The sequence below is a fragment of the Fistularia commersonii genome, chromosome 13, assembly GCF_037954325.1.
Source record: "Fistularia commersonii isolate RoL2024-O1a breed Wild chromosome 13, RoL_Fcom_v1.0, whole genome shotgun sequence".
Classification (NCBI taxonomy): Eukaryota; Metazoa; Chordata; class Actinopteri; order Syngnathiformes; family Fistulariidae; genus Fistularia; species Fistularia commersonii.
The window spans coordinates 7087375-7231553 of record NC_141296.1 but is presented as its reverse complement, the minus strand read 5'-3'; the positions used below and the strand labels follow the sequence as shown (position 1 = coordinate 7231553).

The 144179-nt window shown below is 38.6% G+C and overlaps 1 protein-coding gene and 1 pseudogene across 2 annotated transcripts; one reads left to right on the top strand and one right to left on the bottom strand.

Annotated features, from left to right (window-relative positions):
* LOC147227795 (uncharacterized) overlaps nt 1–26589 on the top strand; it is a 412630-nt pseudogene extending 386041 nt beyond the window's left edge.
* A 14601-nt stretch (nt 26590–41190) lies between these two features.
* On the bottom strand, nt 41191–135803 carry fgf13a (fibroblast growth factor 13a). Of its 2 annotated transcripts, XM_086158680.1 has the most exons (7): nt 135446–135803; nt 135081–135222; nt 90034–90201; nt 64131–64241; nt 59237–59340; nt 48327–48525; nt 41191–44260 (listed from the first exon to the last, which is right to left on the bottom strand). In XM_086158680.1, exons 2-7 carry the CDS (start codon nt 135127–135129, stop codon nt 44124–44126), a joined length of 768 nt encoding a protein of 255 aa, XP_086014806.1. In that variant the 5' UTR covers nt 135130–135222; nt 135446–135803; the 3' UTR covers nt 41191–44123. The 2 variants fall into 2 exon arrangements, with proteins under 2 accessions (XP_086014806.1, XP_086014807.1); XM_086158681.1 differs by lacking the exons at nt 90034–90201; nt 135081–135222; nt 135446–135803 and adding an exon at nt 65725–67168.
* Between the last annotated feature and the right edge of the window lie 8376 nt (nt 135804–144179).

The following is a 144179-nucleotide window of genomic DNA, read 5'->3' as shown; positions in this document are numbered from 1 at the left end:
GATATTCCAAAAGATGAATATAATTAATCTCTCCAAGTTGTCATGGGTCTAAAAGGCCCTTGCTGTGCTGCAGCCTCCTTGGGGCACTTGAGGAGAATTATGTGATTAAACAGACCTGTGAATTCTGGACACAGGCGAAGAGAAGAAAGCTTCAGTTCTCTGCATAATGCCCCATAATCAAGTGGCTGGTGGCTCCATCATCCCTGGCCGGGCCCTGCGCAGCCTGTTCACAATCTGTCTAATGACAGAGCAGGAGCTGCCGAGCGCACCAGTGCTTCCCAATGAGCCACAAAGGGAGATCACAGGCTCCATTGTGGCTAGGCACAGGAGCTCAGCACTCATCAGGCCCAATAAACCTGTCTCTAGTCAGGGTTGGACACACCCCTCATCTGCCAGCCAAGAGCCCCACACAGCACACTCCATCAGTCTGTCACTCTGTCATTATGACATCAGGCTGACATGGTCTTATCACCTATTGTGCTACACTCACTCTCACTAATGTTTATATTTACATGGTGAGACTGGAATAACATGTCTTTTTTTCCTTCCCTTGGCCGCCGTTGTGATGTGGAGTATCGTGGAGATAATGTATGGGTATGTATCTACATACACTGGTTGTTTACTTGCCCGCCCTTTTACCTCCATTTTGAACAGGGCTGCTCCTCTTGGCCTGCGCTGCCTTCCGGAGCGCCTGCCAAACGTATGCAAATGAGCTCGTCCACAATGGTGCCCACAGCTGCATGTAGTCGGCCAAAGACAGAGGACAAGGCAGCCGTCCCTTTCATCCGTAACCCCTGATCCCTTCTCAGTGACACATCGCGCTCACCCCGACACTGTTCCTCGCCAAAGAACCATGTTGTCTCCGATCCCACAAACCCACTCTTCACAGTTTTTCTCTATACACACAGATGAGCCTTTGGCCTGACTCTCGGGAGCTTTTGACAGTGTCCAGAATCTGCTCAGACAGTGTGTATAGTGATTCGCATACCTCCGTGGCTCTTGAACCTTTGTGCGACCAAAGTGTAAAAGGAAACGTGAGGAAAAGTAAACAACTTGTGTCTTTTTTTTCTTTTGAACGGGCTTTCGTCCGTGGGCATTATCCGGGCTAAAATTACTGCTGCGAGAGGGCAAGGATAGAGGGATGGGGGGGCGAGGGGGGGGGGGGGAGAAGGAGGAGGAGGGTTATCCAAAAAAAGAGTGGGGGTAAAGAACCTGATTGCTTTAATCTCAATGCTTGCGGCGCACCCCTTTTCATAAAGCTCTTTGGCCGTGTGATTCAGACCCAGGCCCCAGTGTTCTGCGCCCCACTATTGTTCTCACATGAAAATCAATTCCCTTGAAGACCCTCCTTAATCCTGTTTTTGGCGTCAACAATGGCTACTTGTGCATGGCCCTGATAGACTAAGAGCTAGGATGATGCGGCTGTCTGCTCTGATTCCAGCCAATTCAGGTAATGGCGGCCCACATCACTTTGTAGTTCCAAGTACAGAACTCGACAGGAAGACGTTTGCGATCATAATTTCCTGCAGAGCAGAGGCCCGGGCACCCTACACGCCCACAAGTCTTTTAATTAGGACAGACAACCACAGAGATTAGAGATCAGTCTGTAACAATGACTGTCCCTTTGAACGGGCCTCAGCCTCTGTCCCCACTGAGCCCATATGGGAGAATAGTGCCGTGATCATGCTAATAACAATCACGATAGCAATAGCACACAGCAGTAGACTCTACATTGGACCACGTGACGGGAGATTCATGCGATTCTCCCCATGCAAATGTGAATATCGAAAAAAAAATCGTGATGTCGTGAGTGAGACTTAATCCCACTTGACAAAATTTTAATTTGAACCAAAGTTTAAAAGGTTTAATTTTTTTTTCTTTTCTTTTTTTCTTCATCTGAGGGATCAAAGTTCCTTCTGAGGCCTCTTACGGGCAACCCTGGGTGGCTTCCTGCAGTACAATGCATTCATAATTCTGTTTTGGGTTTCAGGTAGATTTTAAGCTGCTCCGTCTGGTTTTGTTTCAAAGACAAAAACAGTCGTGTCTTGGCCTGTCAGGCACGAGCTTTCGATTCGATTCTAATACGTGGTGATCTTTTTATTGGATTCATACATCAAAACAGTGCAGTTTCCGTGATTGCTGGATTCCAGATATGAGCTTTGATGCAATCTTCCTCTAACTCTCCAAAGACCAACAAGAAAAGCAACAGAGAGCAGCATCACAGCAACAATCCGCCTTAATTACAGTCAGAGCTGTATCTAAAAGTGCTGATGAGGGATACAAAGGCCTAAGTCTACAGAGGAGATTTCATTACTCGTTCCTCTCCTTACCTTTTCTGTGTTTGGCAAAGAAAAGGAACAAAGGAGGAACCCTACTGATTGGAAACTAGCAGAACAGTGAAACAACAGGACACAACTGATCACTCATGCATGGCTGGGATTAGGATAAAACTAGAAAGAGCATGGAGAAGAAAGCACACAACTAAAGAGACAGGGGACTGACAAACTTTTTTTTTCTTTCTTTTGTGGTGAAAAGGATGGAATGAAAGGTCTGGTCATATGAAAAGATTGAGAGGGAACGATTACCAAACAGAGGCGGTCCTTTTCAGCCTCTGTACGCCACCACTCTCATTCCTTTTAACCAGCTACATGAAAGATGAAGCTCAGTTCTCTGGGGGCCTGATATGAGACAAGTGCACAAGATAAAAATGAATTGTTTATTGTTTATATAATATTAGTATTAATTAATTCATTCATTCCTTAAAGTCAAGGAGGGTGTATGCCAGCATTGTTCAGTAGGAATTCGTATGAGCTCAAGATTGGAACGTCTCGATTCCCATTGACCGAATGCTTGTGAAAGTTGTTCATTACACGAGAACTAACAAAACACCAGTCTTTTCACCCTGTGCCTTACTAAGTGGAGATCATCCAAAAATAATTTGAGCACCTCCCCTGTCTTTGGCCTAAGTTCAAATTGAGTTCTATCCTTTATAGACCTCACTAAAAAGGAGGGAAAGGCAAGTGATTAGAAGTTCTGTCTTTGACTTCTCCTCATTTAAGCGTGTATTTGTAAATGTGGGGAGGTGATGGCTACGCCTCTGTTTTGCGAAGGGCTTGTTTTAAGTGGGACACCACTCATCCTCTCTCAGTTTGGATCAAGGGTGAGTTGGGGACATAGTTAACTTGTCTGGAGGTGAAATAGGTCATTGTAGGAGTGTGAAGTGAAGCATAGGCTTTCTAAATAGGGGTTGGAGTACTTGTAGTTATTGTGAGAAAAAGACCAAGACCAGACTCCACTGAGCACCTCAAAGTGTTTGTGTTGCATTCAGTGAATTGTTTGTATACAAAGAAGCTGTGTAAAAATATATTCTCAGTGGAGTAAAAGCAGACTGACTCAAACAGGAGGCGTTGCCTTTGAGTGACGACTCATATCTGTAGAATTTTGATTTTGAGCCATTCTTTGTAAATGTTCAAATAAAAAAATATAATGAATGAAGATAGAAGCTGAGGCATGCATGAAAAGTCCCTGAATTTATGTGCCTAAAGTTTTCCCTTTGAAATAAAGATAGATACACATTGTTGTATGTTACTTCTCTGTGACGGTCTTTTTGGAAACACAAACTAATAGGGCCTGTACTGAAAATAATCAAAAGCTTAATTTTGGAAGTACTAGTTGCGTGATTGATGGATAGGAAGAAGACCAATAATAACATTAGAGGGAAAATCAGGTGATTAGATATTGTTTGACACGCAGCAAGTTCCTGAAATAAAGCGTAGGAATATGGGTTCTTCAGGGGTTTGCTCAAGAAAATAATACAGATGACAAATCCGAATTCCACTATAAAATCAGTATAAGTTTGATAATAATAAGCAGAACTACAATTACTGCAACAACTACTGAATTTCTCTCGGAACTCTCTGTTTTTTTTTTTCTTTCTCCCTTTTTCATGTCAAGAAATGACAGATAAAACATTTCTAAAGCATTTGATTTGGCCGATATTAGTAACTATTCCTCTTAATAAGAATATAAATACGAAGATTTAGAAAAAAAATGGTTGAAAGAAGCCATCGCCGACTTTAAACTTTGTTTTTTTTTGATTTAACATGTGAATTAAAATGACTGACCAGGCTTCAATGGGGATGGCAAGAAAGACATGGATGCCAGTATCTTTATTAAAGTGAATTAGTGATGAATCACCCTTGTGCATGAATCATACATCAATAATAGCCTGATTTTATTCCTCATGATCCATGATGATGAAGATACAGAAAAATAAATGCATAGCAAAAATAGCTGCTTGTCAATATTTCAGAGACCCCCCCTCAAAAAATATAAAATGAAAAAAAAAAGTACAAATCATGTTTTCAGGGGAGCTCATATCTTATTTAGAGGAGCCAAGCGCTTCCTATCTCCACATGAAAACTTACATCTGTTGTACTGTTGGCTCTTGACAAACCTTCAATTTATCAGGCTGAAACATTGTAACAGTAAGAACAGTGCGGAATTTTCTTTCACATGCAGCTACTTGTCCTTGTACGAATATATAAATATTTTTCTCCGGTAAATAAGTCACAAAAGCCAAAAACTAGCAAAATAAATAGGGAGGGGAGTCAAAATACTGTAGGCTTTTTTTTCAAAAATCAGATTAGGCTTGAAATGCTTGCGTGTTGAACATGTTTGTGTAAAAAGTGTAGGAACGGCCTTTGGGCTTAAGGAGGAGAGATGATACGTGCACAAGAGAGATTCGCCAAAAGGCCGCATGGAGTCTTTACGCCAGATTTAAATGAAAATGCACAGCACAATATTTGATTTTCGTATGGTTTAAGGGTGACTCTGCTCATCCCCAAACCATTGAGCCAGGTCACCCCTAATTGCTTGTTATTCCCATGTTAACTTAAATGTTCTATTCTCCTCAGAGGAAGTTCTATTATCTTGAAATATATAGCAGTAGGGTCATTAAAGTGCCATTTTGGAAAACAATAGTCTGTCCCTGCTTCCGTGGGGATATTTTCATGCCACCCCCGATTCTCCCGAGTGTTGTAGATGGCTCTTCTAATCACCATGACTGGCTGACCTTTAGGCTGGTTCCCTTCTGGGATTTACAGCTTTCACTGGATTGACCTTTGCCACCCAACACTCCTACAGACAGTCCCTTCACGTGAATCCAGCCCTGAAGCTGGACAAGGGCTACTGCTGGTGATGTTTAGGCCGCCATGGCTCCAACAGCTTGTCAAACCTCTCTAGGTGGTATGATTCAGTCGGTGGTTCATTAAACCCCACCCCCTGCCATCCCCTCTACCTCCCACCTCCATAAAGAAAGTTTCCCCTTTGGCCTGGAGCAAGGTAGAAGTGCTTAAAGCTTGGCCTAATGATGTGTGCCATGGAAGAAGAGGCTAAATGCCACCACCACATGTGGGGATGATTACAGGAAGTGGTGCAGAGTTGTAGGGGACCACAGGACAGGGGGTGGGCGTGTAGGAGACCCAGTTGGGCATGGCGGCAGTGAATTCTCAAAGGCTATTGTACAAGGCAACTCAGCAAAATCCCCATCCTGCCAGGTCACGCAAATTTAGGACTGAAATGCAGGTGTAGTGGGGGTCGAGCTTTCTTTGTCTTTAGTTAAACTGCCCCCGCGCTTTGTCCCAGCAGATTCCAATAAAAAAAAAAAAAAAAAAAGGGATGGTCATATTTTTTCTTCTCGCTGCACTATTGTGGCGACACTGCATTTCTGTTTCTTTAAAATTAAATTCACTGAGTTCAGTCATTCAGTCTCCTTCCAAACTGAACCTCATAGTCCACAACCCTGCGAAGCATAACATTCCCCTCTCAGAAACACAAAAGCTTAAGTAATACAGCATTTCCTCTTTGGGGGGCAGTTAATCACCCTTGTGCAAATGTGTTTAGCGGAGCATGAAGGCACCATTTCTTGCACACTTCATAATGAATCTTGTTTTACTCCGCTGCCTCGCCGTACCACGCCAACGGATGCTTTTTACTGATTGCCAGCAATCATCAGGATAAAAGTCCAGACTGAGGTTATGGTAAAGAATTAAGAACCCGATGGCTTTACAAAGAAAACCAGTTTCAACAAGCCTGACGACTGTCTTCGATGTCACTGTTTTTTTTTTGTTGTTTGTTTTTGTTTTTTGTTTTTTTTACATTTGCCAAACTGACATTAGTAATTAAGACTTCAAAGGTCACAAGTTATTATTTATTACCTTGTTTGACTGTGGTGAACGAAATCCCCAATGCCTTAACTGAGCAAGTTGGTAACCTCCTACCCAATGAAGTGGTCTTTTCTCTCTTTTCTCACAGACAAACAAAAACAAAACAACAAAGAGAGGCGGTACATAAAGGAGCTTTGGTCAGATGGGTCACATGCTGTCCATTGAGTCTCCGGTCCATCAAGACCATTCAGCAAGCTCTATAAAACCGGCAGGCCGCTTAAATACCTGACAGTGAGAAAAGAAACAAAAACAAAGAGAGGGAGGGTGAACAACAGATAAAATAAATAAGACAGCCCCTGTGACTGATGTGTATAGATGGTGCCGGAGAGTCACTGACAATTCAAGAAATGTGGCTGGGGCCACAAAAGCTGGCTGGAAGATACTGAAGGAGCTTGCTGGGCACATTTTTTAGGCCCTTTCCACTTGGACCCCCTTTTGAGTCTTTGTCTATGCCATGGGTCCATGAGAAAAGTCAATCACAAACACTTGGCTGTAGAATCCTTATGATGTTTTCCCTTTAGCCATTATTCCCAGAGTATTAATCAGGAACTAAGATACTTGCTATGCTAAAGATGCAGGATTTCTATTATTACAAGCAAGGAAATAGGGATAATACAGTGCTCGTCTTTTCACATACAGATTTAGATGTTGTGCTCATATTTTAGCCTGAAAATACAACAACATCAAAAGATGGGTGGAGAAGAAAGATAAATACTGGGCAGTGATTAAAATCCATATTTATGCAGGCCAATTTTCCTGCGAGGGAATTCAATGTGTTGGTTAGCTGGCTCCATTTGATCTCTGTTGAGAAAAGAGATGTCTGAACCTCCGGGGTCTGTGATCCCAGGCTAATGCATGGGCAAAAATAGTCAATTATATTGTAAATTATGGGGATATGGGTGTCAAAATGTTTGAACAGTGCAATATTTTTCTACTAAAAAGTGTGCAGCAATAAAAAAAAGACATTTTATTAAATCAAAACAAACAGAGTTTCTGTGTCAGAGGAGTTAAGGCATGACCTCAAAATACCTCTTAATCCTCAAACAGGATCCAGCATTGGTGCAGTAAATGTTTTCGCTCCACCACCAGTGCCTCTACAAATACATTTCTGTTTTTCTCCGTTCCTTGGAAAAGAATGTGCTTGACAGTGACATGCAGGGTAGAATGTCAGTCCTCACCCACCCCTCATCTTTGATGAAGGTCTAGAGGACCTACAATTACTCTTTTATGCCAAAATCACAACCGACCGACAACAGTAGTATTGAAGTTAAGCTGTGTACGTGTTGAAAGTCAAGAATTTGGATTGCAGTGAGTCCGGGGGTCCGCAGGTGTTTGCTCATTCAGAGTGTATTCGCTTGTGTTGCGGAAAATTAATCAGAGAATTATATTTCTGTAAACTAGAAAAACTCACAAAAGCTTGAAAAAACATGAAGATTTTGTATATGATTTCATTGTAAAACAGTTTGTACCTCTCACCCCCTTTTTTTGCAGTGAACAGTCTCACCTTTTGAAGTAATCAGTTACTGTTTCCCCAGTAAAATCATCTTTCCACAAGCAAGCTGTTGGCTGCTAGAGCCAATCACTGTTGTTATTGCCCGAATTTATATTATTATCCCCTGTATTGTGAGTATTTTAATATTGCCATGTTCAACAATGATTGATGGATGCTGCATGATCAAAAGATAAACAAATAGCAGCAAAGAAAATGTAGCACTACAAAGTCCGTATTGAGTTTTTTTTTTAAATTAACAACTGTCTTCAATTAACCAACATTATTTCTTCCATTGCAATTGATTTCTAAATTGATGGCGTGCAGCATCTTTTGTTTAACAAATGGAGTGCATTTTTCCTTGTAACACCAAGGCACAGAGTGTCCCCACATTGTTTTTCTGTATTGTGCATAACTGCAAAACAAAAAGTTAATTAGGTTCATATATTTATTGAACTGTTCTGATTCTCTCATTCATTTGCAGTTCACGTGCGAATTCTTTAAATGTTTCTCTTTCACTATGTCCAGTGGGCAAAAATAAATGCTAGTTAATTCTGTGCTTGAAATAGCATGTACATGGGCAATCATATGTCATTATCTTGGCAACATAGTCTGTAATGGAATAGATATTATGTTATTTCTTGCATGATGAAATATGGTCCGCTTTTTCTTTGATCCTGTGCACTCACCGGGAAAAAGCAGATTAGGAGGCTCATCAGGAATAAAATAAATCTTGAATTGTTTTTTGGTGAAGCGGTTAAATTCAAAAAAGAAATTAGCCTTATGCAAAACATTGGTGGCACATGCACACAGTGGCTTTATCAATAGTCACCTCATTCCCATAACCTGCTACAGTGCTGATGTTCTCATGTAAGATGCGGTGCCAGCCAGAGGAGCGCATTTTTATTACAGGATCACGTGTAACCTGAAAATCCACACTTTTAGGTTATGCTTTTACATGTGCTCAGAGATCACAGTCTATAAAATAATAAGCATGTCTTTGGTCATATTGCTGTGTGGTCAGAGGAAAGATGAGGGCTCCTTTTAGTGCAGGGCTGAAGTCGAGGGGGGGGGGGGGGGGTGCTATTTGAAGTGAGCACAGAGAGCCAGGTTTGATTGGATAAATCTAGGGCTTCACAGAGGAGCTGCCCCTGGTACAGGAGAGGGAGAGATTTTTTTTTCCTCCTGTGGCATTTTTCCCCGTACAAGAGAAAAAAGATGGGCACTGGAGCTGGGCTGGAACGTGATCATAGGCCAGCACCAGACCAGAGAGCTCCCCATTAAGGTTTTGGGTTATAAACAGCATCTGTTTCAAATGGGGCTAAGACTAGGAGAACACTCACTCCCTTTTTCCCTCTGCCTGTACCACAAATCTGGCACAAAGTATCAAGTCTCTCTTTTCTCCCATCTCATCTCATTGTGTCTTTATTCTCCCTCCTATTTAGAGTTTTGTACGCCTCCTGCTTAATATGGCCCTAAAAGAAAAGGATTTATTTTGCTACCAAAGCGTAACACGGCATGGGCTTTGCATGCTGGTTTGTATTTGTAGCCATAACTTTCATGTGCAAGAGCCACAGACGTGACAACACAAACCACAAAATCACCAGTTTCCTCGACTACTTTCCATACCCTTCTCCTTATTATCCTAGTAAGCAAAGAAACAAAACAAACAGGAGATTTCAGAGATGGAAATGACATATAGCCCACAGAGGAAATGGCCCTTGTATGTTTTTTCAGACATTAAATCTAGAATTACATCTTCAGCACACACAGCTCTCAACTATGAGCACTACACCAGCTGAGGCCCCTGCCAGAGGAAGATGCTGAAAGAGGCTGTGTGCTTCCCTCTAGTGGGCAAGATGCACAGGTTTCTGACGTTTAAACAGTAAGACTGACCATGAAGTAACACCTCAAACGCATGATTAATGTAGACATCAAATCATTCATCTGCAGTGTGTTTAAAATGCTTCTGTGAAGATCCTCTACCGTCCGCTACCTCAAATATGAAATGATACAAATTTCTGCCACGGCGTCATCTCCACATAAAGTCATAAAACCAGACGGCTTCAAGCAGCACCGAGTAAACATGATGTTTTATATTTACACCGGAACCCATGTAATCCTCTCCTGTAGACTAGCATCATCAGGGATTTGCCAGAGAATCTTGCCAAGTTGCCTCCACACATAAGAAGTATTTTGTGACTACATCATGTTTTTGTGCACCGATAGTTAGGCTACTCGCTACCTAGTCGTCCATATCAAAAAGATGTGTAATTGAAATGATTTGCCCATTTACTATGCTGCAAAAAGTCCCTTTATTTAAATTCAGTGTGCTTATGTTGGTAAGAGATAGTGACTCCTGATTTTAAGTTGAAAGGCTGGATAGAAGGAAAAGGTACGTCTTTGTTCCCAGCTTGCGGAGTATGTGTGCAAAGCTCTATGTGTGCAGCATCTATTTGAACACTATGTATTAAAGTTTATAGCAGCTTAAGGCCCCTGGAGTAAGAAAGAGAGTGAGAAGCAGGGGCGGTGGAAAAGAGAGACAAAAATAAAGAGTTTCCAGAAAAAAAAAGTAACTGCTTTGTCTATTCATAAATGACACGACACAAAGTTGCTGCTTTGTTCCCTGTCTTTTATGGCATGACAGTTAAGCTGTAAAAAGGCATTTGTATGGGAGAGTGCTCAGGCACACTCAGCCACTGTCTTTCTGACAGTGTTGTTTGTGCAGTTTTACACCTCCAATTTCCTTCAAATCAGCAAAGTGAGAAGAAAAAAATTCACATCAGATGGCCTGCTCTGTGATTTAAAGACCTCTCTTAGGAGACAGGTCTACTACAGTGTAATAGATTGCACGTGACGCTTCGCACGGAAGGTTGGTTGAGGGCTGGCTTATACAATCACGGGACACTGTCTGGACTGGGACTGACCAACAGATGGTCACCTGGATTAATAGAGTCAATTAATTCATCTCATTATGTAATTAAGGATGGAGCCTGATGAACAGAGAGGGCCGAGCCTGCTTGCCTAAGATGTTAAGCATCTGATTTATCTACTAAAAACCACACTGAGCGCAGTAACCTATCAAACGGCACAGCGGTGTGAAAAACAATTGTTCCAAGCCCAGGCAAAAAGAAAAACACAGTTCGCCAACAACAAATAAATTACAATTGCAGATGGTATCATCCCCTCTCAGTTCATCTGTATTTGGCTGTTAGTCAGACTACAAAAAAAATGTGAAACAGACCTCTTTGTGAGCACCGTACTGGCCCGCTTCATGGAATCCCTGTAACCTTTGCTCAATGAAATGTCTAATACACAGTGAACCTCCAGTGAACAAACAAAAATAAACATCACACAAAAACATTAATTTGCACCGACAGAAACAAACAAAAAGCAAAATTCATACAGTTCTAACAATAGTGAATAAATGCATCTTGCTGTGGACTTGGCACCTCTTGCTTGGGAAAAATCATAATGCATACGTAGAGTTGTGTATACAAACTGATCTGAGACGTTAGCAGATTATATATGGATGAATAACATGAGATGGTTATGATAGGCACTGATAATACATATATCGGCTGAATGACACAAGTTAATCAAGAGATAAAAATCTAAGTTGTTGGCATAAAATGCCAAAGCAAAACATGAAAAAGTAACTTTTAAGCATGTGGAAGTCTGTCTTTGACCACAAGAGGGAGTACTAGTTTCACACCAACATAACCCTGAACTCAACGCAATGTACTTGAAGAGGAGTCTGGAGTGGATCTGAGGTGAAAACTGTATTTTGAGGGCACAGCTGACGAAATGTTGGAAGATGGTGAGAAAGAGGTGACATGAAAGGGTTGACGCCTTGCTGTTCACTCCCTTCCCGACTTCCTTCCCCTCGATCTGCGCACATATCCATTACATCTGGATTCAGACAGAATCAAGTAATCATCATTATGTTGCTTCCTGAGTTATTGCAATTGCTTTTTTCAAGCGAGTGCAACTTTATATGTGTCTTCCCATTCACATGTTTACTCATCTGGCGAGGAGCTAAGGATGCTGAGATGCTCAGCGTGAATGCACTTCCTGGTTTGCATTTGATCTGGCACTTACTGTCGTCAGTTATCTCATGTTTCAGTGATAAACCTTAAGCACATGCTGTGTGAAATCAAAGATAAAAGCAACAGATCAGTATTAAATGGAAAGCATTAAAAGCTTCAACCTTACCTTTATGCCACTTATAAGTCTCTCTCTAAGAGAACAAGATACTTTATGAGAGAACGAACATTTTACCATGTGGCATAAGTCCTTGGTTTAGGGTTTTATCCGCCAATTAGGATATCTCTAGAAGTGATGGAGAATTAATTTGACTGCAGGGTAATGATACAGAGAGGAAGAGACTTCTTCATTGAGACCATGGCGAGACATTTCCCAGCAGGGGGTTTGGCCAAGAGGAGGGTGCAAAGTGTGGGATGGGGGTTCTGTATGTACAGTAAAAGACCTCCTGTGATCCAGAACACATTGATACATGCTATTGTAATCTTGCCTATTCCTATTAATTGCCACTGTTTAATCTTCACATATATTGAGCTTTTCTGTCTTTATTCAATATAATCGGGGTTAACGAGAAAAGATGAATGGCCGGAGAGTTAAGCTGATCTCTTTGCCATAGAATCCTGCAAAAATTCAGCCCCGTCAGAAAAGCAGAAGGATGCTGTGTAAGACAAGACTGATCCTGGGGCAAACTTGGACGGAATGCAAACTGTTCAATGTTTAAGACCAAAAAGGCATCTAGATGCTAGATGCCTTTTTTGTGTTTCCCCTAAGAGACAACCATTTACGACATTTGATTAAAATGCTTGTTTTTGGGGCTGTGGAGCCTGAAGGTCTCAATAATTCAAGGAAATAGCATGGCACCTCCGGCCGGTAGGGTGTGTCTCTTAGCTGGATTGCATTTGCTACATCAAAGAGTCTTACATTCTCTGTGCTTATCTAGTAGAAAAGCAAGTATGGAGTTTAGTTCTCACTGGGGAGCGTGGAAAATTAGGTTAGTGTTGTGCAGTTTAGAGGTTAGTAAAGAGGGCAGAGGAGACGAAAGAAGAGGAGACGAGAGGAAGTGAGGAAAGCGGACGACAACACTTTAGACTAGCTTCTGTGACTATGGGTTTCAAACTACTCCAAGCACTTTGTCTCGCTAATGACTGAACTCACAATAGAAATGCTTCAATCTAATTTAGAAGTTACATTTGATCCAACTGAGACATTTCAGTGTTATAGTGGAGTTGGAGATTTTGATAACCCAATAATAAACTCCATTTCATTGGTAATGTCACATTCCTTTTTGTATTTTACATGATTTTCCTTGTTCCGTTGCTGTATTTTTTTTAGGTCATATGGCATTTCAGCCATGCCATTTGTTGACATTGTTCAGTTTGTTATTTAACCAGCAGATGACAGCATTGCACATTAAATCAAATCCACAGTGTGCAAGACACAAAAGAAAATGAAACAGAACAACTGTCATAGCAGCCATAATTACTTCCAGTACCTCTTGATGTATTTATAACCGGGCCATTTTTTTTTAAATCTTCAGAGAACAAATAGCAACTATTCTTTGGTGGTAGCCACATTATTGTAACACTCATGCAGAAGACAATGACAGAATACAAGTGAGAATATTTTGACGTGAGTCTTGAGGGATTTTTATAATGTGCACCTTTGTCCCCTTATCATCTCACAGCACTTACATCTTTTTAAGGAATGACTGTATCTAGACAGGTTGAAGTAATAATTTTAAATATACTGTAAAAATAGACCGAGAAGTGCAAACGTTTTAAGGCTCTTGCTTCACACACGTGGGACCTCCATCTCTCTTGTTTCTTAACAACTTTTCACTTGAGTATTTGAGGTTTAAACCACGGAATCCTAAAATATCCCTTAAAAGCCTTTATGTGATCTGATGTCTCATTAAAGTGGACTTCAGTGTGAAATGGGTCGGCCTGATTGGCCATAATTCTACAAGGAACATTTTGACTTAAGAGGAATAACCTCATGAGCCACTTTGCGAAAGCACTAATTTGCAGTGTGGTTGAATGTCTGGGGACCCCTAATGCACCCAAAGTGGCCAAGCAAAATCCGGATGTTGGTACAAAAAGATAACATGCAAGTTGTCAGAAGGAGGAGGAGGACATTTGAGCCAATCATAAAGGTATGACACTGATGATATAAGTCTGGGGGCCTTCTAAGATCCAGTATGTGTAGAGAGATGTTAGAAGCATCACATGTCTTTGGTTTTAGTAGTGAAATGAGCTAGAAAATATCGATATCACAGGATAAAACAAGAAAAATGTATAGTCATCCACAATGCATCTAAAAACACATCAAATCAAATTAATCTCTCTCTCTCTTATGTCTAACAGGGCTGAGCTACGTTGAAAATGTTAGTATTTCTGCTTTCCTCACACATAAAAGAGTGTGAATTTCCAAAATGTTAACTGTTGTGGTTTTTATTATCCATTTAGTTTGCGGGGTCATTTTCTTAAGCTAATGGATGCGCACATTTCCCGATTCTTTTTCTTCACTATCAATTAGCACACATCGTACATACATAAAATACATGCCATCACACAGATTTCTGATTAAGAAGGTCTGAACGGCTCTTCAGACCCAGGAGAGGCTTTCTTCAGGAGATCTAAATTAAAAGCCCAACATCCAACGCTATCAGCCTCCACAGACCCAGTGCGCTATGACTACCTAACCAGAAACCGTTGTCAAGGAAGTCAGGAAGGAATAGTCGAATGGAACTCGATTTTGTTCCCTTTGTTTTCTTTGAAATGCGAAATCCATCACTCACACTGCGTTCTCTATGATTTAGCTGGCTGGCCATTCTTAGAAGACAATTCTGGAATATGCTTATCGAAAAAGCTCTGTTGGGTAAACTCCCAGAATACCTCAATACCCTTCTCTCTGTCAGCACTAGTATCCAACATCTGCACACCTGAAAGTGGTTGGTCTTGAATGGTCCCTGGGCTTTGACAGACTTTAGCAAAACAGCATTTTTCCTTCCGTGCACCATGGTCTTTGAATAATCTCCAAAAGCTCTTAAACTAAAACCATGTATATCCATTCATGATTTTGAGAGGATCATAAAGAATGCAGTGAGGGAGGAATGTTTTGTTTTTCTTGAGAGGCCACTGTGCTTGAATAGCTGTCATTCTGTTTTACTGTTCATTTGTGTGTCATTTGCATGTTTTATGTGCCCTTTGATTTAGGATGGCCGCTACCTTGGCCGCGTCTTCTTTGTAAAATAGATTTCCGATCTCAAAAGGGCCTACCTGGTTTGAATAAAAGAAACAAAATGAATTTACCAGTTATTCACAGCACTGTTAGGTGTCCCTCTTGGACTTGCTTTATAACATATCTAAGGCCTGATCTTTAGATATATTTATATATCTCTATCTATCTATATATTAGATATGTTGAACTTTTTTCAACTTACATTAGAGGTGATGAGCTTTTGTTCTGAGAAAGGCAATTCTGTCTTTTCTGATGTGAGGTTTCAAGTTGTAATGGCATTTTGATGACAATTTTTTTTAATGAAAGCCATTCTGTCATTGCATCGTAGCATTCATAGACCAATTTAAGTCGGACCTCAAGGATAAGAACTGCCTTCATGTGTGGGAAGCGAAAAAAAGTCCTTGAAAAAGGGACCTCTGCTGATATTCTGGCCAGAGTTTTCTCACTTCGTTGAGAAACACTGATATGGTTTTGTTTACTTTCTATTGACTGATGAAAATATCTTCCCAATCTCGTAGCATAGCCAACTGCCATCTGGCTCAAGTAAAATGAGCTTCTGATGCTGTTGTGAGGGAGACTCTCCCTCTTGCTGTTTGTGAAAATGCCAAATGTATATTTTCTGTTGACAAATGTGACTACAGGCTACTTTAACTAACTTCTCTGCATAATCTACTGCTAAAAGAAACTACAGTTTATGCCTTAACACTTTTACACGTGGCAGATTTTATGACACATTTGCTTTCCCCGGAGTTGGTTTTATAGTTCTGACTGTGTCTGATTATGATATTGAGTGTTCCTGAGAGTGGTGAGGTTGAGGTTAAGTGCTGTCAGGGGTTAGGTTAAGGCCATGGGTGACATGACTGAGATTGTAAATCATGTGAAGGAAGCAATGAGACAGAAGAAAAGTGAATACCAATCTGCAAGGAAGGAAGTCAAGCGTTTTATACCCCCTCTGCTTGTGTAAAACTCTAAGCAAGGGCTGCAACAGCTTAGTTTGGCCAGATGGAGGAAGAGACTGAGAAGACTGCCCTCTGATGTGTCACTGAGGAGCAGACAACATTGACACACACCCCTGTTACATCTCCTGTGCAACTTTAAAACCAGTGACAGCACCATTAATCTCCATCCATAAAATGAGAACTACATTGGGGTTATTTTATGGTCGGGTATCTCACTGTTTAACGTTAATAAGAGCAAGTGTAAATCAAAACCATCAGTCACGGGCATATAAATACAGAATAATTCCTTGAGGAGATAGAGTGTATGTTGAAAATGGAGAAATACAAAAGAAAATATAATAATGACAACCCAAACTTCTCAAGTAAAAACGTGACCGCCTGTTTTGTTAATGACTCCAGTGACATCTAAACTATAATTTCTGCCGATTGTAAAATGGTGTAAAACAAAGTAGCTTTCCATATACGGCTGATAAAAGCTTTATGTGCCCGGGCACGACATGAGCACATTGTTACCATTCTTTTTGCAGGATATTTTTTTAGGATTTTTTTTTTTTTTTGTCACAATTATGTCTTTGCTGTAGAAAAGGCTATAATTATGTTTTTATCACATCAGCATTTTTAATAAACTATGATACCATCCATCCATCCATCCATCCGTCCATCCATCCGTCCATCCATCCGTCCATCCATCCGTCCATCCATCCGTCCATCCATCCATCCATCCATCCATCTCCTGCTGCTTATTCTGCACTCAGGGTATTGAGCATATTCACATAAGAACTTAAAATTAGCAGTTTTCAGTTGTAAGGATAATATCTAACACCAAGGGGATTTACCCTACAAGCAGAATTCCACATGACATTTAAGCCTGCAAGTATGCTGCACAGATAATCTACCTTTCCAGTCTCCATCTCTTATTCTGATTTTTTTTCAAAATTTGCTATTTCACTATTGCCATTTTCACTACCACACTATCTCTGTTATCTGAGCACAGTTGACAGCTTGTTGGCCGTTCACATTGCACAAGGCACCATTTAACGTAGTTTCTGAAAGACAGGTGCAAAACATATTTTTACAGCCCCACATACATCATTGGAAAGAGCAAAATGTTTCCCAACACCTTACTCTTTTCATGGATCAAAACCTTCCTTTTGACCGGCCAGACCAAACCCTTTTAGTTACCCAATCTGCCCCATCCCCTCTTTCGTAGGAACCTCCCACAGGACCAGCATCCGTCTCAGAGGCTCCTACTGTTGCTCCTCAGTTACTGCGCAGGTTGTCCAGAGTGACATGAATTAATGATAACAGCAGCCTCAGCGACCAAACTCATCCATAACATAACCCAAGTAGGTCTGCACCAGATTATTGTTGGCATTTAATGTATGGTACGGTACTGTAGCGTCCACAAGTGACCCTTTATTTTTACCCTCCTTTCACATTACCCTGCTGCTTAAAATATACGGTGCAGTGGGAATGCAGATATGTGATGCATGTGGAAAATATTTACCTTTGCCTAGCACAGTAGAAGTAATATTTTGGACAACGACTTGACAAGTATAGGGAGGTAGTGGGAAGTGCTTGCCTGATTAAACAGTGGATATTTCTTACTCTGAGTTGGTTTGATACCAATGAGAAACCTTTAGCAAAATGTCAAAAAGACAAAGATATACTGCTCTGCCACCACAACGACCGTGGGAGGCTCAATTTTTGCTGCAAAAAGGGAGGGTGGCAGTCTCCAAGTCATTTCCCTAGAGTACCATTAGGCAGCTAAAGGCTGGTGAATATAATTATTAACAGACATTAATTAAATTTAAGTCTTCCTCGGTGCCTCGGGAAGCCTTCATTGCAATGGGGATTCACCTAGATGCACTGTGTATATCGAGAAGTCACAGATGATACGTACAATAGAAAATAAACTCTTGTATGAAATACCGCAGAAAAAAAATATCATGGATTCTTACAACATCAAATGCTGCTTCAGGTCATAAATGGCAATATCATGAATCCTCATTTAAGCCTTGTATTCTGTGATATTGTGTGTTGATTGGTTTGTATTGAAAAATTTGATATATTTTTGCCTAATTAAAATTTGTGTGTGCAGACTGACTTATCCCATGCAAACTCATGGAACATTGCCTAGAATGACTTGGCAGTCAGTAATATCAGCAGTCAGCAGGGAATTTTTCCTGTAAATTCACAAAAACTGAAAAAAATACAGAAACCCAGAAATGATCGGGAAATCTATCCATCCCTCTTTTAGCTGTAGAAGTACAACTGACTAACAGACAAAAATACCTAAATGTTATATAGAATCTGTGAAAAATGATCTGTAAAAATGATATTCATAAACCCCTATGATTTCTAAGAAATTATAATTATAATTGGTCACATTTCTGAACCATGTCAGATATTGATATTTCTATGGTTGTGAAAAGCCTTAAGATGTAGTGCTTTCATTTATCTGACATGTTTTTCCATATCTAACAAGCAGAAACTGTGAAATTAATTGATATTGAAAAATGCTGCTTCATTATGTTGAGTACATAATTTTTATTGCCATGCCCTGTTATAACATTCATGCATTTTTTCCATTTGACGGCTCAATAGATACTCTTCTATTACATTTATATGTATAGGTTTCAAGAATTCAGTCTGTGTGTTGAAAATAAGGTTGGTTTTGGGGCAGTAAGTAAAGTACCATCTGATCTTTCCCCATAAGACATTTTATTTTTACTGCACTTGGGAATTTTTTCCACAACAATCTAATAAAATATTGAATGACCCCATGAGGAATGACAAATTAACATACAGCACGTTTTTGTTGCGTTCCAATTCTCTCTTGATCTTTCCACAGTCTGCGGAGCGATTTCTTTTGGGGGGAAAAAAAAATGCCATAGAAAAACATTCTTACTGTAAAAGGTTTTTGAGTGGACCATCCAGTCTATGCAGCATAAATGGAAAGGACGAATCCTCACGATTTCTCCTTTAATATTCTCACTATATTAAATCTCTTGTGATGTTTTCTAATATTTTTACAATCTGGAAAAAAGGTCAGCAGCTGAAAAATCTTCACCAATAGGCAAGCTAAAACCTGTCCCTTCGTCTACTTAGAATAAATAATTGTCACAGTACAAAAACAGAGCATGACAAGAAAAATATGAGACTTTATAAGTCCCATATTTGGGAAACTACAATCACAACTCATTAATGCTAAAGCTATAACATAAATTTAGTATTATTTGGTCCCCCTTATGGCAACTTGTGATGTTTTTATAGCTGATAAAATGGGGTGCAATATAATATCTGAATTTCTAATTATTTGTTTTTCACTTTTTGGGTGTGACAGTGGGCAAGGCTGCAATGTGAGCTTGCTGACTTAAAGAGAGCTCAGCATTTCATGAACTCATGCAGCACCACACACCTATGCCAAAAGTGATCTTAATCACTTCTGACCTTTACCGCTATGGCAAGTTTGCACAGCTGTTAGAAAAGTGGGAAAAAGCATGAAGGGACTCTGCGACTGTAATGGAAGTGGTATAAATAGTTAATAGCCGTTTTCCTGCAGAAGGCAACATACCTTGCAAAATTGCTGCTTTATGGTAAACAGGCACTGAAAAAAGGATACTGCAAAACTGTGATCTCTTTGCAAGTACAGTATACAGAAATATTTGTATTTTTACATTCAATGGATGCAATGGATGCAATTCACATGCAATGGATGCAGGCCTAAATTATCAGCACATCAATACAGTACTTGTCAGTGCAGTTCTGCCTTTTGCAGCAGTATAGGGTATTTCATTTAGCAGTATTAATGTATGGATTTTAGTAATTCTATTTATGCTGTCCAAAGCAGATTTGAAATATTGAAACTCAGATTAAGAAGCCTGTACTCATGTGTCACTGCCAGTGGGAAAGACTATTCAAACTTCTAGAGTCTGAGGCGGGAAAACATTTGTCATTGTAAACACTAGTATTTAGTCATCATTTAGGATGGAGACTTTGAATCCTAATTTTTTATTTATAGAACTTTGATTGTGATAAAATCCACTGTTTCCGCTCACTGCTATTATTACTTGACATGAAAGGTTCATACATAACTGCATTAACTAAGATCCTGTTCTAAAAAGTAAGAAAGTGAAATAAAATCATCTGAATTCATTGGAATTCAATTTGATATCTTTTTCTTATTCTGAAAGTTTTATTAATTATAATTAAGACCCCCATCTATCTTGAAATGACCTGGCCTGCTGTCAAGTTTGCAGTGAAGTACAATGCAGTCATAATGCGGTAAAAAACCTGAAAATCTGCTGAAGTGATACCCTGTGGACAGTACAACGTTTGTCGGTGAGCAAATTGCTGACCAGATCAGGAAAGGATTGTCCGTCCGATACTTATTTGGGGGACTGCATCAAAAGTGCTGCATGCAATTTATTACAGTGTTGTTTAAGAAGAAAGATGAGTGTGGAGTTTTCAGTTTATCGGCCATATCCTTTTTCATATCTTAGCAGTGATACTTCACTGTGTGTGGGATATGATAAATGGAATAGTTTCTGCAAAATAAGGGGGAATTTGAGATTAGCTTGACCCTATCAATCACTGTGATGCACACTAGTCCACCTGCTAAGCCTTAAAATTCTTTAGCATCCGATGAGAGATTAGGATTTCTGGTCTCCATGTGCTTGTGTACTGCAAGTTCAAGATATAAATATGGCATTAAGTATTATTTTTGACCAGGAAGAGCATCACCAAAGTCTAAGGATTGTGAACTTTGTTGTGACATCAGTAAGAAATGTCAAGAAATTAGACACAGATACAATGTACAGATGTTATTTAAGAAACCTATCACTTCTAGCGGAAAGTTTGTCACCTTTAAAACTAATGTCATGTGATTGGGTTTAAATGTTGCGGCAATCCCATGGGCAGACTTAGGTGTTCTGACACTAAAAACCTAAAAGTTCCTAAAATCGCTTCTGGGCTTTCTAATCAAGAGACAGTTGTTTTTATTTATTTATTTTTTTTGTTTTCGCCATGGCTGTTGCGTACGCAATCTCTGATTTTTGTAACACAATCTGCTTTAAGTATCTATATGCTATCCCATATAATCATTTATCAACTACAAAAGTATGCATCTCATCTTTATGTTAAAAGGCGCCTGCAGAAAATAAAAGATTGGTGGTAATGGCTGATAACCACAACTTGCGGTCATCACCTGTGGTGGTGGTGACATTATTAACCTACTGCTCGAGGATTTCAAGAATTCTAACATAAATATGTGGAACAAATTAATAGTATATTCATCTGATTCAAGAGATGGATATTACTAAAAAGGCATAATTATCCTATTCTATTTGAGGAGTCAAGTGACATTGAGGTCAAGCCAAATCAGATTGTGAGGAGATTATTAATGGAATACTGGAATGGAGCCCTGGCTTATGTGGTTCACGTGCGATTGGCTGATGAAAAACTGTGCACCAGCATCTAAAGTCATGAAAGTAAACTATTTTCAGGACTGACAAACACAAACACAAACAAAAAAACGTACAGAGAAATCAAGAAAAGAAAGAAAACTATATGGATCAACAAGCCCTTTTTCACTATTGTTTTTTGTCTTTTTTGTAAAGATGTCTGTGTTTTGTAGTGATGATGATAAAATGTTTTTGCTTCTTTGTGAATGAAACTCTATACCACAAGCACCAGCACATTGGCAACATTATTATTTTTATGCTATCCCAGCACGGGGACAACCTCCAGTTAAATACAGTGGTTATGGTTATGGTTATTACTATCTCCTGCAGTGCAATTTTTGTAATATAGTTACCATTACACTTACTATGCATTCCATCCATTCTTGAATGTGGATTTACATCTGAGCTTTTCCTTGATTTCTGTTTTTTTTTTTGCATGTTGTTCCAAAAAGGTCAAAAGAAATTGTTCATTTCATGCCAGAATTTCTCCCTGAACACTCTGTTCAAGCAGACATTTAGATTATTGTCTGAGGACTCTGCTCGGCAAGTATGTTGATTATGGTGGAAAGATACCAGAGTTAAACCCTTAATCCTGAGTATTAAATTAAGCATATCCTTTACAATGGTTTGCCAATTAATGTTGGTTTGTGGGGACAAAAAAAAAAAAATCAACAAAAAATAATAACAATGAAGTGTTCGTCTTTAAAAATGGCCCCTGTGGAACCTTATGAGGAAATCACGAGGTAATACTATCAATTGCTATCTAAATTTGAACAAAACAAAACAAACAAAAAAATCTGATTGCGTCCTGTATAAAAATGTCATGAAACCATTGATGAATTACATCTTTGTGTCTGTTGTGAATATCAGTGTAATATAAATGTGACTTAATGGTAATAGCATTTGATGCTCAGTTGTTGGAGCCATCGGAAGACTGTTAGTTTGATCTCCAGCCAAGACACTGAACCCCTAGTTGCTCCCTATAGTTGGATAAGCACCCTGCATGGCGGCTCTGCCAAAACTGGTGTGAGAGGGCATGTGTGAATGGGTGAATGAAAATACTAAAGGTGAGAAAAGAGCTCCATAAGTGAGCCGTTGCCTTTCGGGTCAAGGCCACCAGATTACAGTAATAAAATATTTGGGTAACCTGGGATGCCATATTATTAATTATCCAAAAATGTGCACACAAACATCCTACATAATGACCTCTGAGCAACTACTGAGATGAAGGTTCACCGTGGCTCAAAAATTCAATTACTTCAAGTTGATGAACATTGTAATTCGGGAAGGGAGAAATATTCTGGAAGACTCTATACCATGAAGTAGCTCTCTTTAAAATGCTTTCCACTTGATACTTTATCTTTTTTTTCCCTCTATCCATACGCATTATGCTCAATATATAGTTGAAATATGTTCAAATATTTTTGAGAAATCAACCAGTCTCCATGACAGTGAGATCCAAAGGTTGGCACCGAACTACTCACTCGATAATTGGAATCAAATGAACTATACTGCTCACTTTTTACTATCCAGGAACTGAACCTGGGCACTGGTATACCTGCTCTTCAGCTCAAGCCTATAAACTTCTCAAAAGCATATTAAATTTAGGTTGGTTTATTGAGATAATCATAAACATAATGATAATAATAATGATAGTAATAATCATTCAGCACACAGTTAAAGAAGTTTGTATCGCATTTTTTTGAGGAACACAGAAGATAGTGGGCAGATGAGTGGGAATGAATCTGCATACTGTACTTGGCTCTCGGTATGTGAACATAATGTGCTAGAAAGCTTCATTTTATAGTCAGGTCATCGTGTAGGAATGCATGTATGTATTTGTGTATATATCCAAGTGTGCCTGTCTATTGATGCTGAACTGATTGCTTTGAAAGTGAGCTCTTCGGGTGAAATGGGGTGATCAACGGCGATGCTTTTACCCCGCCCCCCCTGCTGAGGTGCACCAGGGGGTATGTAAAGGTGAAGTCCTGAGTCTTTGGGTCCACAATGCGAGCCCCCCTTGGAGGGTAATCACCATGAGGCCAGCAACAGTTCGCACAGCAGTGGCCTATGGTTACAAAGACACTCGCCTCAAGAGACATGGCTGCCCCTTTGTATTGCTACCCATTTTGAGTGTGTCCCACTCCAGGGGGCTTGAGAGGCACCACAGGGTGCTCATTAAACCATTAGGAGTGGAGGACAGTCCTGACAGCCTGATACACAAACTCTCTCTCTCACACACACATGCACACACACTAAGCGTACAGCCATACAAGTGCCTTTTTGATTACTGATGTCACTAATTCATTCACTCAAGTGTTTTTTTGTCAATTCATAGATTCATGGAAATGTCCTGTTTTGTCAACAAGTGGAATTACCTCCATGACCTCAACATGATGGATCTTGGTAACAAAGTATAAGAGCTCACACACAATAAAACTTTCACTTTGACTGTAACACTGTGTTTTAAAAACAAGAGCCCATATGTACGTTTAAAACAAATCAACCAGGAAACACACACCTGAAGGCCACTTGAATAGTTCACAGGTATGATTAAAAACACTGAAAACAAAGCTTTGTGTCTTACCAAATACCACGTTATTTACTTAAACCATTTCCTGTTTTATTTCATTGTCAGTTCTTAATATTCTCTGAAGTTCATCGAAAAGTGTTGGAGTGATTATCGGTTACATTGACCTCTTGATTCAATATCACAGTACTGCAATTCTTCGTACCCTTATATGTTTTGTTGTCAGCAATCCATTAAGACATGTTTTTAATGAAAGAAAACAGAAAAGCCTGATGGCAGTGGTAAACTTTACCAAAGAAGCAGCTGATTCAGTTACTTGTACCTCAAGTGCCATGAACTTGCATACAGTAGTGACAGTTTTTTGTCAAAAAAAATCCATATATCAGCCACATTGTTTAAGTCTGGAAATTACGGGTAATTCTTTTTCAGACGGGCCACATTCATATTCCAATTGTGGGAAGATTGTTAATTTGTTTTCAGTTGAATATGTTACGTCCACTAGGAATGTTCGCTAGAAGCAATGTCTGTTGTGTTCTCCCTGTTCCTCCCTTCTCTGATTCTAGGTGGGCATGTGATGTTGTGTGGCGGTGAGGCAGACAGGTGGAAGCAATTGACAATCAGCAAACAAGGCGCAGCTGATTGGCCACACCCATCCTGTGCAGCTTAAAAGCCGCACACACCGGCTGTCTAATCGCCGGAACGTCACATTTCACAACGATGACCACTGTGTTACACATGCGACTACCCGGTTTTTGTCGGTTCCCCCTTGCCAGCTCAGCTTCTGTCCGTCAGAACCCCTGGATCATTCCACCGGTCTGCTACCCCGTCATCCACCGCCACACACCGGGCTCTGCCTGCCTGGAACCCCCTGCTTGACTCACTGCCTTCCCACCAGTTGAGTACCGTAGGATCGTTTAGATTAGGAATCCTTGCCTTACTGAATTTGCCAGTTCATTCGTTCGTCTGTTTGTTTGTAGCCTGTTCGATAATTGGAAACGTTACTTTGTATCGCCACTTAGGTCTGTTCACTAGCGTTAAAGCTAGTCTCCTTCAGTTTGTTAACCTGTTCACTAGATTTTCTAGTCGCCTTTAGTTGACCTGTTCACTAGTGTTGCTAGTTGTCCTTTGCCCCTTATTCAGTTTTTGTTTGGCTCCATTTCTGTTTGTATTTTGGCTATCATTAAATATTTGTTTCTAAATTCTGAGTCCTGGTCGTGTCTTGTTGCTCCGCACCTGAGTCTTTGAATCACCCCTAACTGAATATTACAATTCAGTTACAACTTTTAGCCCCCACCCAAAATAGAACAGAATATAATAGTCCTTTAATCGTCCCACAGTGGGGAAATTTCAATAGAATAAGTCATCCTAGGAGTTACATTTCAATTCACCGGAAATAAAAACCTTTGTGTGCAAAATTCCCTACTATGATTTCATAATGAAAAAGTGATGGGCCCATACCCACTGAAAATATTCAAAACCCTGCAAGTATTAAGATAATCAATTTGGGCCTGGTCCCAGAAAGACAAATACATAGTTTAAAGTCCATATCTGATGTAAAACTATGGAAACCTGTCTCAGAGAGCCTCAGCTGTCCAGTCTCTCTGCATACATTCAGAGCCTGCATTCGGGAGAATCAATGCGGCAGATTGAATATTTAAGTGGGAAAACTAGCGGAGGAAAAAGTAGCACTGGAGAAGCAACTGAAGAGCAACAGGGCCTGGACTGGCTATTTATTTGTTTTATTTGTTTTAACAGGTATGTGATCTGGATGAAGATGTGATCTGCAAAGCTGCAATGAATACATTGAAATGGAAGTAATATTCAGGTAAAGTTATGCTTACAATACACATCAGTGCAGGAACAGACAGTGCTTTTGATGCCACCTCTGCACACAGAGGAAAGCTAAATAAACAAGTCAGTAATTTGTTCCAAGTCAATCAATGGCCCGATCTGCAACGTTCACCCAGAGATTCACTGAACAATCATGAAGTCATCATAAAAATATCAATTTTTTTTTTATGTTAATTTTGATCGATCAGGTGCAGATGTACTTTATTTTCCCATTCATATGAATGTTATGAGAGCAAAGTTGTATGGTTTAGCAACAGTAGTGTTGAGAAAGAGACAGGAAGCAGAGTTGGATGTAGCTGAGATTAAAATGTTCTTATTGAGAGTGAGGAGGATGGATAGGATCAGGGACGACTCAATCAGAAGGACCGCTCATGTCAGATGTTTTGGATGATTTGGACATGAACAGAGGAGAGATAGTGAATATATAGGAAGAAGGATGCTGAGGTTGGAACTGCCACAGGAAGAACAAAGAGGAGATTTATGGATGTAGTGAAAGAGGATAAGAGGTCAGTTGGTGAGAGAGAAGAGGATACAGAGAACAGGGTCAGATGGAGGAAGAGGACTCATTGTGGTGACCCCTGAAAGGAACAGCTGGAAGGAAAAGAAGAAGAGAATGTGAACGTCACTTAGGCTGAAAGTCATGACATTTTGAGGGATACATTTATAAAAACAATACAATTGTAAATTTTTTGTGTTGTTGAGATCCCATCACAAAATTGTACATTTATATAGTTCCTATTCTATTTTTCCCCTTTTCCCGCCAATTAGTGAGCTGCGGTGTCACAGAGCGCTATAGGAGCCCGCAGCTTGTGATGAGATTCCCAGGTTAATATGACTGCCCTCTTCAATCTCTGTCATTGGAGTACTGTTTTTGGACCTGGCTATCTCATTATTAATACCACTGATTCATTCTAATTTTGTCCCAGTAGAGGAAACAAATTACTCTAATGGTCATGATTCCACTGTCACGCCAGTTTTCTCACAGCATGTGGGACAAAATGGAGATGTGTGATTCAGTAGACCGTTGACATGGTGGATGGAAAAATGAAGTGATGGTACTGTGAGCGTGACTTAAGGGTCTCGATATGCCTTGTGAAAACTCTTTCACCACTCTCACAGTGGCTCCGTTTAAGCAAGTTCATCAAGAGACAAAGGCTAGGGAGTTTTTCGCTGTCTAGTCAAATCATTATCTAATGAATATTAATTGGCTAATATTAACAGGCAACATTCTGGTCAAATAATCTTCCAAATATTAACTCATCTGTGGGAGATTGTCCAGGAAAAAAAAACAAAGTCAAAACTGTTTCACACGATGAATGCTCCGTTTCCTCCATCCTGCTCACTGTTTCTTTCCTTCTCTATCTTCAACATCATTCTCCTAAAAATTACAGTTTGCTGTAGGCTGGCTCTTCACAAATTTAGTGCCATTGATATACAGTGTAATAAAATGGAGCAATCAATCTGCATTGCAATTTTGTACTCTATTTGGAAACAGTGTCATCGTGCTGAAATCTAATTATTGTTTCCATGGCAACTGCAGCCAAAAATATTGCTAAACAATCACATTACATTTTAGGGGAAATATCAATACCACTGTGTGCTTCTACTTTTTTTGGTTACTCCTGCTCAAACTGCCAATTTGTGCTAATCATTTGATGCCATTCTGCTTGGATCCATCAGCAGGAATTGCAGTATTTTGTGTGAGTATTCTAAAGGACCGTGTTTCATATCTCTTGCTGCCTTGCTATGTTTAGACTTATCATACCCAGGGTGAGAAAACAGGTCTGTGAAGTTATTAAAGTTCATAGTCGTGGGTTCAGTGATCCTCTGGTTGTTTTCAGCTGCCTCCTCTGCTTATCTCCGTTTCTTAACCATAAAATAACACCAAGCATGAAGCAAAAAGCAAGCAGGCATGCACAAGCTGATGGACATGCAGTAATTACAGACTGTCCACATTACCAGACAGAGATGGCAGAAGCATTTAAGCCAACGCAACAGAGGCAACATAGAATACGGGAGATGTGGTTTGTTTGGTTTTTAAATACTGTGCTAGGAGTTTTATCTGTGCTTTATAAAACTGCTTTATTGGCTGATAAAAGAAATTATTGAGTTTTTCTTTTATAATGGGAAAACTGATTGGATAGAGACATTGGCATTTGAAGTTGAATTCTAGAAAATATAGTTAATGATTTTCAAATAAAAAAGGCACACATAATCATCAAGGATTTTTTAATATATGTTCTGACGGTCAGGTTTGTATTGCATCCATTCAAATTTCATTAAGCGTTTGAAAAAAAGTTTCTTGCTAATGCGAAAGTCTGAAAACCTCTGGTTTGTTTTATGTAATCTGTTGTTGATAACACCACTGCATAATGGCTAAAAGCTTGCTACAGGCCAGTCATACCTCCCCACATAAAGACTTTGTGTGTGTGTGTGTGTGTGTGTGTGTGTGTGTGTGTGTGTGTGTGTGTGTGTGTGTGTGTGTGTGTGTGTGTGTGTGTGTGTGTGTGTGTGTGTGTGTGTGTGTGTGTGTGTTTGTGTGTGTGTGTGTGTATATGTTTGTGTGTGTTTGTGTGCTTGAGCTTCCACAGGCACACGTCATCGCCTGTGTGAGCATGAGATAATGATGATGGGAATGATGTGACACATGTAGGCGAGGGATAGTGCCTGCACGTTCTTGGAAACCTGCGTTTCTCCATCTGCTGCTGTTAGGCAGCCAGCTGCCAGCCTCCCATGGGGCCAGTAACACCAGTCACAACTACTTTGAAACCATGGCAACCGACTCCCCTCTGTGGGCAGCCTATCGTGCATGACCCTACTCTTCTATTTCCCTGCATTTTTCTATTCCTTTTTTGTTCTAAAATTTATGTCAACCACAAAGGATTAATGCAGAAAATTTTGAAATTTCTTCTAATTACATGCCTGTACTGATCTATACCTATGTCATGCAATGTTTATAATTTCATATCATACGAATGCAGACATCACTTAACTGCTACCAAACGCATCAGCACAACACTGAACAACATTCAAGTGGGATTTTCTGCTTGCTCATTTGTAGATACACACGTACAAACATAGAACAAATTTCATCCTAGCATAGATAGCACTACAGTGTCTCAGTCTAAGGTAAACACAGAAAGAGAAAATCCCTTCCATTCAATGAGCATATTATTGTTCTCCCCACCTCCTATTGAGACATTGATTATCATCACTCAGACCTTCAGGGACACCCAGTCTCCAGCAGCACCTCATCAGCTATTTCACATTCCCCGCTCAGTGGGCATTTGAACAAATAAAACCGCATTTTGCAGAATTTTGCTCTGAAGTAAGAAATATGTATCATATAGTTGACATGCACTGCAGAAAATGATGAATTTACTGTTTCATAGAGCAGCTCTATAACAATATTCAAATATTGGCCATTGTGCAGGATGTTAAATATACATTCTTATATGGAAGCTTGAAATTTTCATGATCCATACTCTATGTAAGGACTCAGTAATCAAACTTTTGATCTAAGAAGGCGTTGCATGTTGGTACACATTGAATTCCTATTGATACTGTATTAATAAAAAGATTTGATAAAATATCAATCACAGCAGCACTATATTTTTCCTTGAGTGCTTCTGCAGATCTTATATGACATTCATCTAGGAATCAAAAAAATAAATAAAATCATCCCACACAATTTGCATCCATCTAATATCGCAAGCATATTTATTACATGATAGCACACTAAGTCGCAGGTGTATGTCAGATCTAGTTATGTGAGTTCAAGACAGTCATATTAATGCTGGTTTTATAACCATGATAATCTATATAAGGCCTTGACTTGGATGTGAATACTGCTTATGTGAACATTTACATTTTGGTTTAATCCTACATATTTAATTACCAGATCAACCCAGTTCTGGGCAGTCTTTTTAATGGGTCATTTATTATTCATTGTAAGTCAATGAAAAACCTCAACGCAATTTTATTGCATTCTGGAATCTGTTTGCACTGAGTCATATTAGGCCGTGACAGCCCATGGAAAAACTTGTAACCATCGTCTCATCGGAGAAACATCTGATCACATGTCATTCAGTGGTTTCAGAGCTGTTCCAACAGCTGTCAGTCATAAAATGTCTGCTGTTAATTCCCTGATTCAACCTCAGGGAGCAGTAAAGGCAGTGCACAATGCAATATGATTTTCCGGTCGAATATTATCAGCATCTATGTGGTATGCTGTTCCAAGATAAGATAAGATAAGATTCATTTATCCCACAATGGGGAAATTCAATTGTCAATTCTACAATATCACGTAGATGTCTCCACTCTATGTTTTGTCTGGGGACATTTATATTTCCTATTCCTGTGCAATTTACTGTTTTTTTTCCAATCTACAAAGCTATCAATATTGGTCATTCTCAGATTTCTGTCTGCCTGTATTTATCATTTTTGTTTGCAACAATATGTGTTCCTGTTAAAAAAAGTGGGCAGCTGAGATGCGGTCGTCTTGCCAGCTCACCCAGCGAGGCTGGCAGACACTTCTGCATATTGGTGAAACAACCCAAACTCTCCGCTTCCAAGAGTAAGCTGCTGTAGGTTCAAGCAGTATCATTCAGATAGCTATTTATCCTCCTTGTGGAGTAAATGGATATGCAAGTAATTAATAGTATAGAATATTCACAATTTAGACAAACAGAAAACAATTGCAAAATATTTGAGTAAGGTTGCAGATTGTAAACCGGGATCAGTTCCAATCTCAATTAGAAGTCTGAGCAGTTATCTTTTGGCTGTATGTGGGTAGATAATTCACTTCGAGTATAGAATAAGGGAAATACAAAGTCTGCATTGTAGTCTTTCAAAATATGTTTCGTAATGTCTTCTGAAGCTTCTTTTTCTTAGTTTGCCCCATGTGGTTTTAAATGCCACATCTCTCCAGAGAAAATCTTTAATATAATGCAAAAAGTGTGAACAAAAAGTGTAAGAGGCACTCTTGGCTCAGATATCTACAGTAGAGATAACTTCCTCCCTACGGATATTCATAGCCAATTAAATTTGAGTAGTATTTAAAGAGGCATATCAATGCATCGTAGTAGTTGCAGAGTATGTTTCATTGAGTAACGATACCCTATGCCAAGCAACTTTATAGGTCTCTCTGGGCTGCTGGCTCCAGCACCACTTCGAACGCTGATAGACATTTGGCCAAGATATCGACCTCATGGTTCATTTGAGCTCAGTCGCTGAGCTGTTAATTGGAGTTCAAACCACAGTTCCCCAAGCATGTGCATTATTTGCTCCAACCAAGAGACCCACAATTGACAAATGGAATCAACACCAAATCATCAGCAAGAGGTAGGTATTGTGCTGAGCTAATGCAATCCCCACATTGATACACTACTTTGTGAGTGTAATTACAGTGTCTCTTCATAACATGGATATAGAGACTAAAGATATAACATAGCACAAGAAGGCTTTGGCTGAAAGTGTGCACAAGAAATAAAGACAAGAGCCAACTGGAGAATGTGAGGGAGTTTGTGTTATCTCAAAGCAGGGAGGTGGTGCGGGATGAGAAAATTTTATGTCAAAATACAGTATATAGAGGTGTGAAGAAACACAGATAAACACAAGTGTAACAAATGCACAGAAAAAGTGAACAATCCAAGGTGATAGCAGGTCATTCTCAATATCCAAACAGAATGCGGTTTCATATCTCAGTAAATGATAAGAATTGACCTGGCATAATCAAAAGTTCAGATCACACCACATCACCAATTGTTATTACAATTACTTTTAATACTTACAGAAACTTAAATTTACGCTCTAACATTGTACACAATCTACAGCGATAGTCAATAAGTAATGGGCTGGTTGAGTCATGCAGGCATTTAAAACTGTTGCAAATCTAGTTGAGTCCAATGGTGAAAGCATTGGCTTTTTGCAGTGGTAATTAATTTTTACTTTGAGTCGCTTTCTCTAGCCTTCTTTTCTCTCTCTTTTACTGTTGTCATAGCATTTCATTTAACTTGTTTATGCATGGTATCGGTTGAAATGCTTTTTGGTAAGTGACTAGATGAGTGGACACAGCCTGCAGTAATGCAAAGACTTCACAGTCGCACACCTTCACTGAATGCATGGCTATAGAGCAGTGATGTGCGGTGAGGGTCACAAACTGTAGCATAGAAAAAAGCGCATGTAAAAAAAAAAAACGTTATTATCTCTTACCTTTACTTATAGACAAAGTCCATGTGAAGCATCGATAACTTGCTTGTAGAAGTCTTCCGTTTCTTTCTTCAGTTTTAAAAGTCTCTCTGTCTCAATGGAAATCACTGCTAGTGATGACAGTCATCCTTGATCGGTCCTGTTCCGACTATGTTTTGAGTCTTTCGGTGCCGAGAATGAGTACTCCATCGATGCTGTTGTAGCCGAAACGGTGAACACCAGAGCAACTAACCCTAACCCTCAGGAACAGTTTGAATGAGATCCATCTGGGACAAAAAGTTGAGAAGCTGCCCAGGAGATTTACATTCATCCCTCACCATTTGTGACTATACAGCCCGATGAGATCGGCAAAAAAATAGTTGGATGGCTGCACTTGACTTGTTTACTGTTTACTGTAGCTTGCTATTGCTAATTCTATTATTCTGTAGCCGAGTAGTAAGAAGGATCCATGGGATTAGCGGTACCCCCTACCATGAGGCACCGTCACTGCGTGCCTCACTTAATGTCTCTTCGCATTCGTTTTCTGATTACGAGAAACACGAGAAACATGTAACAGTTGTTGACGAAAAACATTAGACACATCGGCTAAACTATGGAAATTTAGTTCATATATCAAAAGTGTTTTTGTAATAATGACATCCACAGAGAAAGCACTATGGTCTTAGTGCATAGCATGTCAGCACAGCTCGCAGAATCATAGTATAATCCATAGTGGGCTCAGCTGGTTGCCGCGTCACTGCATGTCTCTTCTTCATATTTGTATGGTAAATATGAATTTTTTACATTTTTAGCTGGCGATTTTGAAAGAAAATAACTAAAAATGGTGAAGCGACGTGGAAAATAACTTTATAGTTCAAATCAGTGAATAAATATATCCAATTAATTATTTTTTTCATTTTGCATTTTTTTCTTTTCATGATGACAGGTGAGGCCCGGCCTCCCCTGCCTCAACTGACTGCACGTCACTGCTACAAAGAGAGATTATAGTGATGTGTGAATTGAAACTTGCATCATAATTAACTCTATTAGCTGAAATGGTTAATGTGAAAGTACACAACTTTTACATATATTTGCCACAATTATGATGTGAAGGCCTATCATTTTACGGGATGTTTTGGTGAGAAGCCCGACAGAATAATAAAGGTTCCTTAAACAAATGCATATATGTCATAGAATGTATGTATGCAAACAAAAAGTCTTCCATTTTAACTGAAATCATGAGCATATTGAAAAAAAAAATGCTACAGTGGACAAATTATATAGGAAAAACAACAATCAAAAGAAATAACAAAAATTTTACGATACATGTTTCATTTTTCATATGCAATAAAGTTGTGTTATTTTCCACTTTCATTCAGCAAGCAAGCAACCCATGGCTATGCTGCAGGGATTTAGCCAATATGGCCATTTTTTTCCTGGTGTTTCATACCTCGAGCTCCACCCATCATTCTTTGTGTTTAGTTTGCATCTCATATTCCCAAACCTTTGCTTTTAATTTCGATCATATCACTGAAACCACCCATTAAGGCTGTCATATGTTTTTTGCCTCAAATACCACATCACTAAATCACACAATTCCACCCACATAAGGGCAGCAATATTGATTAATTACTGGAAGCCAGCACCTAGCCATGAATTCAGACTTTTATTATTGTGTCTCTTCATTTTTCTTTTGATAGTATTTGTTTTTTTTTTTTCATTACATTATTTACTAGCGACACATTCGCGGTAATTTTAGCTCTTTCCATGATCTCTGATCAATTACTTCACCACACTCAGAATGACACTGCTCATATTTCTTACAGGCAGAAATCTGATTTTTCAAGCTGTCTGTTATTTTATTTGTATCCCTGTGAGCATACAGTGTGCTCTAACTCTTTTTTTAAGGGTATTAGCCACAGGAGTGAATTACGCAAGATGAAACACTAAAGGTACCGACATGCTTTCCCACATACTCCTTTCCCCACCAAAAGCTGTCTACTGTGCGGTTGCAGGACTGGAGAAGAATGCATTTATGCTGCAGAAGCTTCATAAATTTTTGATGTGGCCCCTGCCTGCCTGCCTCTCACTGCTCGCCTCATTGCTTGACTGTAAGCTAACAGAGGTGAGTGCTTGCTGTCTGGTGTGCTCTCTCCCTGTTACGTAATGTTGACCTCATCCACTGCAGTGAGGCGAGAGTTGGGATTCCCTCCTGCACATGGAAACAAGCGGGGGAGGAGGGGAGAGAAGTGGGAGCGCTGCAGAATGAATAGGGAAGTGGGTGGCTATTAAAAATGAAGATGGACAGACAGAATGAAAGTGAATGCCAGTTACAATGCATTTCAACCCCACAATGGATTTCAACCCAAAGATGTGACGCTAAATACGGCATATGATAAAGAGTTTGTCTATCATGTAACATGTATTTTTTTGGCTTTGTGAAACATGTTTGTTATTCACTGATTGTGTGGGTGACTCAGACTTGGGGAGTGAATACTACACCCAAGCAGTTCCTCCCATCCGGAGGGAATGAACTGGCTTTGCAGAACTGTTTTTAAATAAGTGGAGGTTACTGAAGCAATTCCAGCTGGAATCAATAAAGAAATAGGGAAAACAGACAATATAAGCATTATTGAAGTGCTATGGTGTTGCATAATATGGCATGCTGTTAATTTGGACAACACGATAATGAATTAGATTTCAAAGGCTCTTTTAGGAAAACAAAGTTATTGACAATGTGCAGTTTATGTATCCGTTTGTTTAAACTGCAATGTGCATGTTATACTCAGGGTCTTTTCAAGAGATTGCTACAAAGAGGGAACACAACAAATACTGATAATAAATAAATGCAGTGCACTCAAGCCTCTCGAAATGGCACAAAGACTAAAATATACTTACGTTATTAACATCTATTATGAAGCATCTTTCCCTTTCATTAATGAGGAGAGGTGCCATTCAAAAGAAAGGACAGTGGGGGTATGATCTTGATCTTCAGCTACAATTTGAGCTCAAAATATCACAGCAGTTCCAATGATTTTGATCCTGTGATGCTCAAGCAAAGTAAAATGACATACGATAAATCTTACCTCTAAAACAGGGGATGGCACAAGCAAAGGGAGATATATTTCATTAGCTTTGCCTATTGAGTTGTTTTTAGGGTATACTGTATTTCTTTTAAAAAAGCAAGCTCATTGTAAGGGTGGATAATGTAAAAAGGATCAATCATACACTTGGGGAGAACATGGGAAATATATTGTTATTATTATTATTACTGCTTCCATTAACATTATCACTAGCAATAGAGTATCCTCTTTCTCACGACAAGGGAAAGAATTTATACTCTTTCAGTAATAAGGCACACCTCAGGAGATGTCTTGCAGTTTGAGGTCTTTTCTCCAACCAAAGCAGTTGCCAACGCCATGGCCACTGTATATCCTCTACAAGTAATATCCCCTCAGTTTAATCAGATCAGCTCCATTTTGTGTTTATCTCACAGTGACTGACATATCTGTCAATCTAACTTTATCTTAACTAGTGGCCTAGTTTGTGTATTTTAATTAACCATGAATTGCTTTGACTAACGTCCTGTCTCATTTTCATTTGAGCTCCAGGACCGATGCATCCATTACTGCTGCTGCTCACCATTTTGTCACTGGATTAATTTCTTGACGACTGTAACAAATAAAGCCTCAGGGTTTCGCACTGTTAGGTATTTGTTTAATATAGAGTGACATTTTCTTGTTTAATGACATATTACACATTATTCATTATTGATCACATTTCTGTCAGATAGTTGCGATATGTAAGAAAAGTGATGCTGAAAGCAGACAGCAACCATAATCTATTACAGCCAGTGCCTAGTTTTGCATTTTTGGCACCCTGAATATTTTTTAAACATCATTCAATGTTGATTTATTTTCGACTGTACGCTTGCTCACTCAAGTCAGAGAGACACAGATGTGCCCAATGGATATTGAACTGGACATTTGTCTAGTGCTTGCTCTCAATATTTGGGTGTAAAGCATTGTTCAAAAACTTCTACACTGGCATGTATATGTCCTCAGCAGACCCCAGTATATAATGTTCTTCCCCAGTGTATAAAGGTTGACTTCTGTCAACATATGCTTTCTGGAGCTTGGTCTTTGTACAATGGGAAAAAACTATTTGGTTCCACCCCCCCCCCCCCCCCCCCCAAACTATGCTTGGATGTTATTTTCATTGTTTTTCAACTGAATGAATAATAAAACAGCTGTTTACTCCTGACATTATCCATAATTCACATCCAAAGCTGTTCTTTCATGTTATTAACTGGAGATTATTCATTAGAGTAATGAGTTTTTTCTTCTTTGTCTAAATTATAATGATGATAATCTGAATGTCCTGGTTGCGACTGTTATATTTGATCACTCATTGTTTGGTTATAACCCTCTCAGGCTTGCATGATGCAGCATCAGCCACCCCCCCTTCGGTTTATTTACTCCTCATGCATTTATATAATAGTCAATATAATGATGGGTCTTGTGCAGAACAGCAAATATGATCTCAGATGAAATATCTGGAAAGTCAATATGTAATTCAAATCCCTGACATATGACAGATGTGCAAATATTTTTAATTAGATTTAACCGAAATGCAGCATTCGCAGATATGATTTACAGCTTTGCAATATGTACTTATACAAGAGTTGCATAATTTTGTTTTCCAGTACAGTGGAATTACTGCATTGGGTTATAACTAGAAAATTACACAATGACGCATGCAAAATTGGAGTTTTTCCACGATTTTCGTGGAATATGCCCTCAGAGCTACATCTATATGGTAGGCCACTAAGAACCCTATTGCTGATTTTCACTGATGATGTTTATCTGCTTATTTTTGTTAAAAAATAAGTTTTTCATCAAATGTCATTCTCTGCCAGCTTTAGATCCAATTTCACCGAAAGTGCTGTCTTGCTTTGTTTTCTTAAGTCACACCTCTGAAATGTAACATCCCCATATAAAAATTTGTTTTGTACTTTGATCAGAAAACCAGTTTGAAAAATAGAATCCTCCGTAAATTAAAATGCTGTCAGCAGTGATCGTGCACAAGAAAAAGGGCACACCTGTTTTCACTAAATATCCCAGTGGTTTATATTGAAATGAAATGGCAAATGATAAATAAAGTGTACTGTATTTAAATATTTATCAATTTCAGACAAAGCCCCAGAAAGAGGAACTACAGACCTTGCACATCAAGTCAGATCTTGTCTTTCAACCTCCAGGTGCTCTATTCACTTTTAGTACAAGAAATTTCTTTTCTCCACAGAACAGCTTGCCAGCATAACAAAAAAGTAAAATCGAGCAAATAATGAATAATGAAATAATAATGAAATAATAATTATAATAAAATAATAAATAATGAAAATCTCAGATCATTGAGTGTGTAGAATTTCTTCTATTCACAAGCTAAAATGTGGATATATTTCCAATAGTACACATGGATACAAATACCCTCAAACAGCAGCTAAGAGCAAACATTTGATTTCTAAAGTGTTTACAACTCATGCATTCTGCATTTCAGTTAATGAGTATATATTCTAGATTCATCAACCAGTTGGAGCTCCCCTTTGACAAGGATTCCACATTTCCAACAGTAACCTGAATAATAAACAAGTGTTGGCACCTTGACTGTACAGCACAGAGACACTTTTGGGGTAGAACTGATGGCTGTTACTATTTGTGGTAGATGTTATCAATGTGCTTTTTCTTACTTGTCTTTCCCGCCTGTCCTGGGTGCTCTGATGTGCCGGTGGCACCGATAAGCGGAGGTGGGAGAAGCACTCTTCTCAGGGTAATCTCTTATCTCTTGAGAATGAAACTGCCACCTTTCCTTTGCCAACTCGGGTTAGAGTGAAATGAAGATGGAAGACCCCTTGTGACTACGACAAGTAGCAGGTGACCAGTTTGTTGCAAAATTCACAAAAGGGCTTAAGGGATAAAGAAGCTATGGACTTTCAGCGTTCACAGTAATACAATTTGTTCCGTTTTATTTGTTTCTTTGAATCATATACGGCTCAGTATTAGCATAAAGCTAAGGAATGTTGGTCAGCATGGGATTTTGGACTGTCATAACCTTTTTGTTTTTCATGTGAGCCCTGTAGGTGTTTTTGCCACCACTGTCAGTGATGTATGATTCCATGTCAGATTTATGTTTTTACTGCTTCTTCTCAGGAAGGGGAAATGTGCAACGTGATTTTAAAGCTCAAAGTACACGTGGATAAATAATATACAACACATTGCATGCATCCTCCTTATCTACAAATAAATGAATTAGGGCTAAATTGTCAAAAGTGAAGTAGGAGGAGAGTGGTGAGGCCTGTTCAAAGAGAAGTTAATAAGCAAGAGCTGCAGCTGCCCTTTGTAGGAGGCTCTCAGACAGTCAATCCAATTCACTGTACTTGTCTTGTTTTCTTGCGGAAGTTGTAACAGCGTCACTGTTTCTAAGACGCATCACATTACTCAGTTTGCCATTTGTGTGTAGGAAGCAAGGAGCAAATTCCAGCTTGTTTACAATACAAGAGATTTCTTGTGTTGGCTTCTTGACAGGAAGGCGGAACATTGTTTCTACTATAACATGCCTTGTGACAGCTCTTGAATACCATCTGTAGCATAAACAGTGTAAGCTTGAATATTAATTTGAATCTAGTCCTATCTTTATATTACTGGCACTACACGCATTGATATGAAAACAACAAAACTGGGTAAAAATTAACCTGGCAACTTTTATCATAAAACGTGTTTTCCCATTCAACCACATTATAACAGAGCATATTTTGAATGGGTTTAAATGTCTATTTTTATGATATCTTAACAAAATAACCATTGGTATTTTGCGAACTAAATCTCTCCGTTATATTACAATATTCACTCCTGATTAGCAAACACATCACAGGGAGATATTGTTTGTATTTACATAGTAATACTGTGAAATAATGACAAAATAAGACAGCAAAGCCTGCAGAAATTAACAGCAGTATTAAAAAAAGGCATTCACAGATACACTGTGCTCACATATATCACACCTTAATCGGCTCTGTCTAATTCATGTCAGACAAATTGCAGTGATCTCACTCAAGATCTTAACTCCACTGAAGCAATCATTTTGATTTGTAAATTGAGTGTTGGGATGAGAAACACCCTTGGGATTCTTTTTTTTTTTCCAGGGAGGGTGGTATTCGTCTTACAGAGGGCGAGGGGCATAAAATAACCGATTGGTTAGTATGTTATAGATAGTGAGTACCAGAAGAGATATCACAGTGGGAGAGTGGCTGCTCGTATCACCATTTCTGAACAAGACGGGCAGACTTCCTTTAACAAAATGGATGGCTCCATGCAAATGAGCAAGGTCTGGAGATAGGCAAAAGGAAATTAAGAGAGTAGGGGATGTCAAACTACATGAAAGATGAAGCAGCTCATATCAGGACCTATATTGCAGAGGCCTATTAGTTCTGCTGTCTCTGCTGGCAATAGACTTAATGAGGCAGTCAAGGCCAAGCTGATACTCTGTCTCACACCCCAAGCAAGAAGAGCAAGTCTTTTGCACTGATGTACACTCACCAATGCATTTTGTCTCATTTATTGTTAAGTGACACAATAAAAGGGATGAAAGTGCTGTATTTTTTTTAGTTTGTAAAACTATTGTTATTTTTGTCTAAATGAAAATGAACATCCGTTAGATGTGTTTCTAAATCCTTTGGTTTAGTCATAGCTGCAAGGGAATGTGCCTGTTGGTAGAATTACTAGGTTTGGGTGTGACATAGAGAGCGTATATATATATCAGATAGTATTTGAAACAATTGTCAATTTTGAGTAATAAAAATATCAAAAAGAGCGTACTTCCCTATTTACCCAGAAATTTTGTCAGCATTGGAACTGACAGTTTGGAACATGGGCCAATTCGGTCAGCATAGCAAAGCAATTTTTATTTGGCTCACGGCAACATAATCGCACTTTAGTCAGACAACTGAAATTTTAAATATTGATGACAAGCATTTCTGTACAAGGTTCTTTTTCCTCAAAAAAAGACAAACTGACAAGGATGTCACAGACATTTCATGTGAAATTGTTATTTAATCTGGACTTTTAATGATCTAAAACAATCCAGAAACATGCAGTAGTTTAACTGGAAATCTCTGACCGTATAGTATACAGATTAGATGATGATTTTATTTTTTTATTTAATTGTGCCCTACTCTTGTTTCTTCTTGGTTTTACAGCACTTTGATGGAAAGGGCTTCATAAATATATTCATTATTTGTATTATATAAGCCATTTCTTCTCATTTGTGTTATATTTAAGTGCATCCTGGGGCTAGATAGAAGTTGTTGAAAATGATAATCTCAAACTACCATACTGTTTGTGAATGCTTTTTATGATTACTTAATTCTGCAGACTGGGTTGGAATATTCAGGCAAATATGCCTGAATTTTCAAAGTACTGTTTCATAAATGTGCAATGAATATTTTTCCTGGTTTCTTCCTGTCTTTTGCCCGGTCTCTTACCAGTTGCATAGTACTTCTCTCCATATTTCTGTCACTTTGACTTGTCTTGCATTGCTTGTCACATTTTAAAACCCCTTTCATTTCCATCATAAAGTGCGGAAATTTGTAACGTCAAAAACATTTTTAAGACAATGACTGTTTCAAGACGACACATACAATGCAGTATAGAGGGCTGACCTTAACTCCTTCCGACTGACTTCATAATGACGTTCTGGTGATAAAATTCATTACAAGCTCTCTAAATGGTGATAACCCAGAACTGGAGAGATATGTTAATTCCTTGCAGAAGACATTACTTAGGTTGTTTTTTTTAACCATTAGAATTCTATCATTCTATCAATGGTGAATTAGATATATTTCATCATCATGGGAATACCCACACATTTTTGACTAGCCTCTCCCCAAATGAAACAAAAAAATAAGTGAATAAATCAAGATTTATTCGGATGGATTATGGATGCCTCTCAGCTATTTAAAAAGCTATCATTATGAGATATTTTGGGTATGATTGTATTTTTAATGAACTCCAAACGTAAGGTAGAATGAAAAGCTCCTGCTAAATAAATCCTATTTTACTAAAGTACAATGCACTTACTTTGTTAAGTCAATAAAGCCAGTAAACGGACAAAGGAGAAAGTCTGACACATTTTAAAAGCATATCTTAATATAAACATTTTATTCAGTGCATTTTTGTGTATACAACAAATAATAAACAACTGGAAGTTATCAGACAGCCATGATATCTGCCTGTATGTTGTTTTATCGGATTCAGCCTGGTAGTTTGGAATACATGATCCAACATGGGTTAAGTACACATAGCCTACATCATGCAGCTCTAGACCAGAATTCCCTGCTTTCTCCCATGCAACAGATAGGTTCACTTAATACAAACCACCTCCGGAGGAAATCAAGAAAAGAAAGACTCCCTAAAGTTACGTAGCTTGAGGGAAGAGTACGTAGCCCACAAAAAGGGTCCTCTTGTACATAACTGTGTTTGTCCATGCCCTGTGCAAGAAAGGGAAAATGTTTAATTTGGAATTCAGCAGTAAATCTCATTGCGGCAACTGCACTTGCTTCATTTCTTGAAGCTGTTTCACCTGCCATCCAAAAACTATCTTCAGTTTTAACTGACAGTGGGGAGCTTCAGGTATTTAGAATCTTAAGTTTGGGATGACCCTCGAGTCACATGGGACTCATAGACCAATTGAGTAAGAGGTGAAAAGAGTGATTATCATTTATGACAAGATTCAATGGTCACCTGACTGAGCTTTCCCAAATAAGATCAACACAATCGACAACATTAAGTTTTCACATAAGAATAATACAGGAAACAAACTGGCGTTCATGGAATGTGCGGCATACTGCAAAGATACACCTGAACACTGATATTTATTGGAACCTGATTGGAAACAGCAAATACAGGGAGGAAGGCAGCAAGAAATGCAACAAAACCATCATATTGCGGGTGTTTCAGAAAATATAAAAAGAAGGAAAAAAAGTCATCCCTGTATACATGAAGCCCGGTAACATCCTAAGGCAGAAGCTTGTGCCTCCTAATGACACAACAGCTGAACGCAAGCCTGAAAATGAGGTGTACTCTGTCCAATGTAGCAAGGAATGCACAGATCTATACACTGGGGAAGCCAAACAAACCACAGCACAAACAAATGACCCGACACAGGACAGCTTACTTCCAGGTCAGGACTCGATGATCCAGCAACATCTAAAGGACAGTTTCTTTAAGGGAGGAATGCCTGCATCTTAGCAGAGAGATGGTTTGACAGCAGAGTTAATTATTGTTATTTTTTTATACTAGAATGACTCTTGCTTACCAGAACGCTGCCTTCAACACAACCTTCACATACAATTAGGTCCTTAGATCACTTCCAAGGTAGATTAACATTTACTTACCTTTTGAATTGTGTCAACCTAAAGACTCAGTTGATGACGGGGGTCTGTCAACAACTCACAGGTGACCCTTACGATATTCCGTTAAAACATAAGCAAGTGGTCAGACTCAAGGTATCAATGACTCCTTTCACCCTTATGACTGGACAAGTCCAGGAGTCACATGTTTTTTGAGGATCCACCCCCCCCTTACGGCTTAAATACCTGAAACACCCCACAGTTTGAGCATAGCATTTTGAATAAGAGGTGAAATGCCTTCAAGATATAAGCGAGTCCATTTGATACAACAAGATTTATAAATGAATAGCCATGACCTGGATGACTGAGAATCTCCACAGACATGTTTAATTTTGAACTTTTTTTTTTTCACTTTTACAAATATGACAAGTCCTATAAAATGTTAAGCCACCTAAAAGTCCACAGTATCCATTTTTAAATATAGAAAATATTTTCACCACAATAAGTTACTGAAACACATAACAAGCATCCTGGGAAGGGGGTATCACCATATTTCTATGGTGACCTGTATCAGTCAGTAGAAGTTGACAAAAATTGATGGGGTGAGAGTTGAATTATGACACAAGCACAGAAAGAGGAAACAGATCACGAGGACAAGAGACAAACATGATACAGTAGAAACAGAAGGGAATGGGAACACTGAATAGTCACGCCATACCTTAGCTGTTACGCATATCAGCAAAATGGACAGCATCAATGCTGCCATTCTAGAGTGTTTAAATTCACTTTCTTTTCCAGAGTTGCACTACTCACACACAATCTTTGCTTTGTCATTTCAAAATGTACAAAGGAAAAAAGAAATCCAGCCTCGTCTTTATATTGGCTTGGATTTCGTCAGCTTAAAGGGACACTCTTTCGTTCAGTCTTTGGTTTCCTTGAACCTCTTTCAGTGGTGCAACAGCAACAGAAATGCAAAATACTGAACAATGATAAGGGAAGAGAACAAGAGGGGGCAAAAAAAAAACAGTTATAAAATAAAAAGCTCTCAGCTAATTCAGAAAATTTGCAAAAATCAAGGTGCAGCTGTGGCATCAGAAGGAAAAGAAAAATGCAAGAGCCACACTGTACCTTCAGATCAGCTGAACATAGGCTTCATTTTCCCATGCTAGAGAGCTCAATCTCTGAGCGTGTGCACTAGGACGCAGAAGAGCTACCATCTGGCTGGACACAGTCCCAGCAGCACCAGGCTGTGCCATACCAGGGAGTTTATAGGCTTTGTATTCACAGAAGCAGGGATGAGACAGAAATCAGGGCTTGCACTGTACCACTGCAGCCTTGTAGACAGCACCACTGCTTGTTGCCCTGAATGCCTACTTACTTCCTGGCCCTGTCTGACAGATGCACAAGTGCTTGGTGTCTGTGATTTCAAAAAATAAAAGAAATAAAATGAACTAACTATGAGTTGGTATTTCACCATCAGCAAAAGAGTGTTATCAAGATAATAAACAAATCTCAAAAATCTATTTTGTTTTACTTAGTAGTGATGCAAGTGAGATGGAAACCAAGGTTTTATCTGAATAATTGCTAACTGTCTTTTATTGAGGATGTCTAGGTGTTTGCGTGTGGTAGGTTGCAGCTAGCCCCGAACCGCTGATCGAAGAGAAGGTCTGCTTGGATTCACGCTCTGCTGGAGGTAAGGTTTCATGGTTCAGCCCAAGGCAGGGCTACGTTGACTCATTCTGGCTCACAGCTTTGCCACCATTTAGCACAGCTGAGGCACTCCGACTCTTTGTGGGCGTGCCACTGCCAGAGCGGGAGAACTCTGTCAAGTCATGGAGGGATGGCTCTCTGTACATTGCCACTGTGAAAACAAAAAAAAAACATCTGTATTAGAAAAAAACAAACAAAAAAAAACAACCAAAAAACACTTTTTTAGGCAGTTGAAATTCTGCTTTGTGGCAAGCATTTGCAGATTACATGATCTGTCCAGACTCGCAGACCGTGTGGCTATACTGTACAAACACTTGAAAACTAATGATGATAATGATGATCTGTCCAAACTGAAAGAGTATAAAGCAATGTAATAGCTCAAACAGTGGTTTCAGTACAGATTAAGATGTAACAGTGATGTTTTGGGGGGTTATTTGGCTATATAGAATATAGCAAAATAGGATAAATAGGCTATTTTGGTGTCAATATTCTAAATTCATCATATTGGTAATTTACATGACAAGGCATCATAATTAGTGTAGATTTTTGAACCATGGTAAAAGCCATTTTGCAAGGTCACAAGGGCGATCGCCCACCAAAAAATCTCAATATTTTCTCCCCAAAAATTGTACAGAATTTCATATGAAAAAAGGAAAAGAAACTGATGAAGACATTTTAGAAAATCAGGCACTGTCAGACATCGACAACAAAATGCCTCCAGCCAAGAATGTCACTTTCGGATGCACAGTTACTCTCAATTCTTAGAATACAGCTAGAAAAATGCTTCAATAGGACTCCTCCGATTTGGTGATCAGTAAGGGATACTGCTGACTTGGATTTTTTTTTTTTTATCAGAATTATCTGAAAATCGCAGAGCTGCAAGATCTCAGATCAGGATGATGCTGAACTGAAAGAAGAAAAAAATGGAAAAACTATACTCACAGCATGGCATTATAAATTCAGGAGTTGCTTGTGCTTTGGCTTTGCTGTGTATGCAGCACTGGCCCAATTTGCATCTCAGCAGCAACTCGAAAAGAAATATCAGTAATCTGAGGTTCACAGTATATGGTTTCAGGATGTTGTCAACATCCTTCTGCCGAGAATGCGATTTGATGTTCCTCCCCTAGGGAGTCTGAGGCTGAAACAGCAAACCCAGTCTTTCAAACAGTTCACTTAGCCCAGCATTTTTGCTTCAGCAACATTCCAGGGAACATCCCAGTGTAAACACATCAATCAATGGCTGGATTAAACTGTGAGCCTGTTGATCTTACAGATATACTGTATTATATAATCATAATTGTCTATGAATGACCTGAGGAGGCTATTGCCATTTCTAAATATTAATTCTTGGTAACAACCATCCATCTTGTCATGTTTACCCTCCCCCAACGTCTTTGAGGCATAAATCAAGACAAAAAAAAAGTGAGTCTTCTCTGATTAGGTAGGCAAGATGTCCGATGAAATGGTATACTTTAGACAGAATTAGAGACTCCAGACAGACACTCAGCCTCTATCCAGAGGAGGTATGAGTAATGGCTGGAAGAGAGGCCATTGTCAGCGCAGAGACAGCTTCCTAATTGGTGCCCTGTAACATCCCTTCAACTGAATTATTCTGAGCCACTGGAACACATCTTTTCTTTACTTTCCTCTCCTTTCTTGCCTTGCAAAGCTCTTCCCAAACATATTTGAAATTAAAACGTGCAAAAAAATTGAATAAACTTTTTGGGGCCCAAGGGTTAATGTAAAGCTTCCTCTGATGCACAGAAATGTTTATATTTTTTTAACATGAATTATAATGTTACTCATATTTTAATATCCAGTACATGAAGGGAAGATTTTTTTTTTATTTTCCCTCTTACGTTCCTTTTGTAAGGCAATCGATCCCTGGCTACAGCTTTAAAGTATACCTTATTTGTCAGTTAAAGATAAGTGAAAGGCTATTATAGTGATCCAAGAGGACGGGCATGGATTCCTGATAAGATGCTGACAAGCGGATCTCCATGTTAGATTGGAAAAGGGGTAGAGGTGTATGGGAAAGAACAAGAAATAAAAAGAAATAAAGTATTTACACAAAAAATAGGGAATCCTTCAAAAGAGGCCATAAAACTACATACTGGAGTGATCTTTTGACATATTTTGTTGACATTGCTTTTCAAATGTGAGGTCAAGAGAAAATTATTCTTTTATAATCTGACTTCCTTTTGAAATCATACTATAATGAATCATGCCCATCCATGGTGGAACTTTTTTACAGCAACAAAAAAGCCCAAGCAAGTCAGTCCTTTGTGCATCAAAATATTGGACACATTGGATGCACTAAATTATCATAAAATGGAAGCAGAGCAGTGCAATTTATATAACGATGAAAGCACCTGCGTTTAAGTCTTGATCAAAATGACACCACTATCATCTGGCGCATGACAATGATGGATGGGCTTATTGATGCAAGTATACTTGATAGTCTCAAGAAAATATACTGATAGTTTTCCAATGTTTGGGGATTGTCTGTTGGAAAAAGTTAATTTTTATTAAGTAAAATGAGCTCTCTCCTTTCATGCTGACAGTAACTTTTTACATTGTATCCGATGAAAGCTGTGTTATTTTCTTGTTTCCGACTTTGTCCATCTCTCTCACCCCCATAATCCTTTCTTTTAATTACCACATGCACAGCCAGGATGTGGTTCTCCGAGGATGCTTCAAACTAAATTTACTGTAATTGTTTGGCAGCGGACTTGCTCTATTGACTGGGAAGTCGTGAAACTATATAATTAAGGGCTAGAAAGATGCTCATGTTGACAGTGTGAATTATATTTTAGTCTCCTGTTTTGTTTTAGTTTTGAAGACAAAACTAGTTAAGTTCTCAAAGACAAGTAAAAGAAAATACACCTAATCCATTTTTTTTATGATTTCCAAGAAATTCTGTTCAAATTCTTTGGAAAGATGAGTAGTGAGACTTACTTCTCTGTTGTTGCCATGCCTCTACAACCATGCAACCGTGAAACCAAGAATTCTAATCTTAATTCCAAACAGTCATGATTTTAAAGACACTGATAATTAAAATAATAAATTAAGTAATTCAAGTTAAGTTTAGATCTACACTGTACAGTTTCAATTTGTTGTATTTATTATCTAATAAAGCGTAGGAGCCAAAATTGTCATACAACAGGGCCCTCGAGTGACTCATTTCATGTTAATACAATAACATGCAATCTGTCGTAAGAGAATTATCGTTTTTCGAGAAATGCAGAGGCTGAAGACAATCATTTGAATCTATATTTTCTTCCCTCCTCTTAGTTCAGGAAATCTTTTCGTAGCTAGAAATAGAAATGCTGACATCACAAGTTTGACTGTCTAAATTTAATTTGCTTTGGCACTGAGAGAAGCTGAGCAAAATGATGAAATGAAATACAGCCAGGAATACATATGCCTAAAGTAGAACTATAATGTCTTTCTTCAAAATGCTTTCAATATAGTAAAAGAAAAGTGGTCACGCCAGAAAAAAGTTAAAAATAAGTAAATGTAGAAAAAAAACAACAAACAAAGTAAAAAACAATGACATCACTAGTACGCGTGTCACGGTCAATCAAAGTTTCGACAAATTTACATATTTATCAACTTTTTCAAGTATTCCAATCTTCCTTGCGTTCATGATTCAATCTGTATAGCTTTAATTAATTTATGTATTTTTAATTTTCTAAATTTGCTATCCTGGGTATCCATGAACATCCTGCATCTGTCTCTTGCTGTGTATTTGTTCAGTATGTATGTCTGTCAGCTGTCTGTTCTACTTTACCTGCTATTTTATCTTGTGTTTGCTTACATGCGTATATTGGCAAGTTTCTGTTTGATTTATGTAACGTATAAACTAAAAGCCATCCACCTTCCTCTGCACACATGACAAGTTGCATGATAGATGTCAACCTTTAAACAACAAAACCCAGACTACATATTTTGGCATTAGAGTTAGATTAACTGCCACAGCACAGACCGACATTCATCGTGATTTTAGCCTCCTCTGCACTCACAAAGATAGTGGACAAAAAGTGAGCGGCACAGTTGGCTTGAAGTTGACAGCTACAAATTGGCACTGATAAATGACTCAGACAGCTTCCTAACAAGTTATATAGTAAGAGATCCTTTAGGTCTTGCGTGCAGGAAAGCGTAGCTCTTAATGTCAACCAGATGCAAACTGGTCATGAGATTTACAGCGGACTCACCTTTTAGAGGTTTTGGAAGGAAGTGGGCTGCTGGCTTATTCTTCTTGACATGGTTCCCCTTCATGATTTCTCCTTCCTTGTTCAGACCCAGGTACCAGCCCCTGCCTGACTGCTGCTGACGGTATATCATGGAGGAGTATGTCACATAATAATTCTCGAACACTGACTCTTTGAATTTGCACTCGGGTGTAAAGTGTTCCTAAAGGAAAACAGAGGAGAGGATAGAGTACATAGTGATTACCACACTGTAGTTCACAAGGTCTTGTTATGAAATTTGTTACCTGAACTGCAATATTTGGTCAACTGTGAGTTACGCTACCCATCGAACAAAAATGCCGGCCAAGAAAGAAGAGACGAGGAGCCTTAGTCTGAAGCCCTCTCTTCTGTTAGAAATCTCTTAATAATATTCATTGCAGTGAATAATGTAGCACTTTATGGCACAGATAACAGTGATATGACAGATATGGAGGAGCATTAATAAAACATATGAGCAAGATAATGAGTATATTCTCATTTTGCTCCCAGCTGTTAATTATGTATGGGCACTTCATTATATTTCAGAATACTGTCTGCTGTATTTCTGATTTAGTTGGATGCGGTCATTTATAGCAACTTATTTTGTACTCTATACATTGTTGTGTTTACCTTTTTTTACTCAGGTACAAACTTCTTCATCTCTCTTTAAAGTTTTGTGATGTTGCTGTTCATTTTTGAGTCCAGTACTGTACTGAAAGAATCCAATCTGTACCTGTCTGGTTTGATAGCCATTGGGTCCAGGTATTACTAGTGTGTGTAGGCTGTGAATGTTAGTGACCTTCATCGAAATGTATCTTCATCCAGACATTTGTAATAAGTAATAAAACATGAAATCCATAACCATCCCCCAAGTTTGTCTTTGCTACCACTTAGATTACAGTTTTATCACAGCAAGGTTGTGGGGACAAAAAGGAACATAGAAAATAGTGAGATAGTATTGGATTGATTTTGTAATTCTATGTATGCAAACAATTCACTCTCAAAACATTCAGTACTACTTCAAAAGCTCATGGGTCAAATTTCAGCGGTTCAATAATGTGACTGCTATGTAAAATGCACAGTCCGAACAATAATTCAAAAGAGTGAATGAACAATATACGCTTTGCTCAGCTATTGGAGCTCACACATATACATATGGAAGCAATGAACATTATGTATTGTGGTTGTGGTCATCTGGTGAGCATTTTAAGGGAGTACTGATTTAAGATACAATAAACCTTGGCCACACCAATCTGGAAAGCCAATAGAAGGTGGAAATTCCAACCAATGTGAATATTATCATCCCATATGATGATCAATGATAATATCAGACAAAACCAGAAAGAAAGTCAGAAAATACCTATGATATACTCTATGAATGGATAACAACCTTGTTACAAGGCTTTCATTACCCAGCCACGTTAAGGTATAATATCACAAGGAAATCAAAAAAAAAAAAAAAAAAGATAAAATAAATGTTATGCCTGGTGAGAGAATGCAAACTGATTTATGGTCCACCAAAAAATTTGTCTTGAGTGTTTTGAACAAGACTATAATTATAAGACTTAAACTATAATTTTGAAAAAGCAGAGAGACTAGTCAGGAAATATTTACGTTGTCTTTTAAGTGGCAGAAAATCCTTGGGATTCAATTACAGAATGTTACTTCAAACAAAGCAACTAAGAAGATGACCAACTGAGAATGGACTGTAGCTACTAATGGAGAGCACATTTGAAATTTAATCCATTTAGGACATAGTCCCCATCCCCAAATTTTCTCCTCAAAAGTTATGCTGCTTTTGTGTTATTCATCTGCTCATGCTCTCTCCTCTTGAGACTCTGAAATGTGATAATATTAAATTCCACAATATTAATTCACTTTTTTAAACTGTCTTTTTGAAGTTCTGATACATATAATGGATGTAATTCTCAAACGGTTCAGCCTGAAATGAATCAGTGATCTGTTTCCAGAGTATTTACAGCAAAAGCTTTCTGCTTTGGCTTGAGAAATGTCTCTATTTTCTGGTCTAAAATAAACAGTTGAGGAATATCTGTCAATATTTACTAATACATTCATTTCATTCACTAGCTTAGGTCAAAATCATAAATGATGGTTATGTACTGTGAAAAGGCAACGCAACTGCCCAAATGCAACTGCAATAAAGACCCAGAGTTCTCAAAAAAAAAAAATCGGAACCAACCACATTACATTTTTACTAAAAGGTGGTATGTCTTCTATTGGTCACTATAGTATTAGAAGTCTTAAAAGGAAAGCGAAGACATTTTCTATGATACACATTTTGCTTGTACTTAACTGGTGTCAGATACAGGTGTAGCGTATGAAAATTAATTCTTCACAGTTGATTATATTCAGTGGATGATGCAAAGTCCCAAATGCTCTTAACAGTTAAATCTTTGAAGCAGCAACACTGATAAAGACAGCCATTAGAGAGAGGTGGCATGTGAAGATGAATGCCTCAGGCTTAAGTCTGTGTATTTACATTGATAACATCCCAACTTGTGGTGGAGTGCAAACTAATGGACTAGGATACCATCCAAGACCTCATCAGCAGAAGGCAGGTTCACCTCAACAGAAGGTACATTGTGGTTAAAGAATAATTCACAAATTAACATCAAGCTATTCAAACTCATATTGTGTCCCAATTAATCTGCAGATGGCAGACAACTCCACGGACAATTTGGAAACCATCGATTGCCGGCACTTGTTGGCTTTCCTGCAGATTCCAAGCAGTAAATTTCGCTTATGCCAGTGCTGCTGGTAGCATCTGGTCTTAAATAAAACATTTACTATTTAAAGGGATTACAACCCCAATTGATATAGTTAGTAATAACGGGCACCACATTTTAGCCCCAATTTTTTTTCAGCAAAATAAAAGTAGTTTCTGACTATTTGGCTTCACTACCCATCAATTCATATAAGGTTAACAACAGTCTGCATGCCTAGATGCTTGATTTTATACACCTGTGACCATGGAAATGATTGGAAAACCTGATTCAGATTATTTGGATGGGTGAGTGAATACTTTTGGCCATATAATGCATCTTCATTAATGATATCCTGCTCAGAATATGTCTTCATTGGCTAGCACTTCCACCTCACAGCAAGAAGGTTCCTGGTACAATTCTAACAATACTGCAATAGCCATCATACTTCAGAGGCATTTATGATATTTCTTTTGCGTTAAGTATTTCCTTTCAATATTTGTTGTTAGATTTTTAGTTTTCGTCCACACGTCCTGTAAAATCTACTTTCCATTTTTCTGTTTTCTCAATCTGTCTTGTACATTTTTTTGTTTCTTAACCAATAAACCCACTTTGCCAACACCTCAAAGGTTTCTTATTTTTACTCACTGTCTGCCTCTGTTCCTCTGGTAGAATGATTCGCGACAATAGTCTTAGAAAGCCTGGGATGGGTCCAGCTCAATCTTGCAAGAGGAGCAATTGGACGCTCGGCAAAGGGCTGCTCAGCTCTTGAGCCAGGAGTGCTGTTCTACCTCTAATAATGAGCTTATGTGGATTTGGCTGGTTACCCTGACCATGTAGGAGAATATCCGCCTATTGATAAACAGACCCATACAGATAGTTCATGGATCATACAGAGCCAAGACAGAAGACTGGCTGCTGGACAGTTTCACTGTAATTGAGTAGCTCTACAGACAATACACTTGTACAGGATAACTCACAGGGAGGCCAAAATTATGGGGATCCCCATCGATATTGCAAGAGGACTATAACAAAAATTGTACACGAGTAAACAAAACCAATCTGCCGTTAAATAAATAAACAAATTCATAAAAAGATATCACTAAAATCATGTTTCCAGTGCCAGATGGATTTAGGTGAAATGGCTTAGAAAAACAAAAGCTGAACACAATAACGTTTGGTTTCATGCCATTTGTTATCAAATTCAGAAGGAATTTTCCAGAGCCATGCCGAGGTTGATCTCATTATATTCAACTATTGGTTGACCCTTCAGAGGAACTCCACCTGGTTCATGCCCTGCTGCAGCATTTAGTAAATAATAAACTGGGTTTTGTAAAGATTTTCAAACGTATGAATTCTATTCTTCAATGTAGTTCAACCAGGAGATGGACTTTTTAAAGCATTTCCCAATTGTTCTAAGTTAATATCACATTTCTTCATACTCTTGCCAACTGTTACTGAACAGTAATCCAGTGCCCAGCATATGTAGCTTTGAGCTTACTGAAACTGATGTGTGCCTTAAAATAGGCTATCCCCTTATCACCGTGTTCTTTTCAGAACCAAGAAAATAAATAAATAAATAGATTTAAAAATAAAAATAAATAGATGTAAAAATAAAAATAAAATCTATCTATCCATCTATCTATCCATCCATCCATCCATCCATCCATCCATCCATCCATCCATCCATCCATCCATCTATCTATCTATCTATCTATCTATCTATCTATCTATCTATCTATCTATCTATCTATCTATCTATCTATCTATCTATCTATCTATCTATCTATCTATCTATCTATCTATCTATCTATCTACAGGGGGTGCTGGAGAAGTTTTCATTGGACACTGATTGATGGTCAATTTGTTGAAAACAACCCCACACACAAACCTCTGGCTATGTACCTACAGTACAGGATTAAATTCAAAGTGTACTTTTACAATGGCTGTGTATGGGCATGGAGGCAGCGGAAAGATTGAGTTGATTTTTCAATTTAGGGAGTCAGTGAGTGGAAATTTCCTGGTTCCACCTTCTGTTACACCAATTTTTAAGTTCTACTCTATCATACAATTACATTTCGGCATTGTTATGGGTTCATGTAAAGTAGATTTTACATTACCACGGATATTATGCTTGGAAAACAATAATGATGATGCAAGCTCAGCACCAGACAGCATATGAGAGGGATTCACTGTAAAACAACAAAAGAAAAAACACTTTCCCAATCACATCAGCAGTAGTATAATATATTTCATCCCCGTCTTCACAATACTGGAAGAAACCCCAAATCAATGATGCTCATCTGAACTCCATGTGTATTAAACTGCGATACAGGAATAAAATTGCCACAAGTTTAATTTTGGTTTCTTTACAACAGCATAAGCGCTTCAACGTTTACAATGTCCAGGTCTTTGCAGTGGAATTGGAGAAGGATTAAAATATAGCTACAGTTTGAGTGTTACAAGCTACTGGAAGAGAACTTTCGAAATACAGAATGCATAAACACCCACACTTGCTCATATTCAGGCCTGTATAGTGAGACTGAACTGCAGTGATCATTTATCATGGGCATTTTGCTTGTATATAGTACAAAAGAAGTACATCTTTTTCTTTTTGTATTCAATGATCATTATCATTAATGTAATTAATAATAATAATAATAAGTCATTTATTGCAAATTTGGAATAGTATATCTTCGGGGTGCTACAGCCCCACACAAAACTCTCAATTTCTGAAGTGCCGAGACAGCGAGGCAAATTGATTCAAATGAATTGTATTTACGTTTGAAAAGTCATGCTGTCTAAAATGGCAAACACTACATACACATACACACACAAAACTTATAAATATTCCTACAATTACTTTTACAAAACAGGACAATAATCTTTTGCAAAAAATATTAAAATTGGGGACACACACACTTGTACTGGGCAGTCCAGGCTCAATTGGAGCAACAGTAACTAACATTTATTTGAATATGACATGAAATCTGAAATAACTACACGAAAGGATCTACAAATAAGCCCAAAAATCTAGATATTATAAAGCTTTCTCAAACTACATTTATTCATCTATTTATTTCTTCAAAAGATTTAAAATATTTTGAGGGCATTTTAATGTTAGCTACAGCATGGAAAAAATAAAGAACTGGTGAATCACACAGGGGAAAGAAGGAAAATGAATTAAAGTTAACTACAATGCACATTAATTGTTTTTTCTTCTCCCACGCATTCACAATGATGGATGAATATATCTATGTTGGTGCATTCTGGTTCACCCACACATGTGCGCACATGTTTCCTGGCTCCTCATTTTCTCTCACTCTGTTGCTTAGTGTGTCTTCTCTTTTACACGTGCATACTTTATAGTAAAAACAGATTATATATGTACATAAATGTACTTTATCCACATTCTAAAAAGCCACTTACATAAAAGTTGTCAAGGGAAAACAATATAAGACATTGCCCAAACATGTGTACATGAATAATTTAAAATTTAAATCCAACATATAAATCAAGTATGCATGTATATCCTTGTTATCATTGCAATGAATCCCAATGAGCTTCAAATAGTGGTTCTCTATTCACCAGCTCAAGCTGTATCATTGACTTGTTTACTGTGTAACTTAAATGAAATGCATTACAAGTGTAGTAACCTCAGTAGGCAGCTATGATGGGCAGAAACACGTTCAGTTCCTCCCAAATTCCATAGAACAGGAAAACTCTGGGACCCCAACCTGCAAATGTATTTTTCCAATCAAACACCCCTTTATGAACTAAGATGGCTGGCGCTTACATCTTGTTATATAAAATATAAACTTAAAGACACGTGGCATAATTCATATCAGTGACACTTGAAAATATATACTTTTAGTAATTTTTTATGCATACCCAAATGTGGCAATAACATCGCCAAAGGATATTTTTGTCTTTTTTTTGTAATGTATTCAATGCTCCATGGGTTTACTTTTTTTCAAACACCACCATTAAGGTGTGTCATTAAAGTCATTTTCTGTCGTTTTTTTTTTTTTTTTTGAAACCCCATTTAAGTCAGTTTTTAAGGTAAAATGTACCACCTCTACATACCAGTTGTAAAATAATGTATCTAAAATTTTGTTAACATTCTCAAGGCGGCCTAAACTTAAAAAAAAAAACATTTGCTGAGTCACAGAAATATTTCTAATTATATTGCGCGGACTGGGTTCAGTCAAGTTACTTATGTTGGATAAGCCTAATTGACCAATGACTGGGGACATTTTATTCTGTCGGTATGTCCATTCTCCTGCCTGTTATTGCTTTTTTTACACTCACTGTCACTTAGTCATTTATGCCCCATTATACAAGAAAATGTCATGCATATGATTAACATGCCATCAGAATGTGAAAGGGACATGGTGTGAGTGTGGAAAACAATCATGTGTTGCATCATCACATACCAATCAGCAAACTGACAGTTTGAATCTTTTTTGAATCACTCTGTTGTCATTCAAGTCACTCAGAACTGGAGTATCAAGACAACTACTGAAACAGTATATATATAGCTATGGAAATATTTTGGAATGCATATGGAAATTTATGTGATAAAGATGGAATTTTCATCAAAAGGAGCTCAATCGCCGACTGTTATTTAATTTTTGCGTCACTCTATATGAGCCTTTTGTCAGAATTCTCTGGTTTCATAAGTATTTACTACTGATCTTATCGTAACGACTGTCATCAGTAATAGTAGGTGCATTGCTCTGTTGACCAAAACTTATTGTTTCATATGTTGCCGTTGAAAGCAGAAACAATTACATGAGAAAAACATGGCTATCATTTCACTGAAAGGTTAACAGAGCAGAGTTTAAGCCAGTAAATACTCAAAACTTAGCAAGCCTTGTGATCAGAAAGCACCTTTTATAAGGACATAGTGTTGTTGTTTTGAGCAAAGTTGTCCAATCTGAAATGATCCAATTAAAAGTAAGTGAACATGATACCTGTACTTTAAAATCTACAATAAGACCAGCATGGAAACGAGAGCCTCTCAGATCAGCTTTCCCTTTGCGTTTTCCCCACATCTTATGCTTCGGTACTGTAAGGTTGTTCCATGCTGTGTGCTATCCAGGCATTGAAGAAAAATGTCAATGCTACTCAGCACTTGGATTCTCAACAGGATCATTAATTAATGACTCAGCCAGGATATCCTTAATTACCGACAGCTAAGTGTATGCCATCCAATTCGCTGTAGCTTATTGGGGAGCTGCAGTATGTTAAACTAATTGTGAGCGTGTACGTGGGTGTGTACTGTATACAGTATATGAGAGAATGAGCAAGCGATAGAGAGAGAAAGAGAGTTGAGATTTTTTAATTTCAACTCACCCAACCTATGGACAGTTGTCATTAAAATGTAATTTTATGCAAATCATACAGCATTCAGAAAATTCACAGTTGACTTCACTTAAGACAGGTAGAGACAGGAATTCAGTTGGTTGGCCTTAAGATACCTAACTAATTGACAGGTGCTTGGAGACTTTTGTCAGGCTCTTGAATTATTCTTTAAAAGTGCTGGCGAATAGAACACATGACCACTTACAAAGTCAATGAAAAGTCACTCAAGGTTTCCCATACTGTGTAGTGGGATGAAAAAGGTTGATTGCAAGAGTTTGAAGTGACTGATTTGTGTTATGCATTGCATAGAATCACAAAATTAGCAGAATGAGCATGCCTTCAAAATTTCACATTGCAATCAAGTAAGATCATTATCACTGGGCATGCCTATAACTGCATCATTGTTGGGGGTATTTGATTGGTGACATCAAAATATATTTTTCTGGATAGCTAACTTTAAGATTGAGTGAGCTGAACTCACTCATACCTACAATGCCTTGAGCAAGTGACATGGCTATATAGGCGGGGAATTGTTCAGTTATTCACAATATTGATGTCCTAACCTTCTCCATAGGTCATGAAATTGTGTGCTTGGACAAATCACAAATACTCAGAAACTAAATAGTTTAAAAAAGGCCAAAAAGTCCTTTCTTAGCCTTCAAAGTAAGCATCAACTATGAAAACCTTTATGTTGTCAATTAATCTCAAATAAGGTATTTTAACCAATACAAGTTCTAATGTATTCTTAAAAAAAGGTGTTACATGGTTGGACATTTCTGAAGTCTTGAGTCTCTAAATTAACCTTAATGTCTTTTGATACCTGTCCTCTGCCTTGTGCTGCTGCGACACCAAAATTTCCCCAATGTGGATCAATAAAGTATTTTCTGGGATGCCCTCTGACAATCTGCTGTGCCATTTCCAATGAAAATGATGACGGGCAAAATTGTAAACTACATAAATCTCTGCCCCACAGGAACAGCATCAGATAACATATATCAGAACACGTTTTGGCACAATCTCATTGCAAGTGTTACTCACTTGGTGTATTGCTTACTTTTGTAACTTTCAATCATCTGTTGAAGCATTTGCATTTCTTGAATTTTGCCAACTGTCGGTGCTAATGAATTCTTCTGTTAACCGTGTAAACAGGCCAGTCTGAAAATCACAGTTTAATTTCACTGTCCATCTGGCCCCCTCCCATGAAGTCACATTTCCAAAATCTTCAACCCTGTCGAGCCAATCACAACTAGTTTTCTCACAAGGTTTAGTTTTAATGGAAGGACTGCAGAACAAACATTTTTTTTTATATATTCTTTGTAAACAAGATGGCTGCCACAGCTTAAGTTAATTGAATGACATGGATAGTATATTTACATTGAAAGATGAAAAAAAGGTTTTAAGTTTTAATGAAAAAGAATGATGCAGTTGTCGGATAGCATTTAGTAGTAAGCCAAATATTCTATTCCTCTAAACAACAGTTCTATCACCCATTCCCTCTCAGGATAGCGAATCATTAATTCGGAGCATTTGTGTTTTCTGTGGATAATGAAATAGCATCTGAGTAGAGAAAGAAAGGCCAAGTAACATTTTTTGTTCCTTCTGCATAGTTAACTAAGTCTCACTTGTTTCTATCAATCGGTATTTGCCCAGACTACCAGGACCTTTAACCAAACATACAGTCTTTACTAATTGGACTGTGAAAATTCTCTGTCAACAGTAGATGTCTGTACACGGCTGCCCTCCGGGAGCACATCTCACTAGACTGTCAGTCATCCGGATGACACCTGCCACACAGTGCGACGGTGGCATTTGGGAGGAAGGCAAACAGGAGTATTGTTCAGCCAGTAACTGAATTATTCATTACACATTTAATTAGGCTGAGGAACAAGTTACCGTGATAACACAGCTCTGCCCTCTTCACTCAGTAAACTCAATATCAATACCAAATAACGTGGGAAAATGTTGTGGCTCATTCATCCTTGTATAATGTCATATCTTCCCCAATAATATGAATAAAAGCAGGAAAGGGTAATGCGTTTAGTTGAAGGAAACCTTACACATTATCGTACATTCTCAGATCACCATCTCAGGGGAGATTTCTCGCGCAACTCCAAGTCAATGCAGCTCGACTTGGCTTGACTCTCCGAATCATTTTATATGACAAGCCAGTTTTCTATTGTTTCATTTCTTCTACTGTGTCAGTTTAAAACAACCATGAGGATTATGTTAATGTCAACTAACCACTACTGTCCTTATCATTTCTTAGATATAGTACAACAAATATCTGTCCACCTGATAGACATGTTTTAGAGTATAAGAGGGAATGATGAGGAAATAATCAACACAGTTTTGGAAGAGGATGCATTACTCACAATTTGACCGGCCACTACCAAACACAATAACGATCTTATTGACCAATAAATATGTGACTATAAAAAATATATATTTCAACCACCACTTGGGGCAGCTTATTGTGTGAGTGAGATGATCTAATTACCTTTTCTGTGCAAATAATAGTCATGTTTGTCAGACAAAATTAGAATTAAGTCCCTCATGTTTTTTCAGGTCAGTTAGTTCCTAATGGCAGACATTACGCTTTAAAACTGGTCAAATATTTGCTGAATTTATACCATGGTCAGATGTCAGCAGATGTCCACCTACTCCAAACAACATATTCTCATTCTTTGTTTGAATGGCAAAATTTAAATAATAGAGCCAGAGGACAACCTGTTTCTACAACTCATATTTCTAAGTTAAATATGGACAGGAGCATAAATAGTCAAACATATGTCGATAGAAACTTACTGATGTGTACAGGAAGCCCTCACTGTTCATAGCCAGATAGAGTTTGGTCTGCACCCCCTGGATGGCCACCACTCGTAGCCCCACTGGAATAAGGTTGAACATGGCTGCAAGGATAAATAGAGAAGAAACAAATATAAGAATATGATAAAAACTTTATGTGTATTTACAGTAATTAGTATAAAAAAATGAATGTAATTGGAGAAGACAAGACAATTGAGGTATGATTGTACTTTCATTTACAGGGGATTAATACATCGTGTCTATATTGTATTGTTCAAAACTGAGCCATTAGGAGTTCAGAAATAAAAGTGACAGTTTTATCTCAAAGTCAACAGACACAAGGAAGTAAAAAAAAATAATATGATATACTGTACATTCCAAAGTTGTAGTGCATGAGAAGCAAGGAGAAGAGGACATAGAGTGAGATGGACTGAATGCACACAATTTCACTTTAATCTCAATTATCACAGTTGAAAAATGAAAATCAAAAATCATATTCAATAACAAAGGGCTGTGAAGGGCCATGGTAAAGTAGCCTACTGTATATCCCTTCAGGGAGAAGAAAAGCATCTCTGCCTCCTTAAGATAAAACATGTCATAGTGCAATCATACACTGTTCACAACTGAAAACAGTGATGCGAGTGAAATTCATGATAACTACAGTGCACAGAGATGGGGCTATTGCTGGCACCTGCTTCAAAACCAATCAAAGATGAGTGAAAACAACAAAAAGAATCCAGACAGTGTCATCTTGCCTTGTTGAGACAGAATCTCATGAAGCAATGGTAAACGAGACTGAGATGAAACTCACAAATCTGTCAAAGCTGCGCATGAAATTACCCTGCCAAAACAATGAGACGAAATGCTTGTGAATCGGAACAAGAAATGCAACTTCAGAGTACCTGGCCCTATATCATAGGACAAGACATTTGGACAGCGTGCACAAACAAGATGATGTAATGGTAGAAAGATAGATTCAAGCCCCATCGTTATCTGTATACGTATTAGCTTCAAAAAAGCTACAAGGAGTGACAACTAGTCAGGATAAGCAGGGACCTTAAAACAGAGAAACCTTAACAGCAACTTGTCTTCATTAAATTTCGAAGCTTCTACGGAAAATAGATCTGCAGTACGCCGATGGCTTATTCGAGCTTATCCAAGATACGAATCCCCCTTCAAAACAAGACTTTCAAAAAACCCTGTAAAGTCCTGCAACTCCAAATGCTGTCCAGAAGCCCATTGTTGATGTAACACCTACATCTCAGTGAGGGAGACTATCATCTGATGACCCTTCAGATAGCATTTACGTCAGATATGTTTATGGGTTTACTGGTTCTGTTTTGTGAAGTTAAAAGAAATTTACATAAAAAAATGATGTGGTCAACGTCACTTTATTGACAACTGATAAAAATTTACATGCACTGTAAATCTGAATTTTACTCTATTGTTGGATGAAATGAATGCTTATTATTGAATCAAGGAACCAGGGTTAATGAGAAACAAAAAATATCACAACATTTGAGAACGTTGACACAATAACATTGTAACGCTTCAATGAAGACATCTGCAACAAGGCTTTCACTCCAGATGTCGTCGGTTTATTCCCAACAACTTCTCCGTGCTCCACATCACTCCTTCGACATTCTTGAATCTTCCCACTCTCACCCCTGCTGACCCGCTGCCCCCGATCCTCCCACTAATCACTGGACTGTATCCTAGATGATAAACCTGCAGTTCAGTGATCAGTAAAGTGCCGTAGAATGACAGGTCCATAGCCTACAGCTTCTATTCCGGGGACACAACAATATCATAGGTTGTGATATGGAAGTCCTTGTGTTCATTGGCCACAGAACACAGAAAGGGCAAAAGGTTTCCCTGTTTTGCTTTTGTCTCATCTGATGACTGATGACTTAAAAAAAAAAAGGATTAAGCATGAATTAAGCAAGAATTTTGTATTGAGTATTTATTTGTATTGAGTTCAAAATATAGATAACAACCTCATATGTCTCAGTTTGTTTTCCTTCATCTATTTTAAATGTTGTTTACATCTTGCATCATCCATCCAACTGAGCACATTTACCACATTGTAATATTAATATCACTTTGTTTATAGCAAAGACAAAATCATTGAATCTTGATTTTTTTTTTAAATGCATAAAATCCATGTATGGTTACTTCCTCCATCTCTGTCTTATATCACTGCTATCCTAAATTTATGAGAACCAACATTTTCAATGTTTACCAAATAGTCACTGTAGCCTTTATTTCTAATGCTACTTGTGGAAGTATTTGCCATTAATGCATCATTATAATGATAGTTATTAAACAGACGCGTGTACTATTAAAAAGGTTTTAAACTAAGACTGTGAAACATTATTTACTTTTTGCATATTACAGGCTTATATTATTTGTATGGCAAAAAGGTTTTTACAAATGTCATAACTAAACATGCCCTACTCACCCACACACACACCCACACACAGACACGCACACACACTCACCAACCTCAACTTGAAGGAAACTTCATTTTAATGTAGCCAAGTAATAATGTTACTAAGTTACTTTACAAAGACAATCAGCTTAACTTGGCCATAAATATATGCTGGGAGACAAAGGGAAGGATGCTACTATGTTAACTTGTTGCAATTTGACAAAAAAAAAAAAAAACATCTGAAACTGTCTGAAAATGTCTTGTACATTTTGTGAAATGTAAGATATAGCCTGTCATTGTAACGTAAAGTGCTCTCCCACATTCCCGGAATTTGTTTTTCTCTTTTACTTCATTAAGCACGGTATCATTTTTGAATGTGTGATTTTGTTTTCTCAGTAATTTCCTCTGTTTGTCGTAATTGCACACTCATCATTCACTCACTCAGACTATTCCCCACATATATCCAACATGCCACACACATAAACATCTTGCGGTCCACTCCATTTCAGACAGATTACCAGCAGGTCTGCCGATTGAGCTTTTCAAGAGGCAAAACTCAATTACTTCCTGGCTGCTAGAAACACCTGAGCGCCCTGGAGAGGGTTATAGGGCTGCTTCCCACTCACAGACCTGTCCTGCTGTGAGGAGGCACTTGCAATAGTAAAAATGAGGGCATATAAAGGACAGTTTTCCTGACACTCACAGTCACAATGTCTGAGTTCTACATGTAATTAACTTTTATATTTGTTTGGGCTCCTTCACAAAGACAGCTTTTCGAAAGAATGTTCGAACAATTTCTCTGGGGGAGGTCAGGTGTGAATAAGAGACAGATATTTTGGGGGGAAACCGGTATTTGCTGTATCCCTGAAGAGTTTATAGAAGGACATTTATAGTACTAGTAATGGTAGGCAGCGATGTGAATGAAATCAGGAGTATGGTCAGCAGGACCACTCCCACATTCATCCCACCAAACTTAATTAATCTCAAACAAAGCTAAAAAAAATTGGAGCTTATTTCCACCTGAACTGCCTCAACTTTTTTCAAATTTTCTAAACTTCTGTTTAGTTCATCATCCGGTGTTTCATAGAAGCCATAACGGTTTAAAAGCATGTTCCAGAATAAAGCTGAAATTGGAAATTGTAAATTAAATGGTTTGGAATTGGAAGGCTGGCATTTTACTATTTATAAGGACAGCGGAGTGCATCATTTTGGGATTCATATTGGAACTGACATTGGGAATTTTTAAAATTGGAAAAAAAAAATAATACAAACTTTTTGATTGCATGTTCTCTCATGCCTCTCTCAAGTCCTGAGAGAGGCAGTGATTTAAAGTTTTTCTCACAGAAAATTAGTTTGAATAGTTGGGATTTAGTGCATTAAATTAGTGTTTTTTTTGTTGTTGTTGTTCAAATGGGACATATACCATTTGTAAGAATTGAATAAAGTATCTCTTATTTTATATCAAATTTTCCAAATGACAATATGACAGAACTATATATTACTGTGGCCAAATAGTAAAAGGCTGTCACTTGAGCTAGATACACTTGCAAAGATCCAAGCCTTTTGGATGTGTGTGTGTGTGTGTGTGTGTGTGTTTGTGTGTGTGTGTGTGTGTGTGCGCGCGCAATCCAGTAGGTCCTCTCCCACCATCACAAGACACTATTAGCTCCAAGAGGATTGCACTCTCTGTCACCATGGAGACAAGTGCACCCAGCGCCTAACAACGCTATTTTTGGAGCAGTGCAAAGAGCATCACTCTTTCTCTTCTTCCAATTCAGAAACACTCTTTAATTTTCTTGTCAAAACTATTTTTGTGTCAATGTGGGCCAATTTTATATGGGTCAACAGGGAAGTAAGTTCATACAGACATGATGGGTGGGGTGGGCTGGGGTCTAAGTGAAGAACAATATTGTGTGTGCTTGTTTATGCACGCACACACACACACACACACACACACACACACACACACACACACACACACACACACACACATTCTTGGATTAAGAATCCAAATCAAATGTATGCAGTTTTTCATGTAAATCCTTGTCTCTGTTTTTCAATAAGATGCATTGACATCACATAGGTCACTAAGCACTATGTTGAACTAATCTTCAAAACCGTGAAGTGCTCAGCCGCTCTCATTACGAAATGATCCATTTGTGTCTATTATGTCTAAGTGCTCTTCCACTGAGCTCTTATTTAGTGATTTGCAAACAAAGAGGCATAAGGTGGCGTTGTGGTGATAAGCATGCAAAAGAACATAGTAGTGGACAAATCTATGGTGTATCACTGATTTATCATCAGAGTGGTGAAAAAGCCACACATCACCAGACTTTTCACAGTTGCAGTATTGACGCAGATAGTTTATGATTTGATATATGATTTTGTGTTCTTACTGAGCATATAATGGGATACAATAACTGTATATTTGGAAAAAAAGAAGGGAACAAAAATTAAACTTACTATAACCATTATCCTCTTCCTTCGTCCCATCAATGGTTCCATCCGCCTGCAGCTGCAGGTGGAAACCTTGTCGACTGTACAGCTTTGTGACAATCCCCTTCAGCTGGGGCTCTAGAAATATAGAGGGACAGAGAGAGATGGAGACAAAATCAAATTCATCATCAACTTGTGTGAATCATAAGGGGAGCGACATATTCCCCCTTCAATTCTGTAAATTGACATTTTAATGCTTGAATTTATGGTTTACCGCTGCCATTCTGGGTGTTACTGATGTAGCACAACTCAATTAGGTGGGGGCTGGACAGAGGTGGGATGGAACAAAAGCAATAGCCTGTCTGTTTTATATCACCGTAATGCTGGAAAAGGGTTAAGCTAAGTAACCATTCTCTGGTTAATGTTCTGGAAGAGTCTCCTTTACTGTGGTTTACCATGCCCATCATCTCACCTTACACTACTGTCAATTTTAAATGTACCTAATTATCGCTTCTGTTAGTCATTGAACCTTAAATACAACTTCATAAAATGCATTTTTGGTGAAAAAATGTCAAACACGTTTGATTGTGAAATAATGAAAAAAATGTGTATTAGTGCACAACAAAACACAAAGATCATCTGAACACTATCGACCAGGGAACGAATACCAAAAATCAAATCAGATTTTAGGTTTGGTTAATAAGCTGTATGTAATCAGAGAAGGCCAAGAGAAGAAAAGACATAAAAAAGACAAGAAAATGGAAGATGTCACAAGGAAATAACACAGTTTGCTTTATGTCTGCATCGTCCTCACAGATATCACCAAAAAACACAGCAAATGGGGATCTTTGAGCTTGGATGAGATTTGCTAATATAAGATATACAGCAATGGTGCGTTCCAGTGTAGAACAGACATGCCTCTATTTCCACGAAAATAAAAACACTTTGTGCGCAGCAACACTGGGCTGTGGCTGGCATATCTTTGAGCAGCTCTGGGGATACACTTAACACTATCATTCCACTTGGAAGTCCCAAAACAGCTTCCACTTAATGCCTCTGATCTGTCAAGTGGTTTATTTCAGTTTGAGAGAACTGGCAAAATGTTACAGGGATAGTTCTCTTGAGTTAATCACAAGACCCCTTTTAACACAAGGTTGAGCCAAGCAAATCAGAATCCAGATACGGGTCCATAAAGTAATCTCATTTATGAAAATAAAGGCTTACTTAAAGTTGAGGGATCACCCAGATGAATTTCAACAAGCACTGATTTTTTTATTTTTTTTCCTGTGGATCAGCAAAGTATTTCCAATATTAAGTTAATAAAGCTTTTATATCCGGTCCGGGGTGGCTTGAATTAATGCTGTGAGGGATGAAGCTTCAGTTTAATATATCCCTCAGCGGTCCGAGATGCTAAAGGTGACTTCTCTGTGGACAAACCTCATAAGGGAACCTCCTCGCTCTTGCCAATTTTGACAGAGCCATTAATCATCCCCACGCTTGCATAAAACTAGACCAATATTACATTTTTGTAATAGTATTGCATAGTTTTCAACCATCTTGGAATGATAAGGGTATTCTAGGGGGTATAAAAAAAAAGGCCTGATGAAATCACACAACAGACCTGGTCGCCTCCTTCGTCTCTTCTTGGAGCCAAAGAGTTTGACCCGCGAGAAAACGTTGAGTCGGCTTGGTTTTTCACAGCTTCCTTTGGTTTTACTGGGACTGCTAACACAGCGGCAGGCATTAGACTTTTCCCGCTCCCTCGCCTGCCTTTTCTGCCTTATGAGGGAACTGGCGATCGCTGCAGCCATGGCCAGTTTGGCAGCCTTTCTGGGGGCAAAACCCCCCTTACAGGAATAGCGTGAAAAAGAATCACCTCGACCCACACCTCTCCTACTTGATCCAGAAAAATTAGGTGATTTTTAAATCTACAGCAACTACCAAGTTTATTCAAATCACAAAAAAAAAAAAAGTGGACAGCAAAGGAGCTCCGAGATTACGCCGAAGGCAGCTAGATTATATCCAGATTAGGCATTTCCCTAACGAATCTGGACGTTATGCGGGGATTGTCCGTTGTATCTCCGAGGGAAAAAGTTAATAAAATGTAAAAAAACACAGGTTCCACCGTGGAGCCTCTCAGAGAGTTTCGCCGCAGCTCGCCGCATGTTCCTCCGTGTCATTTTTCCCTGCGTGGCATCAAGTGCGCACAGAGCAGTTCTGTGGAGGCGCCGTTCGCATCATCCTGCAAAACTACGCGGCCGCACACATGGCGCGGCCATAGGATGGAAACACCTGTTAGCTGGAGAGAAGGGGGGAGCAAAAAAAAAAAAAAAACACAAACAAAAAAAAAAACAAAAACGTGACGGCTGCTCTTGATCCAGTTTCCCAGAGCTCCTCCTGCAACGAAAGACTTTGCATGAAAAGCAACGCGAAGGACGTGGAGGACCCTTTGGTGCGCCCCCTCTTCCCCTCCTCCCCTGCGCCCTTTATCTGGAGGCGATGCGGCGCATCCTCATTCTGGACGCAGCATCCGGAGCGACGAGTCCGCTGGGCTGTCGAGAAAACAGCTTCCCGCTTCCAACTTGGAGGATGAGCAGTGGGAAAGGGAGGTGGGAGAGGCGGGGGTGGGTGGGTTTTCGGCGGAGGGGTTGGATGGGTGGGTAGGTGGACGGGTGAGGGAGTCCAGTTAATAAGCAGACAATCGCCAGTTACCACATTAATCACCACGTCATGATCTCGTCATTATTATGGAGAATAATATTGCGGCGAGAAATAACAACGTGACGATCGATAAACTCGAGTAAAGTGAGATGGTGCTCAAAACTGTGAAAAGTCATCTCACCCCCACATGATACAGCTATGACTGGTAATCTTTAAAAGGAGAAAAAAAAAAAAAAAACAGAAAATATCCTAAACTCGTGATCATAAAAGTACTGTCTATTCCCAACACTCTCCGTCCCACTGATCTTTCCTCTGGACTGAAAACAGTTACAGCCTGAACAATGATGCCATCTAAAGTCCTTCAGTGAAACTGCCATCTAGATGCACCTGCTTATAAAAAACACATCAACACATCTCCAGCCATTTCAATTAAAGGGAGACTGACAAAATCGATCCAAATTTCGGGAGATGAAGGATAAAACATTTTTTTTAATATGTCAACGCGTTACACATGTTAAATTATAATCAATTAAAACTGATAGAAATCTCCAAATCTGTTTTCGAGACAACTTTTAGGTTAACTTTGTAAACCAAAGAGCGTCAACAAGTCCGAGGTAAAAAAACAGCAAACGCCGGACAACCTGCAATTCAGCACCATGGACAGCTCCGCACACAAATCCGAATAAACCGTAATGCAACTTGGGGAAAGACAGTAGCGATCACAAGGCATTGCAGAAAGTCAAAACACAATGCAAAAAACTACATAAAGCAACACCAGCCTACCAGAGACAGATTTTCTCAAGGGAAAAGTCATGGCTGTCTGGAAAGAAGCAGAGATGTGACTGGGAGAGCGGTAGTCCTCCGGCTGGAATGCAAACTCAAGGCGTCTTTCTGCAAACTTCAAACCATTGCCAGGCTGTTGTCAGATGCGGAGAGGAGGACAAAAGCATCGAGGCGTGGCCATGGACAGGAAGATCATTGCAGGACATTAGCGACATGCCATTATGACTTCTAAAATGCTCATTAAACATTCATTTAGAGGTCTTGTTTATCCGGCAAGAGCGGGTGTATGCTCGCCGGGGTTTGTGGCGCTCGGCGGGTCAGATCGGAGGAAAGTGATCGAAAATGGAGTCCACTCTCATCTTTGGGCAGGGAAGACTTTGCTCTCATGTTACAAAAAAAAAAAAAAGAAAAAAAGATGTAAAGTGATCCGATAATGCGCCCGGTAAACTGGTTACACAGGCCTTTCCACTTTCGATCAAATATCGACGTGCGTCCGGCCAGACAGTAGGTTTTCATTATTTGACACCAAACGTTTTAGTTTTACAAGGACTACTTTCTGTTCTCTGTAACTGCAAACGTGTTTTTTTATGTTATTAATTCATTTGTTTATTTTCAAATTAAAAAAAAAAAGTCTTATTGAATTGACAAGAATCAAGACATAAATGATGTGATATTTTGGGAGTTTGCATAATGCCATCTTAAGGGACATATGTTATTATACAATGACAAACTTAAACTTAAGTGAATGTATACATTGAGCAAACATTGAGAGCCGCACTGTCGGCGCTCAGATGTTGGTGTAACTGCCTAATACGAAACACTAGATGGAGCAAGAGGTCTGGACACCAACCTACAGGGACCGGACATTTCATCGGAGCAACTCAGCCCCGGCAAATAAATGGTCTTTTTTTTAGTTACTGTATTTATAATGAGAAAGAATTTGACCTCTTGGTCTTGGTGAACGTTAACCTGTCAAGTTAGATTAGTTAAGTTAGTTGTTTTTTTAACCATTTCAAAATATTCTTTTATAAGCGATATGATTGATAAATGATAGTATTGTGGCATATTGTCAAACAATGTAGCACAGCTTGGAGACAATCAATGTAAAATCAAGTTTTCTACCATTCAGTCTTTAAAAATATGCACATCAATAAATATCCCCGATTTCAAACAGCTACAAACACTGAAATGTGGTTTCTTCCAATTACTAAACGGCAGGTGTTGTCCTACAACACATACAATTGCAGAAAAATTAATTTAATATTGAACAGAAGTTGCCTTTCTGTGCCCCTCTTAGCGCTGTGTTCCATCCCATCTACTAATATAATGTAATAAGGACATTGCTACAAAACAAAACAATGATATAGCAAGATTGGTGTATTTTTGTTGACAAAAAAAAAAAAAAAAATTGGAGCAAAATCTTTTAGATGCAGAATTTCAAATGTACAGAAAAATCACAACGCTACACTTCCTCCACAATATCTGTATATAGATATCAGATGAAAAAATAACTTGGTCTATCTTTTGTCTTTTTATTACTTTTATTTAACACAAGTAGACTTGCTATATCTGGCTCATTTGAAGTCCTCTACAAACATGAACCAAAAATAAAAAGGAACCGTGTTTTATTCAAAAGGGGATAATACTTGTTCTTCATCTAATTAGGTGACTTCAAAATGTGAGACATCTAGACTGTAAGTTGAAAAAAAAACAGACAGACAGTATTTCATTCTTTATCGCTACGTGTGTGTGTGTGTGTGTGTGAGAGAGAGAGAGAGAGAGAGAGAGAGAGAGAGAGAGAGAGAGAGAGAGAGAGAGAGAGAGAGAGAGAGAGCGGGCGTGCATGTGCAAGTGCGCTATGGTGCTCATATACCTTGCATGCTGTGTTTCATGGTTACACTTTAATTCCTCTGTGCTAAGTCTATTATCTCATGGGCACAATTTCATGATACAAGCCACCGGCGTGCACAAATCCACATAGAAGTTGAGGAGTACTGATGACAAAAGTTTTGAACTCATTAAAATATATATGAAGTTTTGACAAGACGACACTCTAACTGGTATGACAGATAGAATGAACAATGACTGAAGGTTTGCCAAGGAAAAGCCTTTACGATGGTGTTTAGCTCAAATATGTCTATGAACATATTTTAACAAGATATACTTTTGGTCAAAACCAACTGAGTAAAGTTCAAATAGCCTGATCTAGACCAAGATTCGAGTACCACAATGCCATTGCAGTCACTGGCCACTAGAGAGCAGAACACTAGAGGAAAAAAAGAGGCATGTTTGCTGCTTTGTGTCTGTACGCTTCACCCTCTGTTTAATTAAATATAACCAAAAATTTAAGGCAACTATTTCTGGCTTATAACCTGAGGCTGGCATGAACACCTGACTTTGATGAATATCTAAATTTAGTAAGAAACTTTGCACCCAAGGGCAAACGGCAAACAAGGATGTTAACCTTCCTTTTAGTGTTTAATAGAGGGCAAAGTTGCATACAAATTTTGTTCCACTGATCACATGGAGATACTTGATATTCTACCAGCTTAAAAATATGTATCATTACAATCAGTAGAGACATTACATTTAATTTAACCTTTTGTCACCCGCTGAGGTGATGAGGTGAAGTATCATCAGTGGAGAAAGAAATGATCGTTAATCAACGTTGATCTCAGCATCACTATTTTTCCCATTGGCAACGATTCTGCTGGCCATAAACTCTTCGGATGCTCGCTGGTACAGTTAATTCATTACAACAGCAGGTTGCGCCATGCTCGGCCACTAGTGATACCACACGTTGCCATGGAGACTGCTCATACATAACAGGGTGTGTGTGAAAGATAGAGAGGGTGACAGAGATAATGTGTACTAATGCTGGGGGGTTGGGTTTTGTTCAGAACAAGAAACCATCAGTCACTTAAGCTTACAGAGGACGTGGGGGTTAGTATTCTGTTGTACGGCAATGAAGCCTGGATCTATTCCATCCTTTTAAACCAGAGGGCTGTGCTCAGGTCAAGAAAGCAATATGTTAGCAGCATGAAACCACAGAGGGCACAAGCTCCTTTATGCTTCCAGCTGGGTGATCCAGGTTGGTCATTGCCATAGAACTGGATCATAACATGACATGGTATTTTCCAAAACTCCCAATATAGATGCGATTATAAAAATAATGCCTAGGAATCTTTATTTATTCGGTGTGTCGGATGCAAAAGCGTTGATCCAAAACAATCATTTGCATCAAAAAATAATGAACGACATGGGTTTAGTGGGGCGGGGGGGCTTCATGATTTGCTTACAAATCAAAATTTCGAAGAAAAAAAAGGAATAGGTAATACATATTTTAATAGTGTAGGAATGATGAATATGATTTGATAAGCTGAAGCCATCGTACAGAATGAAGAGTTCGAGTAGTTCATGCATAATATTGTCCACAGGCAGAGAAGCAAACCATAAGTCATAATAACTTTGGAGTAAGTAATTATATTGACAGTAAGTCAACATGAGTCTTAGTGAAGATGCAAAGTTGATGGTGCTGTCTACTTTCTCGCGCAAAGCCATTTTTGACACATCTACTTACAGCAGTTTTTGGAGTTGCGTGTTATTTTCCTATTAAATGTCAGGATTTAAAAAGTACTTTGAACTTTTAACTTTTTGAAGAGAAGGTTTGGGTTAGCCTTGTTTTTTCATCTCTCACTTCCGTAGTGTTTCCTCAGGCTAGACTAATAACCTGTCAGTATTTATTTAGACTCAATGATGACAATAGTGAAACGCTTGCTCAACGGTACGTGCCAGAGAGGCAAAATGCAAGTTCATGCTTTAAAAAAAGCAAAGGAAACAGCCAAAAGGTCAGCATCACCAAAAGTGGAAGTTCTGTAAGAGTATTTGATTTTGATGCTGTGTAACTGTTTCAGTAAAAACACTATATCTAGATTGAGTAGAAGTAACATCAATAGTCTGTAGATGGGCCAGGTTTGTCTGCAGTGCAGTGACATAGCACTGTTTAACTCTGTTAATGGAAAGGTTGTTGGTTAAATCGCCTTGCTCCCAAAACCACTTTGCAGTTTCCTTGGATAAGATCCTGAACAGCTAATTGCCTCCGAGGGGCTCATTGGCACCTTGCACAGCAGCCATCACCATGAGTGTGAGAGTGGCTGTGAATGACTTAATGTGGCAGCAGTGTAAAGCACTTTACAGAAAGTACTTTTTATAATGTGCACTTACGAATATACATTACAGTGGGAGGGCATAAGATATTATATTGGATAGCATTTGACATTTACGGATGTCTGTATCAGATTACAATTGAACCACATGGTAAAAAAAAAAAAAACATATACAATACTATTTAGATAGATCTCTTACATTAGAGGACAGTTTACGTGATTTCCATTAACTGGAAAAATATTATAAATGTTATGGTATTTTAGATGTTATCCAGGGCTATAAAATTTTTGTTGGTGTGATCTTTAAAAGGCATTGCAGTGTATTGCATCTGATTAAAAAAAGACTCAAAATAGCCTGATTAAAAAATAGTAGATGGTAGCTGCATGCCAATATGTGCCTTGTTAAACCATCAGCAGTACTATCATAATCTCACTTTGATACGCTCTGTGTTCGGAGCTGACAGAATGCCTGGAATTTGTCATCTAACCTCTTAACTTTTGTGAAACACCTGGCTTCAAAGTCCTTGCTCATTGATCAGCTCTGCCATATATTTCTCATGCATTGAAAGTAAGTACCGACATTCATTTTACAACAAAATTCTACTCCGTTCATCAGTTGCCACTAAATATAGCAGTGAGGCAATTTCGGGAAATTGAGCATCTGCCAGATTCTGTGAGAGCCTGCTTGATAATTGCACTGATTGTAGAGGAGGTGCACTGCTGAAAAATTTTGCATTTCTTACCAGATATTACGAGCTACATATAGAGACTTGAACATGTTTCAAAAAGTCCTTTCAAATCATCTTCACTTAATTGGAATAAGAAATTATGAAACAATGACATTTTAAAGATGGCGGCTGTTGTGATTTACTGGCTGTTCTCAAGTGCCTGCTATTCTTTTCCCGTATCTCTGAATGAAACACATGCCCGCCCACACAATCGATATATTTACACAAGCATGACTATATGCTACCTCTGCTACAGTTAATAACATGTTAGGAACATAATTAAGCTTTAAAGTTTATTCAAGGCTTTTGCTCACAATGGATTTCTGCACTTTGTCACTTTTTATGAGTGTGTGTGTGTGTGTGTGTGTGTGTGGGGGGGGGGGGGGGGGGGGTAGGTGTGTGAGTGAGTGTACATGTGCTAAGGACTAGGCTGTAATAATGCAGAGAAAGATCATCCGAAGGCACAAACAGTGTGTGAATTGACCAGGGTTCAGATTAATGCTTGGGTTGAATGAATAATGCTGAACCAACACTGTGCACTAGAATCCAAGAAATGCACAAGGGTGTAACCACAGAGACTCCTAATTTTTCCTCTTGTCCAACCACCTGACCTCTATCTGATGATTTATTTAAAAAAAAAAAATATCAAAAGGTAGGAGCAACTGGTGGACCCTGAAAACTCTGATGTGCACTCTCTCTGAATAGGATAGCCATCTGGAAGAGGCTAATTGATCCAAAGCTCAAGATCATACATGAATTTTCAATGTAACGTGCCAGCAAACTGTATTTAGGCAACTAATGAAAAGCAATATGTAATACATTCCAGATAATATGGGGTCATATTTGTGAGCTCTGTGTTAATTTGCCAACTTGGTGACCTTGCAACTTTTCACTCTGGGGATTGCACATGAATCATCAACATAAAAAGCACAGATAAAAGCATAAGACATATTGAGACACATCCAGACAGATTTTTTGTTATGTATTTGTTACCAAAACTTCATCCAGCATCACAACAGGGGCAGCTGGAGAAGGAAATCGAGTGCAGGAGAGTTTTCCTTGCCAACCAGAACTGTAACATGTGAAAATTGTTGACAATGAAACAATGGAGGGACTTTGGCAATATCTAGGGTGATGGAAAAGCAAATAAATGGTGTTCAAATGTTGAAAAAACATGATTTTTTTTTTCCCAACAAATCCCACCTCCATCAACAAGAGGTCACTAAAGAAATTGGATCTCATCACAGTACAGAGGAACATCTGCCACCAAAATAAAATCAAGCAATCATGCTTACACCAAAATAAAGAGCCCGCATTTCCTGAAAGCTGGTATTAATACTGCCGTGACAGCTTTACCTGTTCTTGGATGAACAGTCACAGCTTTGTGGAATTCAAAGGGAAGATACTAATACTGTCCTATAAATTTCATCCCGTGGCATTAAAGGAATCATCTCAGATACCAGCTGGTATAAACTGTGCATGAACAAAAGCCTTGAAATTGACAAATGTATCTAAGCTCCGTGATCATGCGCAAAATCGTTAGACAGCACATGTCTCAATCTTAAAAACTTGAATGCAAAATTTTGACAAACAAGGACGAGCTAACACCTAATGACCAGTTGTGAACATTTTGTGATCCAAATGTAATCCTGAACTCAGCCTCAAAGAAGATAAAAGCTGCAAATTCAGAAACATGATATAAAAATAAAATGCAGACACTAGTTAATGAATCCACTTAGCAAACTGATTAATTGACAATGAATATCAAGCCCTCACGGACATGAGTGGTATATTAACAACTACTGTGTTTCCAATTATTTATTATTATTGCATTGAAATCAATGTTAGCATCACCTGAGAGTTCCTTCACACTGATGGCAACGTAATTAGTGCAAAATAAATTGTTGGAACAAAGGGAAAAAATATCCAGGAAGACTGTAGGAGATATTTGACATGCGTGCCTTAGTCTATCAGAGTTGCCGTTGTTTTCAGAGGGAATTGACTGGACAGAATACAGTGAATTCACATAATTTGATCTCTTTTTTTGAGTAATTACTTGTGACATAGGTAGTTGTGAGTCCTAGAATCAGTTACCACATTAACATGCATCACTGAAAATTCAAGTATATCTGTGACACAAAACAACCAGGGTGAATCTGAAGTAACCTTACTAACCCAGTAATTCTTCTTAGTGATGTAGGGCCTGAGTGTCCTTAGAATAACCCCATCACATCCCTTGTCTACCCTCAAGAATAACTGAACATTATGCAATGAGGTCAGATGTGGAGCGCAAAGAAACTGGATGTGAACATTAATGAAGCTCATTTTAGTATTGCCACACACACTGGATTTCCCCTGCTACTGACACATTTCTTCGAGGAAGGTGTTGAGTTTGTGAGAGCCCTGGTGGGGGAACTACTGCACAATGATTTTTCATCATGTCTGACTACAGTTACGACATGGAGGACTCACAGGACAGAATGCTTCCGTTGTAAACAGTCGTGTTGGAAAGGCTGACTATCGATTCTTCATACGTGAGGCTGCAGCTGAAATTATTTTTATTCAGATGGATATCAAAATCCATAGAAATGTGCCACTGTGATTTTAGATTAGCAGGGATTATTTCTGCATGCTTGGAAACCCAACATGCTAGGTGGAACAGATCGACTAAGCTGAAAGTGACATGACAGGAGACATGACTCAACTGATGGAAGTGGGTGGGTAAATAGGTCATGTTCCCGAACCAACACAAAGTATCTAACATCACTTTCTGGGCTTGTTGGTGAAGCTGGCGTGGAACAAAATCAATGGAAACATAATGACAATGAGTAGTAGTGGACCAATGTTTGGAACATTACAGGTGGGAGGAGCTGTGCGGGGTTTATAAAAAACTCTCCAGAGTCCCAAAAAAGTAGGACAAAACACAGCAGTAAAGCAAAATTGGGTCTTTGTGATCCGTAGTAGAAATTCAACACTGGTAAAGCATGACATCGAACTTGTACAAATATCATAAAGCCTTAATTAATTAAACAAGATTCTAATGCAATCTTCAAGCCTGTATTAAAAACGGGGATATTATGCATTAATGCAAATATAATATATATAATGCAAACATAAAACATGAATCCACAGGGACATATGTGGTGACTTACAGCTTTAGTCTATTTTACATGCAAATATGTGGTCCATGGATGTTCATATACAACCAATCATGACTATATACATTTAGAAACAAGATGTCTGGTAGTCTGACTTGGTGAACACACATTCCAAAGAAAGATCGCAAGAGAGAGAACAAGTGATGCTCTCTATAATATGAAAATAAATGAGTAATTTAACAGAGGAAATATATTAGCTTTGTAAATTACAGCTTATCTTCACTCTATTCATTGCGCTTGGAAAATCTGGCAGACAAAAAGGGACTAATACCAAGTGATTTATATTCAAATAAAACACCACTTGCTGTGGCCATTGATCTGAACATGCTCTTATGCGGCATCTTATATTTAGGCCGCTCTTTGATTTTCTCCGAGCACATTTAAATAGAAAGATTTCCACGCATTCTTCAGTTTTGCTGTCTTTATGAACACATTCAAAAGGAGACAATCGTAAAACCAGAAGATTAGATGACATGCTGTGTGTGTGTGTGCACGTTTGTGTGAGTGTGTGTGTTGGCTTGGTCAGAAAAGAAACTGATGAAAGATTCTGAGATGATATTTTTACTTGGCTCTCTAGCTTTACCTGAAATATGAATATGCCACCTTTCTTATGTGCAGAGCAGAAACTGAGGGCTGCCTTGAAAAAAACAAGAAAAAAAAAACTTACTATTCATGTCTGCTACCTGACAACTTCAGAAATCACAAAGTATATTCCACAGTCCTCTATTTCTATGTATAGTGTGCTAAAAAACACTTTGCCTAATCCTGAAATTTATCATAAGACATCAAGAAAAGCCATAGCCACCTTTGCCCGCCAAGTGGCCTCACAACAAAAGGCCTGATGGATTTTTATGGTAAATTTAGAGATGGTAATACTTAGCTTGTCACTACTGAGATACAGAGATGATAAGACAGGACCTCCTGTATATAACAGAGAATTAATGTGCTCTGCATAACTAAGGGGGTCGGGATAGTGAGGGTGGGGGTATTATAACAACGTCCCTGGTCCTCTCCCGGCAAATCCTTCAACACGGCTCTACGGCCAGCAGTTTGCGGTGAGTCAGAGGTTATGGCTTAACGCAACTGACCGATAGCACCGGGCCCTGTGCTACCGATTGACGAACCATAGCAAATAACTGGAGTTCATATCATATTACTGAGGCTAAGTTCTCCAAGCAACACAGCTGCTGCTGTATTTTGTGTCTGGGGCTCAGCCAGTTGAAAATGTAGCTGCTACGTACTTTTAAGCAAAGCAGACCGAGTTAGTCTACTTTAATACCACTCGTTAGATCTGAACCTAAGAGCGCGGATGAAGAATGGCTCCTGCATCTCTTACCATGACCTGTAATGCATACTGCCATGCAGGGTCACTGTGTGTTTGCAACTGAGAACACGAGGAGATTAGAACATATTAACCAATGCTTGGCAGTCAGGAGTGCAGATTAGAGATGGTGGCAGCGTCACATGGGTGTGTTGTTATAATGGTTTATGTGTGATCATCAGTGCTGCTGAAGCCGCCTCCCAGTGTGCCTGATTGCCATCCATTACGTCACACTGAACATGCATCAGAGACCCTGTTTCACCAAACACACACACACATATATAGAGACACTAAACACACAAACAAAACAGACGAGGGCCCAAAGCCCATTCAAAACATTTGAATAATTGAATCGAGAGGCAGGACCATTTCTAGTAGACTGTGATATATGGTATAATTTTTCCATGAACAATATACATTTTAAGATTCAGTTTTCTTAACTTCATGACCTCTAGGTCTTGAAAAGACATGAAAATGAGTCTGAGTAAGACAAAGACAAAAAAAGTTGAGGAAAGAAAATGAATAAAGTAATAATTAATTAATAAAGAGACATTTTTCAATATCTTCCTGCAGGGTCAATTAGTTGTATGCTGTCGAAGCCACTGGGTTAGTCTGTTTATATTAATGGTTGCCATAATGCCATTGGTCTCTTGCATGCACGCACGCACGCACGCACGCATGCACGCATGCACACACACACACACAGAGTTAAAACAAGAAACTCAAAAGTATATTTTTTGCCCAATATGTATGCCCAAGTATGCCCACTTTGATTAGCAGGAGGGCTACTGTTCTACACTCACCTTAAATATAATTCTTATTTTACCCCCAAAAAATAAAAGTTGATAATGTAATCTAAACTTGAATACAACGTGCATTGCAACTTGTGCATATTTTGATCTGAATAATACTGTTTCCCAAAACCAACCATTTTTTTTGCCTAATTCTAAAGTGATTTTAACCAGAGCTTTGATATTATATAACACTGTGCTCTGGTACAGATCTTCCACAAGCACCATAAAATGTATCCACTGATATCAATGTAAAAGCCCAGAGACAGAAGTCAGTAGATATTTTTTTTTAGTTTTTAATATATTTTCACAAAAATAAACATATCATGACCTAAATAGACAGAGTGGACTGTTTCTGTCATTTGAGAGATGTGCCCGCAACTCCAGCAAAGTACTACAAATAGAAAGAAGATTGACAGAATTTTAGTTAAAAAGCACAGAATACAGAGAGCATGGCTTCAATGGTGATATTCATTACTAAGTTCAGTTGTGTAATACAGGTTCAACTGAGGCTCCTATCTAGTTCTGTATTATTATTCAAAGACTGCAGTTGCCTTAAATTTTTATACTTTGATAGATAAAACACTGCATGAATACAGTGATATACTTCCTTACTGAGAATCCTGGTCTCACTTAAAGAATGGAATGGAAGGATACCCTATTATTCGCAGATTCCATGAGGGAAACATACTGTAGTGTTTTATTCAGGGAAACCACCTGGTTGACGGTAAAACGTTAGATTAATAAGCAATAGCTGTTGTTGGCCACAGCCACGCCACACAAGCCTGCAATACCTCTCTGTTCCCGCTCAATTCCAGGTAAAAGAAAATCAGAATTCCTTGCACCCCAATTCACACCCACAGATTCCAAGCAACCCCAAAATCACACAGAAAACAAGCATCAACATAAACCCCAACATTGGTGACTCGCTACAATACAAATCTGTGAGTGTTGCACTGTGTGATAGAAAACAAAGTTGCCTAAATCTTCATTTATATTTTTTGAGAACAGATTAATCTCACCTCACTGTTTGTGCTGCTCTACCCTCTGAATAAATCCCTTTTAAATAACCCTATTTTTGCACATTAAGGTTTTTCTTTTAGCCTATTTCCTGTTCGGTTAGAATAATGGCCAATAAGGAACCACACGTTCAGTTTTAACTCAATACAAATACAAACTAAATACAATATACAGTGTAGGACTGAGCTTTAGTGTGGCATTGTATGTGTGTGCGTATGGATGGTTGCACTGCGTCGCTGGCACTTGACAGCTGAGATTCACAGTCACAAACGTAGAAATGTTGATTCTCATTCACTCCGATGCCTTAACTTGACACACTCCACACTCCACTCCTGCATGCTGTAAAATTAGATGTTGGTGCATGATAATATCTTGCATGTCTCCCATTCACGAAACCCTTACGAGAGCAACTCCGCTGAGACCATATACTGTATTTATATAGTAAGAATGATGAAGAAGACCACTGATGCACCGCACAGGAGCCTTGCACTGAACTTGGACTTGTACAGGAATAAAGGGCATGTAAAAGACAACTGAGTGAGCTATATCAGTAAAGAGTAAAGAAGAGTGTGAAAAGAAATCCTGCATGGAAATTGCTGTGGACGGCCAGCTTGCAAGTAAAACAGAGTGGTGTTTGACAGAAGAAGAATAACCATTTCTTTCATAGCATGAATTATTAAAATCAAACTCATCTATTTTCCTGACATGTATTTACAATACCCACCGTCCTCACAATGGGCTGGTGATAACTCAGAGAAAATGATTTAATATTTAACAAGACTTCTCTACACACATCATTTTTTTTTTTTCCTGTTTAAGCTTGACCATTTTTTGGGACATACATCAATTCCCTGATTTACTTAGATTAGAATATTTTCTTTTTTTCTAAACTCATACAAATACACTGATATAAATAATGAAACCAAAGTAAAGACATATAAACCTTTTACCACTGATAGGAAGATGGAGAGTGAAACACTACAAGTATCCACCATATGGAAATACGATTAAACATACATCATTCTAAAGATTATGTATATAAGATCTAATCTTTAGACGTTTTTAAGTAAACCTTTCAGGATAGTGAAGCAGATTGCACACAGATGACTGAGTCAGCACTTAATTGGCAAAAGACAGCACAAAATCATGGACATTTTCCGGACATTTACCCACCATGAGAGGGAAGAAAAGAGACAATCTGTCCCTATCATAGCACAGAAAATACATCCAAATATGGAAACAAGGAGTGAGAAATAATGGCTACCACAGCATCCAACATTACTGGTGTTAAAATTCTTGGCTCAGTATTCCAGCATGTAAGCCGACTTCCTCCACCATGTGGCATTTTCACCACATGGTAGATCCATGGTACAACTCATATTGTTTTTAATTTGGATTTGTCAGGTTCACTGGGATGGGAAAGCCATATCTGGCGAAAGACACACCGGAAGATATCAGATGTATGCATGTCCTTGCTGGCATGATAGCACATTACTTTGTGCCCCCCTGGGGGAACACATATACAGGCTTTTAATAAACCCACAAGAGCCCCTTATCCACTCTCCATCCCCAGACAGTGCCAAACTGACATGTTGCTTGCCGGGTCCCAGATGAACAAGCAGTTCAGTGGATCAATCCCTATTTCACCATCCAATTTTAATATTTTGCATTTTAAATCCAGTACAGCCATGCATATTGTCGGGTGAGTAATGTATATTGAGATGACGCCCACTTACAGGAGATATGTTTGTTTTATTATTTTCAAAGTCTTCATTAGTGGATCATCTATGTTCTACAAATTGATTTAGCAATTTTTTTAAATCTGAAGCCCCTCCTGACACAACCCTCTCCATTTTTGGGATCAGCATTAGAAGTACACAGGCTAATAAGTTCTAAATGGCTGAACTATTTGATTGATTTCAAAATTTGAAATAAAAAAATGGGCCATTTTTCCATCACACCATACATTTGTGGGGACATTTTTGAAAATGTGTAATTGCTTCTTCATTTCCTCAAGCAAAAAACATTGTAGTGCCGTTTCTTGTTTAATAATCAAAATGATGATATGGTATTTCCTTATTATAAGGGCACATTAAATAATATTACCCAAGGCTGGAAAATGAAAAAAATAACTTGAAAATAAAAAAAGTAGAGAGAATTTCTTAGATTGCACCCAAAGCAGGGATAATGATTATTTGATAAACATTATTAAGATAAGTTATAAGTTATAAGCATAACTCCATTGTGTATACCAAATGAAAAATAATTTACTATTTCCTTGGTTTCATCCTGCCTTCGCTTCAAAAAAAAAAAAAAAAACTATCTCGAAGGGTACACTCCTTTAACTTTTCATTACTCCCTTTGATGGATTATCCATGCACCACAAATATCCAAAGATATACATCACGTTTGTCAGGAATATGAAATCACAATGGCGTCACAGAGCCCTAAAAAGCTAATGTATGGAATATAATTCACTCGCAGTGACAGGGTTCACACAGTCTAATCTTACATGTAAGCACCAGAGGATAAAAGACAAGAATAGAGGGAGAGAAAATAAAAGCAGTGGAAATAACAACTACCACGAGAAGGTGTGTGTGATGACACTGGGGAAAAACAAGCATATTAATATCTATTCTATACCGCAGTGTTGGCAGACAACCAAAAACTATCCATATAAAACAGTCTATCAACTTGACCCTGGAACATATGGGACTCTGGATAGCTGCAGGCAATATGGATTAATTCATGTATTCTAGTAAACTAATTTTAGGTTTTGATAATGACATTGCAGATATTTTTCTCTGAAAAATTCAACAGAAGCCTTCATGCCATTGCCCTATGGTTAAGAAGTTGGAGAAGGAGAGCGGTAAAACCAGCTAATGGCTGTTTATAGAAGAAAGAGAAGAGGAGCAACAACCGGTACTGGAAAGGTATTGACCATGAGGGTGAACATACCTGAATGAATAATAGATGCTTTTAGGAGATGATGAAAACTCTCTTTTCAAAACTTCAGTAAAAACACCATTATGTATCATGGCATATGTAACAAATTTGCTTCAGATGTCCAGATGCTAATGTTTGTTATTGGATAATTTGGTCATTTAAACCTCAATCAAACAAAATATCATAATGATTGAAAAATATCATGAATCAAATATTGGCGAAAGTCAGCATTTGGGTATATTATAACATTGTCACCAAGTCTATATAAGTGCTGTTTACTAAAGTCTATGAGTTTTATTATTATTTATTTTTAAACCAATACCCATGTTTCAAAGGGTTCGACCAGTGTTTCCACCTCCGTCAATAGATCTACAGACTATCGGCAAGCAGATACCGAAGAGACCACTTCCAAAAAATAATATCAAAAATGTCATAGTAAATTTCCTCTCCTGTTGTAGAATCGTCATGCTTAATCACTCATCTACCGATCAGATACCAGAACATCAAATTTTGTTTCGTGTCTGACGGCTGATTCAGTGTACATTAAAAGTCATTAGAATGAGTTGCTCAGATTGCACAGTTCATCTGGGTTTTGCCAATGTTACGTGCTTAGCTTGTGTTTTGGTTTCTTAATGTCCTCTTATATCTTGAAAAACAAACTACTGACAAATGTTCCAGCATATTGCCTGGAAGGTGTTCTATGTGAATGAGAGTGGGACCTGATTTTGGTAGAAATCTTCAGGAGCTTTTTTCTGCCTCAAGACCACATAACAACGAAAAAGTGGGAGGAAGTCCTTGAAGGCTGCAAATGTGAAGAGAGAAAATACACTCAACGATGAAATTAGTAAAAAGTTACAAAAAAAAAAAAAAGAGAGTAAGAAAAATAACAAGGAAAGCAGCAAAATGACATGTCAGGAGAGAAAACAGTTTTGAAAGCTACAGTAAAAACATCTAACATTCTCATCTAAGATCAAACCCCTCCGTGAGCTTCCTTACCTTGGTGGGTAAGGTAGCTTCCATTGCTTGGAGCAATGTTGTCGAGGGCTTTCTGCCCCTGGAAGGGTCACCCAAGGCAAACAGGTCCCAGGTGAGAGACCAGACAAATTGTGGCTCAGAAGACCGTCATGAAGAAGACAATCATTTGACCCAGTTTTTCATTTCCGGACGCAGTTCACCGGGGTTCCCCTTGGAGCCAGACCTCGGGACGGGGCTCAGTGACGAGCACCTGGTGGCCGGGCCTTCACCCATGGGGCTCAGCCAGGCACAGCCTGAAGGAACGACATGGGGTCCCACTTCCCCTGGGCTCACCACCCAAAGGAAGGGCCAAGGGGGTCGGGTGCAGTGTGAGCTGGGCGGTAGCCCAGGGTGGGGAAACCTTGGCTCTTGGACCAATAAATGTCACCTCACTGCTAGGGAAGGAGCCCGAGCTGATGCGTGAGGCTGAGATGGTGCTCAACTGGAAACAGGTGGAATACTCACCCCTGGTCGGGGAAGAGGTACTACCACAAGTGGAGAAGTTTAAGTATCTCGGGGGTCTTGTTCACGAGTGAGGGAGGGATGGAGCAGGAAATTAACAGGGGGATCGGTGTGGCATCAGCAGCGATGTGGACTCTGTACCGGTTTGTCATGGCGATGATGTAGTAGAGCCAAAAAGCTCCCAATTTACCGGTCGGCCTATGTTCCCGCCTTCACCTCAGGTCATGAGCTGTGGTTAGTGACCAAAAGAACAAGATCACGGATACAAGCAGCTGAAATGAGTTTCCTCCGCTAGGTGGCCGGATTCTCCCTTAGAGATAGGTTTGAGAAGTTCGGTCATCCAGGAGGAGCTCAGAGTAGAGTCACTGCTCCTCCGCACAGATGAGGTGGCTCAGGTATCTGATCTGAATGCCTTCCGGACACCTCCCGGGGGAGGTATTCCGGGCATGTCCATCTGGAAGGAGGTAAAGGGGAAGACCCAGGACACGCTGGAGAGACTAAGTCTCCAGGCGGGAAATGGGCCATGTGGCGGAGGAGAGGGAGGTCTGGGCCTCACTGCTCCGGCTGCTGCCCCTGTGACCCTATTCCGGATAAGCGGGGGAAGATGGATGGATGGATGGATTTAAAATAAATAGAGAAAAATCTAAACTTTTTGTGAAAACTTATGTCATTTCTCCAAAGAAACAATGACTTCATAATTGATGATATAATAAGAAGCCTAAGTTACGTTTAATCTGTGACTGAATCTCTGCCATGGAAACACACATTTGTATGTGGGTGTCTGTTCCTTGGCGCTGGTCAGCACCCCCTCTGCAAGCCTGCCGTTAATGAGATGCTGACTAAGCAGTTTGTCAGGTTGCCCAATTAAATAGTTTAATGCGTATTTTCTCAGGGGAAAACGGAGCTGCTGCTGTGACAGGACAGTTACTACATGTATATATGGATTGCGCTGCTCATAAGCACTTGCTGTGTGTCATCAAGATTGTCTATAATCACAGTAAGATACCTTCATCTAAAAATAATTTATCAATAGTCAAAGTATTAACATTGGTAAGATCTAACACCGCCTGTCTTCTTAAAACAAAGATGTCTTGTTATTTTTCACAATAAACACACTTTTTAATACATTTCTGTCCACATATTGTCGTGGTTAAAAATAAAATAAAATTTTCTATTATTGATGAGCCTATCCGTGGGTAAAATCTGGCCTAGAGGTAGGGAACTAACTGGAGGAGTAGCAACATTGTTGAGTGAGAATCATAGCACACAAGCAGCAGAAACTCACTGAGCGAGCAACTGCAGAAAAGCAAAATGGCCATTCCATTGCTTATTTCCAGGTGCTTTTGCAATGTATGTTGGGATAAACAAAAACAAGCTACCAAATGATTAGAAAATAAAAGGTATTGGGTTGGTAATTTTTCTCTAGGTGGCTAAAATAAACATTCTTCTCATTTCCACTCTTAATTAGTGCACCATTAGAGGACATGAGGATAAGGAGGCAAATACAGCAAAAGTGCTCATTAAAACTCATTAAAATAACAATGTTGGCCTGTAATGGGCCTTTAACCTGCTTTACTTCTCCACTGGTATCTAGAGTAGTGAATTGTCACAACTGTCACATCAGAATCAGAATCAGAAATACTTGATATTGATATTGATCCTGGAGGAAACTGATTGGTCTCAGATGGTCCATACAGAAAGAAATAAAATAAATAAATGAGAGATTAGCAGGTATTAATAAATAAATAAAAATAATAAAATATAGGGGGTGTAAGGTTTAAGATAAGGCATTTGCCCTCTTTTGCTCTTTGTGGTCTTTACAATTGGTTCAACTCAAGTGAGAGTGGGTTTGACACCCCAGTGAGCTCTGGGTCCCCATCCCCTTCCTCCTCTCCCTCTCACACCTCTGCTGTAGGCTCTGCCCTCCCATCAACACCTTGCCTCCCCCCCTCCTGCCCACCACCAGCAGCTTCTGAGGACTGCTGAGGACCTGCCTCTCCATCTCCTCAAACCCAGACGCAACCACTACCTGATAGCGCTTTTGGCCGACGGTATAATTATTATTATTATTATTATTATTATTATTATTATTATTATTATTATTATTATTGTTGTTGTTGTTGTTGTTGTTGTTGTTGTTGTTTTTGTTATTATCATTGTTATTATTTTATTCTTTTCATTAATATTGTCACTCTGTTTCTTTTGTTGTTTAGATTTGGTTGTCTATTTTCACCCTTACTGCCTTTTTTTTCCATTGCTATTGTTGTTCCCTCTGCTGTCTATTTGTGGATGTCTTTAACTTTTTTCTAATCGTCTTCTAATTGTCTCTATTTATATATATATATAAATTTCATGTCTGTTGACTCTATAACTGGCACGCTGCTGTGACAAAATCCCCTACGGGTATCAATAAACTTTATCTCATAGTCAGCACAGGGGATAGTCAGCACTTATATAGGTAAAAACATCTTTTAAAAAAGCTTGAAAAATCGCTTATTATTCTGGGAAAGCAATATGCATTTGCCAAAACCAGAATAAGAATATGAATCGAAACCACAGATTACCTTTGGTATGAAAAAATACTGGATTATGTGATTGCCACCCATCTGGACATAAGATCTGTTTTTGGTAAAGAAAAGTAGTTGAGCAATCAATTTTTAATTAAACTATTTAACATATTTCCAAAACCAGCTCAGTTCATGGATATTTGGTCATAAGAAACAATAGAGACCATGTCATGTTAACGTGCAAATGCTGTATTTACACATACACTTCAGGAATAAAAATGTTGAATCAAGAGGAAATCATAAATTTGAAGTAAATGGAAACAGTTTACAAAAATATCTAAGAAGTATCTCCCAGCAATTTTGCTGCCTGTGTCAGATGTATGGAATACTACTACACTAAACAATTAAAAAAATATAAGGTCGGATCTTTTGACTTACGTAGGTGCAAATTCAACATTTTACATAGTGTCATGCACAGTTCAGCTTTAAAGACCCCAGTGAGGTCAGAGAACCGGAGTCAAACAAATATTGATTCTGACTGATGCTGAAAGCCCAATTTATCCAGGCTGTGAATCACATTGCCATACATATTGTAGCAACCCCAGACTAAAAGCTATAGACTGTTGACTTGTCATTCGTTGGCCCTTCGCTGATCACTGGACAGCTGGCTTGTCATTTTGGTCCTGTGTTTGGGGGAGAGGCGAGTGAGGGATCGATGTGGGTAAAGGAGCAGGAAGATTGGGAAAGTGAGCAGGGAGTGTGTTGTGGAATGCAGTGTTTAGTACGTTGTACAAACTGAAGTGTTGAAAATAAAGCGACGACATCTGGAGTGAAAGCCTGGTTGCGGACGTCTTCATTGATGCGTTACAATATTATTTATTCATGCAGCCTATTTACACGTATGTTTGGACTCAGACAAAAGGACTCATTGGTTTTATTGTGCAACAGACTGCAAGATTAATTACTAAAAATTAAACAAGCTGCCAGCTGAGCTTCAGTGCTTTCTGACGCTTCCTGTGTGAATCTTATGTTCCATTGTAGTGCAGGCTTCTAAAACAGTGCAAAGGAATCTTTTTATCAGTGGCACACCATAAAATGTACAATCTCTAAAAATGTAATAATGCAGAGATGACTTTATGGGACGACTGCTATTTATTTTGGCTTCAGAAATGAGCAGCGCTGATAACCATTCTTCTTGGGCATTTACCAATTTTTTCATGGCTAACTGGTCAACAGATGAGGTATTTTGCTGATAGAAATTGAAGAAATGAGAAAATGGTTTGGATGTTGACCATCACAGATCTTTTATCCCTATTTATATTCCTGCTTTCTTCACACGGCTTCAAGTCAGTATTCACTTGCTGATTAATGAATGAAAAATCCAACAATTGATGATTAGTAGTGTCGCACTGAGCAATTTTGTCAAGGTTTTTATTGACTTGGCTGGTTTCTTAATAAATAAAAAAAATCAACCCTTCCCCATATACTTCCCACATTACTGCAGTGAGTTGTTACAAAAACATTAAACTCCTAAACCTTCGATTTGTAAGGATGCGTCGCCTCCCGGGTCATTATGTGAAAATGTGCTTGCATAAATGCAATTAAAAAAGGACATGATTTTTGATTGTTTGATTCATGATAATGCGTTAATGTCTAAGATAAGCAACCAGAATTCAGCATCACACTAATAGCAGCAAAGCTTTTAAGTCACTGCTGACGCACAGTGATTCTGGATTGACAAGAAATTAAAAATAGCAATAGAATATAGAATAGCAAAAACTCAAGCCCTTACTACCAAAAGGTTAGGGAGCAGTACATTCACGTCTCAAAAAAAAAAGAGCACAGACACCACTCATACCCCATTTGTTCACATGTTAGTATGGGCATTTATCTGCTAGTCTGTGTACATATCGGATAACCCAGATATACAAACACAAAGACTTATAGTCATCAACATATTGGATGGGAATTTCACATAGATCTGCCACCTCAAACAGCATCTTTAGCCTCTGCTCTCGAGAAGCAGAATCAACAGAATCAAAAAACGAACCAAAGCAGAGGATCACCTTTTTTTTTCCTTTCTTTACTGTTCTGTTTTTATTGTGCAATAAAAATGGTGTGAAATTACAAAAGGATATGTAAATAAAATCATTAATATTTGTTCTGACATGTATTTTGCATGTAAAATTAAGATTATGATTTCAACATTTGTTTGCAATTCAGAAAATAAAAATCTACCTTATTTGTTTATTTATGCAATCTATTTGACAGTCTAATTCAGAAAGGACAACAAGACAGAGCATTCACAAACAAGCCGTGTTTACATGTAAAAACAAACATATAACAAAACAAACAAAAAATAATAAATCCAATCCGCCATAAAAAATTGTCATAATTTAAATCTCATGTCAGTTTTTTTGACTTTAACCTTCCTGTACTTCACCGTGTAATAGAGACAAACATATTACCATTACAATTACACTAAAGTCATAAGGACCACATAGCCTTAGCCTTACAGCAGACTCTTTATGGCCCAAGTGAATGTGAAATGTAACAACTATCACTTAGACAGTTACAAACTTTATTAGTCATTGCAAATAACTATTGGCTGATCTCTATCTGACACATTCAATATTGTCAACATATGTACACGTGGACATTTGAGAGTCCATAAACTTTAACACCAACAATTACTTGCATTTATTATAGATGCCAAAGTTGGGGTATCAGCTGATTGTACCATCTACATCTTCCCGCAAGTGACACAGTAAAATATTAGTTTGCAAACAGCGATGCTATTCTTAAAGGCCACTTTGGGACCAAATCTTTACTCAGAACAGAATACTCAATATTACTGTGAACTGGCCCATCTCAGCTCAAATCAAGTCAGTGTGAGGTGACACCTACGACTTACAGTGTATGCCGGTATTCAAAGATGTAAATTTCAACAAGCCTATAAATAAGTTTAGGTCTGTCTATAAATCTTTGGCCTAAACTCTGCATATAAGTGCTCACAACACACAAAACATAAACTAAACTGTCAAAAAAAATCCCCCAAAACAATTCAAAAAGAAATGCATCTATGTTGTTCTTGTACATGTGTTGCTGAATTTGTGGTTAGTTGACTGCACACATGGTTCAACACTGTTTCTACTAGCCATTAATAACATCCTGATATGCAGCTTATGTAAGCACTGTAGTCTCCCCTCCTTCCTTAGTAAATTCAGTCACGTCCAACTAAAGCTGCAGCTAAACTAAATAATACATCTGTACTTCTCCAGCCAAACCTCTAGTATACCAGCTCTTCATCTCCCGCTCTTACCCACATGGATGAGTGCAAATACTTGAGTTGTTCTGTGGTCACACAGACCGCTATCAACAGGTAACCTGGTATCCAAGTGAATATCTGTCAAAGCCCTCTTTCAGATACAAGACAAAATGAGCAGTGCATTGCGGAAAACATATCAGTGTTGAGACAGTTTATATCTTACCTATCAGGAAGTCTGTAAAGGAAGGCAATTTCTACAATCTTAGCACTCTGCTGAGGGACATGTGATAAATGAGGTAGCCATAGACCCTGAGTACCCAAGATTGCAGGGGTAGGTGATATGCTTGGAGTTCAGATACATTTTTTTGCATGTCCGAACTGCAGAGAGTCTATAAACAAATATAAGGCAGTCCCTCTGCAAGCACTGAAGAGGAGACGTATGGGAAGAAAAAAAAGTTAAGTAAAGACAGGGAGGATGGGAGGAAGGATTTACTGGGAAGGCTGCAGCCACCAAAATTATTGCAGGGCAAGCAGAGGGAATCACATCGCCATCGGAATAGAGGTGATATAAATTTCAGTTTTAGTTCTCGGAGACTATTTGAAAGGGAAGAAATATTGAAATTGCCATGTCAGCGAACTCATCATAGTGGCAGCTGCCTCCAACAATTGCCCCTTTTCTTTTTTGTACTCCTTTTTGGTCTGTGCATACGCCTGAGGGTTGCAGTGACCAAGTAAATGGTTTAGAGTAGGCAGGAAAGAGAAGAAACTACAAATGCAATGCTCCTCAATCCTCAGACACACAAGTAGCCCCAAAGGAGTTGGCCACCTACAAGTTCTCTGCAAGCAAACATGCTCTAAGCATTCACAATGCTCATACACCCTTGCACATACTCACACACATTAATGCACAAATGCTCCCATGCTGGACTGGGGCAGGGGCACATCTAAGTATCTAAGTCTCTAAAAAGGAGGCTGGGGCACAAATGAAGAACTTATTTAAGAGGGATGTAAAACTAGCAGTTCATACAGAATATGAGAGGAGGGGCGTGGGCGGGGGAGACGGGGAGCATCAGCAAATAAAAACAAGGAGGGGGTTCAAACAAACCTTCAGGCTCTGCACTTTCTTTGTGGACGGCTTGCTTCAGCGGGCAGCAGAAGATTTCGTGACACTTAGCACGAAAGGGGGGGCCTTTACTCCTTATATCCGCTGAGTGGATGGAGTCCTGCCGTAACATAATGTACTCCTGGGTACCTGGGGCAGCATCATCCTGGACTGTGGTGGTGCCATAACAGAATGAACTGGGGTTAGAAAGTTCACCACAAAGATAAAGAAAAAAAAAACCAAAGGAAACAATAACACAAAAACACATGGCAAAACACAAGCAAATTAAGATGCATCAAATATTTGAAGTATTAACCAGAAATAAATGCACAATTGTGGAAAGGGGGCTGGAATAGGGAGAGGGAGGAAAAACAAAAGAAAGAAAACAATATGTATTCCTAGAAAAACAAAACAAGGGTGAACTTTTGAACATTTCATTTTTTAGTGAAATGAAAGTGTGACAACATAATAGAAAGCAAATATTTTAAGGAAACAGCAATAGCTCAGTTAACAACTTATTGTTATGGCAGGTGTTTGGCAAGCAGAAACCAGGCCCAGCCGCATTCGAATGAAATGATGTAGGTCTGGTCAGGTAGCAGAAAGGTGGAGCGGTGCAAGGCAAGCGTGCAGTCGGGACTGTCTGAATTAAATCAGTTGTTTCACAAGCAATCTGCATATCAGACCCATTTATAACCATATAAAAACATGCAAAGACCCATTGATCACGCTGCTTTACGTGCAGAGGTGGTTAAATCGTGTTCAGCGAATCACGGTTACCAGAAGGCTGGCCTTACTTTGTGAGACTGATGCACGATGTTAAGAGCGGGTGCACAACTGCTACTGAACTCAAGTAATGTTTTGCCTCAAAAACTGAACAAGCCCAGTTGCTAAAACAAGATTTTACAACGACATGAGACTGACGGAACTTATTACGCAAAGATTTCAACTTACATCCCTTGATAAATATAGAGAGATAGCTTTGAGTTTTGTTATTTACTTATTTTTTATTATTCTCCATCAACAGTATGTATCTCATACACATCTTATCTCATTATGTCTCGTATCAGTGATACTGACTGCCTGCCAGGCCTCAGGAAACAAATGCTGTTGCATTTTCCGACAGTGGAATGACAATGAAAATCCTTAAATCCTTGAAAAGTTCAATACTTAAATGGTCACAAACATGGTGATAATATCACCCACTTTTTGTAATCTGCTGAGAACACAATATGTAAATAAAGTCCAATCTAATCAAGACAATCTTTATAAAGTGAACTAACGTTTACTAGTTTTTGCAACGTAAATGGAAATGTCAACATTTAAAGCCATCAAAGAAAACTTTAGGGAAAATCTTCGATATCTCGGTGCGTGTGTGTCTCTTCTGGAATTTAATCAAAAGCCCTATGTTTCTACTTATTGGACATATTGCATCTGGCCTCCTCTGGGCACAGGCCGTGTTTGGCTTCAATCATTGACCTATTTTCTCTGTGTTGATGGATTAGCAACAAACAAATCAGCCCAGATAAATTATATCTGTATTCCTTAATGGATTTGAATGGTGCGCCTCTATTTGACACATTTACTATAGAGGAGTCTATTAATCAGCATCAAATTGACATCATGCTTAATTCTAACCTCTGCTTGTAACGTGCGGAGCATCATTTTTTCTGGCAGAAAATATGCTATTGTGAGTGGAAATATTTTCAACATACATACATGGAACTCATGACCCACTTTTCTCTCACACAGAGCCGAGTGATTCATGATTTCATGAGATGTTTAGTTTATAGAGCATCCAACCCCCCACAGTTTCTGTCCTCAAGTAGTGTAATTCTAAATGCTCAGTTCAATTGACTAAACACAAGTCATTGACGATGTCTATACCCAGTAAAAATACACCAAATGAATAAATAAACTCTCAAGTATTATCCAGACTCATACTCCCATACAAGGTAGACAGAGGCTCCCACACACTGACTTTTGGTATTTCTTCATACAAAATAAAATCAATACTCCTAGACACATTTATCCATCGTTCTTTTTTTTTAACACTAGCCGGGCATCCAGTTAATATTGAGAACTAATTGGATACAATTACTGGACTTTTATTGACACTTTTAAGATATTTTAAAAAATTGTATCTTAGGTTACATCAAAAGTAGGCATTATAATATTTTATGTTATCTCAGGTCTGATGGGCTGGAGAAACCTTCACATACTTTTCTTGGAATAATGTTATGGTTTGTTTTTTTGTCTCTCTTGAAGGTTGAAAGTATTTGCTAAGTATGCAAAAGTAATAACTATAATAATGACACATTATAAAATGTGAAGACAAAAGGAACACATGCACTCCTGTATTAAGAAAAGCGGAATTCAACAAGGCTAAATTTTGTCCCCAGTGTGTTTGGACTCTTTCAGCAGGGGCTCTAAACCCGGGGGTTGCAATACAAAGGTTGTGATGTGGAATGTGCAGACTCAGTGAGCCAAACAGTGAAATAAGCCTGTGAGTCAACTCTGTTCAGAGTGATGTGAGAAGGACATAAGAAACCCTACAGAGCAGGAGAGGGCTCAAGACAAGAGCAGGGGAGATTATGCTGGGATTGAGGAAAGAGTGATAAGCAGAAGATAAAAAAAAATTGAGCAAACTGAGAGGTGAGGAGGGAAAATCGGGGGAAGAGAACAGAAGTGGAATTCAGAATGTTATTAAGGGAGAAAAGAAAGGCCAATATTGAGCTGAGTACATTATGCCTACTGGGCAATGCACTGGGTATGGCAAATTTTTTTGTGATATTTCATTTGATTTGTCATCAGCTGTTATGTGATGAGCACATTTTGCCTATTGGGCAGTGCAATGGGTATTGCGCATTTTTTTATAATATCCCATTTGATTGTCATTAGAGATCACATTATTGGTGAGATTATCATTACAACAGTTTTTTTTTTTTTTAAATGAATTAATCAGTTGGACATTCATTTACAGTATGTTACTGTGCAGAATGGCATAATAAAAATATGTATTTTTAAAATTATTTCTATTTTAGGAAATTATCAAATGTTCATAAGAAACTAAGCTGAATAATCAAATCCAAAACAATATTTCTACTGTGCCATTGCATGCTTTAAAAGGACAGCATGTAAATAAAAACCATGAATCCTTCAATTTAAATTAGACAGGCTGAAGAGTTACTTGAAATGTTAATCTATCCTGTTACTAAACCAAATGAGCGTTGTTACGATTAAGAACTGAATCCAGGGGATAAAATTCTGCATACGCTTTTGTCAAGGCGGCATGTTCTGGTATTTTAAGGAAAGTGTGTCAAACGTGTGTGCAGTACTCCTGAATGGTCCTGCTTCTTTATGTCAAAGTAATTTCAGAGTAACCTCACCACAATAGTTCATTATTCATGCCATCTTGTCTTCTAATGACATTGTATCATAACATACTGCATCATTAAAGTACAGTGGATGTCAACAAAGGAATGAAGAGTCAAAAGCTCACAATTATGTAATAACATTGGAAACAAAGAGATGAAATTTAGTCTACGATAAGGTATAAAGAGAATCAAAATTAAAGTTAGACATTCATATGTTCCAATCTTAAACTTGGCAATGCCCCTGTAACCTCTCTCGATAAAAAATGGCATAAAACTAGAAGGAACTGTTCCCTTAAATGTTTACACTGAACCCAAATACAATGATAAATTGTACTACTGTATAGAATGCTCTATTTCTTGTTAAAAGAAAACAATAATTCAAACCAGTGATAATACCACCAATCACACTCTGATCGCTCACCATACCCTAATTTTATATTTTATTTTCACAGAGGGAAATGAAAATAAAACAGAGATAAGCTGATGATCGGTCAAACAAAACTTAGCATATTTACACACAGGCCAGCATGTAAAGAAATTTGTTTAATCTAGCACAGCCTCTCCTTGAAACGTTTGCATTTGTGTTGTTTGGACTGTCCATCCATCCATCCATCCATCCATCCATCCATCCATCCATCCATCCATCCATCCATCCATCCATTCATCTAACCCTTACCCAGTCAACTGCAGGGTCACGTACAGTATATAGACAGACAAGCATTAACTCTCTCATTCGCACATCTGGACATCTTTCTCAGTGAACGTGCTGCATGTTTTTTTGGAATGTAGAAGGAAACCGGAGAACCCGGAGGAAAGGAAAAACATGCAAACTCCACAAATAAAGGTCTCCTGTCGGAGTCGAACCAAGGTCCTTCGTGTTCTGAGGGCCAAACACTGTGCCATCGTATTGCCTTTGTTTGGAATATGTCAACCATTTTTTTTACCTTTTAATTGGTTTGATATTCACAAAACAGAGTGAAAAAGAGACCAGAATTAAAAACATAACACAGTGTAAAGAAATAAGTTATATTGTATGGCAGTGTAATATATAATATTATTATTGCCACCCTGCTTTATCAGGTTCAGGTATTTCTAATTGAGCGAAGCTCTTTGTGGGTAAAATTACCTAGAATGTTTAGTGAATGTCTCATTCCAGACAGAGTTTATTAATGAGTCTAATAACTGCCTGCTCTTAGGAGGTGATAAAATGATGATGAGGGGAGGGGTTGGGCAGCATCTTTTACCCCCTGTCTCCTTCATCTTTGCCTCAGCCTTGATAAAGAGCGGGTATTGGGATCGAAGGATGCATGATGGATGAAGCAGAAGGGCTTGGGACCTCACGCTTTATCAGATCAACCACTAAGAGTGAGCTGTCACCCTGGTTCATTATATCCCATGATCTACAGGCACCCATGTTGCCACTCTGGACCTTCAGCAGCCTGCAATAAATGTCCTTGCTTCACTGACAGGAGTAAATCTCAAAATAAGGAGAAGTGGTACAAATTGGAGAGGGAGGTTTGAAATGTATCTCACTCTGGTTAGTTGCACATATATTTAAGGCACCGTGAATGACAAGGTATCTTCAAGTTTATGAGAGGAGTATTTACGATGAGGGAGTATAAAGTAAGTGATATGGAATTACTATACGGTGCACCCAGCTGTAGCTGATTGTCAGGGGAACAGAAGATTAGGCTTTATGTGTTAAAGCATCTTCAGTAATACTCGGATGCCACCTGCCTCATCTTAAAATGGGGTTCAAGGACATGTCTTATCAACTAAAAGACTGGCAGCTACGAAGGAAAGAGTTGCGCTGCCATTTCTGGTGTACAACCTTCAAAATTTTCCCAAGTTATTGCTTATAACATCAGTAAGGTGGGACACATTTGTCAGGTCTTTACAGAAAGCATACTTACTGAATTAGAATCAGAATTAAGCAAAAGGAATAGGTCTGTAGTGTGTGGTTTAAATTTTTAAAATAGCACGGCCTCAATGTGGTTCTACAAGGAGCAGAAACTAGCACATCGTCTTCTGGGAGGCCCTTGGTTCAGTTTGTCTCCATCTCCAGAAAGAATAGTTTCATTTTGTGGGTGTAAGTCACCTTGAAGGCTTCAAAGAGTGTGAGTTGGGTTGAACTTGAGGTTTCCTTTGAAACACAGAATGAGCTTGCATTTTTATTCATGCTCTTTCTTCCTTCTGAGCTCATTGTGTGTAACTCTGTCTGTCTCATTTTCACTCTTGTTCTTTGTTATAAACCAGAGGCTGCACTATAGCTTGGCATGATAGCCCGGGACAAATACTGTAGCTATTTGTTGTCAACATATTTATCACTTGATGAGTAAGGATGTTTAAAACTTCAAGACAGCACAGTGTATATTTGTTAATTTTACATCTCTGTATCATCTGCGTGTTTATCTGATGTAACCAAAATAAGCCATATATATATATATGTGTGTGTGTGTGTGTCTGTGTGTATGTGTAAAAGCATTAGCATGAAATTGTGAAGAAAAAAGTTTCAAAATTGATCTTTATACGGATTGAAGTTGTTTAACAACCAACCATTAGCAAACAATTAGCAGCTACCAAAGTATTCACACTGGTATCTCGAAAAAGGAGCAGCTATGATGTATTCAAGAAACAAATCTGATGGACTGTTGTGCCCTGATTCCTCTATTATTCCTCTATAGACCTCTATTTGCATCTTGCTGTCCAGTAAAACCCATCTCTATACTCTTGTCATTAATGAGAGCTTGTTTTAATGGAGCTGACCTCTGACGAAGGAATTACACAAATAACTCAAATTATAAAACTCGTCTACTCACATAAATGTAATAAAAGCTCTATTAAGGTATCAGTGGGCTTCTCATTCCATGAGAAAAAAAACAAGGTAAGGAGGCTAAAATACAATTGGGGAATTGTGTCAACTAAACAGTTTGCACTGCACCGTCAAACAATATCCTTCTGCATAAAGCTAATATAATTTATCTATAACCCTGTCTTCATTTTTATAAATGTGTAAAAAGCGATGTGGCAGGGTTTTTATCAAAATCTCTGTACATATGCCAAGCACAAAGAAATTGCAAGTGCTGCAAAGAAGCTGACCTTTTAGGCAATAATATAATGAAGACACAATGTGAGTGCTTGGATAGACCTCTACCTTCACTATAAGCTACTTCAACAGCTATGTTGATGGTCAGCTTGTTCAGCGTGTTTACTTTCAAAGGAGAATGGCCACGCGTTCGACAGAGAGATTAATATTTTGCCGGACAGCGTGGCTACTCTTAGGGGTACATATCAGAAGAAACTTTTCATGAAGGACAAGTAATTGAAATACTATGGCAAAGTGTTGAATATAAAACTAGCCTTGAATAAATCCCAATCTCTCAGCCCGACATCTCATCTATTCATCCATAAACACCTCATGTAGTTTCAGCTTGCTGAGTCGCACGTCATCTGTTTGTCTCGTATATATTGCACTGACTTTGATAAATCTTGAAACTTGAATTGGTTTTATTCATGCGACTTTCACTACTTTTTAAAAATTGACTTAATTTGTAGTTAGGTGTACATCTCATGCCAGGCTGTCTACACTTTTGTCTACTGTGAGAATTTTTCTTGAATTCAAGAGGATACACTATTGTTCTGCAAAAATGCCAACATGACAACAGATGATGGCATGTCGAAATTGTGGCATTACTCGAATGGAATGCTTGCTTTACAGTACTCTAGTACATTAAATGTATTTAAATGACACTACAGAGCTTCAGAACAGCTCCCCATTAGAGTTTACATTGCATGTCTGACTTCCTTTCAGAAATATCAAAAAGGCTGGCATGCATTATGCTTGCTCTCTTGCAATAAAGACTGAAAAAGCTGGTTTCTGAACCATCAACCCAGGAAGCAGTGATTTTTTTTTCCCCCACACTACTTCCCTTACCACAGCTGCCCCATAAACATCAAGCACAGATTCCGCTTAAATCCTATCAGTGGACTGATCAAATACATACCCCTGCTTGGCAGATTATTGCAAATTATCTATTAAAAGCAATTAACCTCTATCAGAGGAAAATAGGATTTTAAGGCAGGCAGTTTACTGTAGCCTGCTGATCATTAGGCCACTGAAACGACTGAATTATTGGTTTAAGCAGGTCCAAGGTGTCACAAATGCAGCTCAGAGAAAGAGACAGAATGGCTGAGATCCTGAATTGATTGGTGTATCGCCCATAAATCCCAAAATTCAGACAAGTCATCAACTATTCTGTGTACTGTATAAAGTACTATGTAAATCAAAGAATCCTCTGCACTGCCAAATAAAGCACTTTAAAAGTAGATTGGTAGAGTTCATTTGTTTTTTTCAGCTGTTTTTTTTTTTTTTAAGAGGCAGCACTGGGTTTCGTAATTACTGTAAAAAAATGTATAAAAAATTGTTGGAGAGCACAGCACAGTTTACCATAACACTGACATATCAAATGCGACCATTTTGGGTCTTGTGCAGTTTTGTAATTGATTCTGACCACCATATAATCATATCAACTCTAATCCTTCACACATCGTGGCAACCCTCTTGATTAATAATCCGTAACCCAAAAAGTGAAGAAAAAAGAACAAAAGGAAAAATTCCAGGCATATCAACCGAGACCAAAGTGTTTGTAGGAGCAGATATGGAGGGTGGATATCCTAAAACTAGATCAGAACCCAGATGGGCATGGAAAACACACACTTTAGTTTATTAATGCACATGTAGTCTTGTACATTTAGGTGAAGAAAGAGCTCATTTTCTAGAACAGAAGAGGAGGAGGTGTGTGAGTCAGCATCCTCAATTAAACGCTGATTTCACAAACCTGTTCATTCTTTGAATCCATCATTCCTTGCATTAGAGTTTCAGAGAGAAACTGCAGGTGGTTCAGTTAATAATTGAAGAAGAAGACAAAAAAATATAAACATCATTATATCACAGTAGTTCTTTCCAAATCTCACTTGTTCATGGCAACACATGGATAATTATATACTTAAATTCATAGAACTCTTTGTGAGAGAATATGTGTGTGAATTTATTTCTGCTCAAGTGTAACTATGAAAACATTATTGAGTAGAATATATACAGAAGATATAATATGATAAAATAGTAGTAATGGAATAGTAATAGTAATAGAATATAATAAGATAGAATAGTAGAAAATATACAGTCCAAATCAATCACCCTGTTGGTACAGTTGTTACTGGGAAGAAGTTAACTATTTTTTTTACCCACATGATACCAATGAACTGACAAGAATCTACAGTTAAACATTGTTCTGAGAGATTTAAGGTATACTTAATGTTTGATTCATTGTACTACATTTTCAAACTGCTGGTCATGATCCAGCTTAACAGTAATAATAATAATAAATGTGTCTCATTTTAGGTTAAACTTTACATATATTAATTCATGAATAATTATTTAGAAAACTGAATAAATGACAAAATGGGATCATAGAGAGAGAAATAACAGTGGAAATCAATGTAATTTTTTTGTAATTTTTCTTTTTATTAAATAAAACAACATATATATATGTATAAAAATATATACAAAAAAAAAAAAAACAGCACCAGCAAAGGAGATTGTGGAGGTATTAAGTCTAAACCTTCTGCTATTAAAACTAGTGACAAGCACACTGTCATTTCCAGCTGACCCTAGAGAGTCCCAACAAGCCTGGGCTGGATACTGGATTACGTAAAGGATACGACCCCCGGCGTTCAGAGAGATTTAGGAACAGCTAAAACCAAGGCTATCTGAATCATCAAATATATGGGATTAGTGTTAGAAGGCTCTGCATCCTGATGATGTGTTTTAAGAGTGACTCTGAATTTATACATCCTTTATTGTTGTTGTTTTACTTCAATAAGAAATTCCAATTTCCCTTTAAAACCAAAGGAAATGACGGTCATTTCCGGTCTGTAAGCCCCTACTTTTTTCACACTGTGACTTGAACAATGACGCGGTTAATTTATGGATTTTTTGGGGATAACAAGCTTCATGCCGCCGAAACGTTTAGCCTTGTCACGTTGTACCAATGAAATTACCGTGAAATTCTGAGGCTGTTCAATTCCGACACTGAAGAAGACGACATTAATGGTTCTAGTGTGCAGGATAAAAGCGGGGATAGAAAATAGATGGATGGATGGACTTTTCCTTGTGTTATTATATTATTAATCTTTATCATAAGCCGTGTTACAGGCACTGTTTGGAAAAAAAGCTTTTCCAATATATATTAGTGGATGTTACCGAATGTCTTTAATTAAAAATTAAAAAAAAGGTTTCTGTGTAAATATCTAATTTTACAACATGGACACCTGGGGCTTATAGACAAGTGCGGCCCATATATATACACTTATTTATATTTGTTTATTTTTAGCCAGTTTAGCCTATATTCAGGTGTACTCAATAGTACAGAAAATGGTAAAAACATGTTGTGATCTTTTTTTTATGCTATACTTATAGTTCACAATAACGTGTTAAGTATTCAGTTCCTCTTTTATCACTATCCTTTGATATAAAGTTTATGTTCATGTCAATTTCATGTATATTTCATGCAGTTTCCAAATCATGTTAAGTCTCTTTTGACCTCTTCTTCAGATTACTTTTGGTGATCATCACAATTTTGCCTTTTTTAAACATATTGTCTCAAATATAAGAATCCTATTATTTCTCTTGTCTGTTAATTAAAATTAAATATCATGACTTTTAGGGTTTAAAAAAATCAATACGTTGAGGAAATATCTCTACAAATCGATCTATTACACTGCAGTAGTTAACTGTCTTTATAAAACCATTTTTTGTGTTCCATATGCCTGTTTAGTGTTGTTTTTCATCCAAGAAAATAATGTTAATACACTATGCATTGGTCAAATAACCCAAGCATATAAATGAAAAATTCAAAGCAAATTCTTAGAGGGAGAAATATGTAAAAAAAAAAACTCTTTGTCGGTGCAAATTTTTCTTTTCAGAGTCTAGATGCCTGTTTAGTTTTTATAGATTTTAAAGATTGTTTTATATAACTAAACGATGAACTTTACTCCAGTGCCCTCCTAGTGAAACAAAAGATGGCTGACGGACCAGAATACATCACATCACGCACTGTTGTCAGCAGTGCAGAGCCATTTAGAATATGACTTGGAAATATTTTTCAAGTCTTGTGATCTGACATCCGACAAAAGATCTCTGACAGCTGTTCCTAAAGCCAAACATTTCCTGCCTCATCAGCCAAGTGAAACCAGCTGTTACTCAGTCATGTGCCCAGCACGTACCCGCTCCTTTGCTCTCATACACACACACACACACACACACACACACACACACACACTGACGTAGGAAAGCAGTTATACTGCAACATTATGTAGAGTCAGTGACAATGATCAGCAATGTTGTTGCGAGAATATATGTTGAGACATCCCATTGCCATCCAATGGAAAGTGGAAAAGCATAAAGGGGCGGGAGGACATTCTGCTGTGTGATCCAATTTCAAGGAGTTTTTATAGATGTATATCTGTGTGCAATTCTGATAAAGACATTCTCTCCCATATACATACATACATACATTCATACATACATACATATGAGAATGAGAATGAGAGAATGAGAACAACTTTATTTATCCCGAAGGAAATTGTTGTGCCAGAGTTTCAAGCAAAAAAACATTACAAAAAACATAGTAAAAAACATAGTAGGAAGGAGGAAGAATAAGAAATACAATGAATATAAATTGTCTTAACTGTTTTAAGGTCTTAACTACAAAGATTTGAAGATTCCCTGCGGCTGAGGGAAGAGGAATCAAAAAGCCTGATAGCCTTGCAAGAAGAAGTAAATAGAAAAATAGAAGTAGAGAATTTAGGAAAAAGAGACACTAAGGTGAGGAGAAACTCTGGCAGGCAGCTGCCCGAGACAGCGCCGGAAGTAGATCATACATACATACATACATACCCTATGCAGAAACACCAGAAACCATATTTGGCATTAAAATGCTTTTCTCATCTGTAGTTTTTTTATTCTTCGGAGATCTTTCATATGAATTTTGTATACAGAAAAGAGAATGCCTCTGCATCCGCAGCACAGGAAAACAACGCTGTTTACATTATATACTCTCCTTGCAGCTGTGAGGGTTTTGTTTCTCAAAACAGACTCACATATGTGACTGCAGTGTGTCTAATATGCTCCTAAAACAAATATCACAGTGCAAACAGCAATGTGGTGGATGACTTGTATAGGGAGTTCATCTGCCAAAATGGCCTGTGGGCATTTTGGGACTGTGCATCCATGTGCACATATGTCAATATATGTGCAAAGAGCATGCCATATACTGTATAATCTGAGCAGGCTACAAAACCAAAATTCAAAATACAAAGACCAATGGTTTGCATTTTCCCTGGCATTTTAAAGCATAATTGGAAATGTAACTTGGGAAAAACAAAGATTTGTAAAAGACACTGCAGAAGCTTCAGCAGCATAGGCATAACTGGGTCGCCATAGTCACTGTCACTGTAATATTAAATTGCAAAGATTTCTTTTCATCAAAAAGTTGGATAAACAAATCTCATATCTAGATCTAGTATTTTTTTTAAACTTTTCTATATTTCTAAAATATTGACGTAAGTGTTTAATCTTTAATTATAATTAGTCACAAAATGATTTTGCAAGTGAATTAGGAGTAAATTTCAATTGACAGCATGCAATATCTTAGAAGTAATTATGAATAATGTGTGAAAATCTACTGAAAAATGTTATCACCCCCCCCCCCAAAAAAAAATAGATAAGACACTAAAGGGGCCTCTCACAACATGATACTAGCTGTTTATATCACCCCACCCTATGTTAAACACTACGAGTCCTTGATTTACACGTTTAATAGTTTAAAGTACGATGGTTATTCTGTCATTGTAAAATGTTATTGATGTTCAGTTTGTGTTAGCAATACTTGAGTGTATGTTTGTGTGTTTAACCTCCCCATGATCCTCCGTGAGATTCAATTCATTACATCCAACACTATCCCAAAACATTTGGACAGCAGCCCATACCTCAGACCTCGGTGACTTTTCACTTTGACTTTTCACTTTGATAACAGTAATAGCCCAAGATGTAAACTGATTAGTAGTCCTCTAAACATTCATTCAGAGCAGCAGGCAAATAAATTGAACAGCCTTTACAGAGATCACACAGAACTCATCAGCTGTCCCTACATATTTCTGAAACTGACCTTTTCCACGCAGGCATGCCTTTAAGAAGAAAGACCGAAAAGCGAGTACATTCTATAAACACACATGCTCGAAAAAGAGCAGGCTGAACTTCACTTGATCAAGTAATGGCTAAGAGTATTTAATGCAAGACCTTAGAAGCAAGAAAATGTTTGTAGATTGTGATAAATAAAGTATGGCGATAAAGCGCTGCGATTTCAGTACAGAGTACAGCTATTGTCCTGGTAGCTCCAAGTCGTGTTTGCTTCCTCGTAGGAATGTGAAGAGGCGGTAGAATGGGCATTAGTCTGTGCTACCAGAGTTTTATGAGTACACAGAACCCATTACCCAGCTGAAGAGAACAGCATGGAGACATGGGAAGGGGGGAGAGAGGGAAGATTTAACTCTACTCTGGGATATGAATTTTGCAGTGGGGCCATCCAGACATGTAGCTGTGTATCTTTTATAAAAGCCTTACAAAGGGAAAGCAAGTTTAGCAAACACTGCCAGCCACCACTCGGTTGTTGAAAGAATGACGGATGGAGAGTAAGAGAGAGAAAAAGAGAGCGAGAGAGCGAGAGAGAGCGAGAGAGAGAAATGGGGGGGCAAAGCTGCTAGCACCACTCTGATGATAACTGACATCTAAGAGCCACGCAGCAAAAAGAGTTCATTCCATCCGTCTTATGAGGGCAATTCACTTGAGGGATTTAAAATGATACATAGAGACTCATTCATGCCACTTTGATCCTGGGAGACAGTTTTACAAGAATCGCATCCCGGCCACCAGCATTCGGGGCCAGGTCCACCATCAGTGAGAATTTGGGATCTATTATAGGGTCGGCATGTTGAGCCCTGTAGACGATAACCATTAAATAAGGAAAAACACTGGTGGAACGGCCAGTCGAGCATTACACCCCAAGACAAGAGGGCATGTACGAATGTACCCGCATGCCCAGGTAGCCGCCACGTGAGAAATAAAATAGGAAGGGAAAAAAAGAAAAGAAAGAAACGGCACGCATGTATGTGTGTGTGTGTGTGTGTGTGTGTATGTGTGTGTGTGAGAGAGACGCTGAATTGAGCCCCAGGCTGTAGGTTTACTATCCAGGGTTTACTGAGAGCCTGATCGGAGGATTATAATTACACAGACATTGTTCAAGACAGCTGTTTTTTGAAGTTTTATCAAGCTATCCAAACAACAAAACCGCTACAGCTACTTTGCTGATACGTGCAAAAGAGGGTGCACAGGAAAGCTGGAAATTAAATTTTCATTTATTTTTCAGGTATGATTTCTGTCCATACATTTCTAACCGGGTTCTCCAAATGTACCAGCTCAATAGCTGTAAAGAATATAATGTATATTCAAATCAGTGATTTCTTTCAGGTATCGTTTTAAATGTTTACCCAGAAACAAATTCAATATTGTTTTTTAAAACTACTTGAATAGAGGTTTGAAAAAAAATGTGCACACCAAAAGTGCTCCAAAAATATTTTGAGCACTTTTGGTGTGCAGATTTTTTCAAACCCCAATTCAGTTGACTTTTTTGATCCGGCACCCATCCCTAACTGGCCAGCGGATGTGGGTGTTTTTTTTTTCTTTTTCTATCTTTTTTAAAACTGCTTCACAATTTTGTTTAACTTAATGTGCCATCCATTATTTCTCACCATTCATTCATCAGCAAGCACATTTCCTCCTAAGCTTGCATCCTCCCACAGGCACAAAAAGTCTGTTTTATGCCCATGTAATTTTTTTTTTTTTTGTATATTTACACAGCCAGCACTGAGTTTAATCAAAGCCACAAACATAAACGTCGTCACAATGCTGCATAATTACCATGACAACATTCACGGAATGAATGTAGAAAAGACAGTTGCAAGAATATCCGGAGTTTCAGAGATCAACCAAACTGGCAGAATTACACTGATGGGCTATTAGTGCTGCCAAAACCTGTTTAATGGAGAACAATTAGTATTAATTGCTTCAGCAAATCATCATCTGCCCTAATGCCTGCACTGAAAAGATGAATATGCTTCGATTGCAGTTGAGGTACAGAGTTGATTTTCTCCAAGTTGCGGTCGATGTCCTTTAAAACCAGCATTCTTGACTTAATATTTAGGATATATATGATGTCAGCAATGAGTACAGTGACTATTTCTGAAGTACTGACCTGTTTTGCAAAAGCAGATCAGACATGTTAACATGCCTAAAATACATCTAAAGACAAGTCTGTCTGCGTCTTCTCTGCAGCATAACTTCTTTCCAACTGTGTTCTGGATGCAGCGGGGGGGTTATTTACAACAAGGATTTGGCTCAGTTGCCACAAAATGCATTCGCACTGCTTTATTATTGCAGCAGAATTGGAGCAATGGTAAACAAAATTGTGTTAATGATCGCTGAAGATGTTTAAATGCAAAACAACAAAAAATACTCACTCCCTCACTTTCCAATTAACAGCATGAACTGGTGTGAGATGCTGGAGAACTGCAATTTACCTAAAAGTGGTGTCCCTTGGAATTGCATAGTCATTTTGTCGAGATAAAACCTTAGAAGACTGAAAACAAATGCTGCACTGCAGCACCAGACCATAAGAGATTCTTGAAACAGCATCCATTTCCTAATGCCATTTTGGTTCTACTGCTGCAGGGCCAGATGTCCTATTCAACTGAGATCAAGAGGTAGTAAAAATAAACCTAATATCCTCAGTGCTTCTGAATATTACACCATGCAAACTCATGAGGATTGTTGCACCTGCCCTTACATTGTACAGCTAAATCATTTTTTATTTATTTTTTTCCCCAATATGACCTTTTCCAACACAAGACCTCTCTGCTGATTAGTAAAAATCAATAACATTTCGATGATCATTGATAAAAGCCATGTCTCAATTTTGAAAAGAGTTAATATAGAGTATTACAAACAATTTTGGGCAAAATGACCAAAACAGACGTTCTTCTGGCATTAAAACTATATCTAATTGCAAAACTATGCAATACTTGAAAATAAATAAATAAAATTAGAACAGCAACTGGTGATTCACACAGTATGGGAAATTTAAATGTATTACTTCTGTATTTCTATGATGTAATTGAGTGCATTCCAGGTTCAGTACACTCTACTTCTATAACCATTGATGAGATGATGGCTATTGTAATATACACTCAGATGTGAGATTTATAATTGTTGCAATTAAGCTGACATTCGTTTATGATATAACTGATCCAACTTGAAATTGACAGGTGAATATTTATGACTCCCTACCAGTTCAAGTACATATTTCAATGATGAGATTGTTTAGGTAAAAATGATATCTAATTAAAATTTGAAGTGTATTTGCTTAAATTGAGTTGCACTCAAGCACAATTTAAAATGTAGATGCGGACAAATATCCACAGCATACTCACAAACCTGCAATCAGTGCGTCTCCAGTGCCTATCAGATTTAAATCCAATGCCGAATGGATTAACATTTGTCCTTCCCATGCCCTAACCGCAAACACTCCATTATGGCTCAAAGCCATAAAACCTGGGGGGACTGTTTTTCACTATATAAAGCTCCTGTGGTCCAGAGTGATTCCCTGCGCTGAACTTTCAAGTGGAACACTGATGACAAGGGTATGTCAAAAGGCCAGTGGGGTCAAGTGGCTGTTTTCCCCATTGAGCGCCTCATTCAGGCTAATTTGCAATGTCCATCACCAAGTCTTTCCCGAAAAACCTGAGCCAGAGAAACATCAGAAATGGTGGCGAAAGCTTCATCGCCACATGGCATCTTTGTCTCGAAGCCAAGATCAATCCAAAACAGCATAAATAGCAAACATTTTCTATGTTTTCTATCTTTGCTACTGATGCTGGCTGGCAGTTTCCTATCAAAGGGGGATTGTGTGTAAAACATCCAGGGGTGACAGAATGTGTTATTCAGGATAGCACTAATGCGACAAAGAGAGCGGAAAAAACAGTCAGGCTGATTGACAGGTGGGGACAAAGTGGAAGACAAAGGGAGCAGTAAAAGTAAGAACCAAAGACAAGGTGAAAAAGAAAAAAGTGAAGTTGACATCGACAGTTTGTTTTGTTTTTTCAGTCGCAAAAAAGTTATTTTCACTGGATTAGATCATACATCCGTCCATCTATTAACTAATTCATTCATCCATTTGTTAATTCTCCATACCGTTTATCCTGCAGTCAGGGGGGCTGGAGCCTATCCCAGCTGTCGTTTGACAGCTAACTGTGCGATTCTTGATTAAATTATAGTTTATAATGTTAAAATTCATGTTAATATCATCCTTTGAATCCGGTTCATAATTTAAGGATATTTGAATGACATTTTAAAGAAATCCACATAGATATCAGTGGGCTTGTTAAACTGACAACAAAATCTATTTCCTGCTTCTTTATTTAAGCGCTCACCTGTGACATGCATTGACACCTCAGAGGTCATCCTAAAGAATATTATTATCAAAACATGCGGTTAAAAACTCATTAGCACCACATCAAGCATTCATCTGATCCTTGGCATGCCTTTAAGACCCCTCTGCGCCTCTTGATCTGTGCCATAAACAGGTGTGGTGACTCTCAAGAGTAGCAAAACCTGATCGGGTAACCACATTGGCAACTTAGCAAACCTGCCTCTGCAATGCAGCAGCTAAATGCAACCAACAGTTTGACAGCTACAAATGATAGCAAATCATTGGCAGCATCAGAGATCTGCGTCACTAAGGGCTGGACCAACTGTTAGCTAATGACATGGTTACAACAGAGCTTTTGACCTTGGAGTGGTGGGGATACACACACAAGAAATAGTACACTGATGTATGCTTCCAACTTCCTTTAATTTCACTTGCTCTGGAAATACTGCTGAAATTCAGGAAGCACTATCTACTGCAATGTATTCCTTTTTGCCCCACTTAAATAAATTATTAAATTAATGAATAAATTGTCTACTGCAAAAGGAATGAAGGCATCCCACATAGTGGTTTGCTATATGACAGTCATGCAGAGCGATCCAAAATATCCTTCAGAAAAAAAAAAAAATTGAAATACTCCCAAACAGGTATATTCCTTTGTCCATTCACTCAAAAAAATGAGACAACATGTCTACAAAGATGATGTTACCTACATAGTGCATAGTTGGCCGATAAAGGTCATACTAAATTTAACTCTGAATTTAGCATTATAAAGGCTTTAATTCTGTGACTTTAGTTACCTCCAATGAGGTATTGTATAGCCACGTTCCCTCATTTTATATTTATCAAAATAATTATCTATATACCGCAATGTACCTACAAACTAGATAGATAGATAGATAGATAGATAGATAGATAGATAGATAGATAGATAGATAGATAGATAGATAGATAGATAGATAGATAGATAGATAGATAGATAGATAGATAGATAGATAGATAGATAGATAGATAGATAGATAGATAGATAGATAGATAGATAGATAGAAAAAGAATTACATAACTTTCTCATGAAATAGTACACTTTTCTTCACTTTTTAAGTGACTGCAGTAACTTCCATTTGCCCCCCAAAACTCCAATGTTCAACTTTGCAAGAGCAAAGCTAAAAAAAAGAGTCAGTGGAAACTGAGGAATATCATACTGTTCCGGGTTACATTTTTGAAGGTGGATAGTCATTAGTTTGATTGTGGTTTCGTATAAAATGTAGTTCCGGTATTTGTAAATCAGTTTAAGTGCAAACGGTTTCAAAATTTTCAGGAGTAAAAAGATAAAGAAAGTAATGAATAGAGAATACATGTATATATAAGTCAGTGAGGGCAGGTACTGAGCTCAAACGCAGAATAATGCATGGAAATGAAAAAGAAACCTCTTACATAAGGCAAGACCCTGAGATCCATTGACATTTATTCAAAATGCCACTTCACTACATGAGACGATCATATTAAAATGGGACTAAAAGGGATCCTGGCAAAATGTTGAACAATGATTATCTTTTTCCATGATTGCTCTGTAAATCCACGAGAGAATGCTCTTTGTTAAAGGGTGCCTTGTGTAAGGGTACCTGGCCGGGCTAGAAACAGCTTTGGAGGATATAAACCCCCTAGTAGGTGGGGTAAATGGTAGCACTAGTACCATCTGTGCTATCTGTGGCCCTTATGTTCATATTATTTAAAAGTGTGTGTTTTCCATAATGTCAAATGAATCATGCTTAAAAGCAATGGTAAGGGTGTTGGCCATATGTGGGAGCATCTCAAGTCAGTAAGGCAGTCTCATCACATACTCTGTCAACAACAGCCACTCTGGTCTGAAATTGTACTTCAATTCTTGGTCTCATCCTCTTTCTTTTATCAAAGAAAACAAAAGTTATATTGAAACAATGGATGTTATCAGGCTTTCAATGGCAAGCTCAAAGACAAGGAAGAGATCTGTAGCTTAGCTCAACACCAAGGACATATTTTCTCTATGTACTCATACAGGAATTTTTAAACTTGTTTTATTTTTGACGAATTTAAAAATAGAGCTGTGATTTTCCACAAAAAGATCATTGTTCTTCATAAAAGTGAGCTGTCACTCATGAATAATTCTGTGAAAACAGCTCAGGTGAGAAAATCAGCTCATACAGACACCGAGTGCCGCATCAGTCATCACAAATGCTGAAAATACCACTGCGTGTTTCCATGACCTTATCATCAAAAACAAAGGATCTTTTTGCTATAATAGAACAGGAAGCAGAAGTGGTTATTTTACCGTGAATCTGGCATTTACATTCATGCTGTGCGTTGCTATGCTTAAGATACACAGTATGGGCTGGCCTGCACTAGCCTACATTATGACCTAGTTGAGAGAAAGGGGGGCAGTGAGTAGACTTAAACACTTTTCTCTGTCTCTCAACTGAAGTGGAAGGCCTTCCTCCTATGACACAGTTTGTACTAAGTGAGGCCTAGTTGGTGTGAATGTGTGTTTGTGAAAGAGAAATGTTGAGAAATGTTCATCCCACCTCCCTTGCCACTGGCTCACGCACCTCACTCTGTAGCTACTACCGTGTACTCCAGCAGCCAACCTGCACGCTGACATTGACTGGCTGACATGAGAAACGGTCCTTGGGGCCGTGTTGAGAAGTCACACGTGCGTAAAGCTCCAAAATTGGGAGGATACAATGACCAGTTTGGGCTTGAGTAGACTGAGTAACTGGGTTAGTCTCATCTGGTCTAATCTGGGCCGGGCTGTTCTGGGTCTGTCTGTTGACTGTCCCCTGCTCAGCTCTGCCAGTCTGTGCCCAGAGGGCCTGTTATTTTGGGAGCTCAGCTGAGAGGAGTTGACAACATCACGTACTGCTTAAGCTGCTTACATTTCCTCAAGCACTCCCAGTGCACCCTTGGATCTAAACCGTTGCGCTTCTATTACTTCTGCTCCGTAAGCATTGACGGCATACATACATTTGAACAAGTAAACCCTTGAAATCTACACAAATATGTTTATAAGACAAACATAATGAAAAATCATAGTGGGGTGGGCTCATAGACATTATGCACAGACAAACTGAGTGTTTCAGATAGGGATGGGTCTTATTCTATTCTGAGGCAATGACTTACACATTTTAGGCACAGGTTCACAATGACCACCATCAGTGCCAGTAACCTACAGGTTAACGGTGGAATTTTGATCGCTGTGAGTCCAAGAAGAAGAGGAAGGCATGTCAGTAGTGAGAGAGAGGAGAGGAACAGCAAGCCTCTAAGACAGAAGTGGAGACCAGGTGGAGATGGGACTGCATCAGGGATCTGCTCTGAGCCCCTTCTTGTTTGTTTTGATGGACTCCAGGCAGATGAGGTTAGACAGAAATCTCCATGGATTGTGATGTTTGCAGATGATGTTTGTCAACTGTAGTGAAAGCAGGGGGGCAGGTGGAGAGATGGAGGTATGCCCCGAAAGGAGAGGAATAAATGCTAGCCAAAGCAAGGCAGAATACATGTGTGTGAATGAGAGGGACACAAGTGGAATAGTGAGATAACATGGAGAAGAGATAGAGAAGGTCGAGGATTTGAAGTATGTAGGATCAACAGTCCAGAGCAAAGGAGAGTGTGGAAGAGAGGTGAAGGAATGTGTGCAAGCAGGTTGGGACAGGTGGACAAAGTGCCATGTGTGATAAAAAGAGTATCAGCCAGAATGAAAGGAAATGTGTACAAAACAGTACGAAATAAAACAGGTGGACAAACAGAGCTGGAAATAGCAGAAATGAAGATGTTGAGGTTCTCTTTGGGAGTGACTAGGATGGATAGGATTAGGAATAAGTCCTTCAGAGGGACAGTACATGTTAGATGTTTTGGTGATAAAGTCAGACTGAGACGGTTTAGACGTGTACAGAGGAGGGATTGTGAATACACCCGCAGGAGAAGGCTGGGGTTCTGACAGACTGAAGGCCTAGAGGAAGAGCAACAAAAAGATTTATGGATAGAGTGAAAGAGGACATGATATTAGTTGGTGTGAGAGAAGAGGATGCAGAGCAGAGTGTTAGATGGAGGTAGATGATCCACACTGGTGATCCCTGAGGGGAACAGCATAAAAGAAAAATGCATTCTTATTCTGATAAAAGGGATTGTTTTATTCTATTGCAACAATTTAAGAAAAAAATCGGATGTTTAGGGAAAACCCTGTGGCAAGGCTTCAACATGCCAGTATTGGGTTTCAAAGAGACATCAAACTGATCTCCCATCCCATCACATCCTCAAGGGACATCACCTGTAAGAGGAAGTGATACGGTCAACATGCTGAATGTCTTCAGCAATTGGTCCAAGGCTTTAGAGGAAAAATGTTCTAAATCATTTAAAATCAATCTAAATAAAATAGACCAATTTAAGTTAAAGCACAATACTGCGATTTGATAAAACATGCTATTGCTTATACTGTACACTGCTAGCCTCCTGGTTTAAAATGTGATCCTTTCTAGTTTTTCCAGAATTAAGAAGTGAAGGTATCATCATAGAACAGGGGTTTTCAGACAGAGATCAGGCTTTCCTGGGGTGCTTAAAATATGCTATGCTATGTAGGATTACTGAATGCAAATGAAAATAAATGGTTAACAGAAGCACATCATATTAAACACGTGACATTCAAAAAGTGCAGATGCTAAATTACTCTTTTGTGTATGTTGTTCTGCATATTTTGTTTCCCTTTTTACCGGCTGGATGTGACTTGCAGCGTACATTACGGGGAAAATATTTGGAGCACAATTCAGGCATGCTTTGTAAACCCCTGATTTATTTTTTATACTGTCCATGCACACATTTTTAATAATATTTTGAAATTAATGTCATATTTCCAAATGCATTTATCCCATCAAATGAGTGATATATTGAGATAAGGGGGGGTTTTATGAGAAATTTGCTAGTTATAATCACTGTTTTTTTTTTCATTTAATCAGAATATTGTTTGTTGGTTTTTTTTCGTTGTAAAACAAATTCTGCAGTACAAATCATTATCAAGTAATCAGAGGAAGAGAATTGAATTACAATATTTAAATGCATAGTTCCAAAGTAGTTTTAAGTGGAAAAAAAATGTTAAAAATACAAATGTTTGTGAATTGATCCACCAGTTTACAGTTGATTCTTTCTCACCCCTTTCATCTAATGTCATCACCTATTTACACCACTGGCTGGTGTTCTTTACATATCTGGGTACATGTCATTGAACAACCCTTACAATTCCTTTGATAAGTATTTCTAAGAAAAGGGGGTTCATTACACAATTTACATTTTATCATTTCTGTAACACATTCAAAAAACAAACTGCGCTTTATTTCACCTTAACTTGAACTCATCAAGCCAAGGGTAGTTTTTACAGTTCGTCTTTAGGATACTCTGCATGTCCGTCTGATAACTCACATAATATTGGAATTGTCAGCAGATCTTGTGTTGAACTGATACATAGATATTGCTTTTGAAGATTTTTGTCCAAGCTTTTAGCAAGGGTATTGGCATGTTACCTAATGTGGAGGTAAGAGGTTAACAGGGTTCATAGTCTGAACTGTCATTCGAGTCAGGCTTTATTAGGTGAGCTCATATTTTAACGGTTGGAGTAATGACTGCATGCCAGGCATGGCCCTCTGCGAAGATTACTGCTCACCTTGCACTCAGGGAGGCCTGATCCTAGCAGCAAAGAGACGGCCCTTTAAAAGATGCTGGCTAAAGATATTACATCCGGGCAGCATCAGATTGACAACATAAGATGTAAGATTTTATGAGAGGGGAAGAGGAACAGATGCTGGGCTACATTCTGGTGGTAGGGCAGAGCATCTGAGCTGGAGTTCTAGTAGGAAAAAGAAAAGTCAACAGTAAAATAACTGAATACTGTTCTCATAAGGGACACCAGTACACTTCCCCTTGTCATTTCCCCAGCCTATCCCTATTTGGTTAGGAGAAGGAACACTGGAGAGGTAAGGACAAAATTTGAGAATGTAATCCTATGGTACAAAAAGGCAAGAAATATATCAGTAGAGAGATAAGTTTCAGGAAATTATTTTAAATTACATCATCTCAGGACTATCTTACGGACACAGCTGTGTACATTGTTAAACTACTAAAGGGTTTAAATGAAACAATTGAGAACCCGATGGTGGGCACAATATCCAACATGAGAAAGAGCAGTGGTGTTTCCTGCTTAAAATGCTGACTGTAGAACTTTCCCAGTGGTGATGGATAATCCTGTTTGCAGAACCAAGTTTCACAGCTTTAACCTAAACCATGACACATCATTAACGTTAATTGTTTTTGATAGTTTTTTTTGAATACATCTAACCAAACCAGTTAAATTTAACTAAAAAATTAAATAAATAAAATCAATCATCCTACACTTCAACTTTGAATTTAACTCCAAGCATCATTCATGTAATATAATTCTTTGAGGTTGTGATTGATGGTTTGTTTATTTATTTTTAGATTGTGACTAAAGCGTATTTGCACCTGGGCATATTCCTTTTCCGAGATCTCTAAGAGTGTGTGTTACCCTTCGACTTTCACAGCTAATGTTATAAATAAGACGAGATTTTTTTTCTTGTCTTCTGAAGAGGGGGGATGATTGAGGGGAGAGATAGAGTGGGATCGGTTACAGGTTATCTCTGCAGACATTAATCAGAAGTCTTTGGTGCAAACGGAGTTCTGCAGCACAGACTGCCTCTTCTCTCCTAGTAGTATCTTGCTCTGTAAATTCCGTGCAAATTCTGCATCTAATCATCTCTCATACACGGGAATGAATATACAACTGTGATCGTAGCTGTGTGTGTGTTGTGTTTTCTAATTTTAACCAGAGATTCAACAATGTGAGTTCATTTTTCAGTTCAACAGACTAAATAAGACTGATAGTTCATCACACTCAATATTTTATATAAGGGATACAACTAAATGAATGAATGAATAAATGAATGAATGAATAGATAAATGAATTTACGTTCAGAAATATTTTCATTGTTTGTAATATTTTACTTGTTCGTTTTCTATGAATTATTGCCAAACGCATCACTGAATCTCTTTGGGTTTTTTTACAGAATTAGAGTATGATTTGAAAACGCAAAGACACATGCACATATGTAACTGCGCATGCATCAGCCTATAAATGGAGTAAGTTAAGTCAGCACTGAATGGCAGGGATAAATAAAGAACAATGTATTAAAAAAAGAAAAAAACAACACTATAAATACACATTGGAAAGAACAAACAGGAGCTCGCTTGTGACAGATCAGAAGATCAAGATGAAATTGCTGAAGTTCTCTTAAGTCACCGATGCGTCTCTATTTATTACCTAGCAATGACAGAACACGAATATAACGCTGTATAAATATCCTCAAAAATCTCCAGATGCAGGAAAAAGAGCGCCAACTAAGGGCAGAGTCAAACATGCAAAAAAAAAAAAAAAAAAGCACACTTTGTTCCGAGTCATATTTTAGAAATAAAGCAAAATTACCTGACTCCTCTCCCTGTGCCTCCATGCTGTGTATTTGATGACATGCAGGAGCTGGAGAGCGCCAATACAGTTCTGCAGTCCCCAGACACAGCAGCTGGGAAAGCCATTAGGTCTACGAGCTAACACAACCCTCTCCTCTGAGGGTTTGCTTTACATGGTCTGCGTTAAAGTTCAAGCACTGACACTTCAGAATACAAGAGATGCACTCATGGAGTTCAGAGATCTGTAAAACCCACCCTTTAATACCCAGATCTGCAACTGAAACCCTCACATAGCTGTGGGCACTTCCAGGGGCACTTTTGCTTTTCAATATAATGTTCAATGTTTTGAGTATCTCAATACACAGGGAAACCACTGTCTTTCTCTAAATGGTAATTTACAAGGCCATGCAATAAATATGCTGCAAAATGTTAAATTACGCTGTATTTCAAACTACTTTGCAATAACAGGATTGTTCCAAAACCTCTACATGTTACTCCTCTCTATCTCAAGTAATGTTTTAATGAAATAGCCTACTGTAACATTGCATAATAGACAGAAAAGGAAACCAAAACAATGAGGAGCCACATATAAAGAAACAGATTCCCTTAGCTCTTTCTTTTTGTTCAAATCCACAAGTAAAAGTTACTACCATAGAGGAGTGTCACTTTAAAACACCATTATGTATTCTTCATTATAAAAGAAAGGTTTAAGTCTGAGATGAACCTGCCCAAATTCAATGATTACTTTTCCCCTTATATAAATCATGGAAATAGAATAACAATTCTAATTCTATATTTTCATGTTTGGTCTAAACAAATAAATAAGCTTTTAAGTTAAATGATCTAATTCAGGCCTTACCTAAATAGAAATTCAAGCATTTGTGTATACTTGTGACAACAAAATGTATGTCTGTCCATTATTTAACCATCCTCCCTGGTTAGAAGTAAGAAAAAGCGGCACCTTACAGCTTTCTGAACGTCTTCTTATTTTTAGGTAAAAAAAAACAACGGCTTCAAATGCAAATCATACAACTTAGATGTATTAGTTGTTACTTAGCAAATATGCAGTGAATTTGATATTTAACATCAGCAGTTAAAGTAATCCAATACGGCAGCCATGGGAAGTTAGAAAAATTGCGAAAAAAGAAACCAGCTTTGTCTTGCCCTTTACTAAAATGTAAAATGTTATTTTACTTATCATTCCATGACCTTTCAAAAGAAGGACACGACAATATTAGTAACCAAGTTGGCAACCTTTAACGCGCCTATGTGACTGCCTGTTACAAACATAAAACCAGTGTGATTTAGCAACGCGTGCAACAGCCTGAGTGCTGGACTGTTGGAAATGTTGCTGCCATTGGGTTGTATTTCTTTCGCTTTCTGGCTTTCATCGACCCTTCAACTAGCAGGCAGGGTGCTGTGACACAACCACTCATTAGTCAGCAGCAGTGGGCAGGAGGAGATCGCTTTGCAAAGACAAACAACTTAATTAGTGGCAGCACAGCTTTAATAAGTTCAGCTCAAAATAGCCTCTAAAAAAGCTAGTGAAATATATAATATCAACAGTGCTGTAATTACTGTACGCCTGGGCTGGATTTCCATTTCACTTTCAAAAGAGGCTTAAGTTTACTGAGGCTTTACCGCACTGTTGCTATGCATCTGGATATGGTTTTGATTATAACAGCAAAAGGCCATTTTACTTTAAATCAAATGTATTCCCCACTGTTTGGTGAATTTACGTGTGTGAGAAAATCATGTCGTTTGTGTCATGTAGTTCATGTAGCTTAATTTAGTGACCTATTTTGGACACCGAAATGTCTCTAGCTTTATTTTATATTCAGAACAAACATGAAGATTTTGACATTTTTGTCGAAGCTGTGTTTAAATTATCATCTTATATGATGATGATAATTTTACATTTTGTTTTTAACATTTCTATTCCTTTGGGTTCCCTTTTTAAAATCTCCACATCAAGACCTTCGGCTCATTAGAACTAGATTTAATTTTCCATTATATTTATTACACTCTTTTTTTCTTGACTTTTTGGGATTATATTGTTAGTCTGGCATAACCCAAATTTGCAGTGCAAATTATCTGTCTAATTCTGTCTAATAAAGAGTTTAGGTTGGTAATAAATAAAAATAAATAATAAATAAACTTAAAGTTACTCTCTTTTCAGTATTAATAAATAAATTACCTTTTCAGGTAATAAATAAATAAAACAAAATCAGACAAAAATTAAAAAAGTGCTGGTCATAGAACCACTGAAGTATACTGGTCTGCTCTATTGCTGACAAATCTGTCAGATGCTTTTGACAAAATCTATCATCAACTCCTCCTCTCCGTCGTCATTTAGCTCTAAATCACAGGATCTGTCCCCCCATCCACCTGGTGATTGACAGCATTCCTCTCAGCGACCCCTTTGGAAAGACCTTTCAAGTGTGAAGCAATAAAAAAAACACAAAATTTACTCAAAGTGATGAATCAAGGGTCAGTGAAATGTCATCTTTTCATTTATAAGCAGAACCTTTGCAAACCCATACGACCCCTAAACCCTTCACGTAAAAATAGGAATGTCTGGCTAAGTTCTTTGTTATTATAATCCCCTCAATAAAACATATCAATATCCAGACCAACTGAATATTGAAGACCAAGTAACTTTCATATGACCTTAACTTTTCAGTCTTGATGATATTCTCAATTAATTATGGTAGAAGATTAAATCCTTCCTGTCCAAGCCGCTGTACAAGCCCTGGCAAAGTTTCTTGCAACCATCATTGAGATTGCCATGTCATCGAGTGTCACTACAGTCTGCCAGCAAAATGCTCATGGCACTCGCACCACAGCGAGACCTTGAATCAATTGCCAGACTCTTCTTTTTATGGTTCCCTGGTAGCCCGTGACATGCAGTGAGGTTCATGGCTGATGAGGCACTGACTTAATCACAATCAGATTTACAAACATATGAACCCTACAGAGTGTCTTATTCACCAAATAAACCGAGTAGAATCCCTGGAATCATGAGTGCCCCCTACCATGAGGCAGGAGAACTGTGTGCCTCACTTAATGGCTCTTTGCAGCTGTTTCTCAGCATAAGAAACTAGTGCACACATACAATTGTTGATAAAAAATACTGTACATTGGAAGTTTAGTTCATACAGTAAAAGTATTTAAACATTTTAATAGTGACATACATAAAGATAGTAATATTGTCTTACTGCAGACCATGCCAGCAGTCAGTCGTCATTGTGCGCCTCATCTATGTTGAGGCTCAACTGCCCGTTGCCTGACAATATGACTCTTCTCTGTATTTGAACAGTACATGTGAAAATCCAGCTATTTTGAATAAAAAACAATATAAAACTGGTGAAGTTAAATGAAAAATACCATTATAGTGCAAATCACTGATAAATATCACCATTTAATTCCTTTTTTCATTTTACATTTCTTTATTCCAAGATTGGCAAGTGAGGCACAGCCTCTCCTGCCTCCCCTGACTGCACGTCACTGCTTGTAGCATACCTTACCTGACCTGCAGAGGTCCATTCTCCCTCTCTCTCCAAGAAGAGAATAAAGAATCATGCATTATTCATTATCTATAATGCTTATCCTGCACACAAGCTTACAGAAACCAGTACCAGATGTCACCAGGCAAGGGGCAGGGTACACCCTGAACCAGTCAATCATGGAAACACATAGAGGCATAACCATTCCCTCACTCATTCATACCTACCCATAATTCAGAGACTTCAGTGGATTTAGAGCATGTTATTGAACAGTGGGAGGAAACCAGAAAATCTGTAGAAAATCCCTGCAGGCACAGGCAGAACATGCAAACTTCCCACAAAAAGGTCTAAGCCAGCCATTGTAATGGAACAATAAATATCCCAGCTATGAGGCAAACAACTGCACCACCATACTGATAAATGAAGACAAAGCTCTATCATATCATTTATGGGTCTGGCTATCATAACTACAAACCAAAAATGTTGATGTGAGTGAAAATATCTCAAAGAATACATAAATGACAAAAAAAGGCTAACAACTGATGGCAGGTAGTGTAACTGTTCTGCTACTTTGTATATATACAGTACATATTGTACATATTTGTTACATTATTAATGCAAATGTATAGATGCAAGCCTTTTTTTCATTTTTGGAAGTAATGTATAAATTTAGCATTACCCCTTCAAGCAGATGTGTGTGCATTTTGTTTTAAAAAAAATCAATACAAAATAACAAAAACAGAGCATGCTATTATATAACTGACAGAAAAAATATCCATAAACTGTATTTACACTAAAAGCAGTAAAGAAGAGAGAATTAATTAAAAAATCTATTCTATCACAAGATGAAAAAAATCACTTGCTATAACATAGCAAGGAACATATCAGTTGGGGTTCATCTTAATCACACAAAATACAAGTTTTTATTTCCCTATCCAATCATTTTGTGCATCCATCTTTATTCAAAAAAATTGCACACTCCGAGGACAGTGAAGAACGTAATAAAGTTAAATTCATGTTAATTTTAGTGTTAATTTCAAATTTACAATTTCAGTGTACAAAACAGTCCATAGAGGTTGAGACACTATGCTTATTAAGTAATATTTTCCATGAAATTTAATGAAAAACCCTGCTAATCCTCTGACATTTATTCAGTGATTTCTCTATTGTTTTGATCCAAGCATGGGTTGGGTCACTTGCAGCAGCTGAGTCTGTGACTATTGAAGAGTAAATGATGAGTGGTTAGCCGAAGAGATGAAAAAAGACTCAGATTCTGTGAAATATTTGAGGGTGTGTTTGCATGTGTGTGCAGCATGGTGGGGGTGGGTGTATCTGTGAAGCTGCTGCCAAGACAGGATGGAGACCTGGAGCCAAAGACAAGAGGCTGATAGAGCAACTTACAATGAGCCTGAAGGGCCATCTGTCCCTTTAAAACTTTGCAGCATGGAACACTGACCAGCCACGCACACACACACACTTGCTCCGCAAATAATGCAAGGACATTTATTAAAGTGAATTTCCTTGCCAACTTCTCTATTTGTAGCCTCAAGCTTGACCCAACTATGAAACTGAAAATGTAAATCTTTGACGACAAACAAAGATTCAGGATCACTACATAAACAAATAAATAACAATTGACTCATTTTCAAATAGGAAGCCTTCGTAACATTGGACTGCGCTGAATAATTAAATGTTAAGATGTTTTAAATCTGCACGTGAAACAAGCAACATATTTCTGCAATGTAGGGGTAAATAAGTTCTCAAACACTTTCAGACTTGACACTAAACAATGTTTATAAATTTTCAGCAATATAACAAAGGAGGAGGCCTAAGTATATTTAAATAACTGTTTATATCATAATAGTCAGAAAACTGCGATCTAAATGCTGGTAAAAGTACTCGGGATCTCCACAAAAAAACTTCCTTTCAATGCACACCCTCACATTTACAGAGGCAATCACTAAAATTAGAGACATCTCAGACTCCGGTGGTTTTGGATGCACAGTGGACATCCTTCATGAAATCTTCCATGTTGCAGACAACAGCGATCTTTATGTTATGGATCACAGGTGTTTAATGCCAAAGAAACTGACTGCTTGATTTAATTCATATGAAACACGACATCAGAAAATTTGTAGTATTATCGGGAACAACAACATGTGTAAAACGCAAATACTTCTTGACGTTGCATGGTGTGTGTTGGATACTGAAAAGAGAGTAACTTTAAGTTAAAGAACAGAGACAATTTAAAAGTGTTGCTGCATCAAGTCTCTACTGTAACCTTTAGGCAAAGCTGAAGTATTTTCACATCATTGCGTGTAACCTTTTCATTGCACCTCAAGCCCTGTTCATCTTCTTTAGCCAGTTCTGCTGCTATGGATTACTGTTAGCTCACAGACTCTACCTCTCTCCCTCACTCCCTCTCTTTGTCCCATTGCTTCATCACTCCATTTCCCGCTCTGTACTGCAGTGTAGGCAGTGACTTGTCTCCTCTAATTATGTTGAAAATGATGTGATCATTCCCTGCAGAGAATCTCTGATGACATCTGACAAAATAAAATCAAAAATAAAATAAGTTTGTCAGGTAGGACATTGAATCACACTCAAGCCAAACTTACAACTGACTGTGAAACCAAGTGAACTTCTGTGAATATGTAGCACTCTAAAAGCTATTCTAAATTTATGAAGCATGTAGCTTAAGCAAACTGTTCCAACATTGATTTGAAGGTACACTGATTTTTATTTCTCCTCTGCTCTTCCAACACCTGCATGCAACACCTAGTTATCCTTTACCGTTACTGTGAGCAAGCATGGATTTTTCAGCAGACAACAATAAAGGGTGTTTTATGGAGGAAGCAAGGAGTTCATCTGTTGTCACGCACTCAGTGTAATGTTAGTTGTTAGCATTTGCATGTTTCCTTTTTTACTTCTCATTTGTACAGCACTTCAATGAATTGCATTATTTCCTATTGTTATTATTATTACTTCTATTTTTTTAATGTACACAACTGCTGTGGATCCAAAATCAACAGTCATGGTGTGTGATCTTGCAGCATACTAGCAGCGAGAGCAGTTTCAGGACTGCTACGCTGGGACCAGTTCTAAACAGCTATGAGGCTTATATAAATTATCTGCATAACCGTTTCTGTTTTTCTAATGTTAGGAAAACCTAACAGCATTGTGTAGTTTGGCAAAAAATATTTATTTGATTTTTAAAAATATCATGCTTTAGGCTAAAATACTGCCAACTGAGGACACGGTTGCAACAGTGGGGTACAATGCAACTGTGAAATAATTCGTAAGAGTGAAGACTGTCTGAATGAATGAATGGCCTTCTCACCTCATGTTAGAAGTATCTCTGTTCCTTTTTTTTCTCAGTATGAGTTATTTCATCAAATTTAGTCTCAGTGGTTTGGCGCTCAGTCAATTCTTAAATTAATTGATTTGAACATGACAATGTCTTGAATCAGTAAGGGCCATTGCGGCTCAGCCAATTAAAAAGCTGCTTCGTCATCAAAAGCAAATCTTGAATGTGACTCTTGTGAATTAATACAACCGAACTTTTTCCCACTATACCTGGAGGATCAATCTTTAATCCTTCTACGGAAAAGAACATCACTTAAATAATAGTGCAAAAAGGAACTGCTGATAGTTACAAAATAAACAAGCAAGAGAAATGAGTGAGAGCCTCCTTATCCCAAACTTTGTTTTTGAAAACCCCTTGTCAAGAGTTATTCTTTCAGTACTAAATTATTGAACCAAACTTTTCCATGCATTGCATTGATACTCATCACATGTCCATGCCCCGTCACACACTTACAAAGATACAGCATTTCCCCAAAATAACCCTACAAACCAGAGAATCAGTCAGTTACAGCAGTTTCCTAGCTCGCTGTTTTCAAACCAAGCATATCTCTCGATACGAAAGCCGTCTCTTGGGCACTGGGTATGTGTTAGTGTGTCCATGCGTGATGGCAGCACTGCGGCCCCCTGTGTATTGAAATCATATATAAGGAAGACATCCGAGGATCCACCCCCATAAGTGACGATACCCAGGCTTATTGGTGCTTGTTGCTGTGGCAGCGTCTCATTATGTAAATGACATCTCCCTGATGAGAGGCAAGCAAGCACGGCCGTGATTTTTGCTGTTCCCAACTGTGCAAAATTGGCTTCAGGGACCAGTTAAGGATTGTAGCTATATTTAGCGTTCATCTTAATGTCTTTCTTGTTCATTCTTCCTAATGTACCCCAAATAGAAAATACACCGGCATTTTATCATATTTATACCCTGAGAACATAAACAATTACAGGGTTGGACATTTAAAAGCCTAAAATTTACCAGCCTGAACCATATACAGTCCACCATTTTGTCCAGTCTTTCACATTCTTCTGTTAAAATATATTTACGAACAACATATTAATCTCCCATCATCTATGCTCATCATTGCTGAAAGAATAAGCTCTAATCCAAGAAAAAGTATTTCTTTAAAAAAACTCTTATAACAAAAGTCAACAGTAAGAGGCCAGGTGCTGCCCAAAGATGTGACTCTATGCAGCATACATACCTCGAAAATAAGTGTGTGAGTCTCAATTATACCATTCTAGGAATCTGTAATGTACAAGTCTCTCTAGAAATGGCAGCAATTATGTCTCTCTTCAAGTTATTTTTGGGGCCCTTTATGCATTTTGACCTTACAGAGCTGTCGAGACAGAAAAGAGAGATGGAGGGATATTGGGTAAAGTAGCAGGCTGGAGTTTACTCTCTTCACTGAAGACCCGATTTTATAACAATAGGTATTTTCTACCTTAAGCTCCAACAACTATACCTGGTATTCTCTACAACTGCTCTTTCCAGTATTTATATTTTGAAAGAGTGACCCAAAAATCAATATGGTCGATTGAATTAACCTGCACAGCTGCCCAGTGAAGGTGGCAAGGTCACTCAAGACTTTAATTAATCAATCTTTGTAGTTACAGTTAACAGTTAAGACAATTCATATTTCATTGTATTCTTATTCTTCCTCCTTTCTACTATTATCTATTACTGTACAATTTGTGCATTGTTCAATGGCATTCCGTCCCTGCTGCAATGACTATTCAGGTGACCAATATATGTAAAATTTGGCCACACCATGGGAATCTGTGTGGATAGTTTTTTCACCTGCCATTAAGAGTAAAACTAAAGCTCATAAGATATTTGCATATGTTTTAGGGCAACGCTTACGCCTCAAGAGTTCCTGGGTCTGTCCAGACATGGGGGCTTTCTGTGTAGAGTCTGCATGTTTTCCCCATGTCTGGATAGTTTTCCTCCTTTTTCTCTGGTTTCTTCACACAGTTCAAAAAAATTCAGTTGGTTGACTGGAGACTCTAAGTTGCCCAAGGGGGTAAAGAAAGAATGAATAGTTGTTTCTTTATATGTGGCCGTGCAATCAACTGGCGACTGGTCCCGGGTGCACGCTGCCTCTTGCCCAAATGACAGCTGGGATTGGGTTATGTTGGGTGAGCAGACCCTGCAGTCTGCGGGACAACCACTTAAAAAACACTACTTTTGTCAAGGTTGGGTTCACACTACATGAATTACTTGAAATTTAAGTAACCAAATCCCTGTGTGTGAAAGATCTTGTGATAACTATCAGGAGACAATACTGTCAGAGAATTAAAAGGAGTGGCGTTAAAGGATGTAAGCATTGAAACAATTACTGTCAGACTAACGTGACTGGCTTCATTAGAGAGCCAGCGTATGACAAATAAGGATTTTCATTCACTTTACAATTAGCATAATGTGAGAATCACTTTTTAAAAGAATCCACCTTGTTTATAAATGCTCTGCTCATTGTTAGTATCAATATCATTTATAAAAGCTGCTGGCAGGTGTTTTGTTCATATACTTCACTTATGCGAAACGCATAAACAGAGGGACACAGGCCAGAATAACAAACGGGTCAAATCAATGAAATCATTACAACTTATAAACAATGCGCTGATTTAGAAACACCTCATGTCAGGTCAGGAATCCCCCTCATCTTTGCATGCATGCTTTTAAAAATCATGAACTAAAACAGGGATCAGCTGTTTAAGGGTCTTTTTCCAAGAACCATGACTATTCCTCACTGAATGTTCAGTAAATGCCAATTTGTACCCTGCATTCTGGTCTGATCAAAAGCAATCACTCGCCCTTACGGAGAGCACTAAAGAGGCCTATGGGCCTGTTCAACACTGTCTCCCATGTCTGATTTGTTCCAACTTCTACCCTGTTTATTACCACGGGTCCAACCTTATCACCTTTTGGCTTCGCCTTAATCCTCTTAACAATTCTCACCAGCTTTAATTAGCTCATGTCCAAAGCAACTATTAATCCCGAGCATGATTTAAAATATATTCTAGCAGGCTACAAAACCTTTGTACACAGGCTGATTTGGAGGACCTCGACTTGCTCAGACATAATTCGCCACTGGCTTTCAGACCACAAAGCATCCCTCTCTCAGGTCTTTACCCACAATACTTCTGCCTGATTGCCAGGCAGTGTGGATGTTGTCATAGATGACGCAGCTCATGGCTTTAGCAGTAACCTTGGGATATTGTAATCACTCGAGTGACCTCTCTCTAACCTCAAACACAACATTTGCATTCCACAGTGACAAATAGTACCAATGAGTTGTTTTGTTTAATAATACATGAGAACAGGAGAAAAAAAGATAAAGTATGTTGGTTATATTATTATTTTCAAACCCTAATTGTATCTTACTACAGACTCTGTCTATAAGGGATAATTTTACAAAATACTTCAAATTTCTAATATCTTTTAATTGAACTTTTTTTGTATTCTGCTGCAAAGTAAATCGAGAAATCTGTGATATTCAACTCCAGCGGAGCTACATGTGGATTAAACTGAATACAGTATAAAAGTGAGCTCAGGCTAAATGGTTACAGACAAATGACTCAGTCATGCATCATGCTCACTTGGAAATCATCTCACATGTGTTTTGCTGCATTTGATCTGCAGTGAGTACATTAGCACTCTGTGCTAAATTGCCACACAAGTCTCAGAATTATTGATTTTATTTCTATCTGATGTGTCCTCAAAATTAGTTAAAAAGAAAATACCATTAAGTATGCATGCTCTTTTCAGAGCAACAGTGCTACGTAGAAGTGAGAACACAAGCACTTTGACTGATGTCATTGTTGTGCTATTTTCCCTATTTTAAGCCGCTGGAAAACTAGTCGAGTCCCAACGTCATTAAAGAAACAGTTCATGCAATCATTATTTAATCACCTCAGCAAAAAGGCAATTGCAGCTCCCTATTTTTGAAAACATTCAGTTTCAATTGAAAAAAGATTTGCAGCTCCCTTAGAAAAAACTGAAAAGAGAATTTATTTCTTTAATTATGAATCTCTGAATTTTTTGTGGTTATTTTGTTTTGGGTCTGTTGTTTCAACTGAAACCGATTGCAACTAACCAAAAGAGCTCAGATGGTGAAATGTTAACGACTCGACGAACATTATTTTACTACTCACTATGATGAAGACAACTTTTTTGAATTTAGTATTATTTGTTCTCTCTGTCAGTTAGGACATTTTATAGTTATGTTTTGCCACAAACACTGTTAAAGATATATCTCTGTTCTGCTTCATGAATTAACACATAAGCCTTGCACAACTTCTCGACAAGGCGATGATTAACCTCACAATTCATTAAATAAAATATTAGCTGAGGAAGTTAGCCATCAAGTCATTTTCAAAGAGAAATTACTAGGAGGCAGAGGAAGCAAATAAATATAACAGTGGAATAAAGCACATGAAATAAATGAGAGCACATTGTGAAATAATAACAAGGGAAAGAGATGTATTAAAATGAGTGAAAGTAGAAAATAATGCCAAAGGATTAAAGAGAACAATCTAAAAAAGAACATTAATAATCCCTGTCAGATAATCCGAATTCAACAGGTGTTCAGGGTATTTTCCCTCTTCTCAGATATTGCCATTTTCCCACTTTCACAAATAGCAAAGCAAAAATAGCAAAGGGTCAAAGCTCTAAAGAGTAAATGTATCTTACTATAAAATGTTAAGCAAAATTTCAAATATAATATAGAAAAGTGCTGCTCCTTTACTGAAATATTTGCATGGTTTATTGTTATGGGGGCAGTTTTATGCACATAACCACAATTATAAGGATTATCTTTAGATGGGATTAGCACCAAATGAGTCCATTACACAAAATAAAATAGCTAAAAATCCAAAATCCTCAGGTAATAATCCCAAACCTATGTAACGGATTTCAGAGGTGCACCATTATCTTGATGTAGGAATTGAAGTGCATAAATTAGATTATTATCATGAATATATAGTCAGCATCAATGAACCACTGTCAAACCTGCAACTGGTCTCATTATTAAATAAATATGTAAATATAGCCCTTTTGAAAACATATATGACATCATTGCATTTTTTCTTAAATGAAAAGGTTTCAAGGTTGATTAACTCTTGGTGAAACAAATCTCAAAACAAATTGCTCCAGCTAACAAATAAAAGCGCCCAATAAATCCCAAATGTATCTAAGTGTTTTCTGATGATATTTGGAATTAAAATGATTTTTTTTCCCCGTTCTTTAATGATGTAAATAAATGTGACATAAAAGCATAGATCATATGTTAATATGTGTGCGTGGGGTCTAACCAGCTGGTTATATGCAACAGATCAAAAGAACTAGAAACATGAAAGTAATTCACTGACATCAAATATTGTGTAAAATATTAACTAAAAAGAACTATATTGTTGAACTGATTGCATAATAAAGTGTTGTGTAAAATAGAATCATTGTAAGAGTTCATCTGACACAAAAACTGAATGTCCTCACATGTATATATTTAAGAAAAGTGTGTGAAATGTTCCCTCATGTATGACCTTTTGGTTAGGTTGAAAAATTGTGAGGTCAAACTGACCTTGACCTTTTTGAATGCCATTTAAGAAATTCTTTGGAGGAATTCAAGGGTTATCATGTGCACAGCAATAGGATAGACAGACATGCAGATGAAAACATTACCCATGGCTATCAATACAGAAAGCAGGAAAACATCAGATTACAAACAGACTTCAATGAAACACGACTGTTCTGCTCTCTTACTGGCCTCAGAATACTCAACAAAATGATGAGAGGGGCTGGAATCACTTTGATGTTCTAAAAATGTTTCATGTTTTTTTTTTTTATTTCCACTACGCATCTCCACTGATAGAAAGCTCAGAATTAGTGCATGTCCTCATCCGTGCCGTAATACTGCTACAGTTATTACCTTGCCGACGCCAATGTTACCCTGTGCTCATCATGATCCAGTGCTTATAAAAAAGGTCCAGCAGTCAACTGGTGGCTCACTGGTACTGATCTAATTCAAATTTCGGGTGGCTATAGCAAAGAGCAAAAAAGAAAACAAGACTCATTGCATTTTCATTCTCAGTGAAAAGGTAGCAAAGGTAGCAAAGTGTTTCATTTTCCATGTCCTGTTTTCTTTTTCTTATTTTGTTATGGTTTGCTTTTCTACAAAGAATTTTGAGACCTGTAAGCTGTGGACACCTTAACAGCTAGAAAATGCTGCGTTCCTAATACCAAAGTGTTAAAAAAGAAAAGTACTACTAACTTAAAAGTACAAATAATTAGCGCAGGTCCAAATCAATATATGAACATATGCATTTATCATGTATGTAATCTAAATAGTTTGTTAATCATGAATGCATTTGAGTTCAAAACATTTGACTGTGTAAAATGCATGCTAATGTATACTCCTTGATTAACAGTTATTTCTTGATGAAAAATTGAGATTTCAAGGATGTATCGACTCATAGTATGTAAGGATTATAAAGTTTTACTGACAGTTTTACCACTACTGGAAAGTCTCATGGGGTGAAAATATGACAACAAAAACAGTAAAGAAAGAAAAATGAGACAGAAAAAAAATAATCAACAGAAAAGCTAGTGATTGTTTTCACTGGTTCTATGGCCTGACAAATTACTCCCAGAGGCCAGCATGCCCCTGCAGGCATTAAGGGAACAGCCCACAAAAGCATTCACCTCAGAAGACATACCGTTCTGTGGATTACTAGCGGCTTGCTGACTAATGCATCAGGGAAAGTGAGGTATTTAGAGATTTTGGGGCCAGAACACTTCTGACAGTGATGACGCAACAACAAATGATGGCTAAAGTGCTTTGAAGGGATATGAATAAACAAAATAACATTGAAACTGACTTGCAAAAATGAGTGAAAAAACAAACGAAAAAAAACAAACAAAAATGTCACCCGTCATGTCCCTAAGTTGATAACAAAATGCTAACAAGAAAAGGTCAGTGAACAGGATGCTTCTGGATTGCATCTAAATGAAGACCGGCTGCTGTGTTTGGTTGGTTGGTGAGGTCAGCTGCTGGAATAAAGGCTCTCATCTATTCAGACACATAAGCTGCTATTAGACCATTAAGTGTTCAAAAAAATGTATATTTGAGAAGCTCTGTATTTTAGCCATTGGAAGAAAGGCTGGATGACTGCCATGTGTGTCTAACTGCCTTTTTCCAGGCAACAAAAATTCACGTTTTGATTTTCCGAATCCTTTTTTTTAGATAACATCAGTAGCAAATGATCGATAATGAGAGCTTTGTATCAAAGGAACACAGGTTAAAGAAAACCTGACTCTCAGACCACCAAAAGAGGCACACTGCCAAATAATACCGGTGATGATAATTCTAAGTCTCACTGACAGCCCGTTTTCTGTCGTTCCTGCGATAACGACAATTCAACGTAAGTATTTACCACTCCATCGTCCGCCACTTGTCAGGGTCGCGGGGGACGCTGGAGCCTATCCCAGCTATCATGGGGCGAGAGGTCAGGTACACCCTGGACTGGGTGTCGATGTTGCAGGCTGTCTGCTAAGGATTGGAACCTCTTAATGTCACTAAAAATTAATATCTGCTCATCTGAACAGGATCGATCATCAGGCCAGAACTCAGTATTGTCAGCATTATACAGAAAAAGTATCATAATGAAAAAAATACCCCAAAGGCAGACCATATCAAATGAAGTAATGTCTAGCGTGAAATCTTGTGGTCACTTAAAGGGTGAGGAAATTAAGAAGAATGGCAATTCTAACAAACCGTGACAGATCAGGGAAGACGACCACTGGAGGGACGTCATCAGCGTGATGTGTGTTAAAGGAAGGATATACAGTTGAGCCAAGACTCAGGAGAACTAAGGATGGAGAGGACTTAGATCTGACAACCTTTTTTTCAACTGTAAAAACAGAATCTCGGAAGACATTGCGGCCAATGACACAAAAACACAAATCACCTTGGAGTGTAGAAATGATAAGAAAATGAAAATGTGGTTAGGTAAAAGCTATATTACAAAGCCAACTTAACCATCTCGTCATGAGTTTCTACCGATGGAAATAGACTGCTACGAGGACCGAGAGGATATTCAGAATCACATGACACCAGCGTCACTCAGAAACCTAGGTTGACCGAAAAAGTGGCGAGATAAGCTCTCACATTCCCAAACAGAGATCAGCACGCCAGTCAGCAACGGAGAGTGGCAGATCTCTGATGCGAAGCGAGCCTGTTTCCTCCCGGCGGTGCGGCCTGATCTGCGTCAGTACCAGGAAAGCGTTTGACAGGGAACAACTCTTCCACCCTGACACCACAAACACTTCTTGCAGGACATGTCCCCAAAAACCCGGAGTTAAAATTTGTCGCAAACAATTGTATTGTTTGCCAAGAATAGAATTTAATTTTCAGAATTGTAAATGCCCGTGTTGACTTTAAGAAGTATTCTTTATAAGTTAATTTTGACTGGACAGGTTACTTGTCGCACTAGCCCAAAAACTACTTTTGTACAGTGACTGATGGAAGTTGAAAACAAGGGAAAAAAAAGCTTGAGCTAAACTTTGTATAAGTAACTTAAATATTTTTTTTTAAGCTGACAATGTCAAATAGCAAATCCTCTGCACTTACTTGGTTCAAGATTTATTTGGAATCACTTTTCTTACCTTCGGATTAGAATATGAGGATCCCCACATCACTTTCTGGGGGCCCTCACTCTGTGACTGTATAAACTGTACACTTATACTACAGTCAATGCACAGAGGTTTAAGCTATTTCAGTTACAAGTATTAAAAAATACATCTTCTATATCGATACCATTTCTCCTGCTTAACTGAAATATCAGCAAAGAGCTTTTCCCTAATTCCAATTGAGTAAGAGGCCGATAAATCCTCACTGTGTGGACTACACGCTATGATTTCATAATATTTAAAAGGAGGGCTTACGTTTACTTTCACATTCTATTTCCATGGGCTGATCCGAAATCCAACCCCTTGATAAAAGCATTTTTAGGCGGTGTGTAATTTGGCCAATAATATCAGAGCAGGTGTCAGTGTTGTGGGGGACTGACCTGCCTGCATTGTGATTGATGAAGGAGCGCCCTGCCCCACTCTGAGCACCTATTGATCCTGTGCGGTGAGTGGCCTTGCACTGAATTATTGTGCCTAATTATATGCAAGACTTATGTCGTGCAATCCGGCTTGCAATTGGAGGGAGGACATGAAGCCACACATGGAACTGAGAAGCAGAAGTGTAGTCTATGAACTCTGTGGACAGACACGTCAAAGTTAAGAAGTAAATGCATACAGAAGAGGTATTGTAAAGGAGCGATGGATTTGAAGAATTTCAATATTCAGGTATTTTCATGAGACTGCTATAGTCAGAAACTAAGTTCTGAGGCACTAGAGCATCATAGAGCTTAGTTGTTCTGTATGTCATGCTTTGACACATCTCTATGTCTGCACAAGTTAGCCTCACAAGGACAGGGAGAAACTAACACAGCATGAGTCACTGCCGTTGATACTGGAGTTCCACTCCTTCTAACTCGTAACCTCGGCACGTCTCTCCGATTCTCTGGATTCTTCTGACCTAAACCGCAAGGTATAGCCTTTTTGTCTGAAACCCAAAGAAGACACCAGATAAATATTTTGTCTAATAGAGAAGCCAAACCCAACCTTGTGCGATGCAGTAGCCCAAAAACTAACAAAGAAGTATCACAATTGACAATCATATGTGATCACACATATACACTCCAGTCTTGATGCCGACATCCACTTTATAGACTACATTTGATTGTTCTGACTGCCATTTTTCACTTATTTCCAAAAGAGACACCTATCCGATATACGCATTTATAACTGACTTGTCTTTCCTAAACAGCCGTCACCACTTGCTTTGGCCAAATCATCTTTCGAAAAAAAAAAATCCTTCTCAGTTTCATTTTCACCAGTTTCTTTAGCAGCAGGCACAAAAAGATGGTAAAAAGGCACGAATTAGGGGTGGGCAAACTTTTTGGCTCAGGGACCGCATTGACTTTTAAAATTTGAAAGACGGGCCGGGTCACCACAAGATACGATACATATAAAAAAAAAAATAAAAAAAACGCATTTGTTAACAGTACATATCAGACTGGTCTGACATTTATTTTGAAAATAAAACCAGCTTAGTTTTGAAGGCTCTGACGTGTGCTTGTATTTCATGCACAAACAGGTTTTTCCCTTGTAGCTTCACATTCGGCTCACTCATGTGTGTCAGTACGCCCACAGTAAAGGCTAAATCACAAAGCCAATCTGTGTCATTCAGCTCAGGAAAATTCTCAAGTGTTCTCAAGTAGCTCCAAAAATGAAATGATCTCCCATTTGAGCTCCCACATTCATTGTTCCAATCATTCGATCATTCACATCGAGTATGATTTCTGTACCAATCTTTGGCGGGCCAAATTAAAAAGATAAACGGGCCGGATGTGGCCCACAGGCCGTAGTTTGCCAGCCCCTGGCATAAATGATGCTTAATAGTTATAATTATTCCATCTTATTCTGCTATCATAGCATGGTTATCTGCCCGGCTTTAAAATGCATAAATATCACTCCCTTTTGGATGAGTTGAACAGTCTAAAGTCAGCCTCTTAATTATGCTTTTATAAATACAATCTATTGCCATTTCACACTTGAGCAATCTAAACTTATTTAAAAGACAATTTTGGATTCTTTCCTGTTGGGGATATTAAGATATCGTCATCCTCAACTAAAGTTACGACCCAATGAACAACAGGTGCTGAGCATGAAGCAGAGCTGTCTGACAGTGATCAGGTCATAAAGAAACCAGTAGGAAGCCTGTAATAAAAGTAAAACAAGAATTGACGAAAAAAAAAAATACGAGTTGGAATAATAATCACAAAATGATGGATTACACTAAAATGAGCTCAACTAAGTCTGAAATTCTTGAGTCCCCTTGAAAACACCAAAACTATCCAAAGTGAGTCCTCTACTAACTGTATCTGTCGGACAAGACGGTAACAAATGATTGATGTGCAGCCCTGGAGGGACGGGCGCAGAAGCACCCTTGCCAAAAACCACTAACATAAAACTCACAAACAAAAAAGCGCCACGGAATACAAAAGGGACAGAACAACATCGCGTGCATTTTTCTATCCTGGGTTTCATCACCTCACACATGCCAGCAAACATTTCTCATATCCTGTCACTGTTCATCACACTTGCTTCATCGGTGCGTCCGCTCAGTAATCCAACTTTTTTCGCAGCGTTTAAAGTTTCCATATGGAAACTGACCATAAGTTTCTATATGATTCTGAGATGTGCCACAGATTCGTGTTGAATCTCGTATCCCGTTCGAGCCTGACAATCGGAATTAGTAGAAGGGACAGATATAACAATCGCATAGATTCATTTGCTGTTTTAGCGGCCATGAGGGAAAATAGCTGGGAAGGCTGGATCAGGATAAATGAGGTGAATGTTGCGCTGCAGCTACTGAAAAGAGAGGCCCTCAGAGGAGTCCGGTGCCAACAGCTTGCAGATAAAAGCTGTGGAGATAGCAGGTGGTTATGGCTAAAACTGTTTGACTAGATGATTTGCAGGACAGGTGTTTTCTAAAAGTGGCAGGGTCAATAATGATTTTCCCTCATTAATTCCCTCCCTGCTCCCGAGCTATTAAAAGTCTCACAGAGGGTTATTGGCACCGAATGACCCTCTCAGTGATGCAGACGCTGAACTGGTTCCTGAAAGTGGAAGACAGCGAAGCCACGCCGGCTTTGGATCTTTGGCTACACGTTCCAGATTCGAAACTTGGCTTTCTCGAAGACTCAAGGTTCAGGTCAAATGCTTTGTATTGTTTGTTTTGCTTGATCTTATCTGAGTTGTAGAGATGTGGGTGCCCCGGGGGCTTCAATGAGTCAGCCATTCATTGCATTGATTTCGAGGGGGAGTTGCGAGGGAACGTCGGAGGAGAGGTTAAACTTGGAATCAATTCCTTTGAGCATATTTCGCCGTCTACGTTCTCGGCACAACGTAGCCGACATGAGCAGACTGTGAATGAGGTCTTTGTTTTAACTTCATAGTTTGTTTAATTTCTTTTTTATATACAATAGTACATCTTAACGCATAGATCATTTCATATGTGTATAGTACAAGTTTGACAAAGTGAGAGAAGAAGAATAAAATATATATCTATATTCTGACTGCATCATACTATGAGGTAAGGAAATCCATTTTAAATAGTGAATCAAACCGTGAGTAAAAAGTTATAGAATTATCTGAATTTTATTATTTCAAGTCAGTGTCCGATTATAAAAACAAGACTCACATAGCTGATTATTATGAGATATTAAGATGTTTTGCCTCTTTGTCCTGTTGTACTCTATTATGCATATCTGAATGCACATTATCAGTGAATATTTGGCGTGTCAGAGCTGTTTATTTTCCAGTGGAGTACATGTTGCATGTCTTCAGAGCACCGTTCAATAAAAGTTTCTTCAAGGGCTATATTTAGGGAAGGTCTCTAAAGTGCAATGATAACTGAGAAGTATTTACTGTATACTGTTACATCGAATTATCACGCCATCACTTGTGACAGCACAGCCAAAATAAGCCAATTCATTTTGTTGATTTGTAGAGATCACCTTCAACAGAGTTGAAACCTGACAACATCGGTGATCCAATTGTATTGCCCCTCTGTAAAAGAACAGCCAAGTTGCATTACAATGGCACACTGCCATGGCCTATACAAGCCTCTATGATATTACACTCCACGGGGTTTGTTTGCGGGCAACAATGATCATTAAATATTTCTTAAAGGACGTGAAAAAAAAAAATAAAAGTGAATTTAAAAAGGATTTTATTTTTTTTAAATGATTATGGGATTTTTTTTAATGTCGACGTTACCGGTCTGAAAACAAGAGGGGGTGGTTATAAACATTTCTTTATCGTGAATCCACTGTTGTGGGTTTTAATTGCGTCAAGGCGAAATGTGCAGTTGTAACATGTGCGCAAAGTATCGTGCACATCCACGGAGTAAGGCGACAAAGATAACCCCCCCCCCATCCCCCTCCTCCACCTCACGTTTCTCTGGCAACCCCAGCCTATCTGCTGCGTCTCCATGGCAATGACTGCTACTTCACTTCCTTCTTTTACCGTGAGGTAAAAGAACCGGATTTCTACGCAATAGTTCATAAACCCGGGTCGAGATCGGAAGGGGGGGAGGGGGTGACGGAGGGCTTTCAACAACGCACAGCGTTGAGTATGCGGAGGATGAGGTGCGAGGAAGAGGCATTTCAACAGGACGCCAGTCACACAATGACAAATCGCTGTTCTCGTTCAAAAAATAAAATAATCTCCAAAATCACAGTCCCCCGGTCCGATCCATGCGACGGGATCGTCTGGTCGGCTGCGAGTCAAGCGTGCGATCGGAACCACGCGTCGTGCGGGGTGGGGGGTTGCGGGGGAGGAGGGGGAGAAAGGGGGGGGCTGTGCGGGTTCATGCAACTGCCTTTTGATCTCGTCGTCCACATGCGCCGTGCGGGAATGGCGCGCCGTTCCACGGGTGCTTTTGTTTCCAGTGACCTCGGAGGAGCGACGTGAGAACCATGCACGGGGATGAGTGGGTGAGGAAGAGGGTGGGGGGGGAGGGAGTGCACGGCCGCGTGGAAACCTGTGATTTGGGGTTAAATGCATTCTACGCAAGAAAAAAAAAAAAAGGTTTGCCCCTTACCCTTGGAACCACCCTTGTCTTCTTTGGGCTTCGCCACTTTGCCGCTCATAGATCCCAGTTTGGACGTGTAAATCCCGATTTAGGCAAAAATGGAAATCCTTGTGACTGTTGAGGCTCTCCAGTGAAATCCGAGATAAGGGTTCTGAGGAGAGACAGATGTCCATTTCAGTTTTACATCCTCCTCTCATAACAAAACCATTTCAGCGATAAAGAGCGGTCCAGTGCCGAGACAATGGACCGAGAGAGCTGCGAGGTGGGTATCACTTGGACATCAATATAAACAAACGCTCCGTGAACGCATTAACAATCAAAAAAAAAAAAAAAAAAAGAGAAAAGCCTTGTTTGACTCCTATGGGATGTCGTACCTTATCTCCTCCGCGTTTTGCGCTACATCAACACACATTGATGAAAGGAAACGGTCCCACCGTGAATTCCGTGAGGTTGCATAGAAGAAATCACGATCTGCTTTGCTGTGACAAAGAGCCGGTGGTGATGGTTGTGTTGGGGTGCAGGGGGGTGGGGGTGGGGGTTAGAGGGGGTCAAAAAAAGGTGCGAAATGGAGAGGATCGACCCCCCACTCCACCCCCAGGAGGCTTCAGTCAGCGTGGAGAAGAAGTCAAGACACCCGGAGTGTCCTATCTACAGACAAACCCCTGAATGAAGGCCATCCAGCGCTGCTTCTGCGAGCAGGTTTTCCGCGTCTGAGGCTTTTTTTTTCCCCCCTCCCTCCCTCCCTTCCGAGCCGCCGCTCCACTGAACGTTCAGTGGGGAAGAATCAACAGGATCCACGCGCTGACGCCGTCACGGCGCACCGATCCACGCTGCGCCTCCCGTTCGCTCTTGTGCGTTTGTTTGTTGTTTTGTTGATCCTTCCACCGCTGCTTTAGTAAAAGAGGCGAACTTCCCCCCCCAGCATTTGCACACACAGACCCCGCTCGGTCGAAACGGTGGAGAATTACAGCAGGAGCCGCTGCTGCTGCCGCTGCTGCTGCTGCTGCTGCTGCTGCATGACGCACACCATCTTGCTGTTGCGCTCATTCACTTGCAGTTGCGGCGCTATTATCTCATTCACATGGCGCATTTCCTCCTCATTCTCCCCCCACCCGTCTCTTGCACATCATGAGATCTTCTATTATTTTATTTTATTTTCTAAAGAACAGTTTGTAACGACAACGGTGCATGAAAGTGGACGAACATGATTTGGCCGAGATGTGACACAGGAAGGTTTGAGAGTTTGTGAAAGCTTATGTAAATCAGTGCCCTCCCCCTCAATAATACTTCCCTCAAGCCCATGGTCTAATGCAGTGTTACAGTCTAGAGTATCAATATGTACTTACTCTTGTAATTTCAAATCAATTGTTTTATTATATATACTCCTTGACGAACTGATTATGTAGATCCCATGCTCATTTATATCCTTATTAGATACGAAGAAAAAATAGAGAACTTCTCTTCTCCTAAATGCTAACAATAAAGAATTGCCCTTTCCACTTTTAATTAACTTTATTCATAAAAAGAGGATATATATATATATATATATATATATATATATATATATATATCAATAGACTGAGTCAAGAGCAGATGTCAAGTTCTATCAAAACCCCAAGTTAAAGGCACATTATCTCACTGTTTGCAGGCCGTTTTAGAATTTGCTGCATTTTTAACTCTAAGAAACAGCCGATATATAGACTCTTTACCTTTAAAACTGAGGTGATGTCTGAAAGTGCATCCTCATTCTTTTCATGCTGTTTAAAAAGAGAAAAAGCGTCGAATCCCAAGTGGTTAAGTTGGCTCAACCAGTGGCCCAGGATCCAAATAGTTTTGACTCTGCTTAATCCAACGTGGTCACTTTAGATTTTATAAGTATGACTATATGGTTATCTTCTTTCTGTCAAAAGTAGGGGGGCATTCCCAGTCCAACCTTTGCACCATTTATTCAGCCTGTCGCGCTCCTCCAGTCCTTGGTGGCAGCTGAGCATAAAGACTTACAGGTTGAGGGTTACAGGATCTTCATGCTTGCTATTTTTAGGAGAAACTGGACTCCTTTCAAACTGTCTTTACATGCTCAAATCTTCTTGAGACCTTTTAGGAACACTTTAGCTGTGATTGGTCTGCGTTATTGGTAACTTTGCCTCAGTTAGATGATGTATTATTGTGTGCTTTTAGCAGCATCTATTGTGAGCGGTATTCATTCCTTTATTAAATCATAAATCAGTGAGAATTAGCTGAAAGTCTGATGGCGTGACTTTTGAAGGAAGGTACCACATAAGCCACATTGTTTAACCTACTGGACGCAAAAAAAAAAAAAAAAAAAATGACTATGTTCTAATGTAAAGCCAGAAAGATATCAAATGAGCAACTTACATTAAAAATGTTTCCATGGTTCTTGAATCACAGCCCATTTTTTGTGTCTAAAAGGAAGTAGCTGGTGGAAGGTTGAGCAAAAACACATCTCTAATGTAGGGACATTATTTGTTGGATGTTGCATTTGAAACTGAGTAATGGCATAAATGTTTTCTCTATCAACACACACACAAACACATTGCCTGTCCTCGCATACAGGTATGTATGAGAACTATACAGCCGTTTAACACCACACAGAAAATATACCACAATATAAATATAACACAGGACAGTTTTTGATAACAATGACCATCTGGACTAGGACCACCTTATGTTGCACTCTGGGTCGCGGGGGATGCTGGGGCTTATCCCAGCTGTCATGGGGCGAGAGGCGGGGTACACCCTGGACTGGTTGCCAGGCAATCGCAAGACCACATATACAGACAGACAACCATTCACTTACTCATTTGTGGCAATTTTTCCCCCAATAACTGGCTGCATGTTTTTGGACATGAACATTTGAAACCGGAGGAAACCCACGCAGTGAAAGAGCAAACTCTAAGCAGAAAGGGTCCCCTTGTCAGAACAAACTAGGGTCCTTCGTATCGTGAGGCCAAAGCACTGACCACTCCATCACCGTGCGGATGATGCCAGACCGTAAAAATGTTATATGCCCATTATCTATACGGCTTAGGGGTGCTGGAGCCTATCCAAACAGTAATTGGGCAAGATACAAGGTACAACCTTGATTGATCCCCAGTCAATCACGGGTCCATTTATAGAGGCCGTTCAACTATTCACTCTCTCATGTGAATGAGAGAATAATGAGTTCTTAAGAGAGAGTGAAAGTCAACTTTTCCGCTGTGGTGAAACAGTCAGGATAATATCATTATTTACTGTAACAACACACCTTCCTGATTTTTTTGGGGATATCCAACAAATATGAACGTCCGAAAAGTAAAGCAGGGTCAAGTATTGCAAGGTTTGTTTAGGCTCGTGGGGTTGCTGGACCCTATCCCAGCTGTTATTTGGCAAGTCCGCCCTGGACTGGTCGCCAGTCGCTCACAGGGCCACTTATAAAGAGACACAACCATTCACCCTCTCATGCACTCCTGGGTAATTTAGGTTCTCCACTGAACTTGTGGATAGAAACCAGAGAACCCGAAGGAAACCCACACAGACATGGGGAAAACATACAGACTCCACACAGAAAGGTTCTCCGTATCGGAATTAATGCGGGGATTCTAGCTGTGAGGCAAAAGCACTAGTCACCTCGCCACAGTGCCACCCAATGAAAAGTAAAAGAAACTCTAGAAATTACATCTGACTAAATTGCAGATATAAAATGGTCCTGACTATAAATGATGTAAAGGACTAAAATCAATTCAGCAGGAAAACAAACCATAATCATGAGTCAATGCAAACTTTAAGAGTCTAAAATACTAATTTTTACCGTCAAGAATCAGAAGGAAAACCTAAATGCATTAATCAGCAACACAGTGTAGCCGAAAGAAGGTGATGTCATTTAAGATAGTAAAAGAAAGAAAAAGAAAATAAGAGAACATAAAACTAAACGATCTGAAAAGGAAAACAAACACAAGGAATTAATAGCATTTCCAGGAAACCACACAAAGCATGCGACAAAGACCTAGACCCTGGACAGATCTAAAATAAATACAAACTAATGGCGCACCATTGAAGATAATATTTAAAAAAAAGGACTCTTGATCTTAGCAGAACAACAGCTTACATTGGCAGAGGCATCTCTGAAAATCCAGGCACAATGAAAACACCGTCTGGTCCAACTGAATCCTTGGAGATTTGAGCACCACAGAGGAGGCAAAGCAGCAATGACACTTTGAGCCTGGAATTGCAACCATGGGTTGGGTTGCCACAGCAGCACTGGAGGCTCGGAGCTGATGGAGAGAGAGAATAGACGGAGAGCAGAGCAGCGGCACATGTGGCCCTGACTGAATGACATGAAACAGGTGGCGATAATGAAACCCTCAAGAACACGAGGCGCATGATAAGAGAATGAAACAGGGAAACAGTGATTAAAAAGGATAAGCTTTAAACAGAGTAAAACTGTCAACATCAATTCAAAAACAGGGAACAACAGGACAAAGGCACAGAGGAAAAAAATACTCCAAAGTCAAAAAAAAACTGAGTGTTGACTGGACAATGACGTGAGTTGCCCACGTTAATGTGGCAACATCATCCAAGATGGGCAATAAGATGGGATAAAAGAGTGGGTACTGCACAAAAGAGGAATTATGATAAAGGGAGGTCAGGACTGCCTTTGGCTCTTTTGCTACTGTTTGGGGTAGCAGATGGGTCAAATTCACATCCCTGACAAATGCTGAGAGGAGGTCAGTGATGTGCTTGCACCCAGCAGTGCTTTAGGTCCTTTGTCATTTTCAAACTGTATATGATCTAAGTCTGGTCACGTGTTTCCAAATGGCAAGTGAAAAAAAAAGACAAAATCCTCTGCTTAGATGAATAATTGAGTTCACATTTGAAAAGATCATGTACCCATTCACCACCACACAGTGATATATTTTGTTAGTTGACCATCGAGTCAACTGTTTTAGTCTCTCCAAGATACCACTTGCCTTGGTATATTATGGGATTGTACATCTTTTTTTTGATCCACCGTAAACACTACAGTGAGATGATTGAGAAGCTTTGATAGAAATTCGCCTCTTCTGCACCTTTGACTGGCAACCCATGCTGTTTGATGTCCTCGAAAATGTTAAAGGAAAGGAGCGTTGGTCTTTTCAAGAGCAAAGATTTACAAATTTTACCACTCTGAGAATATACCTCCTTCATTCATCCCTTCTACCTTCATTGTTGAGGACAGTGAAGCAACAGTTCCATCAATGAAAGGACAAACAGGACGAAAATTGGTTTAACCTATTAGTCTGATTCAATTTACACAAGGTTCTGCCTGTATTGCATGCTGTTTTCTCCTTGACCTCTGTCTAAAGTTCAGCCTACCAATATCCACTTAATAGGTCTATAGTACCAGACTAACGTTCACCTAACAGGCTGTCCAAGCTGTAGCAAGAAGTATGACTCTGTAATATGGGCTGCATCTGGTGCATGGCTCTCCCAAACAGAAGGGGGGCTGGTGTCGGTCATGTCAAGGTCTAAATAATAGCATGTGAGTGCTTTGGCTGCGCTCATAACAGCTATGTTAGTGTCAGTGCCTTGACAACCAACGTTCAGGAGTAGTGCCAGTACAGGTCACATTGTAGCAAATACCAATTTCAAGCCATGATCCTGACTTTTTTTTTTTCAGAGACTGGGATCTAAATCAGCATCAAATCTGAAATCTTATATAGGAATAGAAGGATTTCTTTCCAGTGCAACCGGTTCATTTCTGCAGAATAAGCTTCTAAAGGTTTCTTTGCCAAGTGTTGCCTTCATTTTGGAAATGGGGTAGAATGCGTTCCAAATTCACTGTTTATAAAGCTTAATATTTCTCATACTTCTCTTGCACATTCAGTGAGAGCGAGGGCCATCGTAACAGTTTTCTCCACTCAGGTGTCTCAAAAGTAAAGTGGCTCTGTCTAGTTTTGGTTCCTCTACAAAGGCTTTAACTGCGAGCTACAATCTGTTTTGACAGTTGAGCGTTCTGCTTTTCCACACAACTGCATTCATTCATTACCAAAGCTATTTTTCAATCAACTCACCAGGGCAACAGTTTCAACAAGGAACTTCGTACACATTTTTCCTCAAAGCATCAAAGGCTCCCAACTGTTCGTATTGGAAACATTTCATGCTTGGACCACATTCAGTCCCATAAAATGGTGAGAGGAATGAATTGAAAAGACATACAAATAAACAAATGTGAATCAAGTTATATGTATAACAAATCAACAAGGAAACAAATGAGTAACGGTCACGAGTGTAGTATAATCATGACAATACAAAATAGTATTTGCACAGTAACCAATACTATATTTTCAAAACAAGAGAAAACTGCAGAGCATAGGGCTTCCTTCTTATTCTAATGTGTTGTACTTTATTACAAAGAATATACAAGTTCCCTCCCATATGCAGGGCATGTGTGTACATATAATGGAAAGAGTACAGTGCCAGAGCTGTAGTGTACCTAGTTGACGGTTTACTGTGACCATGGCCTGTGGCTCTCTCTGATCTTTCCCAAACTGCACTGTAGCATAGCCCTACATTCACCCTCAACCTGTTTAACATTCCCCGGCAGTTGGTCGGCACAACACAAACAATTCCCTGACACACTGTCTCACCTGTGATGTCACATCACTGGCTTTGTCCACCAGTGGAACAGAATAACCCAAAATCACCTCTGTTGGCCTGCTGATTTTGAAGGCTCTTTACTCTAAACAAACTTTAAACTTCTTTACTCCCTGTACATCCACAATTATAATAAAGATGAGCTAAACCTTTTAAGTATAATAAGCAGTACTGATATTAAATTAGATGCATGTTTAAACAGGCAATGACAGTAAGTCGTAAGTCATTGTTTACTTGTATGTGACAGATTTCTCTTTACAACCCCCCCCAAAAAAGAAATCACACAATATTGATTATACACACACACAGCTGTCTTTCCATGAATTTAGTGGAGATTGCATAGCCTCACTTTGACCTTATACCCCACAGATTTATGTCCTCATAACACCCACACGCACAGTCACCCATGCATGCCTGCGTATGTGTACATGCTGCGCGCGCACACACGCACACACACACACATCCTCTCTATCTCACATGTCTGTTCAGGGTTGTAATCACCTCACATCAGACACTGTTATCAGAAATTGTTGATATAAAACACACAGCATTTCGAGTCCATATTATATTTTTCCATTTGTTGTTTTTGTTTCATAGCAATCTGTTAATAACCACTCTTATTTCTTGATCTGCTTGTAGAGGAGCTTGCTTCGAAAAACTGCAACGCTGTTGTAAGGTTACAGAGCCACTGGATTTGCTTGACTCATAATCACAGTGATATTTACAGGAAGAAGACAGTGAGGATAGTAATTTCCTGGTAGTGTATTGAAAGCAGCGGGGAATTGGAGGTGATTAATATCCCTGTATTGTTTTCTGCCGGGTTAGTCGTCAGCCTCTGATTGTAGCTGACTGCCTAAGTCAAGCTGTATATGGCTGATAAGGTATTCAGCCGTTTCTGTTACAGATACTGTTGTCAGTGGATACAGGTTGGAGATCTAACTGTGTGTACAGAGATTTCATCGGTGTTTGGCAAAATATGGGCGCCATTAGTTACAGAACCGTCAGGTCTCATAAAAATTAATTTATGTTTCAGCCAATACAACATCTCTCTACTCATTACTGCTTTATAATTATTTTTGATGGTGTTTAATTATTCTACTGTTCTTCACAACTTACTTCTTTAAATAAATATTCACTTTGGTCTGTGCTATGATCTCACGATGATGTAGTCCACATCGTCTTTCTAAAATATCAATTTACAGATGACAGATTAAGATTAGCCTGTGTGGCAGAATGTAACACAATTATGATGTATCGCAGCCCTTATGTTTGTTAACATATATTGACCAATCTTAGAAAAAAAAAAAAAATCATTCTTTGATGTTCTCACGTCAAACAATTGTGAAGGTGTCATGAAGTCAGCATATTTCCAGAAACTTATTAGGAATTAGCAATGGTAGGGAGATTATTCGGAATTATGTAAGAGACATCACTGCCATGGTTGTTGAGCCCAAAGCAAAATAAATTGTTTGTGTGTGTGTGTGTGTGTGTGTGTGTGTCAGTTAACATTTCATGAGTGTGTGACTTCCTTATTTCTCTCTTGGCCCCATTCAAACACAGAGACCCACTGGTCAAACTGGGGTCAAAATGATATTGAAGCACTAGGTCAAGGTCGAAATTTATGATTTCATGTCGTAATTCTGTCAGATCCTTCAATGACACACCACATGATTGACTTTTTCACTCCCTCAACTGCAGTTTTTCTTCTTTTATGTCACAGTGTCAGGACATAAATTTGGGCTGTTTGCCAGAGGATCTACTTTGTATTTGAGAAATGGAAGAGGACCAACCTGGACTTCAGCACTCGCTTCTGATGATTCTCTTCATGATAAAGTCCTCATGACTCCATCCTAATGAGCAAGTATCAGCTGAAACATCAGAAATACCAAGTTAAAACAAATCTAATATGACAAAATTACCTATTCAACACCTCAGGTTTGTGTTTTTTTTTTTCTTTTTTTTTTAATAAGCAAATTTCCGACATTTAACATTAGCACGGTAAGTTTGTTGAGCATTTGTCACCAGAAGGGATGAGAGCTCCAGTTTTCATTAACAGTGGTTGCACATCCTCGAGCAAGCAGCATCAGTCTGCTTGGCTGCCTCACAGTTCGCAGAACCAAGAGTACAATTTTAGTCCTTATTTTTCTCAGAGACCCACAATTCTATGTGGGTCACTTTGAGGAGAGAGAGAGATGGCTACTTACAAGAATAAAATTTAACCTTAAATGAAGCATCCCACTTTGTATTGGCCTATTTGGCTCAATGTTCTTCAGGCATCAAACCATCCTAGCGTCCATTTGCTGCTGAAATGGTTACAATTTTTCTAGCCTCCTATAGCTTAATGCTAATAAGCTCAATTGTTTGTGTTGGTGTTCTCTGTTGGTACTATTATTATTCGCCGACTCATTTGGTATTTTTGACATAATGGATGGCAGGCTTATGGAGATACCAGAAGTCGTACTGTTCGCAAGTTTT

Excerpts from the sequence above, each read along its gene's own strand:
- fgf13a (XM_086158680.1), bottom strand. The coding sequence starts at position 135,129 with ATGAGCGGCAAAGTGGCGAAGCCCAAAGAAGACAAGGGTGGTTCCAAG. Across the intron at positions 48,526-59,236 it reads AGGGCTTCCTGTACACATCA|GAACACTTTACACCCGAGTG; the intron begins GTAAGTTTCTAT and ends GTTTTCCTTTAG. Across the intron at positions 44,261-48,326 it reads CCTTCCAAAACCTCTAAAAG|TGGCAATGTACAGAGAGCCA; the intron begins GTGAGTCCGCTG and ends TTGTTTTCACAG.